The 119,240-nt window shown below is 49.4% G+C and overlaps 1 protein-coding gene, 1 long non-coding RNA gene, 1 other non-coding gene and 1 pseudogene across 5 annotated transcripts; all 4 read left to right on the forward strand.

The window, feature by feature from the left end:
- Positions 1-46,229: 46,229 nt before the first annotated feature.
- Positions 46,230-55,455, forward strand: LOC146429629 (uncharacterized). Of its 2 annotated transcripts, XR_014855623.1 has the most exons (3): positions 46,230-46,601; positions 47,431-54,062; positions 54,148-55,455. It is a non-coding gene; the product is annotated as an uncharacterized LOC146429629 (long non-coding RNA). The 2 variants fall into 2 exon arrangements; XR_014855624.1 differs by lacking the exon at positions 54,148-55,455 and having other exon boundaries at positions 46,230-46,586; positions 47,431-47,877.
- Positions 46,651-46,805, forward strand: LOC146429630 (small Cajal body-specific RNA 16). Its single transcript, XR_014855684.1, has one exon.
- A 4,017-nt stretch (positions 55,456-59,472) lies between the features above and the next one.
- Positions 59,473-98,554, forward strand: SEC14L1 (SEC14 like lipid binding 1). 2 transcript variants are annotated; one of them, XM_085077874.1, is made up of 16 exons: positions 59,473-59,595; positions 61,448-61,539; positions 83,196-83,345; positions 83,436-83,567; positions 85,565-85,693; positions 85,941-86,175; positions 86,869-86,978; positions 87,725-87,914; positions 90,973-91,061; positions 91,850-91,920; positions 93,461-93,632; positions 93,953-94,087; positions 95,740-95,874; positions 96,360-96,611; positions 97,617-97,795; positions 98,298-98,554. In XM_085077874.1, exons 2-16 carry the CDS (start codon positions 61,477-61,479, stop codon positions 98,401-98,403), a joined length of 2,148 nt encoding a protein of 715 aa, XP_084934000.1. In that variant the 5' UTR covers positions 59,473-59,595; positions 61,448-61,476; the 3' UTR covers positions 98,404-98,554. The 2 variants fall into 2 exon arrangements, with proteins under 2 accessions (XP_084934000.1, XP_084934001.1); XM_085077875.1 differs by lacking the exon at positions 59,473-59,595 and adding an exon at positions 59,739-59,760.
- Positions 98,555-116,331: 17,777 nt separating this feature from the next.
- Positions 116,332-117,788, forward strand: LOC146429632 (GTP-binding protein Rhes pseudogene; annotated as a pseudogene).
- Positions 117,789-119,240: the final 1,452 nt, after the last annotated feature.

Consider the following 119,240-nt stretch of genomic DNA (forward strand, 5'->3'; position numbering starts at 1 on the left):
ATTTCCCCAGGTGATGGATCTTGCTGCCACACAGCCTGCAGGAGCCTGGGCTGCCTGACAGGGATGGCTGATGGACCCGTGCTCGGCGCTGCTGGCTCATGGATTTCAAGGTCTTGCTTTAATTGAGTCCTGTCTCCCTGATGTCACTTTTTTCCTCCTTTTTTTTTCCTCCTTTTTTAATATTTTTTCACCCTTTAGAATGACTTTCCCAAAATAAACTAATGCATTTAATCTCCTGTCCCCTTCCCTCATCTCTTCCTCCCTTTGGCAAATCCAGAGCTGTAAAGAAAGTGAACAAATTGAAAACCTGTCCTTAGACTTAGTGGGTGAAAAGAGCAGCAAAATCTTCTGCCTTTTTCCCCTCCTCTTTCTTTTCTCATTCTTTATTTTCTTTTATCTTGCAGAAGGGACTGGGACTGGGGGTGAAACTCCCTTTCAGAGCTGTGGGGCTGAGCATTCCCGTTTTTTATCAGCTCCAGCAGCGATGCCCGGCGACACTCATTGTGGCTCGTTAGGGGAAAGCCATTAAAACTCGGGGTCGATATTTTCTCGGGAGAGATAAGGCCCATTCAATATTATTCCCCAAGGCAGGCAGAGAAATACCACTGAGCCATCCCCAGAGCAGAGCAGAAGTGCTGAGGGAGCAGCTTCTGCTGCCAGTGCCTCAGGAGGGGACAGCATGGGACATCCCCCAGCCAGGGAGGGTGGAAGCTGAGCCAGGATCCAGCCCTCAGCATCCAGATCTTCTGGAAAGAGGGGAAATTAAAGCTGGGGAGGATGGAGGCAGAGGGGAGTGTTTTGGGGGATTTGGTGGCTCTGTGGGGTTTGCCCTCCAGCCAGGGCTCCTTGGCACAGGTGACACTTCTGCCTGCAAAGGGCATCAGGAGGGCAAAAATAGATGAATAAAATCTGCATTCCCAACACCTGGCTGCTGGCTCTGGAATGCCAGAGGACAGGGGCTGGTGGGTGTTCAGCCCACCTCCCCTCCATCTCTCCTACCACCTCTCACCCTCTGGAATTCAAGTCCCAGTAGAGACCAGTTAGAAACAGGAGAAAAGTTTTCTTTTAGCGGTAGAGCGAGCTGCCAGAGGTATCAGCTTTTCTCTAAATATAAACCAGAAAACAGGAAATAACGATCTGTCCTAATTTAGTGCCTTTCATCTAAGGATTCAAAGCATCTGACAGCATCACGAAGAAATAAGGGAAGACTTTGCAACCTGCATGGAAATGCAGCCACTTCAGAGCTTTGTGTGCAGCTTTTTGCTGAATGTTGCATTGCAATACCTCACTCACCAGCCCTGTTTCCTTCCCAAATTCCCCCAGTTTGCTGCCACTGGGTCTGGGAGCTGGAAATCCAGCCTGGGAATGGGTGATGTTTTTGCTTCTTGACACCGTGCACAGCTGGCTCAGCGCCACCGAGCATGGAGGAGTGTTTATTTAATGAATTAATTGAATTAATTAATTTTCATGAGAGTGCTGAGAAAAATAATAGGGAGCTCCAGCAGCTCTGCCAGCTGTCTGGCTGTGTGCTGCAGTGGGAGCAGGGCATGATCCTTACATGGAATGGGGAGCACAGTGAGGCTGGACAGGGCTGGGGCAGATGGGAATCACAGAATCATGGAATGCTTTGGTTGGAAGAGACCTTCAAGATAATGTCATTCCAACCCTGTCACGGGCAGGGACACCTTCCACAGACCAGGTTTCTCAAAGTCCTGTCCAACCTGGCCTTGGACACTTCTAGAGATGGGGCAGCCACAGCTTCTCTGGGCATCCTGTGCCAGGGCCTCACCACCCTCACTATAAAAATTCCTTCTTTATATTCAGTCTGAAATAACCCTGCTTTAGTTTAAAACCATCATTCCTTGTCTTATCACAACAGGCCCTGCTAAAAAGTCTGTCCCTGTCTTCCTTATCAGCTCCCTTTAGGCACTGGCAGGAGCTCTGAGGTCTGTCTTCTCCAGCTGAACATCCCCAGCTCCCCCAGCCTGGCTCCAGAGGGGCTCCAACCCTTGCAGCATCTCCTCTGGACCCACCTGAACCCACCCATCTCCTTCTCCTACAGAAGCTGTAGGTGGGGAGATCCTGCTCTGTACCTTCCAGCCACACTTTTCCCAGGGAAAGGCAGCCCTGGCTGAGCACTGGACCTGCTGCTTCTCCCTTTCCTGGCATTCCCAATCCTACACCTTTGCTGCCCACTGAGCCCTGGGTGTGGTTTGCCCCACGTCCTTTGCTCTCACCCAGTCTGGCACACTGGGAATTCCTTGCATGGTTTGCCCTAGAAACCAAGGAGATGTTCCACCAGATTTACCTGCAAGGTCCTCAGTCACCAGACCCTCAGTGCATCAGCAAGATGGATATTCTTTGGCTGCTGCTGTCCTCAGGCTCTTGTGACATTCCTGTCCCTCTGCAAAGGCTTGTTCAGGTTTGGAGTTAAGGTCTGAGCTCTCTCAGTTCCTGTCCCCACCCTTTGCCACCTGGGGCAGATGGTGGCAGTGACTGGGTGCCAAAGTGAGCCCATCTGGCTGTCACCAGCAGTGGCACCACAATCTCTGTGTCACCACACAGCAGGGACAGTGCTTTGCCTTTCCAGCTGTGGCCAGCTGTGGTCAGGCAGGGACTAGGCTTGGGAGCAAGAAGTTCATAAAAGAAAAGTGGGAGGCAGAGGATTTCCGCACTTAATTAACTCAACAAATTAATCCCAATTAAGAGCCGTAATTGGGGTTATAATGGTTAATCATATTTCCCCCCAAGCCACAATTGCACTATCTGTCTTAACTGCATTATAAAGGGAGGGACATGGAGTGACATGTCCATGACACCAGAGCTGCCAGCCAGGCACACCCTGGGGGGTGGGATTGGGTCTGGGGACCAGGATGGAGACAGGTGAGGGGACATCACTGTGTGACCCAGTGACCCCCTACAGCTGACTTGCATCACCACCACTTTCCCAGGAACGCTGTGAATTTGGCTGCTCGTGCTCCTGTTTGAGCAGTTTGCTACCAGAAAACCAAACTGCAGGGACATTTCATGGACTTCACTGCTGCTTTGTGCTGCAAAGAGCCTGACTGGAAACATCTGCTCGTCCTTCTTTTTCTGGGCTTGTTGGCTGCGCAGTGCCAGGTTGGCCTCAGCAGGGAGGTGGAGCATCCCTTTCCTCCTGCTTTGCCCTTGATCACTGGGGGGCTCTGGAGCCCTCAGATCCCAGGGGCAGCTCAGGATTGAGCCCAGCGCTGGCTCCAAACCCTCCTTGCTTCATTCCTCCGTAAACCAGCCAGAAAAACCCCTGAACCTCTTCTCTGCTCCTGTGGGAGCTCCCAGCACACCTTTGCTGTTACCTTGGAGAATTTTCTTCCAGAGCTGTGGGATGAGAATCATTCCCAGCAACCATGACCCCCCCATCTGCCTGGCTCCTCCCTGGGCACTTGGAAAAACGCTGCCAGGGCCAGTTTGGCTGTGGATTCTCTCCTGCCCTACTGAAAGCTGGCCAGGGCTGAAAGGTGAACTCCTGGAGAATCTTCTTCCCAGGGCTAGCTCCCAGCATGGCCACAAGGGAATATTGCATGCCCAGTGTCTTGGATGCATCAAAGCAGTCAGACAAAGCTCCATTAAATACCCCAGAAAGGACAAATTCACTGACAAAATCACCACTGCCAATATCCAGCAGCACAGAAAAGACAGGATTATACTCCTTACATTTGGCTCAGCGTTATCCAAAGCTGTAGAGAACTTGGGCACTGCAGATCCCAGGGTTATCATCCTTGGAAGCCTGTTCTGCTGCAGAGGAAGGCTGATGCTCCTCAGCATCCTCCTCCTCCTCCTCCAGCCCCCTGGCACAGGCAGAGCTTTCTCACCTTCCCACCCGCGGCTCCTCCATCGCCCACCAGGGGCTGGGCTGCTTTTGTAGCAGCTATTTCGGCTGGGTGTTTTTGTTGTAAGTGTTGTCGAACAGGAAAAATAAAAACTCGAGGCCCCTGGTGGTATTTTTAGTCCCGTATCGGTGACTCGCTCAAAAGCCTCAGCAGGACTGTAAAATAAAATTAATCTGCATCTGCCGTGCGTCACTTTTACAAAGCTTGTCTCCTTCTGCTACCACGGGGATGGTTTGCAACCCTCGGCTTGGGAGAGAGCCAAGTACCTGCCAGGCAGCCCCAGTACAGCAGACAGCAGTGGGAAACCAGCAGGGATGGGGGTGAGGGGTGGGCAGAGGGAAGGAATTGGATTCTCATGGAGTTTTGCAGGAAGGTTGTGCCTCATCCTGCTGCTCAGGTAGCCAGCAGGCTCTGTCCGTGCAGGTGGAGTGAGGTGCTCTGGTTTTCCAGAGCCACTGGGAGCTGGGGGAGCTGCTGGGGTGCTCTCAAACTGGGGGAACCCCTGGCAGTGCCCAACCCCCCCGGGGGGGGAGGGAGAAGAGTTATTGCCATGGAGACTGATGGGAGGGTTGGAAAGTGGCTGCCATGGAAACCAGTTTGGGAGCTGATGGGGCACCACAGTGGTACCCGGCTGGTGGGGATGGTGGCCCACGTGGCATGGGCTGGCTGGGACAGTCGGATGCTCCAAAGCAGGGCTGAGCACCCCAAATGGGTCATCAGGGCTCAAACTGGAAGAACAATCCCCAAACTGGGGAGCTGAGCAGCCCAGACTGGAGCAGAGCAGGCTGGTGGGGAAAGAGCTGCTGGATATTTCTGGGCTCTTGGCCACACAACCTGCCGGCAGCAGGACTGGGAATTGCCCAGGAACGCTGAAGGGTGGAACTGCAGCATGAGGCAGGTTGGAGGAGGCACAGGGAGGCTGGGAGGAAAGAGCAGGTCTGGGCTGAGGGATGGCAGGAGCAGCAGGAGGGATGGGAGATGCTCTTGGCTTAGCAGCACTGATGGGAATAGCACTGAACTGCTCTTCCTCCCCACCCAGAACCAGCGAAGGGTCTCCTGTTTGGGTTTTGTTTTTCCTGAAAAAGGACTTGGGGAAAACAGGAGAGGCAATGTCACCCTTGTGCTGAGCCTCTCTTCGCAAGAGGGAGCTGTCCGAGGTGGCTTTTGTCACCCTTCCCACGGCCACTCCCTGTGCCACACAAACACCCTAGGATGCCTCTGGCCCTTCCAGCTTTGCTCCTGGCACAGCCCTGGCTGGCACATGGTGGTCTGAGGGTCACCATCCCAACACCCCCAGCACAGGAGGAGCAGCTCAGTGTCTCCTCCCCTATTTTTCCCCACATCCAGCAGCACCTCCCTGCCAGAGGGATCCTCCATAGCCAGGTGATGAGCTCCTCCCCACAAGCTGGTGGCTCTCCAGCCTCCCATTTGCCTGTTTTATGAGCATGGAAACACTCACCGACACTTACAGCCATCGATGTTCTGCTGGGACCCTGCCTGGTCACACACAGCAGTGGCAATGTCCCCTTGCTCTGGGCTGGGGGAGCTGCCCCACATCAGGCCATCCTCCCACCCCAGACATGCCCTGCAGGGCCAGCAGATGCTCTAGCTGCAAATCCCAAGATTATCTCCACTTGGGATGGGATGATTTGATGGCAAAAGGATGGGAACTCACGAGACCTAGGGGAAGAGAGGAGTTTTCTTCAAATCTGTGGCACTAAAAACACCTTTCTGCCCTTATTCCCTGTTCCCAGGGGTCTGCATCCTGCAGTCTGTGGCCAGCCTGGCCTCCAGTGAGCCCATTGCATGGTGCAGGGAGGGTGGGAGCACCTGGAGCCTATAAAGGCTTGTTGGAGGTGAGGTTTGGGCTGTGCTGCTGCAGAGGCAGGGATGATTTGGGGCCCCAAGGCTCCTTGGTGAGTTGATATCTTTATCCCTGTGCCCTGTGGGGAGGGCTGGGGGTGTTGACAGCAACAGGGGGATGGTCTGGGGGCTCTGGGGGGACTCCTCCTGAGTCTCAGGAGCCAGACTGGTCTGGGCAGGGCTTGTGGCCCAGGTTTTGGGGGTTGATTGAGGGGCTGTGCCCCCCCCAGTGCTGGGCTGGTGCCCAAGAGCTCAGCTTGCCCTTGCTGGGGCTGAACACAGCTCTCATGTTCACTGTAACCTCAGGATGCCCTTTAATTTTTAATGCTTCAATAAAACAGTAATTACAAACACTGGAATTGGTGTTTTTTAAGCAGAAAGTATTAACTTCCCAGGGTTTAATTATTCAACAGAAATTAAGGAAAGTGGGGCTGGATCCTGCTGGCTGTCTTGGCTTTTCCTGGTCCCCATCTGCTTTGCAGGGAGGAGGAGGTCTGGGGGCAGGATGAAGACAATTTCTGGTGCCTCAGGGCTTCCCAGAGCCTTGAAAACCCAGGGCAGAGGTGTGGGGGGCACAGCAATGGGCTGGGCTGGGGTGAGGAGAGCTCTGGGGGGCAGAAAGATTCCCCCTGAAATGTCTCCTTCTCCATTCCCTGCAGGATTTCCAGCCAAAGCAAAGCAGGATCATGGATCACAGCTCTCTGGGAGGTTGGTGACTTCTGGGATCTCCGTTGATGCTGTTGGGGTCTCTGTGTCAACCACAGTGGGGATCCCAGGGCAGGTGGCACCTCGGGAGGTGGCATCACTCTGTGCTCAACCCTGTCACCCTATCCAGCTCCTGCACTCATCCCCGGACCAGGAGGGGATTCAGGAGCTCTGGGGCTTTGTTTTCTGGAGTTTTCTGCAGCCTGGGTTTTGCTCTGAGTTCCCTGGGAAGGTTTCAGGCTTGCTTTTAATCACTCTGCTCCAGCATGGTGTGGTTTAAAGCACCTCTGGTGGGGAAATTAAGGAGGGCAAGGGATGGGGAAACAGGGATAAAATATTCCCTGTGAGCAGTGAGTGCTGGGGATTTGGGGGTCCTTGTGCTGGGATTGGACCTGTTGGGGTTTTCCAGTTTCTTGCACCCACATCTCAGACCTCAGCCCTTTTCCCACATCCACAAAGCCCCTTTTCCAAGCAGGGACCTTTTGCATTATCCCATCCTAAGCCACATATCCACACAGTGATGGACACCAGGAGCTGCCATTGGATGAGGACTCAGGTTTGCTGGAAAACCAAGTTATTAATATTAATAGTTAACTGTGAGATCTTCATTGGTGAGTAAACCTGTCTGCAGCGAGATGGTGAGGAGAGAGAGAGAGAACTCCTGGTGAGATGGAAAAGGCTTTGTCAGAGCTGGGGGATGAGTTGGAGTGAGTGGGGTGGGGATGATGGCTCTGCTGATGAGGTGCTGGGGATGGGGAAGGAACGTGGACTCATTTGCAAGGGAAATGAAATTATCACCTGCTCTGTCTGCTGTCCTCACACCGCCCAGCCTGATGAGCTGTGCGGGGAGGGGGTGGCCCTGGGAGCACCTCGGGGTGGGGGGAGCAGGCCCTGATGGAGATGGGGAGCTGCAGCTCCCTGAGGGGTCTGGGGTGATCCCCTGCCTGCCCCGAAGGGTCTGGGGTGATCCCCTGCCTGCCCCAAAGGGTCTGGGGTGATCCCCTGCCCATGGGGAGGCTTCCTTTTCCCCTTTGTCCCCGCTGTACTCAGAGCCCCATTTGCTCTGCTCAGGCTGTGTTTATAGGGAAGGGAAGGTCACTCCTGGAGCAGGGATGGAGGGTGAGGGGAGGAGATGCTGCTGACCCAGGTGGGATCCCCACCGAAGCAGTGAGTCCTGGTGGTGCTCAGGGTGCTCACACTGTGATTCTGCTGTCAGAAATATTCACATCCCCAAGCCGGTCTCATCATGTGGGATGATGGCTTTGGTATCTGCTGGGGCTGTGGGGGGCTTCTGCCTGTGGTGGGGCAGCAGGACACCCCTTGGGGCACAGGGCAGTGCCTCCTGAGAAGGACAGGGTGTCCCCAGCTCCCTCCCCGTGCTGGGGATGCTGCTCTTCCCTAACGCAAATATTTCCTCATTCCCATCCCATAACTAGGGCATCAGTGGCTCCCAGATGGGGACACAGCTCCCTGGTCTGTGTTTCTCAGGGTGATGTCTGCTGGCCTGGAAAGAGAAGGGAATTGGGCTTAGAGGAGGAGCAGGGTGAGGGAAGGGGTGATTAACTGTCTCACTTAATGAGTTGTGGCAGTGCTGGCCTGGCTGAGAGACCCGAGTGCTCCCCGCCGGCTCCACAGAGAGAGTTCACAGCTCTGTCACCAATCATCTGGGGCGTTTTATTTGGGGCTAACTTTGATTTAACTTCGCTAGATTATAAAGAACTAAAAGTCATTCCAAGGCACTTTATTCAGAGGGGGGGGGGGGGGAAAAAGCCCAAATGGGGTAGTTTGATGTTGTCAGAATGATTTTCCACTCCTTCAAAATAATCTCACAAAACTGACCCAGATTTTACAAGGCACTCCAGCTTTCAAAGGCCTGCCTGCCTGTGCAGGAGATGGGTCTGTAAAATATATATATATTTTTTTTCCCCTGAGTAGTTTCACAGAACCTGTGCCTTGCCTCATTCCTGTGGGATCCATAAGGGTGTGATGCTTTGTGGGAAATGCAATTCCAGCCTCGTGGCTCATCCCCCAGCTGAAAGCTGCTGTGATGCTCCCAGGAATGAGGTGAGATGCTCTGGGGACACTCTGCAGAGTGTCCCTGTGTGCAGGAAGAATGGAAAAGCCCAGGTGACAGCCAGGTGTGACAGCAATGCCCTGCCCCAGCTGCTTTGCAGGAGAGCCTGTCCTTGGTTTTTGGGAAGCTGACTCGGGGTGTGGGTGGGGATGAGCAGAGGATGAAAAATTTTTGGTGATCTTGAGCTCTGGAGTTGCCTGGAGTGGCAGGGAGGGCTGTGAGCTCTCATTTGGGAGAGGATGGTGAGCAGGCTGATGGAGAGGCCATTAATTGCTGCTTCCTTGATTATTTAATTGGCTGAGTGCTGGAGAAGCTGGAAAAGGCAGTTCTGGGCTGAGCATCCAGAGAACAAGCAGGGCTGGCTGGCTCTGTGCTCCCAGCCATGGGCTGAGGGACCTGTGCTGCCCACTGCCTTGGCTCAGTTGTCCCAATTTCCATGAGTTAATGATGATTGTGAATGGATCTGGCTGATCATCCCGGGGTTATGGAGCTGGGGAGAGCTGTGGGAGAGATTCTGACAGCTCCCAACTGAGCAGCCCAGCTTGGCCCGGGGTCAGGAGGGCTGAGGGTGCCCAGGGGACAGAAGCACAGCTGTGGGAAGGTGTAAATGAGCCTGGGGATGGTTTGGGGGAATCTCCCAGCCTGCAAGGGCTCTGTGCCTCACTCACCCACCCACCTCGGCCTGTCCTGCTCCTGGGAATCTGAGCACTGCATTCCCAGACAGGAGATGGAGCCCAGGAGCACCAAGGAGACTTTTGGCAATGACATGGAGTGACAGCACAAGGGGAGAGGGCAGGATTAAATGGAATATTGGGAAGGCATTTCTCCCTGTGAGGGAGGTGAGGTGACACAGGTTGCCCAGAGGAGCTGTAGCTGCCCCTGGATCCCTGGAAGTGTCCAAGGTCAGATTGGATGAAGCTTGGAGCAACCTGGGATAGTGGAAGGTGTCCTTGCCCATGGCAGGGGGTGGAATGAGATAATCCTAAAGGTCACTTCCAACCCATTCTGTGATTCCATTCTGCCTTTAGCAGATAAAGCTGCACGGATGTTTCCAAAGAAGGTTGCAGTAGGCAGGTGCAAAGTAGGCAGTTACCTTCCAAAAATGGGGAGGTGGAGAGAGAGAGGGAGAGAAAAAAGGAGCCAGATGAAAGCAGGGCCTGTGCCAAAAGTGCCTTCTATTTATGATCGCACAAGGTCAACAATAATCCCCACAGCTATGAGCACATAAAAATTGATTCTTTCCTGAAGAGATTGATGGATTCGTGGTCAGGACATATTCTCTGATCCTGCTGCCCCCGACATTGCTGGAATTTATGGAGATGGTGTGTGTTCCTCTGTAGAGGTCTAAATAGCATCTCAAATAGCAGCCACTTGCAATTCTGACCTGGGGTCCTGGGAAGTTGCTGTAAATAAGGGAAATGCCTCCTCCAGCTGCTGGGCTGCTTCCACAGGTGAGCAGCTGTCTGCTGGGGGTCGAGGCTCCTCATCCTGCCCCAAATCTCGGTGTGAGGTGAGCAGGGTGATGCTCACCCCCACAAAACCTCGGTGCCTCAGAGAGGTGACATTCATGGGGGTCACGTCCCACCCAAAGCCAGCACAGAGCTGTGTGATGCATTCCCCATGAGGCTGAAGGCTCTTCCAGTCTGTCCCAATGCTGTTGTGAGAAGGAAGAAGGGCTGAGCATTTCTAAAGCCTCCATCTCCTTCCCCAGCGCTTCCCAAGCTCATCTCAGCACTCAGACATCAGCTGGAAATCTCCTTCCCTTCTTTACTTTAAAAATACCCAGCTTTAAAAGCCATGGTGTTTGAAATCACTTTGTTTCCCACAAGTGGCAGGAAGCTACCAAACAAAGCCCATTTATTTTTCACAGCTTCATCCCTGCAGCTATTAAATCCTCGGCACTCCTGAATTCCTGAGAAGTTTGCTGGGTAGCGCCAGGGCCTGTGAGCAAAGAGCACACATAGCTGTAACATCCCTGTGAGTTGTTTGTACCCTGTGTCTCCCATCTGGTGAGCAAGCAGCTTTAGGTGTGCTCAAAAGGCCTTCCTGCTCAGCTCTGATGCTCAGAGTGTGTTACATAAGCTGCTGCCACACAAAGGGATCCCAGTGCTGTGGTTTGGGAGGGATGGGCAGAGAGAATCGATGCCAGGCCTTTTAGCAGTCACACAGGTATTGAACAGAGCTTTTTAAGGGCCTTTCAGGCAGCACTGGGCTCCCTCTGAACGATGTGATGGGTTTGTTGGGCTGGAAACAGGGAGCTGTGAAAACAGGGAGCTGTGAAGCTCTGGCTGCTGCGCTCAGAGGGTGTTTGGTGTTGGTGCTCCCTGTGCCCAGGATGGCTCTCAAACTGCAGGGTGAGCTTGGATTGTGGCACTGCTGGAGCTGCTCTGGCCCTGGGGTCCTGCACTCCCTCCCCTGCTGAGGGCTCTGCCGAGGAGGATCCTGGTGGGTTTCCTTCATCTCTGCTGTCCATGCTGCCTCCAGCCATCCCCTTGTGCTGCTGGAGAGGGAGCATCCTGCTGCTGTGGTGAAAGCACAGGGAAGGCAATAATTGGGTGTGGGAGTCCCCAGGGTCAGCTGGAAAGAGCTCAGAGCAGCTCAGAGCTAGGAGAGGTGAGAAGTGAAGCAGTCTGAGCATGGGCAGGAATGTCACATGCAGAGACCTTGGTGGGATATGTCACTGTGGCTCTGTCAGTGCTGCCACTCAGCTGCCAGCCCAGTGTGTGCTCCCTGGCTCTGCACACCAATGTGCTGGATGGGACCATCCCATGATGTCCCCCAAGGATCCCTTCCCGTGCCCAGGGACCCTCCAAACCTGCCTTCAGCTGGAGGGAAGGCAGGCAGGAATCCATCCCCTCCCTGACCCAAATTCCAGCCTCCCTGGAGCAGTGCTGAGCGACCCTCATGCACAGACACTTCCTGGGAGGCTGCCTGTCGCCTTCTCCAAGCATTCCCAGCTGGAAAACACTGCTATGGGCTTTGCTGCTGCCTCCCTCCCTCCTCCTGGCAGTGCTGAGCAGTCCCTGCAGAGCATCCTGACAGAGGGATCACCTCCTCCCCACCTCTGTGCTTTGGGCCTGCTGGGAAACACAAACCAGGATTGCAGAGCAGCAGCGAGAGGGAAATGCCAAGCAGCCCCGGCCAGCCTTGGGCTTTAGAAGGCTGTGTTTCCTCATCCCCTGGTATCCCCTGCTCACAACAAACCCTTCCGCTGCTCAGCAGCAATCCCACACAAATCCTTTGGTATAAAGCAGCTTCCCAGAGGGGGTTTAACAAACACTGGCTGAGTCTGGCGATGCCTGCTCTTGCTCCCAGTGCATCCCAGCACGAAAAAAATCCTGTGTTCCCCTCTGCCCTCAGGCAGCAGCTCTGGCAGAGGTGAGCAGAGGTCACCAGTGCAGCTCAGTGCTCCCTGCCAGGCTCCCAGTTTAACCTCCTCCTCCTTCCTACAGGCGAGTAAACACAGAAACTCTTTCCCCTTCACCTCCAGCCCAGCTCCCCGAGCTCTGGCTGCCAGATGGCATTGAGCAGAGGCTTCTCTGCCCCTCTCTGCTGCCAGCGTGTCACTGCCAAGCAAGGGGAAGCTTTTCCCAACCCTCTCCAGTGCTTTGCACCATCTGCAGCAGGAGCCCAGGGCTGGGCCAGTTGCTCAAGGTGCTGCCTGAATAAGCAGCATCCTTCCGAAGTGTAGAATTGGAAGCAAAGGGGAGCTGGATCAGAGGCACAGGGTGTGTGTGAATTGCTGCCTCCCCTGCACGCAGCCAGGGCTCGTCTCCAGGGTGTTGCCTCTTTTCTCCATCTCCTTTTGCTTTCTCCAGTGTCTTTTGATGGGTGTTAAAAGCAGCCTGGCCTCAGAACGTGCTGCATGTAGATTTATAGGTGCTGTAAGTCACCTGCAGCAGGAGCCCTAGCACGGGTGTTTGCTGCCTACAGATGCTGTTTTACTCATTTTCTTGGAGGATGTTGCAGCTTCACAGGATTTGGATGGACATGGGAAAGCTCAGTCTGGGCAGGATTGACCAGGGAAACCTGAGCAGTTGTGAATCCTTGCAGGGTGGCTCCTGGTCTGTCCCAAATTCACTGTCCTCAGAGGTGAGGGGACACAGGGGGGTCCTGCCCATCCCCTTCCCCTCAGGGCTGAGCCCACAGCCATGTCCTGTGTGCTGTCACCCTGAGCCACATGAGGACATTGGGTCAGGAACATCTAGGATGGGGAAATCTGTAGCCCCCCCTTGGCTTATTTCCACAAGGAAATAATCAAATTTTCCCCACTTTTTAAATTTGCTTTTGCTTTGAACAGCTTTTTTTTTTCAAACTGGAAAGCATCCTGAGCTTTCCCAGAGCAGGGGATACTCAGGACATGCACTGTATAATGTGGTGACAGCTGAGCACTGCCTTCCCTGCAGCTCAGCTCAGCTCTGTGAGCAGCAGAGGGATCAGACACTGTGCTGCAGAAAGGATGGGCAGCCCTTCCATGCTGCTTTCCCAGTTTCAAATGAAAGCTGGGATGCTACAGGAGACAGGATGGTGCCTAAAGCAGTATGCAAAGTGCTGGCTTGGCAGGTCCCACAGGATCCCCAGCTCGAGGGCTGGGACCCATCAGAGGAGGAAAAACAAAATCGTGTCTGTGTCAAAAGCAAGAGCTGAATCTGCTCTGCTGATTTCCCAGGTGAGATCTCTGCCAATGTTTTAAAAGGATAAATGAGACGACCTGGATAATTACAGGCCTGTCAGCTCCACTTCGATCCCAGGCAAACTGATGGAGTGGCTGATGAGGGAATTGATTAATAAAGAATTAAAAGAGAATAACATCAGTAAATGAAAGGAAAGGCCTCAGTGTCTGTCAACAGGTTGAAGGCAGTAGGGTTTGCAGAAGCAGCTTTTTAAGGCAGAGCTGGCTGCTTTGGAGGGAGTGGGCTGGTGTGAGGTGTTTCACTCGGAGGACAGAGTGGACAGCAGAGTGACCAGCCCAGCAGGGCCACAGCTCGATGTCACTGTGGGGTGCCAGGTCCCTGTGCCTGTATCTCCATCCCATCCCAGCTTCACCCTGTGCCCCTCTGGACCAGCTGAGCTCCTTCCAGCACCACCACATCCTCCTGACCACCTATGGGCACAGCGCAGAGCTGCTCCGAGGTGACCAGGGGACAGAAAACACCAGGAAAACGTGTTCCTGCCCTGCTCATCCCAGCACTGCTGATCATTCCAGCATCCCCCCGTGCTGTTCTGGCCTCCTGGCAGGCGGGAAGGGATGTCAGCATCCATGCAGGATCCATCCCGGTGCTGGCTGCAGCGCTTGCCTCCTTTTCCAGTTGCCATAGGAACAGACGAAGGCCTTTAAAGCATCGCAGTGGGGTGCGTGTCTAGGTCATGCTGTGGAGCAGGCAACCATTTTATAGTGATAATAAATTCAGGGAATTGGGAATTTGGCCGAAGTAGCACGCAAGGAAAGGACTTGAAAAGGCAGAATGGAGATAAATGAATGAAAATAATTTGATGACGAATGGCCACGCGTTGTGCTGGACCTGACTGAAATCCTTCTCCTGGGTTCAGGAGAGAGAGGCTGGGAACACAGATTGGAAGGAATGATTTGTCCCTGAAGCCTGAAGATAGAAAGGCAAAGGCAGCACCTGAAAGTGTTTAGGGACTATTGGATTTCAAACACCTCTGTTACCCTCAGTCCCTGCGCTGTCTGGCTGTGAATTACTGCTGGCTGAAGATTTACCAGCCTTCCATTTGCATGGCAGCAACAGGAGAGGCACCAAATCAGCAGAGACAGAGCTGGCCAAGCAGAGACAGCCCTGTGAAGGTCACTGAGAACCTGCTGGAAGTGTCTCCACAGGGGGATGGAGGCAGATGGCTCAGGGGAGCTCTGCAGTTCCCTGAGGGTCTCCCCAAGCAGTGCAGGTCCCCTGGGATCTTGGGGAGCTCCTGGTGTTGGGAGCAGGCTGATTTCTGGAGCTCTCCCCACATGTTCATACTTGGCTGATCTTCTCCTGCGCTGCGGTGTGGAGATGCTCTGCTGCTCCAGCCTGGGATGCTGGGTGGGCGTTTCCCACCATCCTGGCAATTTCCCTCCCTTTCATGCCAGGCCCATGTGCTGTGCAGCATCCTCCTTGCTTTTTTTCCCCTGCCTGGTGAAGCAGAAGCAAAACCTCTTTGCCAAAATGCTCTTTGCTATCAGAGCCCATCCCATCTGTGTTAACAGCAGCTTTAACACACCCAGTGTTTCTGCAGGAGTGTGGCAGCAGGAGAACATGGGGACAATCAGTGTGGGAGGGGTGGCATGTCACTGACCCATGGCAGCAGCGTCCTCGTGTGCCCTAGTGAGTCGGGAGGCTGGAATATGGGTGGAATCAGGCATATCAGGCAATCTTGGTGTTTTCCCAGCCCTTGGAGCTGTGGGGAAATGCAGCCCCCCTGTCTGTTTCAGCCTGGCACTGCTGGGTGAGCTCTGGGAAAGCCACACAGATGTCCTCCTCCCCAAAACCCCTCACTGAGCTGAGATTTGAAACATGTTTCATGTCATCGTGTCCTGTTGGCTTCCAGCAGCAGAATTCCTCATGCTGATTTAATCACCTTGTTATGTCAAACAAGTTTGGGTTATTTTGAGGCTGGCTCAAGGGTGCCAATTTGTACCTCCTGGCAGCACAAGGCCTGTGCTTTGCCTTAGCACTTGTTCTTGGCAAGACAAAGAGAGCCTTGAGCTGGTGTCTCATACAGCAAACAAGGCTCATGTGGGACCTGGGACATCTGGTGCTGGTGCTGCTGCTTTCATCTGATGCCCAGTTTGGTTTAACAAGGCGATGGGAAGAGCTTGGAAAGGACTGAGCTGGGATGTGGCCAGAGCTCGAGTCAGGCAGGAGCCAAAAGCTGCAGCAGCTCCTCCCTGCTGGTGGCTCTGGCTGTGGGCTCTGCTCCCTCCTGGGGTGGTGCAAAGGGACTCTGACCCTCCCAGACACCAAATCTCTGCTTGGGTGCTCCAGCAGAAAGAATTAGATTCTCCTTGTCCTTCTGTTGTCCCATGCACAGCCCTGGCTGCAGGGCACCTTTCCCTGTGCTGGCTGGAGGCATCTCCTCTCTTTCCCTGGGTAGGAGGATGACGAGGATGATGAGGAGAAGGGATGAAGCTCAGGTCTCCTTTTGGAACCATGGCAGGGGACAGAAGGAAGGGGACAGGGCAGGCCCAGCTCTGTGTGGTCCCTCTGCAGGCACTGAGCTCACGGAGAGCAGCCCTGCCTCCCCTGTGCCCTGGGCTCAGCACAGAGCTTGGGGCACATGGTGACCCCTGTGGCACAGATGGCCCTGTCCCCTGGCTGTCCCAAAGCAGGGAGGGCCTGGAGCAGTGCCAGCCATGGAATCATTAGGGTTTCAAAACCATCATTAAGGAATCATTATCCAATCATGAAGGGATCAAAAGACCTCTCAGACCCTTGTGCCCCATTGCTAACCCAGCAGACGATCAGCTCCTGGAGCCACCGTGGCTGCTGGAATGTGGGTGACTCTCCCAGAGGAGACAGTGACAATTTTAGGATTTCTCTCTCTCTGGCCCAGGCTCGAGGGGAGCCCTGGGTGTCATGCTCAGAGACTGCCTCTCCCACACTCCCAGCCTCTGCCAGAGCCCTGTTTGGCTGCAGCAGTCGATGCCAAGACATGAAGCTGTGCCACACGGGGGTGGGGGAGCTGAAGTGTCCCCACTCCCCAGGTAGATGTGACCAGGGCAGCCCTGGGGTCTCAGCTGGCTGATGATGGGAGATGCCCCTCTGAACCCTCCTGTCTCTTCCCAGCAGGGGCTGGGAGCTATTCCCAAACAAACAATAACTTGGGGCATCTCACACTGCCCACAGCCAAGCCCTTTCCTTGGAACAGGAGTGGGGAAGGGGAATGTTTGCTCTATTTCGGGATTTCTGCTCTCCGGAAAGCTTCTCCAACTGCACAGAGTGTCTGCCGCTATTTTGAGGTCCTTTTCCTTCCCTGCCATCCCCAGAGGCTCCTCGCTGAGCAGTGGAATAGAAAACAACACATTATTGCTGCATTTTGCTGAGCTTCTCTGTTTCATAGGAAAGAAAGATGCTCTGGCTTGCTGGGGAGCGGGGGTGAGCTTTGGAAGAGAGTCAAAGCCAGAGATGCCAGGAAGGAATTGGACTTTTTCCTGAGTGTCTTCCCAGGATGCTGCCCCAGCCAGCAGGGAGGTGCCCCACCATGACCCTGCACTCCCTCTGGGCAGCCCCAGGTCCTGCTAAAACCCGAAATCCTCTTGTCAGACTTCTCTCCATCCACTCCAAAAGGTCTCCTCTTCCTCAAGGGCAGTGGGAAGGACCAGGGGATCCTGGAATGGAGGGATGTGAGGCTCTCATTGCTCCACAGTTGTGGGAAACCCATAGATGGTGAAAAATTCAGGTGTTGGGGAGTCCTGCCATGGGTGATGCCATGGGGTTTTGTGATCCCAGTGCATCCCTGGGCTCCCCACAACATCCTCCCAGCAGTGGCAGCAGGAAGGTGGATCCATCTTCCCCCCAGAAAATGTGGATTTCCAGCTGGGACACTGCTGTGGGGCTGGCACACAACTGCTGCCCCTTCTCACCTCATCCTGATGTGGGATGCCTGCTTGGGGTGATCCCTGTTAACATTTTCCTACAAAACTTGTAAATTCTACCCATAAAAACCTTGTGAAGGGATGGATTTATTGGCTGTGGGGGACCAGGATCCCTTCTCTCTGCTGGGCAATCCATCACTGCCTCAACATCACAGGATGTGCACCAAAACAGAGCCCAGCCATCATTCTGCTGCTTTTCTCTACCCCTGGCTCTCCCCAAATCCCAATTTTTTTTTCCTCTGACCCTGGCAGTCAGGAACAACTGGGACAAGTGGATCAAGTGTCTTGCCAAGCATGTGGCATTTGGTGGAGCTGGGACTGGGAAGGATTGAAGGACCTGGGCAGCTTTTGGCTCTTGGCATTTGGATTTTTTAATCTATTCAAGGCACTTTTAATTTACATTTTTCAATCCATGAGAATTCAGGACCATCCTGAGGTCCCTGCCACTGTCCCATTACTTCCCACTGCATCCCTCACCCTTCCCAAGCTTTTCCTGGGGTGGAAGGAGTTTAAAGCTGAAAACTCGAGAGATTATTTATTTCAGCCACCTATTTTAACGATGATTTGAACGAGCAAAGCAGAAAGCTTGGTTTGAATTACCAGCTTTTAATCTTGCTTCTCATTTGTGTGTTTTATTTATTCTCTTGACTTGATTCTTCACTGGTAACCACCAACCTGCAGGTTTGATTCTTCTAAACCCTGTTTTGCTAAACAGAAGAAAACACTTTGTATGTAGGAGGTTACTGAAGCAATTATGTAGCTTAAATTCATGGCAATTCTTTGTGTTTGCATTTTATTATGTTATAATATAGGGAATGATGCATTTCTCCTTTATGAGATGATTATTAATTTTGGACTCCCACCGTGTGCCATGGTCTATTTGGGTGGAAAGTGGTTTTCAATTTAAGATGCCCAAAAACCAGTATCAAAAAAATGGGTTTTTATTAGTTAAATAAAACCCATTTAAAATGTGCTAGATGCAGATGAAAAAATTAGCTTATCTGAGCGTGCATTTAAAGCTGATTTCCCAAACAAGATAAGCACAATCCACCAGGAGGGAGCTGAATGCTTTGTTCCCACTTTTCATATTCTTTATGGGTTTAAAATTAATATAATACTTAGGGTTTTAAAATTAATATAATGCTTAGGATTTATTTGCAGGCAGGAAAAGGCAAAGGAGCTTTTCCACTTTTCCTCATCCCAGTTCCTGGGGTTTGCCATGACTGAGTTGCTGGGAAATGTTAATGCAGAAGGAATTTATTTTGCCTGCAGTTTTGGGGGGTGGTGATGCTGCTAGGTGTTGGATTCATCCCTTCAGACACTAAAATTTCAGTGGTTTTAGGGCTTCTTTATGGAGCTGAGAGCAGCCATGTGCTGCCTGATGTTTTTATACAACCTACTTAAACTACAGTAAGATACATCTCAACAATAAACTCCATTTTTAGTTGAAAAAAAAGTGTATTTCAGGTAAAGAGAAATCACTCTGAAACTGGAAATACTCCAAAAATAAAGGTGGAAATCTGTGTCAGAGCAGACAGGGAGCACTTCAGCCCCCAACCTTTCCAGGCACTGAGAATTATTATTATTTGCCTTGCCACAGCACCGAGTCCAGTCCATAACTTCTCGTTCTCCTTCCCAGCCAGGGCAATTTTTCCCCATTTGCAGGTCAGAGCCGACAGTAATTGCCCACTGCTGCCTGCTCGGGCTCTCACTGTAACAATCCTACAGAAAATAAATGGCCCTGTGCTGTTATCAGCACTTTTGTGCCCTGCAGATCCAGGGGGGTTTGTTATCTCACGGAAAAGAATTCCAGGGATTGCACATCAACAGGGCTAGGGCCATCCTAGTAGAGATAACAGGTTATGTGCATGATGCCAACAAAATAATATATATAAAATAATATGTGCATCTCGCCCCAGGGTGAGGAGATCTCTCCTTTTTGGAGAGGCTGGAGCTGTTTCAGAGCACATCCTGCACATTCTGGAGCTCAGTGGGCACTCTGGGTGAGGGGGGATTATTGGGAATTCCCAGGGATGCAATTCCTGGGAGCTCAGAGGATCAGCCCTGATCCCCATCTCAACCTGGGGATGTTTGGGGAGCTCCTCGTGGATCTGGCTGCAGATGCACCATCTGCCTCCATCGCTGGGCATCGCTCCCACTGCAAAAATTTAATAATGAAAAAAAAAGGCAAAGAAGGAAAACAGGAAAACAAGGCACTTCTGTGCTTCCAGTTCTCCAGCAACTGGCAGCACTTTCGTGTGTATATACCACTAATGCTGCTTTATGAGCTCCAGCCCTACTGGCATAATTTTTTAAAAATCCCTTTTTCCGGTGTAATTGCTGTTTGTTTTGTCATTTCTCAGTGGACAATTACAGTTCAAAAAACAAGAGTGCCTTTGAAGATTTCGAGGCTCCATTAACACACTATTAATGCTCCATCGGAACTCACTTGAACTCCACCTGCCTGGGGCCTGGGACAGAAAAATCTGGCTTTGCAAAGCGAGGATTATTTGATCTATTTAAAATAGTCACAGTATGGTCTCCTGGATACATTTCAACGTCAGCAGTTTGGGAGGCTGAAATATCTCCTGTAGGTTTGTGCTGTTGCTTGATCATTCAAAAAAAATTAAAAAAAAAAATTCATTGCAAAGAATAATCCCCTCCTTTTTTTCTTTTTTTTTTTTTTTCTGGAGAGGGGAGAGACAAATCTGAACCTGGTTTGTTCCAGGATGGAGTCCTTTTTCTGGGATTAAAATATTAGGAAGAACAGAGAAATTTTGAGCCAAACAAGCAGCCTCCCAACCCAGAAGAGCCAGGGTCACCCCACCAAGCCTGCCAGGGACATGAAGCCTTTGGGAGCATTTTGGGAGAGTTTCCAAGGCCTGATGGTGCAGTGATGTCAGGAATGAGAAGAGCTGTTAAAAATAAAAAAGAGAGGAATTCAGCAAGTTTCCTGTTTAAATAATTTTTATAATTTTACTGCAAGGGAAGGTTTGCCCTGGCAAATCAGGGGCTGTGGTGCTGACCACCCTATTCATCCATCTGAGGTCACTCTGGTGTTTCTTTGCTCACCAGAAATGTTCTTCCTTGATTACTATTATTCATCATCCATGACTGAGGCTGTTTGCTGGTGCTCAGGGCTGCTTTTGCTCCCAGAAGGATCCACCACACCAACCTCCAGCCTCAGCTGGAGCTCAGAGCTCAACAATCCCTCCTGTTAAAGATGTAAATATGGCTCTGGACTCATGTCCCAGGGCAAAGAGCTTTTCCTACAGGGAAGGAAGGGTTTTCTTTCTGCAGAGAAGGTGGCCTTGAGCAGGAAGGTGTTTGCCCAAGGCTTTGGAGCACTGCTGGGAGCAGGGCAGGGAAATATTGCACCCAATGAGATGTTGGGCTGGGATGTTTGGCTGTGCCAGCCCTCCAGGGCAGCTTGGGCATCATGGGGCAGCAGCACCAGGGTTTATTTTGTGTGTAGGTACAAGATTTTGGCCATTTTCCTGTGATTTCCACCACACTCCTGCTGCAGAGTGAAACCCTGCAGCCCCAGCAAGTTCCTCCTTCCCCACTGGGCAGGGGGTGGAAAAGGAGAAGACAAAAGGGAACTGCTGGAAACAGCTGCCATTAAGCCATCCTTCTAAACCTGAAAAAGCTTCCTCCAGTCCACCTGAGAGGCTTAAGGGACTCTGTGTAGCAGGGAGGCAAACAGCCCTGGAATTACACCCTGGAATTACGGCGCAGTAATTGCTTGGTACTTACAGTCCAGGTCTAGGAGATCTCCAAGTAATAAGTCATTGGGAAGATATTGAGCTCTCATCACAAAGAGGAAATATGGTCTCTAAACAGGCAGCTAATGGCATGCAATTTATCTGATGGCAAATCACCCACGTTCATTACTCTGCAGCACAGCCAGAAAGAGAAATACAAAATTAGCTGGAGGAGAGAGGGAAGGAGGGAAGGACACATTTCCTTCCAGCGTTGCTTCAAGGTGGCTCTTGGAATTAGTCTTTACACCCAGGGCTGCTGCCAGCACAACCCAGCCAGGAAAACCCATTTTATGTGCATCTTCCTCCCTGGAGAAAACCAAAATATTTTCGGTTATTATTTTCACACTCTTCAGAACTCCTGTTGAGAAAAGCCTTAACACTCATCCAGGAAAACCTAGGACTGGTGGAATTTTTATTGTTCTTGCTCTTCTTTGCCAGCACTGTGGCTCCAGGGCTGAACAAAGACCAGATCCTCTTTTATGCCTTTCCAGCTCCTGAGTGTCGCCGTGCCCAGGTTGGGAATGCCTTCCAGCTTCCTCTGCTTTACAGCTTCCTTCCTCTCTGCTTCTTTTACTCTCTTCCAGGTATTTCTGGTGGAGGAAACGGCTGCTGACTGCACCAGGCTTTTCCTGAGGGTTTTCCAAGCATTGATGGGGGTGGCTGGAGGGGCTGCAGGAGATGCTGGGTGAGGAACACTCCAACTGGGCACCCCCAGAAAACAACCACGGCCTCTTTATCCATCATCCTTGCTGTAAACACAAATCTAATTTATCCCTGTGAATCTCTGGGGCTGTGGTTTCCCTTTGCAGTCCTGATGGAGGTGTCTGATGGAGGTTTTGGGGGAATGTTCAGGGTTTTTCAGAGCCATCAGCAATGTAGGGCTGACAGACCATGGACATTTCTCCTTCCTTCCACCCCAGGGTGATGCTCAGGATGGAATCACAGAATTATTAGGGTTGGAAAAGATCTCTAAACCCACAGAGTCCAGCCATTAATCCAGCACTGCCAGCTCACCACTAACCCCTGTCCCTTAGCATCCCATCTGTACATTTTTTAACACTTCCAGGGATGGTGATTCCTCTTCCAAATGCCTGACAAGCCTTTCCATGAAGAAAATGTTCCTAATATCAAAATAAACCTTCCCTGGAGCACCTTGAGGCCATTTCCTCTTGTCTTAGTGCTTGCTATTTGGGAGAAGAGACCAACCCCACCTGTCAGCAACCTCCTTTCAGGGAGCTGTAGAGCACTTGGAGCTGAAACATAGGAAAATTCTCTGGCTGATCCTGAAAAATCCTCCTTTGTGGAGCTGCTGTGGAAAGGCCTGAAGGACTGACCTGTGCCCAAGGGGATCCATCCCCCAGGAGCAGCCCCTGGGATCACTGAGAATTTGCAGGTTGTGCACACCAAAATAATAATAAAAAAAAGCTAATTTTGGTTTGCAGAGCAAGTGCCTTCATCAATTAATTATCCTTCATTGAGGAGTTATGGAGGAAGGTTGGGGAAAAACCTGTAGAATTTCTAACTCTTAATTATCATTTTCTATATAACCAGAGACAGTGGCCTGGGAGATTTTTGATTGAGGCTGCTGTGGGTTTTGCCTCCTGTTTTCTGGCCAACTGGAAGTTATAAATCCCTGAAATAACCTTGATTTCTTGGGAAGGGATGCTTTCCTTCAAAGAATTCCTTCCATTTCCTCCCAGGGTGACTATGAGAATGATCTAGGAACAATGTGAAATCTAATTTTCTGTTAGTCAGACACAAAGCACATCCAAGTCATCACTCCATGCTTGGAAATTTGTCATTTTAATGTGACTGGAGACCCTGCTGCAGCTCTGAGCTGTCACCTGCTGGTGCCAGGGCCAAAGCCTTGCTGGGACTTTCCTGCTGCAGTGGCTCAGCCTTGAGCCCCTCTGTGACCCTGTAACTCATCTCATCCTGTGCCTGGAAAAGAAACCAACAGCTCAGGGCATGGAAGGGAAGCACCTCTTCCTCCCTTTGCTTGGTCACCATCTATTTTGGGAGGTGCCCTGCTTCTCTCCAGAGAGCTGGCTGCTGGTTTCTGCTTTTCATCCCCTTTTCTCAGATTCCCAAATAATTCTCAGATTCCCAAATTTTCTCAGATTCCCAGCACCTTCCCCTGGGACAGGTGCATTTTGGTGGTGGACAGATGTCCTTGGAGTCCAGGGAGGGGAATTAATTTAAGATGCATTTTGGTGATGGACAGATTCATTTTTTGGTGACAAACAGCTGCATTTTGGTGATGGACAGCTGCCCTCAGAGTCTGGAGGTGGGAATTTATAGATGAGGTCAAATCTGGGGGCAATTCCAACAGTTTTCTCGGAGACTTTGCTGGCAGGGCTGGCTGCTGGTGGGAATTCTGCCTGACTCAGGTCACCACCAGTTGTGGAGGTGATGACCCACATGGCACCAGCCCAGCTGCCCCAAAGGCTTCCTCACCCCACAGCAAAACCTCCAAACTCCATCCCAATCTCAAATATCCCTGCAAGCATTTTTAATCCCCTAGCACTGGAGCTTCAAAGACATCAGCAAGGGGTGATGCCCTGGGCTTGTGGGGAGCAGAGGGCCAGCCCAGACCCTGGGGACTGCTGGGGAGGGCAGAGGGATGGTGACACCTGTGGTGGCTGTGTCCCCTCACCCCAGGAGAGCTGGAGTGGGTTCACAACAGGAGCAATGATTTGCAGTGTGTGCCAAGCCAGGAATGTTAAGAATAAATCACTCATAACTGGGAAGACGATAATAACAGAAGCCTCTGGGGAAATCTGTACTGCTGAACAGCAGCTTTTATTATTTTTTTTCCTTTTTCACTTGAAGTCACTTAATGAACCCTCGTGTTGAAATCTTCAGAAAGACTCACCTTAGGGGGTATTGGGAAATATTGATAAATAGTGTTTGGCACTCCTGAGGCTCTCAGCGAGTGGCACCGACATTGTCACAGCAGATGGACTGGATGCCTCCACTTTTCGTTTTTGTTTTCCCACCCTCTCTGGCTCTTCCCCCTTGGAAAGGGGCAGGCAAGGTGCAGCAAGGGGTCAGCAATGCCATCCCAGCACTCACAGCCCTTGCTGGAGCCTAACTCCCAGGGAAAGGGGCTGTTAGCTCAGCAGGCAGATCCATTCAATCCCAAACTTCCCCAAGAACCAATATATTAGCTGTAAAACAGCTTCCACTCTTTATTTGCTGGTAATTTACAGCCCACACTGTGAGACAGTGCAATATTTGCAAGCAATTAAGGAGAGGATGACTCAACAGCAGCCACCTCGGGTCAGATTGTCAAGTGTTCATCGTTCATCCTTACAAAGGGATTTGGGAAGCAGGGGATGCTGCCCCATTCCCTGGCACTGTCCTGTCCCAGCAGCTCCTGCCACCAGGCCTGGGGGGTTCCGGGCAGATTTGCCACTGCAGGAAAAGGAAATGTTTATTAAAGCCGGGAGGAGAGGTCCCAAGGGGCTGTAGGCAGAGAGAATCAGTCCCGGGCAGGTTTTGGGATGGTCTGGGGTGGTTCATGGCAAACCCTGCCAGCTGCAGCCCCTCGGAGGTGAAGGGGATGAATGCAGGGGGGATTTCCATGGAATTCTCGCAGCCTGGCAGCCCCGAGCAGCCCTCGGCTGGGCTGCGGGCTGTGCAGGGAGAGAGCAGCGATTCTTCAGCTTGGCTACCCAGCGAGCACCGAGCGTGCCTGCAGAGCCCGAGCCTGGCCGGGGGTGACAATCGGGGTGCTGGGGACACTCCGAGCCTGGCCGGGGGTGACAATCGGGGTGCTGGGGACACTCCGAGCCTGGCCAGGGGTGACAATCGGGATGCTCGGGATGCACCGGGAGCAGCTCTGCCCTCCCTGCAGAGCTGCCAGAGCTCATCACCGTCTGCTCTCCCCAGGAGACGCGGCGAGGAAGTGTTCGACTCGGATTTACATCCCTCAGCAGAGATTCTCGCAGTGATTCGGACAAGAGTGACAAGTCACCGCCGAGGGTGGCTCTGGCAGCGCCGGGCGGCCGTGGGGATGAGCTGGGAAACTGAGGCACGGCACTGGAGTGGCGCCTTGGCGTGAGCCAGGGGAGTCGGTGGCAGTGCCAGCAGCATCTCTGGGTGTCCCCAGTGCCATCAGCACTCCTGGGTGCCATTTTCATTTTTAAAATCTCTGCCTATGAAGACATGCAAGTCTTTCCTCCAAGTTCAGTTCCATTTCCTCCAAGTTCAGCTCCTTAAGCTGTTTCACAACACTTGTGTGCACAGCTGATCCTCTTCCTGTGGGTCTTGCAAGCCTTCAGCTGGAGCCACTGCTGTCCCTGGCACACATCTGCCTCTGGAAATCCAAAAACTGTCTCTGGAACCATGGGAAGATCCGAGGCTCATGGCTCAGGCACATGGGAGAAAGCAAACATAGAATTGAACCTGCCTTGCTCTGCCTGTAAATAAACAGCATTTCACAGCCAGGGATAAAATGCTGGAATAAATCACAATGCCACTGGACTGGGGACAGCTCCTTTGGCCAGGGACATTGTCCCTGTCACGTTGTCACCCCTCGAGGTGGCTTTGTGCCATTTCCCTCCTGGGCCCCCTGCTTTCCATCAGCTGGTGGCCCATGGCACCTTGCCTGGCAATTTCCAGTGGTTGAAGGAAATCCCAGTGCTGGTCCAAGAGCTGCTGATTTAACAGTTTTGCCCTAAACCATTCTCCATTATCTGGGTTTGCTGGATAACGTGGGCCCTGTTGAAGAAGTGCGATTTCTTCTGCAGTCAGCTGTATTTTAATAAGTTATATTATGGGTAAAACACCCCCAGAGAAATTCCAAGCATTGTTCCATTCATCAGCCACAGCAAGTTCAGAATAAAAATATTCCAAGGTGAGGTAATGTACTGTGACACTGTGTAAGATAATTTATAAAAGAATTAACTGTGTTTAGAAGAGAAGATGAAACTTTCTCCAGTCAGCCAGTGTTGGAGCAGCCCTAAAATGAAATGTACTGGTAGAAAAAAAACAGTTCTTCCTTAAAAGATGGGTTGTTTTGGGGATTTTTCTGGGTTTTTTTTAAAGATCAGGTGCTAAAAGTGTGAGTGGAGTGGAAGTGCCACTCCCTGAGCTGATCAAACCAGGGAACTTCTGTTTTGCTGATTCCCATCAGCTGGAGCACTGCTGCACTGCCTGGTGCCCTCGTGGCTGTTAATTAATGATGTTAAAGAGAGCTCTGGGTGGGATGAGGCTGCCAAAGCCTTTCCTGAGCTGTGGCATCCCTGTGGATCTGCCCTGGGATGCTCAGAGCAGTGCCAGGGCTGGGAGAGCTCAGCTGCACCAGGAGCTCTTGGCTTCAGGCTTCTCCCAGCCAAAGGTCACAGAGTTTGGCCACCAAGAGCATCCCATGGGCTCCCTGAGCAGGGAGGGGACATGGGCACTGCTGAGGGTCCTCTGTAGGCAAAGGGACAGCAGGTGACAGCTGTAAAAGGCCTGGGATGCCATTATCCCAGCATTTCCATGCTGCTTTTTGTGGCTGCACTTCCCTGGGTGCCTCTGGGATGTGGGATCTCTCCTGGGAAAGTCCTGACACCTCCCTGGGCTCCTCTGCCCTCCCCAGCAGGTCCTGCTGGGTGCAGCCAGAGATGGGGACACATCTGGAACCCTGGGTGGGGACACACACCACCCCAGGGATGATCCTCGTGGGCTTTGGGGCTGCCTGCTGTCATTCCCTGCTCCTGCACACCTTATCTCCACGAAGGATGGAGCCAGGAAAGACCCTCCAGGCCTTTTATTCCAGTGAATATTTGCAAATCCTTCCCCCTCAGCTGGCAGCTTTCGCCTCAGCTTTGCAAAAGCAGTGAGGAGTCTCTATTCTGCAGCGATTTTTCACCATAATGATTTATAATAGATGACGAGAATGAGAGTGCTGGAGGAAGAGAGGCCCAGTCTGGGCACTCAGATGGCCCTAATGAAGTCCCATCCAAGTTCCCATTTGTTGTCAGCTATTAATTCTCTCCCCGATTCAGTCCCCAAATTACTTTCCCTAGAACTGAATCTAAATATGAAAATCAATTAAGAAGGGAACGAGTAGCTACATCTGGGAGAGGAGGCAAATATAATGACAAATCACCTGGTTCCTTTCGAGCATGCAAATTAACATTTAGAGTGTATTTTGAGGAAGGGGAGCTGGGAAATGCTGCTTCACAGAAAAAAAACCTGCTAGATCAATTTTCCAAGCCCCACTGCTGGAGATTCTTCAAAGTTACTGAGGGCTCTGTCTTGGGATAAAAATATAAAAAAGACAAGAAATCAATGCTGATAATTAATTTAGCAGAATCTATTCCTTCGTTCTCCTTCCAGTCGACGCAGAGAGAAAATCATACAGGAGCTGAATTTTACATTTCCACAGAGATTGCGCTGGGACAAAATGAATAAACGCTCCTAAATTAGTTCAAAAGCTGCACCAGGGTGTTGAAGTGTGGCTTTTTAATTAACTGGAGGGATTTGTCATCACTTTTCCCCCTGCCCTGGCGAGGCAGAGCAAGTGCCATCTGACATGCCTGGGCAGCCCAGCCCTCTGGAGGTGCTGCAGCTCCACACAGGAACGTGGAGGAGCTTTGAGCTGGAAAACATCACTTCCCAGGCTGCTTGCTCAGCGTGATTTTGTTTGGTTTAGGTTTGGTTTCTTCTGGTGCTCAGATTGGATGTGCATTTCAAAGCCCAGCACCCAAACTGGGAGCTCCTGTCCCACACAGGGTCCTGCAAACAGGAGCTGGCTGGGAGTTTGTGGGATTCACCTCCTAGGGATGGAATTTTTAGCAGGATTATTGTGACAGGACAGGGGGTGTTGGTTTTAAACTAAAAGAGGGTTGATTCAGACTGAATATAAGGAAGAAATTTATTTATGGTGAGGGTGATGAAACACTGGCACATTTTGTGTTTCTATAAATAGTTTGTAGGGTTCCCAAATAGTTTAGGGGAGCCTTAGTAAATATTTAGGATGTTGCAGGATTGGTGAATAGTTTAGGAGGGTTGCAGGGTTCCCAGAGATGCTGAGCTGGGATCCTGGAGCAGAGCAGCAGCACACCCTGTGCTCTGTCCAGCAGCAGGCAGAGAGGAGCTGCCTTTTAATTATTCAAAACTCATCCTCCCTCCCATTAGCAACAAATGGGAAGTGGATGGATTTTGGTAATGAATCCCCAGGAGGGTACTTGAGTCTAGAGCAAAACCTGTCCAGTTAAACGAATCCTGTGCAAATGGATCTGAATGCTCTGATCCTCCAAGTTGTGTCTGGTGGCACCACCTTGCCAGAGAGAAGGGCAAACATGGGAAAGGGGAAAAGGAGAGGTGGGAAATGGTCTTGGGCAGGTTTTGCCTTTGGTCTGAGCTTTGCCAGTGGTGGGGAATGAGAGGAGCTGGGGATACATGGCTGCAGCATCCCGATGGATCCACCTGTGGAGCTGCCTGTGCCCTGGGAAAGGGAAAGGTCTGGTTTGGTTTGCCAAACCTGATCAGTGAACAGTGCTGTGGCCTAGACCAGGCTGGAGGCAGAGCAGGGATGTGTGCCTGAAATGCCAACAGGGACAAAGCCTGGGGTGCTGGTGGAAAAGGGGATGTGTGAAAAACAGGGCTGTGAGATGAGTTTGCCTTTGTTATTGAGGGTGTTTGGCCCTTGCTCCAGCTGCAAATTTCTGATAAACTGATTAATTTCCATGGAATTATCCTGTATATCTTGATGAATGCATGGGAGGCTCAGCAGAGGGTTTGCTGGCTGGGGTGGTTCTGGCCCACACTTCCACCAAATCCAGTTTTTGCCCAACATTCAGGGACAGAAACATGAGATTTTGCTCTTGCACAAACAAAACTTGTGATTTTCATGCTGTTTCTGTATGAACACAGAGATTTTCCCCCTGCAGCCCAGGGATGTGGGATGTGCTTTCAGATCCCAGCTCACTAGTTACCTTGATAACATCCAGGAAGAATTCATATACAACATCAAAATACAAAATATCTGCAGTCCAGAGGATGCAATTTGAAAACACACAGACCCCTCTAAATCCCTTAGAACAGTTTATTTTCAGCCTGGATGGCCAAGTGGCAGCTGTTCATAGATTTCCACCCTTTGTGAGGATCCAGTCCCTGAGATCAGACTTAGATACTTTGCTCCAAGCTGGAAAAAACTCTGCTGTGCCAGGCAGCTGAACCTGCTCAGTGCTGGAAAGGAGAAAAAATTCACTGATGCTTCAGAGTAAGGGATGGTTTCTGGGACAGGAAGGACAGCCGAGGAAAGGTTCATTTATTATCCTTGTCATGGATTTTATTAGCAAAGTTCTATTATAGGCATTTTTCTCTTTCTGCTTGCTCACTGTTTTTCCTTAGGAGTGGCTGAGCTGCTCCCCCCAGGCTGGGTAATGAGGGTGCAGGGAGCAAACCCCATAAATCAGAGCTGGAGGATGGGAACAGGGACATTGCCCATCCAGCCTCTTTTAAACCCTCAGTGCTCAGAACAAACCATCATCCCCAGTCCAGCAGGAGCCTCCAGGACTGGTCCCAGTGCCCTCAGTTCTCTCCATGCAAACCCACACGAGCTCCAGGGCCGTGTTTGGCAGCAGAACCAAGCTGTTATTGTCCCTCCCTCACTAACAAATAAATCTCCTGGTGGATGAGGTTTCTGGGATGGATATTGGCCCTGATCCGAGTAGGGCAGGCAATCATGTTCAATTATTTCATTAGCAGGACGAGGCTCACCCTGGTGACTCTGTGCACCAGCTCCAGGCTGGGGCAGCAGGTTGGTGATCCAGAGGGCTTGGATGCTGTTTGCTCCAGGTTTTCCAGCCCTGTCCCCTCTCCCCAGGGCTGCTGAGCTGCCTCTGCCTCACCACCAGCCTGGGCCATGCTTGAAATGAAGGAATTTCTATTTCCTCTATCTTGAAAAAAATATAAATGATCTGCCAAAGAAAAGGATAATCAAGGGTTAAAATTTTATTGGGCAGTCAGGTTGCCGTGTCTGTGTCTGGAGTTTTCCTGAGTTGCTGCCCCCAGTTTGATTATCATCAAACCCCAGCACGTTTGTCATGGGGAAGGAGAACATCAACTGACATTTTTAGGCCAGGGCCAAATTCATCACTTGTCAGGCAGCTCTGCAGCCGTGCCTGTTTGCTGGGGAACGTGGAGGGGATGATCCCAAACCCAGCAGGTTCCTGTGGGGAACAAGCTGATCCCACACTGCCTGACGTGTTCCCTGTCCCATCTGCCACTGTCCCTTTGTCCAGTTTGTGTTCCAGCACGTCTTGTCCAGATAAACCCCCAAGGGAGCTGTCAGGGGAGCTCTTGAGCTGGATTTCTGCAGCCTGGCAGGGATGCTGTCCACCCGTGGGGGATGCTCTGGGCTCTGCAGGGACAATTCCTGTGCCCAGATGTCCAGAGGCTTTGCATGCTCTCCGTGGCCTCAGCAGCAATGGGAATGTGAGTCTGAAGGTGCAGCCAGCTCGAGCTTTGCTTTCTCTGCACACAGAGCCAAAGCAAAAACAAAACCCTCTCGGGGTGTCACCAGGGCTGCTGAACCCACTGGATCCTCCTGAGTTGTGTTTTTTCCTTTTTCCTGCACCATCCATCCCAGAGGGCTCATACAAAGCAGTTTTGGGCTCTTGCTGCCCTCAAACAAGCCCAAGGTCCTGCTGAGCCCCACAAGGGTCCTGCTGAGCCCCACAAGGGTCCTGCTGAGCCCCACAAGGGTCCTGCTGAGCCCCACAAGAGTCCTGCTGAGCCCCACAAGGGTCCTGCTGCTCCCATCCTGACCCCAACTGCCTGGAGGATCCACGCAGGGAAGGAGCACAGAAAATCCTCAATATTGCCCAGAGGTGAGCAGCAGGAGGGGAAGGTGGGGAGGAAACATCCCCTTAACAGCCTAAATATTACATGCCAGGCAGTGCAGTGCCTGGAAAGCCAGGGAGTTGAATGGAAAAGACATTGTCAGGCTGAATAGCATCAGAGGGGAAAGGCATCAGGGCTTGGTGACTGGGTAGCAAAGCCTTTCTTTGAAGGAGCTGCTGCTCCTTCACTTGTATTTTGGCAGCTCAGCTCCCTCTGATTTTGGGTGTTTTATCCTGGGGTGCAGGAGTGAAGCAAGGCCTGCAGCCAGGCTGGATCAGATCCTTCTAGGGTGCAGAACGTGGCAGCTCTGGGATTTGTCCCCAGCTGTGTGACAGGTCTGGACCTTCAGCCCAAAATCAGACACTTCTCTGCCTCCTCTCTTTATCCCACCTCCTGCTTGGATTTAACTCAGCAAATGCAATGCTGTGACCTTTTGTGTGTGTCTGTCCTGCATCTTAGCCAGAAATTCCCATTTCTCCCACTATAAATAGTATTTATGTGTGTGTTCATATATAGATATATAGGCAGCTTTGCAAGCTGATACCCAATCCTGCAGTGCTGGGTTAGCAGTTGGATTCAATGATCTTTAAGGTCTTCTCCAGCCTTAACATTTCTGTGCTTCCATAATTACAGACATTTTTATATAAATAAACCAGGCAGTTTTGCCAGTTGATATCCAGTCAGGCAGTGCTGGGTTCACAGTTGCACTTGATGATCTTAAAGGTCCTTCCCAACCTAAATGATTCTCTGCTTCCATGATTTTATATTTATATATCTATATATCTGTATTTATAAAACTAAGCAGATTTACAAGTTGATATCCAGTCATGCAGTGCTGGGTTAATGGTTGCACTTGATTTTAAAGGTCTTTTCCAACCTAAATGTTTCTGTGCATCCATGCTCTGAAGCAAACAGCAGAGGGATTTTGCAGTAGGGGAAATTGAGGCCCAAGCTGGCTGTCATGACCTGAAGAAATCAATGTTCCCCACATTTATTCAGTTTTCCCCAAAAAGGGATGAGCCACCCTGACTGCCTTTGGGCCAGCCCTGCTCTGGATTGCAGCTGTGCAGAGCAAACTGCACATTTATTTCCCAGGTATTGTCCAATATTCTATGACAAATGAGATCTGCATTGGGCTCTTGTGGGGGTGAAAAGCACCAGTGTGCATTGGGATTAAGGTTTTGGTTTGCTGGGTTTTGCTTCTTCCTTTATTTCCATGAGGGATGACAGCAATAGCACTGTGGCTGCAAAGGCAGTGCTTGCTTGGAGAAAATCCAGGCTGGTTTGACACTCTGTTGCCCTGAATGACAAGAATGAAATTTAAAAAGGAAAGGGGAAAAAAATAAAAAAGGAAAAAAAATGAAGAAAGAAATTCCAGCAGCCATGACTCCTGCTCTGGCATTGCTAATCCAACAGTTGAAGGTTTATTTGTACTGACTAGGCTGAAGTGAGCAACTTAATTCCCCTTTAATTCTCTTCAGAAGGCTTCAAAAAGCCCAATAGCTGTTTTCCTGCTTGCTGGTAACTCCAAGCAGCCCCCAGCCTGCCCAGACTCTGTGGATTTTGGGCCAGTGGTTGGGTTTTTATCAGCCCTTCCCAGTTCTGGGTGGGATTGGAGCCTGGAGCAGGGCTGCAGGAGCTGCTCAGATGGAGTTCTTCTTTTTCTTTCCTGGTGTTTTATGCATTACTCAGGCAGGATGGCAGGGCTGCTCTGGTGGCTGTGGCAGGGGGGCTCAGGGGTGGCCTGGCTCTGTCCCCCTGCCATGGGGCCACCCTGAAATTTGGCAGCCAGGACTTGGCCAGATGTGTCTCTTAAAGCCTCCCCTGTGGCTCCAAAAGCATCTCAGGGGGGTTAACACCCTGCAAATCCCACTGGGGATTTACAGCATCTCTGGGAGCATCTCCAGGCCTGGATGTGGAGGTGGCAGAGCTGCTCAGGGCTGGTTTTTCCTTGATGCCTAAAATCCTGGGAAATACAGCAGAACATCCCATCTCACTCTGTCCTCAGTTGGCAATAGGTTATTCCAGCCCAGCAAACCTCTCTCCATCCAACCCCAGTGGGTGCAAGGCAGCTTTTACCTGTAAGAACAGCTTCTGGCAATAAATCATAAAAAATAAATATCAAACTGAAAAAGAAAAATCAAACTGAATGAAAATTTAAAAAAATAACCTCAAAGAAACTGAGATCTTTTAATGAGTGTGGACTTTCAGGGGGATTTTGGGGTGTGGGCCCTGCACAACACTGGCTGATCTTCCAAGGCCCTCTTGGAACATATTTGGAAGAACAGAACCGGAACTGGAAATTGAACTTTTTGGATTTGAAGGATGGGTGTCAGGACTGGTAACAGGGAGGGCAAAGTGAGATTCAGACTGGCAGGAGAATGGGAGCTTTATCCTCCTGTAGCATTTAATACCTGTGAACCTTCAGCCCACAACTAGAAATGGTGGAGAATTTGATGCAAAGCACTTTTTTTTTACTGTAAAATGGTAATTGCAGGGGATATTTGCTGGGAAAAGGTGGTCTTGGAGGGTTTTGCTGCAAGAAGCTGAGGAATTACTTCAACCTCTGCCTAAATATTTGTCCACTGGTGGTGGGAAACTGCATCTTGTTGGGAGGTTACCACTGATATGTCATAATTCAGTGAGCACAAAATCAAATTGCTCTGCTTGGTAACATCCCTATTCCTCATTTCCCTTATATGAAAATAAGACATTTGCTATTTATTTGTTACTTGTCAGTGCTGTAAGTGATCCCAGCCTGCTGGAGAGGGGAGCTGCTCCCCTGGGGATGCTGCAGCAAAGCTCCTGGTCCAGAGCTGGGGAGAAAGAGGATGCAGGTTCAGCTTGGAGGGGTGAGGATGGGGATGGAAACTTCTGCACTTGGGGTCAGTGCTGTCATGTGTCTCATCCCCAGAGAGAAAGCCAAAATAATCCCTTTTGTGTGGGACAAAACCTGTTGCAGCAGGAAAGCAAAGGATGTGGCAGGCTGGGAGGGTTTTGGGATGATGTTAAAAGGGATTTTAGGGGGATGTTAAGTGGTCAATGCATTCTTGCTGGGGACAGGATTTTGGGGACAGTGCAGAGCTCAGGCTTGGGGCACAGCTGACCCCACAGCTCTCTCCATGCTGCAGGGTGGTCCTTGGAAACCCCTTGCACAGCAGCAGGGTGCTTGCAGGACACTCCTCAAAGGAAGGGCCTGATTTGCTTCCCTTGCTGTCTTCACAGCTCATTTATTGCCTAACCACGAGCAGCTCCACGCTCGGATGGAGGATGCTCCCTGCTCAGTGCCAGGGATGGGAATTGGAACTCCTAACCCCTCCTCGGGAGAGGTGGGGGACACCTCCAAACCAACGCCTGGGGTGGCAGGTGACACGAGGTGTCCCCAAGGCTGGCAGGAAGGGGCACAGCGGGATGCCCATGTCCAAGGACCCTTCCCTTCCCTCCCAGCACAGCCCCCAGGATCAGCCCTGCCCGAGCCGCAGCTCCAGTCTGCGCTGACATCTAGTGGCAATGAGGTTGTTCAGAGCTGAAGCCAGCAGGAGGGATCAGCTGTCACCGGGCAGGAAGGCCTTGCAAAGTGAGGGCTTTGTTGCTTTTGTAAAAGCCCTGCTCACTTCTGTTACTTTGGCTAACTAGAAAAGTATTCTGGGAATGACTCAGCTAAACTAGAGGTGAAAAACAGGTTACAGAATTGTAAAACAATTATTAGAACCAATCAGTGCTCACACTGTGAGGCTGTGGTTGGTCACACCTGATGTTCCTATCTGGTCTGTGGTGTTGGTTTAGCACATTTGTTGTGCCTCACAAGTGTGTAAACTCATAACAAGCTAACAATTTAAAAACCCTGGATTTTTGCAATAAAGTGTCTTCACCACACCATCATGGAATCCATGTATGCCCTTAAAATACACTGCAATCAGCCCTTCCTGAGCTTCCCATGCTCAGTGGGGTGACATCTCCCCCGGGGGAAGCCACCACCTGGCACACCACGAGGGACCTTGGGGACAGCAACCCTGCCACCACCTGGGCTCTGCACATGGGGACATTGAGGGGAGCAGGGGATGCATGGCTTTGACCCCTCTACCTGCCTGATTCAGTCCTCTTGCCCTAAGATTAGGGGCAAAGGATCCTCACCCTCTCTCGTGGGAAGGGAAAAAGGAGCAATGCATCTGCTAAGCTGAGGCACTCAGCAGGAGGCTCAAATATTCCAGGGTGAAAAGACTTTTAAAATTTATATTCCAGGGTAAAAAAAAGCTTGTCCAAAGCTTTTTAAATATCACAGCAAACCCTTGCTGGCTGCAGTTTGCCTGCTGTGCTGCCCTTTCTCATCTCCTCAGCACTGGGAAGGTTTGAAAGGTGCTGCTCGAGTCACGGGGGTTTCTCACATCTTCCCCATCTAAAGAAATGAAAAATTTTGGCAGGACGGGTCAGCTTTGATCTGCTCCAATTGAGATAAAAGCTGGAAAATGGGAGGGGTGGGGGAAATAAAGAAGTAAAATGAGAGGGAGCTGTGAAAAGTTGCGGATGGGATGTGCCCAGAGGGAGTTTCTCTCGATGGAGGTTGGTGACACATCCCCTGCTCTTGTCACCCCACCAAGGACAAGAGATGATGCTGCTCTGCTGTTGCAAACTCAATTTGTAAAACCCGACACAGTGCAATCCCCACTCCCAGGTGGAAGGGCTGGAGCTGGCCCTTGCTGCCACATCTTACCTCCTCCTGCTCCAAAAAAATGCGACTCGATTCACTTTGTTGCAGCGCGAACAAAAATTTTACACTCCTTGTCATCTCCCCTGTTCTGAATTTCCCTCCTGAAGTGCCACAGAGCCCAGCACAGCCTCCCCACTGCTGAGAACCGCTCGCACAGGAGCACATTATTTGATAGGAATCTCCCTGGCTTTTTTTCCTTCCCACTGAACATCCTTATCGCTGCCCCGGTGTTCTGTGCGCACTCAGGGAAGAGCTCCCTGACTATTCATGCGCTGGAGATTGGGTCGATTCGCTGCCCTCGGAGGACCATCAGCGCACAATGGCTCAGCCATCCCTTTTCTGCAGAGCCCGGAGAGGAATCAGCAGCTCAAAAGCTCCGTTCCCAGCTCCGGGAGGGGCAGGGAAAGGGGAGCCTGACCGGATTCTTAAGGGAAAAATGTGGAACTCTCAGAGAGCTGGGCCTCCCTTCCCGCTCAGGACTCCTGATCTACAGGGGTACCTCATCTAATTTGTTGATTTTCAAGTAAATTAACTCCTGGGCGGGTCTGTAGCCAAGTGGCTCTGTTAAATAATTCCTGCTCCAGGAGGGAATTGTTTGCCAAGGAGGCAGGAGCCAAGAGCAGCTGGCAGGCGCCAATCCCCCTCACTCCCCACAGCCTGGCATCCTGGGGCTCGAGGTGTTCAAAACTTGAAGCTAAATGCTTTTTTAATGGGATAACATAGCCGTGATATTTAGTTGAGGATCATGTTTTGCATGCAGGATAGGCTTTTTTCCTACTTGCTGGGTTGTTTTATTTTTTTTCCTCTTGCCACTGGAAAGAAGAAAAGAAAAGCCTGTAATCTCCAGCTGGCAGACACTGAGCAGATAAACTTCAGGTGCCTCCCAAGGCTCCTGGAGGAGTTTTGTCCTCCCACCTTATCTCCACCTCCAGGTCACACCGTGCCGGGGATTAGCAGAGTTCCTGGGTGGAGCACAGAGGCTGCTGTCCCATCCCTGCCCCGGGAAGGGGTCCCAGGGTGGGCTGCAATCCCAAGCCAGGCAGCAGCAGTGTGTTTCCCGGTGATAACCCTTCTCCCAGCTGGAGCCACCACGTGCAGACACTGCCAGCCACAGCACAGAGCCTGGGCCACAAACCCATCCTGGCAGGAGCATCCCTGGAAGGGCTTGAGGAGCACGAAGAAACCAATTTTCCCCATTTCCTCAGGTATTGTAGCTTTCAGTACTAATTGTTGTGTGTTTTAATTCATCCATAACTGATAAGGTCTTCAAAGCTTAAATGTTTTGCTCTAATGCTTCCAGTTTTTTATTCCTTTTTTTTTTTTTTTTCCTTTGAACTCCTGCAAGGGAACCTCTGGGACTCCACAGCTCTTGCTTTATGTTTGCTTTTAATCAGCTTGCTTTTCTTCCCAAAAACAAAGACAAATAACGCTGTTTCCACGGTTTCTCCTTGGAAATTTCTCCACATTGAGGAGAAGAGAGAGGGAAAGCATGACTTGTTAGGGGCTGAGTTTCCTCATGTCTTTCCACGTTTTTCGTCTGGTTGGCCGCAAGACAAATGACTCTCTTAATTCACTGAGAAATTGAAAGGCACACACATATATAATTTGGGAGTGATCCAGCCTGGGGAACTGTGGTGAGCAAGTGTGGTGGAAATGAGGGATCACCAGGCCAGGGAGAACAGCAGGCAGCAGGATGGCTAGAGTGGCACTGGTCCTGGTGAGATGAAACCCTGGTCACTGAGGCACTGGAACACCTCTGCTAGGTGCAGGGAGGTTGGGTTGTGCTGCTCTGTGTGGTGCTTGGAGAACTCATCCCCAGTGCCCATGGGTGCTGCTCCTGCTGGCAGCATCTCATGCAGAGCTGAGTTTCCTGGGATTATTCCAGAAGATTGATTTGTTGGCCAAAAGCACAAATCCTGTGCCAGACCTGAGGACTGTGCTGTGGCAATGCCTCATTTCCAGGTAGGAATAGGGAGTGGCTGGTGAGTGCACCCTGCCACCAGCCAGGGCTCTGGGGACACAGCTCTGGGGGACAAAACCTCCTCATTCTGCAGCCCAGGTGGGCTCCAGGAGAAGGGGATGGAAGGACAGCTGGAGGTGGCTGTCCAGGCAGGGCTCAGGAACCCAGCACAGCCCCACAGCCTGTTCAGGCCAACCCACACAACCCACACCAGGAGGGCATTTGCAGGGTCCCTCCTCTCTCCTCCTTCCAAACAAGACACATAGAACAGTTGGGGTTTTTTTCTGCTTTTCTCATCTGTGCTCCCTGCTGGAGCTGATTTATCCCTCTGGCTCACAGAGCTCCATCCAAGAGGGACATGTTTTGCCTTTGTAGTACATGAGATTGCAATAAATTATCAGCTGCTTTGTGTCAGCTGGAGCCTGACACAGCCCATAAAACTTTCTGGCCATGTTATTGCACTTGAACCCTGCACAAGACTGCTGCTGGTGAGCTGGCACAGACCCAGAGGAAGGGCTTGGAACTCCAGGGATGTGCTGTTGTCCAATGTGACACCCCCAGCCTTGCTCCTAAAGTCACCCGTGGGTTTCATGAGTCTGCAGAGCCTCAGAGGGAAGAGCTCTGTCCTTGCTGTCACTTGTGTCTCTGGAGAGCCACTCCTGCTCCACCTCTGCAGGGAATGGTGCAGAGAATGGTCCCTGACTCTTTCCAGTGGTGCCCAGTGACAGCAGAAGGAAAAATAGCCAAAAAACTGAAACACAACCAGTCCCACCTAAACATGAGGAAGAACTGCTTTCCCTGGAGGGTAGAAGACCACTGGAACAGCTTCCTGGGGAGAGGTGGAGTCTCCCAGTCTGGAGACATTCCAAACCCTCCTGGATGTGCTCCTGTGTCACCTGCTCTGGGTGATCCTGCCTTGGCAGTGGGATGGACTGGGTGATGAGGTCCTTCCAACCCTGACTGCTCTGGGATTCTGATTCTGTACCACCCCTGGCCATCCCTCCACTGCAAACAGGTGGGCAAAACACCCCACAGCATGTGATACTGAGGATTGAAGGTGCAGCAGCAATAATAATAATAATAATAATAATAATAATAATAATAATTATATTCCCCAAGCATAGAACCAGTGAGATTAAAACTCAGCAGTCTCAAGGTGAGATTGCTGCCTGTTCACCATATTATCCATAAGTGATGTGTGCAGGAGGGCAGTGGGAAGCAAAGGGGGCCTCGTGAGAGCCACAAAAACTGGACTTTTAATTTAAAACTCCCCTTTCCTGTTGGAGTGTCTCTCCTGCCAGTCCATTTTTTATTCCTGCTATGCAGCAGTGATCAGCAGGTAACAAGGGAGAAAGGAAACGGATGCAGCTCTGTCTGGCTGATTCCAATGCTGTAAATTATAGATATATATGGTACAAAGGAGTGCTGGGATATTAATTTCTGTTGTTGAAAATCACAGACCCTCTACTTTAATTTACTGCTAAATAATAAATGACTTTGTGAGATACTCAGCAAAGATAAAGACACCTCGGTAAATCAAACAGCTCATAAGCACTTAGGGCTCAGTCTATCTTGCATGTGTACTTAAGTGGTTTATATTGTTCTCAGAAAGCAGAAATAAGCAGGCGTTTAACTGATGCTATCTGCCAAAATAAAGGATGAACCCGTGAATCAAATGGTTTCCTGCAAATCCTCATTTGCATTTGCAGAAGGAGATGAAGAGTGGTGCTGTGGGGATCTGGAAACATTTAGGAACGAGGCTCAGATGTGTCCTGCAGGAGCCATGGGGTGCAGGCAGTGGGGCTCACAGTGGGGCTGTCACAGGGAGCAGCAGGTGGGTTTATATAGGATTTAGATGGGGTTTGTCCCCAGCTGAGCAGGAGGAGGGATGGAGTGCACGGATAAGCCTGGGAGATGCCGGGATTTGGAGCTGTCTCTGCTCCCCCTGCACCTGTGAGAACACTGTCCATGTGTTTCCATTCTCGTGGCACTTGACAGGAAATGCTGCAAAGCCAGGTGAGACAAGGGTGGCACTGGGAATCCAGAGTGGATCTGTCCTGCAGAGCCAGATCCTGGCTGGTTCTGCCTCAGTTTCCCTCTCGGCATGCAGAGGAGGCATCTACCTCCCCAGGCTGTCACACAGCTCTGGCTCAACACTTTTCTCTCCTCCCTGGGCCCACCTGTGCTAGGCAGCAGTGCAGAGCCACTGAAATTGCATCTGCAGGGAAGGCAGGAGCTCTGGGGTGGCTGTAAGTTGGATTTTGGGCTGTGGGAGGGAGCCCAGCCCCATGGATCAGGGAAGGCAGCAGCCACAGAGCGCCAGGCTGCAGCTATTTGCAAAGGCAAGTTAGAATCAAAGAGATGCAATCAGAGTCTGAAGTGAAAATAAGATATGGATGTGGCCGATTTTGACATTTATAGCTCGTGTTTATTATGCAAATTGGCCAAACTCTATAGGAATGCAGCAGAAGGAGATTGCAAAGGGCACCAACTCATCCTTGACGTCTGTGTTGGAAGCATCTCCTGTGCATCTGTGGCCCTGTTAAGCAGATTTTTGGGGGTGTGGGGGCTCTGTGAGCAGTGCCAGTGCCTGGCTGGGGCTGGGGAACCTTCAGGGATGTGGGTTTGGTGGAACAAGGAGGTGTCAGAGCAAACCATCTCAGTGCTGAAGCCCAGGACACTACACAGAGGCATTTCTTCAGGATAATTTCAGCACCCAGAGCTCTGGCTGTGCCTTGGCCTCACTCTGAAGGGTACAGGGGGCTCCCCTGGGGAAAAACAAGTGCTTTGGAGTGCTTTAGGATGTGGCTGCCTGAATAAAAGGGACTGCCATGGTCCTTTCAGGGCCAAGCCACCCTGCAGTGCCCAGCCTTCCTCCTGCTCAGGGCTCTGCTGTGGTCACAGATGGACATTTAGCCCGAAGCACAGACACCCTGAACACCTCTCTGCCAGCCCAGAGCTGTCCCCATCCCTCAGCTGTCACGGGAGGAGCAGCTGGTGCTGAGTGCCACCCTGCCAGCACGCACAGAGCCAGGAAATGGCACCTCAGAGTCCCTGCTGTGCTGCTGTGAGGAATCAGCACCCTGTGGCATGGACAGTGCCACCCTTGCAGGTGTGCTGCTGTGTCACCATCCCACTCTGGGTGTGTTCCAGCTCCCTGGAGAGGCCTGAGGATGCTGCTGTGCAGGTGGGAATTCATGTCCCTGGCAGCAGAGGAGCTCAGGGTGGGCACTGTCAGTCTGTGCCTGAGAAGTCTGTCCAGCTCCAGGGCCTCTGCTGGCTGTGGAGATCACAAAAACCCCCTGGTACAGTTAACATGAGGGCAGCACAGCTATACAGAACTGGATCTGGAGGAAATGTTGCCACAATGAGTTATTCTTCCCCCAAAAAATGCTCTGGTGGGTGGGAGGCAGCACTGTGGATGTGCTGCAATCAGCGCACATTTGGCCACCACAGTGCTCCTCAGGAGGTCACCAGCTCTCAGATTCATCATCTTCAGAGTGGAGGACACCAGCCCAGCTGGCTCTACTGACTCGTGCATGCAAACTGCCCAGCTGGCAGGCTGGTGGGAGAGAAACCTCCAGCTGGGGACAGTGACAAGTGCCTGAGAGAGAAAACATCTCTCACCAGCACAGCTGGCTTTGGTCAGGGATGTTCCTCTACAAGCAAGTGGTCTTGAATAACAATTCGTTAGATACACAAACCTCTTCAGCCTTCTCTGCAGCAGGCTGGGGATAGAGGAGATGCTGATGGGAGTAATTCCAGACACAACTGAGCTCTGTGGAGCAGGGAATTTTCAGTTGGTTTTTCAGGTTAAGGCAGAGATCCCTGAGCTTTCAGCTCATCACCACGGTGGGAGGGACATGTGCTCTTCAAGTGCCTTGGGCTCAGGTGTCCAGGTGACAAGAGCAGCCATGGCACTCTCTTCCCAAGGGGGACACCTGCTTTTTGATCTCTGCTGGACGTGTTTTCCAACTGTGAGAAGGGCCAGGGCAACTCACAGCCCACTTGTGAGGCAGAAGGAACTGGAGAACTTGATGGTCCCCACAAAACAGGGACACTGCAAGATGGTCACTGCAGAAAGGACATTGAGGGGCTGGAGTGGGTCCAGAGAGGGAAAATGGAGCTGGAGAAGGGTCTGGAACCAAAAGTCTTATGACAGGGAGTTTTGGGGCTCAGCCTGGAGAAAAAGAGGCTCAAGGGCTCTCCACAACTCCCTGACAGGAGGGGACAGCCAGGGGAGGTTGGGCACTGCTCCAGGGAACAGGGACAGGACAAGAGGACAAGATGGCATGAGGACACAAGGACAGCCTCCAGCTGTGCCTGGGGAGGTTCAGATAGGTTGTTAGGGAAGATTTCTTCACTGAAAGGGTTGTCAAGTCCTGGAACAGACTGCTCTGGATGGAGGGGAATCACCATCCCTGGAGGGATTTAAAAGGTGTGTGGATGTGGCACTGAGGACATTGTTTGGTGGTGAACACAGTGTTGGTTAATGGCTGGATCCAGTGATCTTAGAGGTCCCTTTGAACCTTAACAATTCCATGATTCTGTGAAGTCCCTCAGTGTGAGCAGCCCTGGGAGGAGCAGGAGTTTGTGTGGTGGGAGCAGGCCAGCAGCAAGCACTGAGCCAAATTCCACACCAGAGATACCCAGAGTACCAACATGCACAGGCCAAGGGCTCAGCTCTGCATTTCCAAACCCTCTGGTGAGTTTAGCTGGTTTTACCTGTTGAACTCCTCACCTGAGGCCAACTTCCTGGCACAGCTGGCACAGCTGGGTGCCACCCTCCTTGCCAAGAGGAGGACCTGGAGACGCCCCGAGGGATTTTAAGGATTGATGCACTGAAAGCTTTGCTCTTTGCAGCTCGACTGGCAAAGCTCTGCTCTGTGCCTTCTCCCCACGTGTGGGCTGACCTGTGGATGAGCTGCAAACCCTCGAGCTGAGGGTGCTTCCCACTCTCTGCTCCCAAAGGGGCAGAAAGGCTCCACTCCTGGCCCTCAAGCACCAGGTACTCCTCACCATGGAGCAAGTGTGCACCCATGCCATGGGATATTCCACGTGGGGCAATGGATCAGCTGTGGAAGGAATTGCTGAGGGCTGACACATCCCACACCACAGCAGTGACCCCAAAGGCAGGAGGATCCAACCCTGGCAGGACCAGCCTCCCAGACCCACTGTTCAGTTTTCCCAGTGCTGTTGAAAGCCAGGACAGCTCCAGTTTGCAGGGAGCTGCTGGGCTGTGACGTGGCCCTGTGGGCAAGTACCAAACCCCACATCTGACACTGAAAGCATTCTGCTGGAGCGCAGCCTGAGAAGAGAAAATTGCTGTGGAATAAACGAGAAAATCCATCACTGGTGGGAAGAGGAGGGGAGAATTGGTTTAAGGATCCACATCCAGGACTGTGACAGCAATCAAACAAGAGTCCTTTAAATGTCAAGGGGAGTGAACACAGTTTAATAGCAACCGAAATGCTGCCAAGCTGGGTGACGTGGAGCAAAGCAGAGGGATGGATACATCCACCTATTATCTGCTCCCTGGAGAAGGAGAGGAGGGAGATAATTCAGGTTTATGCTTGATCTAGTGTGTAAATCTCAGAGAGGTAATGTTTTCTTTTATCAAAAAGGGGAAAAAAGAGTGTTTGTTTCCAGCGCTGTCCCTGCCATCAGCCAGACAGCCTGAGCTCAGCTGTACAAATGAGATACAAACATGTACAGCTGCCTTAGCTGGGCAGAATTGCACCCAGGAGGGATGAAATCCAGGGGTGTGTGGCAGCAGGGCTCTGCATGGGCCCCTGGCTCCCTTGGGGACAAAAGACAGCGTGTGAGGGAGGCACAGAGGGGTCAGCAGAACCTTTGCACCATCGGGTGTGAAATGCTTTGGCCTTCACAAATAAAACTCGTGGAAAGGTGGGAAATGCTCTTGTTCTACACACATGTGCCCTGAGCCTCCCTGAAGGCTGCCCTGGAGGGAATGGGTGGCTCTCCCTGCCCTCCTGGGGGTGTCTGGATGCTCCCTGTGAGGTGTCAGAGCCCCTCTAACTCAGTGGTTTAAGCCTCTCTGCTTTGGGAGGGTGCCTGGGCAGCCAGCACAGCCTGGCCCTGCAAGTGCCCACTGCATATTTGGTTCCAGGGCTCTCCCAGCATGCTCCAGACACTCAGCACCACTGAAGGATTTTACTGCAATCCAGGTGGATTTGGTATCTTGGAGGTCTTTCCAGCCTCAAGGATTCTATGAATTTATGTGGGAAAAAAGAACACTGAGCATTATGACTTCAGCATTAAGCTAGCAACACACAAAAGGCAGGGGATGTGTTGGGAGAGGGAATATCCCTCAGCTGGTGAGCACTGGTCAAGGGGCAGCAGGGAAGGGCTTTGTACTCCGAGAAGCACAAAAGCAGCTTTTGCAAAGTCAGCTCCTCAGATCTGCAGGTATTTGTGTTTTCATTCATCCCTCTGCATCACAATTCTTTGTGCAAAGTAGGGATCGTGACCTCTGCTTTCACAGGGACTGGAAAGATGTTCCCTGGTATTTGTTGAACACTCCTGCTGTGTATTTACAAGCAGCAGAAGGAAAATCACAAGGAAATGAGGAGTTTAGTATTCAGAGCAGGCTCTGAGCAGTGCAGGCACCCACTCCTGGGGAACCTGAGTGTGGAATTACCTGGCAGAGCTGGGGCTGGGCTGGTGGCACCAACCTTGTCCCTTTGTCACTCAGCCCCTGGGTTTGGATGTGCCAGCACTGAGGGGCCACACTAAGCTTTAATGGGCAAAAATGAGTTTTCTGGTTTGCTGGTGGTGTAGTGCTTGGCTTCCCCAGCTGCTCCTCCCATCCAGGTTTTGCATGGCTTGGACCTGTATGTATATTTTATAAGAGGTCTGCTAAAATGTGTTATTGCAGGAATAAAACTAAGCGCTGCTTCATTTTTAATGAGCCTTCAGGGAGCAGGTTATTGCTCATGTGTTGGAGTGGTTTTCTGCTCCCAGGCTGTTTATACCGAAACGTCTTGGAGGGAAATTTGTGATTAAATTTCATGAGTGAGATACCTGTATTTGTGCTGAAAGCCTCTCTGATAACCAGGAGGAGGGCTGTCAGAGCCACTGAAAGTGAAGCACAACTCACCATAAACAGGAGGCCTTGAGAACCATCAGCAGAATATTAGATCAAAGCACTGATTTATTCTGTATTAACTGCCTGGTGGCTTCAGCTCCAGCCAAGAGCAGCCTCTGAACTCTCTGTGTGCAGAGATTTTGCCTTTGGGGAGGATTATAACAATGGAATCATGGAATGATTTGGGTTGGAAAGGACCTCAAAGCCCATCTCATTCCATCCCTGCTGTGGGCAGGGCCAACTTTCACTAGACTGGGTTTCTCCAAGCCCCATCCAGCCTGGCCTTGGGCACTGCCAGGGATGGGCAGCCACAGCTCCTCTGGGCACCCTGTGCCAGCATGTCAGCACTCTCACATGCTGAGAGGAATTTCTTCCTCTCGTCTTTTAGTTTATTCTCTCTTGTCACTATTTGCCTGTGTAAAAAGTCAGTCTCCATTTTTTATAAGCTGCCTTTAGGCACTGGAAGGGGCTCTGAGGTCTCTCCGGAGCCTTCTCCATGTGAACAGCCCCGGCTCTCCCAGGCTGGCTCCAGAGCAGAGGAGCTCCAGCCCTGGAGCATCTCCTCTGGATGGTGCTCTCCTCTGGACCAGCAGCTCCAAAACCAGAACCCGCCCGGTCGGGCCGTTCCGAGCTGTGCGGGGTGCTGTTCTCTGCCCGCCCCGATCCCCAGCTCTGCTCCCGGCACCCCCACCCCACCCCCCCACCCCACCCCACCCCCCACCCCCATCCCGGCAGTTCCCCTCCCGCTCCGCTCCGATCCCGGCAGTTCCGCTCCCGCTCCGCTCCGATCCCGGCAGTTCCCCTCCCGATCCGCTCCGATCCCGGCAGTTCCCCTCCCGATCCGCTCCGATCCCGGCAGTTCCGCTCCCGCTCCGCTCCGATCCCGGCAGTTCCGCTCCCGCTCCGCTCCATCCCGGCCATTCCCGAGGATCCCGGCGCATCCCGGCCGCCCCCAGCCCCGCTGCAGTACCGGGCGCCGCCGCAGGAGGGAGCTGCCCATGGCAGACTGCGCCCCGCGCGGCGCTCTGGCCCGCCGCTCCTCTCTGTGCGTTTCCGCCTCCATTTCCGACCTCTGCTTCCGGGCCTCGCTTCCGGCCGCGTGGCGGGCGGGGGGCGCTGAGGGAGGCTGGGGAGCGCTGAGGGAGGGTTGGGGACACGGGGGACACGGGGGGCGCGATGGGGGCTGGGGGGGCTTAGGGCTGGGGGCGGAGGTGAGTGAAGGGGGCTGGGGCGCAGCGGGGTGTTGTGTGCGGGGCTGGAGCTCTGGGGCAGTCCCGGGGGATGGGTGGTGAAGGCCTAGGGTGCAGTGTGGGGTGCAGGAGGGGCTGCTATGGGGGCACCGGGAAAGCGGGAGCTGGGGGGTTGTGTGGGAGGTTGAGGGGCATGGGGGACTGCGGGTTTGGGAGGTCTGAAGGGGTGCGGAGTGGGGGGAAAGCGAGGTACTGGAGGGCACGGTATGGCGTTCTGGGGGAGGCAGGGTTTGGGGTGCAGAGGGGGTTTGGGGTGCAGGGTGGCGGGTGTTGAGGTACTGGGGGGAAGTGTAGGGGTCGGGGGGTGCTGCAGTGGGGCTGGGGGCGATGTGGGTCAGCGTGGGGAGGCTGGGGAGACAGGGTTTGCGGGGTGGAGTGCTGGGCAAGGGGTGCGGAGGGGTTGGGTTGCGGTGAAGGGGTAGTGAGGGCTTGGGAGGTAGGGTATGGGGTGGGAGGCAGGGTTTGGGGGGCTGGAGTGCTGGGGCATGCAGGGAGGGCTGAGGGCACAGGGTTTGGGGTCTGTGGGGGCTTCAGGGCAGTGTAAGGGGTCGGTAGGGCTGGGTGCTGGGCAAGGACAACCCCGGGCTGTGGTTCCTCCCTCGGGGAGGTGTTGAGCCCACAGCAGGGTTGGGGTCAGGGGGAGAGCTGAGTGGGGCCCATGGGGTGTGCAGGGGGCTGCAGGGCCAGGCCAGGGTGTGCCCCAGGACCAACAGCCTGACCAGGACTCTGGTTTTGCTGTGAATGTCACAGAAGTTTGTGTGTCACAGGATTTCCTGCCGGGGCTCAGCCGCAGAGAAGCCACAGCCCTGGTTGGTGACAGGGGTGGGACTCGGTGCTGCCATTGCTGAGGTGAGGGAGCCCCGGGTGAGTTGGGGGAGCCCCATGTGTCCCTCCTGGGCAGGGTGCAGGGTCTGTGGGCTGGGGAAGGGCTGCTGGGTGGTACCAGCCAGCCTCACCCGTGCCCGAGAGCAGCTCCCAGGTGGGTCCATGCTGGGCCTCACCTGTGCAGTAACAGGTGTGAACATTCATGAAGCATTTTGATGGTCATGTATGATACTGCATACAACAGCTGCACCCCCAATCCAAGCAAAACCAGGGGTTAGATTGTTGTTTTTTTTTTTAATATATACTGAGTCTTCTTTTGTAAATGTTTTGCAAAATCAGACTGGTGCTCTCTCAGGTGTAGAAATCAGAACTTGGGTACTTGATTTATCACTAGATACTGAGTTGCAAAACTTTGTTCCACGTAGTAGGGAACAGTGATAAGGTGGTTTCTGTACTTGAGCAAATGTTAGGCTTTGCTGGAAGTTGTGTACTTTGCTCTCCTGTTCCATGTTTGGGTTCTCCTGCAGCAGGGGGTTCAGCTGGGGACAGCTCAGGGAACCTTGTGCTCTGGCAGGCGTGGGAAGGGAGAGGGGAAGGCCTGTGCTGGGAAGCTGGCACCAAAGTGATCCTGGCTTCTGGCAAAGTTTCCTTGCCAAAATAAGAAGTGCTTTTTCTGTTTGTTGTTGCTGTTGGAGGGGTGATCTGGCTCTGGTGGGCTTTTGGACGTGCTCGTGGTAGAGATGCTTTTGGGAAGGATTTTAGGGACAGCTGGGGGTGGGATGATGCTTGAGTTAACATTGATCCAGAGGACAGGTTGCTCTGGCTTTAGCTGCATTCCTGGGTGAACATCCTGCTTGTTTCTTTCCAGGTGGCTGGACCAAGAGGTGGTTCTGCAGGATGGTGAGAGCTGCTCTTGCAGTTGGGTTGTACCTGTGTGGTCTTTTTGGGTTATCACAAAATCGTAGAAGGGTTTGGGCTGGAAGGGACCATCCAGACTATCTCCTTCCACCCACTGCTGTGGGCAGGGATATCTTCCATTTGACCAGGTTGCCCCAAGCCCCATCCAGCCTGGCCTTGAACATGTCCAGGGATGGGGCAGCCACAGCTTCTCTGGGCAGTGTGTGCCAGGGCCTCACAACCGTCACTAATTTCTTAATAACCCCATCTAACCCTGCTCTCTGTCAATTTGAAAACATTCCCTCTTGTCCTGTCACTACACTTTCTTGTAAAAAGCCCCTCTTCAGCTTTCCTGTAGGTTATAGAAAGCAGTTTTGCCTAATTGGATGGTGAACATGAATAAAATCCATTTCTCCAAGTTGACTTTCTTCATTTTTTCCTATTTAATACTTTTGTGCATGAACAAAGTAGGGAGGTGTTTGGGTGCTGCAGGTGGCTGTGCAGACAGGCACAGAGAACTGACTCCTGCACTGACACCGGGCTGTCACACCCTGCAGATGTGCAGTGTCCCAGTCCTGCTTTGGGAGCTGCAGGGCAATCAAATCCCGAATTGAACTCGGCAGTGCTGCAGGATTTGGGAGCATCTCGGTGTGCCAAGCTCCCACCTCCACTAGAGGGTGTGGAGCTCCGCAGAATCCTTTGTTTTCACGGAAGTGGGAAAACAGCCTTGCTTTAATCGGATGCACAGTCAGCGAGGCCATGGCGGGATTACATCCCTCGGGAGATCCCTGCTCGGTGCCCTGGCAGCAGCCCAGGCTGCTTGTGCATTACACAACTGCCAGCCAGGCTCAGAGCAGTCCCTGGGATGAGGCTGTCCCTGGCCAGCCTGCAGCCAGGAGGAGCAGCTGCAGTGTGCAGGGGAGGCAGCTCTGCTGTGGGTTTGCTCAGGTACTGCCCACCTCCTATGCAGGTACCTGGAGGTTGCTTGGAGGGATAACTTGGAGGTGCCAAGTTCCCAATCGTTCCACTTGGGGAGGAAAATGTATCTAAACAGCAAGTACAAATGTTTCACTTGCACAAGAGCCTGGCTCCTGGATTTCCCTTCCTAGAGGGAATTTCCACTTGGTCTGCAACACTCCCAAGCCCAGGCCAAGAGCAGTGTGCTGTGAAATTCCGTAAGCCCGTGCTGCTTGCTGGGCTGTGTGCTACCTGTGCATGTAGGATGTGCTGCAGAGGCTGCTCAGCTCGTGGTAGCCATGTTGGCTCCTTGGCCAGGTAGAGAATTTCTTGCTGAATTCTGCCTCCAAGTGTCTCATTAAGAATGAACTGCAGGGATGGACATGGAACTCTGTCAGGAGAGACACTGAGGTGGGAGAAGGGACAGGCCACCCAGGATGAATATGGGGATGTCAGTGTGCTGTGGTGTGCTCATCCACAACCAGGAGTGATGATGGGAGGGAGGTCAGACACTGTGTCCCCTGGTGGCAGATCCTGATCCAAAGCCAGCTGTGGAGCAGCAGCCAGGATCACAACCCAGCCAAACAAATCCTGCATCAGCTGAGCATGAAATGGATATTTATGAGTATAATGAGGAAGGAGGCAGAGATGTCTGTACAGGCACTCATGTTTTACCTCAACTGCAGCCAGGGCAAATCCTGAGGGCTGGGCTGGGCTGGGACCTGATCAGACCCTGTGGAAGGGGAGCAGCTCCTGTGTGGGCAGAGCAGATGCCCAGGCTGTGGTTAACAGAAGCTGGGGGCAGCTGCCAAGGTGGGGCAGCTTGGTGAGCAATGGGCAAACCTGTCTGTCCTCCAAAGCACAGCCCAGAGAGGGGCTGGCTGTGCCTGTGGTGTCTCCCCTTGCACTAAACCTGGCCCTGCTCCAAGGCTGCCTTCTGCTCTCCCCTGCTCTGCTCCTGGTTTGTGCTGAGGCTGGAAGAGCTTTGAGCTCTGTGCCTGGCTGGACCTTGAGCTGGGGCAGCAATTAGCTCACACTGTGTTATGTAAAGGTTTGAACTTTGCCTTGTTGGAAGCGGAAATGTCTGGACTGCTCTGACCTCTCCAGGAATTGTGAGTGTGGAGATCTGGGGCTGTGGCCACTTCTGCTGGGTAAACAGCCAGACAGCTGCCTGTTTGCCACCTTTCTTCTCCCTCCACTGCCTACTGAAGCTGCTCTGGCAGCTCTCTTGGAGTGTGACATCTGGGAATAGTGCAGGCAATAGCAGTGCAGCCCAGATCCTTCCACTCAGTGCTGCTCAGCCTTGGTGATGGCTCAGCTCTACTAAGAGGCTGCTTTTAGCTGTTCCCTTGAGAGCTGTTTTCAGGTCTAGCTGTAGCACTGCTCTTCCTTCAGAGCAGCTGAAGTCCTTTGGGCAGTGCTGGAGGAAGGGCACAGGCTGCAGGAAGGACACGTCTGGTGTCTCGCTGCCCTCACCCTGGGGAAGGACGAGGCTGAGCTGGGCACAACTTGAGCATCCTTGGAGCTCACAGCTCCCACCAGAGCCAGGATTGCATGGCAGGAGGTGATGCCAGTCACTGTGCTGGGATGATGAAGGGAGGGGGCAATCAGAGAAAGCTTAAAAAATATTTATTTTTAAGCCATAGCTAAGAAATCTGCCATGGCTCCGAGTTGGACCTTCCAGCCAGAGGTGAGCAGGCTTAATTTGACAGCTATTTCTTAAATATTTCAAAAGCTGCCTGGAATAAACTGAATGCTTCTGAGTAGTGACCTAAATTCCACTTGCTGTAAATTTCATTAGAAAGTGGATTTGTGTGCCTGCCAGGCTGCTTTGCAGCTTCATTGATCTGCCCAAACCATGTGCTGTGCAAGTGCCTTCCTCAGCAGATTTTTAAAGAGCTCACTGCTCTGTGCTGCCAGCCCAGAATGTGGCTCGTTTGCTTCCTTTTCTCTCCTCTTCCTCTCTCTCTCTTTTTTTTTTTTTTTTTTTTTGTTTCCTGGTGCATATGCATCATTTGTTTACTAATCACATCGCATCATTAGCTGCACCGAGTCATCCCACTGGCTGCGTGGGTACGGATGGAGCAGCTGGGAAGGAAAATGTCACTCTCTTCAGCTCGCTTGCTATGCTTTGCTCCCAGATCCCCAGCCCACGCTCTGAAGGCCACAGGCTGTCGCAACCTCAAGAGCTGCCAGCTCTCTGCCCTCCAGCACTGTCACCTGTGGTTCTGACACCCCCTCGAAGAAGCCTCCTCCCCTCCTGCTGTCCCCAAAGTGCTTTCTATCCCTGTGCAACCACGGCTTGGGATCTTGTGGAGAGGTGTGATGGTAGCACAGATGGCACAGACTGAGCCTTACCAGGGAAAGTAGCCTGGGGACATGTGGGACTGCCACACCTGTGGATGCAGGAGCAGCATGCACCTCCCCAGACCTGAGCAGGGTCACCCAGGTGATGCTGAGTTCCCTTCCCATGGCAGTGCGTTTGCAGCCCACCTGCCGGCATTAAAGGGAGCGGAGAGAGGCTCTGTGCAGTACCACAGGGACACAGGGCTGCTGCAAACCCACTGTCTCTGTTACATGCCTGATTTCTCTCCTGCAGTGGTGGGGTTGAGGTCCTGTGTTGTCAGACTTGGAGCTGAATTAGTGGGTGAGGGGCAGGCAGTGTGCCCCTTTAGCCCTGGGGTTGGGTACGCAGCCCTGCCTGCCCCCATGGGAACTCTATTCTGGGGCTGTCCATGTGGCCCTGGCACTTGTGCAGTTTGCCCTGCATCAAGCTGATGCTCCTATGGGGATGCCCAGCCTGGGGAAAGGCCACGTGTTAGTATGAAATCAAAGTTTTGGAAGCCCCGTGACGTCTGCTGGAGTTGCTGTTATTTATTTCCCTGAGGTCTTAGATGTGCAATAGGCTTTGCAGAGGTGATGACCCACGTCCCATTCCCTCTTGCTGCCAGCACCCTGAGCCTTTCCTTATTCCAGCTCTTGATGAGGGGTTTCTCTTGTGGCGCCAGCTGACTTCAGCTGTCCCCAAGCCTTGTCTGTCCCCAGCTGCAGGAAAGGCAGGGAGGAAGGAGAGTTGGAGACAGGAAGTCTCCTGGCTCTGTCCTGCTTTGGTTTGGGGCAGTGTGGGTGGTTCAGACCCTTTGGGGGGGGCTCTGCAAGCTCACTTGTCCGTGCCTGGTAGAGAGGAACTGGGGCTGTGCCAGCCTGGCCATGACTGGGCATTGGGATGGCACTGGGTCTTCCCTGTGTCATTCCCCTGCCCAGTGCAGTGAGGCTGGAGCAAGTGCAGCTGCACTGATTAGTGCTGAGCAAAGGGCTGGTCAGGGTGGAGCTGCTAGGAACAGCTGGATTTAAGTGTTGGAAGTGTCACCAAACCAGCAGTTTCTCTCTGCAACCCATGGGGGCTTAAATGAAAAATGAAATTTCTGTCTATCTCCTTTCTTGTGCTTTCTCATCTCCGCCAACGGAACTGAAGATGGGAGAGGATTTTTTTTCCTATATTTAGCTTTGGAGAAATTGCTATAACTAATCGGCTTTAGGATTCTGCGTTCTCTCTTTTATTTTATCTTTTCCTGTCACTAAGACCTTGTCATGTGGCTGTGGACTGCAGCTCGCTCGCTCTCTGTTTGCTGGGCTTTCAGGGAGTCAATTAATAACCCGTAAAAATAACACCTCCAGCTGTTCCACTTGCAGCTGCCAGGCTGGAGTCTAATTACGGGGCCTTGGATCCCAAATCCTGCTTTGCATGTAAAAGTGCCAGTGAACAGGAAGAGGCAGAGGAGATGGCAATGCAAAAAAGGAATGTGGTTTGGGGTCTATTTTTAGCCTTTTCAAGCCAAATGTAAAAAGACCCTTAGGCTGCTTGTGTCCTGCTGAATCTGATCACATGCACAATATTGTTCCCATGGCACAGCGCAGCAGCCAGGGTGGGTTGGGGGTTATTTTTGGCAATTAGCTTGCCCACATTGCAAACCTCCTTCTGGGTTAGTTTGCACAGTGCTGTGTTGTGGCTGACATCCATGCACTGATGGGTTTATTGCAATCAGCTCTAGTTCTCTCTGTGTTCCTGAGTGTGCCAGTGCAGCGCTGGGGAGGGAAGGCATACAGCTGCTCACCCTGTGCATCTCACAGAGTGGTGGTAAAGGCATGCCCAGCCTCCCTCAAAGAGTGCTTTCTTGCTGATTTTGGTACAAAATTAATGTAGCTGGAGCTCTGCTGGATAGGCAGTGGTTTTCCTCCCCTGTTATCCTGTCTATCGTGCACCCTCATCTGCTTTCTGAGCTGGATGTCATCTCTGGGTGAACCTGCCGGGCAGATTTGTCCTCTGCCTCCCTGGAGTCTCTACTGGGCTGGTTCTGCTTCAGCTCCCATCACTGCCATATTCACCTGCTTCTTACCTCCTCCTAGGTGCTAAAGAGCCCTCTCCTTTCTTGCTCCCCACAGAAGTGTTGTGGCAAAGGCCCAGGAGGGCTCAGGTGCATGGAGGGTGTTGGGGATGGGGAACAAAGAAAGCATTGGGCTCATTTCCAAACTCTGTCCAGGGAGTTGTCCAGGGGCATATTGGTCCTTTCCGTCATTGGGCTCTTGTTTAATTCAGACTCAGCCTGGTTGTGACCACAAGTAAATCAAACAGCTGTTCATTAGATAACTTCAATACTTAGAATACTTCAATACTTGTGGCCACACATCAGCCTGTAGCCACCAGTTTGAAACCATGACTGCAAAGAGGCTTCCTGTGCTGGAAACCATCCCCCTTGTCAAAACAAGTTATTTGGAGACTGATGTCGGAACCTGCCCTCAGAAAAAACTCTGACACCTCCCACTTGCACAGGGGTTGCAGAGCCACCCCCGTGGCAATTCCACCTCTTCCCTGTCTGCTCAGGCTCCCCCTGACAACCACCAGAGCCAGGAGGTGTTAAACACCTCTCTCATGCCTAGGGGGATGGAGCCACACTCTCAAAAGGTGTCCCTTCAGTGGAGCTCTGCTGCCTGTTCACTTATCCAGGGACAGAGGAGGCCATCAATCCATCCAGCCTTGCCTGGCAAAGAGATTGCAAACGTGGCTTTCCGTCATGTGCTACATTAGCCAAATTAATTCCAGGACGGCCAGCCAGTGGTGCTTGAGGCCGAGACAGATTAATGCTGCAGCCGTGTCAAAATCAGCAGAGCTGCTGCTTGCACTGTGCCAGCTCCCTGACTGCAGCCAGCCCTCTGCTCAGCCGTGCCCTCTGCCTCACACCTCTCCGGAGCACTGAACTCTGCAATCACTGACACAGACAATTCAATTGGAAGGAACATCTGTCTCGGAATTGTGCTCCCATTCAGGCTGCCGCCGCGGCCACAGGGTGACATTTTTCATGCGTCCTGCCTGCTTTCTTTAATCTCCTAAACACAAGCACGCCTGTGGAGCACAGGAAGGTTCCTCCCCCGTGAGAAGGAGAAAGAAATTAGCCAGCAGATCGAGCGTGTATAGCAAATAATGAGATTGCCTTGGATACAGGACCGGAATTCATGCAAAGAATGATGCTGATGGGAGAAGATAAGCAGCATTTCTGGGCTCTGCAAACAGCGTCATGAAACTTGCGTTTCTCAAGTTCTGAGACACGCGTGGATGAAGGCTGCCAGCACTGGCCTCATCCACAGACTGTGAGTTAAAAAATAAACCCTGAAATAGCAATACTGGTAGTTATTTCGGTGTGCAAGTGCCTCATAATGCTTCATTTTCCTCCAGACACAGGAATAAGCTGTACAGACACAGGCACTGTGATGCTGGCAGAGCAGCAGCCACAAAGGCAACTTGTCCTGACAGAGCTCCAATGAAAGGTGCTGTGTTTGCCCACAGGGTGCAGACCCAGCTCTAGTAGAGCCAGTGTGTCCTTCAAAAGGAGATGGATTTGTGCAATACTTTTAATAGTAAGTAATTTTTTCTTATTACTCCTCTCGTATTAAAAAAAATAATAATTATCAACATGTTAGAGGCAAACAGGGACAAAGTCTCTACCCGGTGAGTGACCCAGCAGCTTGATTCAGTGCCTGTTGAAGCAGCTGAGAGTATTTGTACTGTCAGACTCATTAAAAGGAGGGATGGTAAACAGCCTTTGTTTTTATTTTTATAGGAAATTTACTCATCGTTTCTGCTGAGCCTTTGGCTGAGACTCCTATTTTTCTAAGGATTGAGTGATCACATCCTGGCAGTGCTTTAACTCATTTAAAGAGACAACTGGAACCAGGCTGTTCCCTGGGAGGCAGGTACCAGGCGGCTCCCAGGCAGTGGCACATGGACACCAGGGCTGATTCCAAAGGCAATTAGAAAAGCTGGGTGTTCTTGACAGCCCAGTGAACCTTTCCTTGCTCACAACTCTGTCCAGCTCCCTGTATTATGAGTTTGACATCTTCAGCAACAATAAACACCTCAGCAAATGAGTTGTTATCCAAGTGTTTTTCCCTTTATTCTCTTTACCTTTATTTCCTTTACTGGAAAAAAGGTCATGGGGGTCAGGTCTCTTTAACCTGTGCCACCTCCTGATGTCTGAGAGATAAAATAACCTGATGGGAGCCCCAGAGGGTGTCCCCTGCTTCTCACAGCCCCCCAAGAAAACAGTGCTATCAGGCTTTTAAGTGTTACAAAGATCCAACAGAAGTATTGGAATAAATGTGGGATCTGATGGTTCATCCAGAATATCCACTCCACCAGCTCCTCATGTTTAATTAGCTCTGAATGAGCAGCCCCCCCTGCACCACCTGCTCACTTTTGTTTTAGCACCGCACGGCTCCTGAGCAGCGACACGGAACTCGAGGCAGGGAGCCTTGGATGGTTATGGGCTTTGCAGGGAGAGCCTGGGAATAAGGGCTGGGATGTGTGCCACACGCTCCTCCCGACTCATCTGTTTTATGAATCAGGACTTAGTCCTATTTGCTAATGTTTGTCTGCGTAACCTTTGCTGTCACTGGTGCCGGTGCTCTGATGTCAGCTGCTGGACTCCGAGCGCTGGCAGCTGGTGTCCCTGGCCAGCTCCCAGCCTACAATTCAATTTTCCTACCAGTCACTTGAGAAGACAGGAAAAAACATGTTTCTGGCTGTTTGTGGCATCAAGACATAAAGGGCTCCAGTCTACAAGGTCATGTGAGGCTTTTCCGTAGCGTGACACATGGGAAAGTTCAGATAAATCAAATAGTGGTATAAAGTTAATACACCATCACTTATGGTGCAATGAAATATAGTAAACTAAGGCTGGTTTAATCCTAAATAAAAATCCTATCACAGAGTATAACCCCTTCTAGGTATTGTATATGAACATCCCCTCTCTGAACGTAGGCCAGTTTGAATATACTTTACCCTGATCCCAGTCTTGTGAATAGTGGAAAACTACTGCAGAGCTAAAAGGCAGGAGGGCCTAGGAATAAGGGAACCACCCAGGAAGTGAAGAGTTCTGGTCCCCTTTCTCAGAGTGACTTACTGTGTGACTTTTCCTATGGCATTTTTTATATTTATACCTGCATATTGGGATAACTAATGTCTTCCCTGCCATTATGAAGGGCTTTAAGATCTCCAGAGATATGTGGAGAAATTTCTCCTCCTGTTCATTGTTTCCCCAGTACAGGCTGTCCAGGGAGCTTACTAAAACATGTAAAGCTGTAACAGATGGGCACATTCAGGTCTGTGGCTGGAGAGCTGAACTTGGGGGTCACAGTTACTTTAAAGAGAAGAGGGGTGAAGGAGTTCACACATCCTCACATCCAGCATTACCAGTTTGTCTCTCCCTAGACTGACAAGGGAAAGCAAAAATGGTGACACCTAGTGAAATATGTGTGATGCATTAAATAAAAACCCTGCATAAACCAGAATCAATGTCCCCAGGGCACAACCCTGTCCCATTAGCTGTTTGTCACTCATCATGCTTATTATTATTTCCATCATGCTGACAATGTTATCATTTGGGACCATTTCCATGGCTTTAAAGGTTTAGGAAGCAGGTATTTATTTCAATGCAGCCAGTAGTACATAAAAAATTCCACTGACTCAGACGGGACTGATTTGTTAGGGAACAGCTCTTGAAGTGCTTCAGTGTGTCTGAACTCAAACTCTCATCCCTTTTCCACATATTTTAATAAATGTATGGCTTAGCAGCAAGACTTTGAGTGAATACATGTTGACATGTGTTCATGTCTTGTCATGAGCTGCTGACAATCTCTTCTCTCTGAAGATGAGACCTGCTGGACAGTAAGAAGGCAGAATCGCTTCACTTTTCTTCACTCCAAACAAAAGAAACCAGAGCAAGTTCCTGCCTGCTGAAATTCCAGGAGCTTGAGCTGCATTCCAGCATGGCTGAGAGGCATTTTGAATCTTTTCTCACATGCATCAGCCCTGCACTGCTCCCAAGCAACTGCACTTTCAGTTAGTTATTATTAATAGTAGGGGATTGAATACCAATAGTTCTCATTAATTTCCATGGCAATGTTGCCTGAATCAAGATAACAATTGCTTGGAGTTGTGTAACCGAAGTTCATAACGTGAAGGAATGCAATCCAGGGAAAGTGCTCCAATGGAGGGAAGTGACCGACCTTGTATAACCTCCCTAAGGCCAAACTTCCCTTCATATCTAGCAGGCTGCATTCCTAATTTTCTGAAAATGTGGAACAGTTTGCACTTTCTGTCTGTGTCCTCTGGGCTTCAGCCTCCAGCCTGCCTCACAGCTTTCCTGAAACATTTCACCCACACATTTATTCCCTTATATTCCTCCTAATGATGCATGGCTGGAGCTTCCATAAGAGAAGATGTAACAGGAAAATAAACAATAATAGAGAAATTTAAAACCACATTACTTTCCTCTTCTTTGTCTATCTTGCTAAGATTGTTGCTCCTGCAGAAAACAGCTGAGACTACGATTGATTTAGACATTAAATTATGGATTTTCCCTCTATGAATAAACTCCAAATGCCTTTTAAAGTCCAAATAAACTCTTTCTTGTTACCTGGCCATTTGGTTAAGTAGAATAGTGTCAGTCAGTAAGAATTAAAACATTTGCCAGCATCTAAAGAGGGAAATGTTATGAACAAAGAGGAATCTGAGTGGGCGTACATTCCTCGCCCGGCTATGCCAGTAGGATTATATCTCAGGCTTTCAGAGCAGGAAAAGGATGTTGCAGGCATAATGGCAGGGAATATCAATCAGATAACTAAATCTAATTACAGAGTTATGAGATTAACTAGTTAACTGCAGCTACATGAAGGCAACTGGCCAAGTGGCACAACAGAAACGAGATTCAGAGGAGCAATTTCTCAACACGTTAAACAGCTTCTTGTAAGGACTAGCTCAGATCAGACAACAGGCTATGCTTGACTAACTTCAAAAGACACAAGGTTTGTGTAAGAAAGAATGGTAGCTTGATCCCTCATTAGTGGTAACCACACAATCAGCTTTCTTAGGGCAAGAATTGCATCAAAATGACAGGATATGACTCTGAATTTTAGTAGATATATATTCTGAGGGAGTGAGCCATTAATAAAACATATGGTGGGTAAACAAAATGTCTCAATAGTGCTGTTGAAGGGAGCTGAGACATGAGCCCCTAACTTTCAAGTCCTTATTTTGTTTGTGATGCTCTGGTACTGTAAAAAACACGACTGTATTTCTTGCTTTTAGTACATCACAGTTAAACCACGCATGGTGTGAGACAGAGCTCTTTGAGGCATGCCAGACTGCAAATACCCTGGGGTGGGTGAGTGTTGGCTGATGACAGAGAGCAGAGGTTGAAAGATGCTCCAGCGCTGACTGAGGCAGGTCTCTCGCCCCCATGGCACCATGGCCCTGGAGAACTGAGTGACTCTGCCCTGTGCTGTGACATCGCTCTGGGCTGACCTTGCCCCTGATGGTGCCTGAAACTCACCCTGAGCCCCCCTGAGCCCCCCAGAGCCCCACACTGAGAGAGCCATGAGGGGTGTGGGACCACAGGATGCTCAAGGGGTGGAGGGGATGGGAGGTGCCTGCAGAAGGTGCCGTGTCCTGCTGTCCATGTCTTCAGGCACCTGGGGTGTGTGTACATGACTGTGTGTGTTAGTAGTGGGACGGGGATTCTGTCCCTCTGCCCCGCTCAGGTGACACCCGACCTGCACTACTGTATCCAGCTCTGGGGCTCCTGCACAGGACACGGACCTGTTGGAGCAGTCCAGAGGAGACACCATGAAGATCAGAGGGATCAAGCACCACTGCTATGAGGGAAGACTAGGAGAAACGGGATTGCTCAGCCTGCAGAAAACTTTGGGATGACCAAATTGCAGCTTTCCAGTATAGAATCAAAGAAGCACAGAATGTGCTGAGTTGGAAAGAACCCACTAGGATCGTTGAGCCCAACTCCTGGCTCAGTGCAGGACACCCCAAGAACCTCATCCCGTGCCTGAGAGCATTGTCCAAAGGCTCTTTGAGCTCAGACAGGCTCAGTGTCACACAGAGAGCCTTGTTCCAGTGCCCAACCACCCTCTGGGTGAAAAACCTTTTCCTGATATCCAACCTAAACCTCCCCTGACTCAGCTTCACACTGTTCCTGAAGGGAGCGTACCAGAAAGACGGGGAGAGACTATTTACCAGGGCATGCAGTGACAGGACAAGGGGGAATGGCTTTACACTGGCAGAGAGCAGGTTTGGATTAGTTTAGTCATCATTCCTGGAGGTGTTTAAGGGAAGGCTGGAGGTGGCACTTAGTGCCACAGTTTAATTGGCAAGGGGGTGTTATGTCATAGGTTGGACTCGGTGATCTCAAAGGTCTTTTCCAGCCTAGTTGATCCTGTGATTAGGAATTTGGAAGAAGTTCTTCCCTGTGAGGGTGGTGCGGTAGCTGCGGCTGCCCCATCCCTGGAAGTGCTCGAGGCCAAGCTGGACAGCGCTCCAAGCAATCTACTCTAGTGCAAGCCGTCCCTGTCCGCGGCAGGGAGGTGACACTGCATGACCTTTAGGATTCTTTCCCACACAAACCCTCCAAGACCCTACAACGCTCGCTCCCCTCACGGCTGCCGGGCGCCCCGCGCCGCTCATCGCGCATGCGCCCCGCCCGCTCCGCCCCCGGCACAGCGCACGCGCGGGTCCCACCCCCCCCGGCTCCGCGAACGACGGGCGGCGCGCGCCCCTCCCGCGCAGGACGGGCTGCCCGGCGGCATGAGGGGAGAGCGCGGCCGGCTCCGAGCGGTAAGGACGGCGCGGCGCCTCCCGGGGCCCTCGCCCGCGCCCCGCGCCCCGCGTCCCCCAGCCCCGCCGCCGCTGCCGCCGCCGTGCCCCGCGGCAACTTTCCCATTGTCCGCCCGCTCCCCGCCGGCTCCTCTCAGCGCTGGCCGCGGGGAGCCCCGAGGAGCGGTCGGCGCTGCCCGTGGTGGGCGGGGGTGGTGGTGGTGGTAATGATGGTGGTGGTACTGGTGGTGGTACGGCGGTGGTACGGCGGGGATGGTGGGGCGGGGGTCGCGGTCCTCGGATGGGCACGGCGGCACCGCGGCCGCTGCGCTCCGGCCGCCCCGGACAGGCGGCTCTGGCCGGGTCCCTCCCGGGCAGCGCGGGGATGTCACCGGTGTCCCGTCCCCTCCCGTGATGTCCCGGATCCCTTCGGCGGAGCTCAGGTGTCCCCCCATCCCGTCCCCTCCTGGGCTGTCCCGATCCCTGCGGGGCTGTCACAGGTGTCCCTTCCGCTTCCGAAGTGTCCCGGTCCCTGCGGGGCTGTCACCGGTGTCCCTTCCCCTCCCGGGCTGTCCCGATCCCTGCAGGGCTGTCACAGGTGTCCCTGTCCCTCCCGGGCTGTCCCGATCCCTTCGGCGGAGCTCAGCGCTGTCACAGGTGTCCGTTCCCTTCCCGGGCTGTCCCGGGTCCCCTCGGCGGAGCTCAGCGCTGTCACAGCTGTCCCCCCATCCCGTCCCCTCCCGGGCTGTCCCAGCTCCGCCGCGGCAGGAGGAACGCGGAGTTTCTTTGTTGTGTAACTCTTTCTGTCCAGGGATTAGAGAGGGTTTGCGGCTGTTTGTGCTGATTCAGGTAGTTTGTTTTTTAAATGCGGGGTAGTCATGGGTAAATTCTTCTCGGGACTGGGATGTCGAAGAACCTTCCCGTGGCTCGGGGGCTGTTCTTGGCTCTGTCCGGGGTCGGGGAGCCGCCGAGCCGCACTGCCCCAGCTCTGGGGACGTGGGGAGCTCCTTACGGACAGAAAAGTGAAGCGAACTTGCTGTAGCAAATCCGTTTCTCGCTAAAATGAGCCTGGCTCGCAGCCCGCGATTCATCTGCCAGTGCTACTGCCAAAATTTTTCAATAAACGTAATTGCAGTCGAGAGAGTTCGGGTCAAGCACTTTGCCGGGTAGAGCAGGCACGAAGCCTTTGGAGGAATTCCTCTCCGTGTTGCCAGTGAATTTCTTCTGGCCGCGTAGTGGAATTTTTCTCGAAGCTTTTTTTCTCCAGCTATCTCACAAGTTTCTCTCTCAAAAGTTTTAATTTAATTTTTTTTTTTGAGATGATCAAGGAATGTCCCGCGGTCATCAGTGTGCCTTAGTAATCCATTTTTCCCCTTCGGTCTGAAAACAAGCGTTTTTAACACTTATTTTTTTTTTTAAACCTCCTTTTGTGCTCTCTGTATATCTTTGTTTGTTTTTTTTTTCTCCCAGTCCTTGCTCTGAGCAGGGCAGCCCACATACTGTGCTGGGGGACTGGGAAATGCTTCTCTGCCTGTCGCTGGGATGTGTCAGTGTTTGGTTCTCAGCAGCAGCACAGGAAGTCTCGCCATCCTGACAAAGAGTCATAAAATATGTTGAAGATTTGTTACTAAAAGTGGACTAAAAATGTGCTAATTTTATGTTGTCTTGGGAAGACATGATAAGTCACTTCTGACAGAAATATATATATATATAGCTTTTCAAGGCCCTGTTGGGTCTTAAAAAAGGTTGTCAGGGAATTGTGGAGGATTTCCTGTGGAATTGCTGGCATGGTACCACGCACAGTCTAATTGTAAGAGAAAATTGAAAATGGCTTCCTACGTCTGACAGATGGTTTTAAAATTTTCTTTTTCAGGTTTGAGTCGATCTCACTAAACTGCAGCCATGGTGCAGAAGTACCAATCCCCCGTACGGGTGTATAAACACCCTTTTGAGTTAATTATGGCTGTAAGTATTAATTTGTGCTGTAATTTTCTCTTTGAGAGTTCCTTGTATTGCTGAGTACTTACTGGGCTTTGTTTGATTGATACATTGAAAGCTGAAAACAATCTGTGAAATACATGTTTCGATGGCTTCTTCCCTGCCCAGAGTGTTTTCTTAACATAATGTGCTCTCCTTTTCTGCCAAAGCTTAGATACAGTTTACAGATGTATTTGAAAGTTAGAGCAAAAGTAGGAATGAAGTGTACTGGAAGTTGATTACTGGGGGCAGACTCTTCTAGAATGGGAGGAAATGTCATGTACACTGATTAAAACATTGTTATGGTTGTGTCTTCATCAGTGCAGAGTTTGCAGGACTAGAGAGCACAGAGAAAGCCATGAAAGCAAGGATATGCCTGAATGAAAAGGGAGAAAGGACACTGGGAACATTTTGAGGGAAGGCAGGAAAAAGCTTGCTAGGGAGGCCAGAGAGATGAACAAAAAGCCTTTTGGGTGCATGTTGCTAATTTGTGTGATAATGACAAATGGTGATGAAAAGAAAGAAAGTCTAATTAGTTTCCCTCTTCTTTCTCCCTCTCCTCCTCTCCCTCCCTTTTTTTCCTTTAAGAAAACAGAGTGGAAGTAGGTATTTGACATTTTCAAGTCTATTCAGTTGAAACCACAGCTGTGGGGCCCTTGTGAGTTACAGAGAGCAGTTAAGGAGCTTTTCCCTGATAAAAACAATTAAAACTGAAACGTAATCTAAAGAATAATTGTTTGATTTCGCTTGCTGAAAATGCAATATTTAATGGCTTCAGAGTTTTAATAGTGCTCGTTGTGTAAATATTTAGATAGATCACATGGTTTGGAGTGCAGGGTTCCTTACAGAAGTGATTCTTTGCAGTCACAGGGCAAAAAAGGATTAGCTCACTCTACAGGGAATACTTGCATCTCTTTTTATCTTAGTCCTAAAGCTGCCTGCAGTGTTATACATGTAGGTCTTGCTCTTGCAAACACTTCAAGGCAGAGAGTGGTTATTTTGCTGAGCAGTGAAGAAGCCAACTGTGATATGTGTCAGATCTTTTATGGCTTCAGTAACTCTGACAGCTGGACTTCAGGTGGTCTCTCAGTGAGATTTTATGGTGTCTGTAACTTTAGCCTTCAGTGAGGTAATACTGGCTCTTAGATCAATCAGCCAAAATTAGTTTCTTAAATGAAATTCCCTGGCTGTTTGCTAAACTGATGAGTCTTTCCCTTGCTGTTGAATTGAAGGCAAAAGTTCTTCCCCTGAGTTATTTCTTCAAGGATATTTTGAGTCAAAATGCTGACATCAGCTTTGTTCACAATTCTTTATTGGGTGTAATTAGAAACACTTTTGACTATTAGCGTTAACTGAGAGTTCCCAAACTCTTCTGTGTCTTGGGGATAATATTTGAAGAGTAATACTTACACATATCAAGTCCTCCCTTACATTAAAGCTTTCCTTTAGAAAGCAAGAGGCTATAGTAGGTATGCAACTAGGATAAAATAATAGTTAAAAGTGAACTAAGAGGAGATGAATGCTTGTAAAAAGACACAGCCAAACAGGATCCTTTCTGAGACTGAAGTTTAGCTCAGCATTAATACATCTGATTTATTTAGTCTGTGTCAGGACAGTGGCTTATCACTTGTACTTGTTCAGAATGTGAGCACTGGATGAACATCTTCTCCCTGCTATGTTGCTGCTGTTACTGATTTTTCAAACTTGTAAAATTCCTGCTGGTGATCAATCAAAACTGTCCATGCATTTTCTCAAGTGTGTAGAGGAGTGCCTCCATAAGCCAAATACTGTAAGGAATATAAACAGTATATGCTAGCTTGATACATTTTGTTACTGTTTTGTTACTGTTTTCCCTTGGTTGAATAGAAATTGCAGAAGTTGATGAAGTGTTTCTGAAAGGAATACTTGTGTCAAATTTTGTGCTGGCTAAAGTGGAAGCACTGTGTTGCATATTCTCAACAAAAAAAGTGCTATAATGTTATTTTAACAGTGCTAGCAGCTCTTCTGAAACGAGGAACAGCCTAGCATATACCAAGCTTGAATTTAAAGCACCCAAGAAATGACTTAACATTATGTGTGGCGTTTGATTTTCCTCTGTCCCTCTTTTTTTATTTGCACCCAGCCCTTGAGAGAATGTGTCCTCAAACAGGTTTAAACCCACACCCCTGAGATACTCACCTGTCAGTAAAAATCCTCTCAGAGAAACCTTGGTTTGTTCAATATGGCAGCAGGGTTCTGCGTGCTGAGTTGTCTGACAAAAATCGCTAGGCTGGGTCTCATTGTGTGGCATCTCACCTTTGTTTTCAGGTGCTGAGTACTTTTAAAAATTTTATTTGGCCAGTTGTCCCCCCTTCCCCAGGTGTTCTGTGGAACTGAAGAGGCAATTCTGTCTACAGAGCAGTGATGAAGTTCAACAGTGTCACTGAAGGCCATGTGCACTGGAAAGATTTCCTGGATGATACGTGTTGCAATTACAAATTGGAACTCATCAAGTCAAACTCATATTTAGCCTTCAGATAGAGAAATCAGCATTAATTTTTCTTTTCTAGAAGCCACTGAGTGAATGCCACTTGCAGAGTGGGTTATTTACAGTGCAAACTTCCGATTTGCCCACTTTCCCCTTCCTGGGTTTCCAAGAGGTACTTGAGGGAGAATGGAGCACAATCAGCATTCCATTCATGCAGCTCTAGTGTGTTCCCAGGGAACTTTGTTCTCTGGGAAGGGTGACTGCAGCTCTATATTAAGACAAAACCCTGAGTTTAATTCCACTTTGATCTAAGCCAAAGATTGACAAGACAAAAGTGTTTAGTAGGCAATTGTGATACAAAGACTTCTAAAATAGACAAGAGTCAAAATTCTTTTCCTGAGTTGATTTGGTGTTGAAAATAAGTTTCTCTGTTATGCTTCTCCACTGAAATCTAAAACTCATCTGTTGAGCCCTAATATATCTCTATGACAATATCCTTAAGGCATGACCCATTATATCCCAGCTGGGAATTGGGGAGGTGCTGTGGCTGGGAGAGAGTCAGGAGATCCAAGGCTTCAAGCTTCCTACCTTCCCTCATCACTGAAGAACAGCTGGGTAAAATCTAATATAAGCTACTTCCCTTGAAGGTTTCTTTCCACTGGCAAATTGCATGGCTCCTGATAATGTTAAAGATGGAAATCTTTTAATGAAACTATTTCCTAAACTTGAAAAGATTCTAGAATCATAGGCTAGAAATGACCACATTTTAGTCTGACACACCTAACGCAGGCAAAATGATTTCACCAAATAGTTTCCGAAGCTGCCATGATGTTTTTTTGGCTGCTCTGGGGAATATCTGTCCTAATTAACTTCTTGGAATCTCTGTGTGTCAGTGAATATGTATTTAAAAAAGCACCCAGAGCAGCAGCTTGTGCAGCTGTTCATGAGGCTGAATAGAATCTCACTTTTCCTCCTGTTCAGAGTTTACGTAATGCTGGAAGCAGCTGAAACGTGGAGAAATGACTGTTTACTTAGACTCACTTGTCAAGTTACCAAGGTTAAATATACTGGAGAAAAACTGAGAAGCTGCTTTTATGAAACTTCTGAAGATTACAGATTCAATTTTTTTATATTAGCTTAAAGAGGTTTACATTTAAAGTAATACAGGGACTTTGCTGAATAAGTAGTTCTTAATATTAAAAGGCAGTTAAGAACTTGAATCTTCCTTAACACACGAGGCTAAAATTAACTTTGGAGATTCGCAGCTCATTTTCAGTCTGACATACTTTAGATAATTCCCCTTGAGTTTAATTTCCAAAGTAAATTTAAATAATGAATAATCAGCTGCAATGGCATTCCAAGAGTGGAATTTATGCAAATGGAAAATAAATAAGATTTTTGAAAAAGCACACATTGGATTGAACCATTGACCAGTGGGATTTTTCTTTCTTTTTTTAAGTTTCTGAAAGCTCTGTGGAAAATATATTACTTTTCAGCCCATTTAGAAAATGTCCTATTTACAGTCACAAATTACTTAGTTTCAGAAATAATATGAATTTTAAAAAATCAGTCTCACATTTTGCCATTGTTCTGATGGAATATCAGAAGTACCTCAAGCATGAATCTTTCCTAGTAAATATAATGTGTAGTGCCTTTGGTTATATTATCATTTTAATGGTTCAAATTTGCTGCTTTTGGACAACAGGCTATATGACTCTCTTTGGCTTTATAGATCTAAAAACCAGTTTTTAAGGTATATCTCATGAATTAAAGTATCCCTAAATTGCAGGTAAGTAATAAGATTGTAAATGGGATAAATACGCTTCAGTGACAGAGTAGATTAGAAAAAATTTTATCTGTTTTTTTCAGATTGACAAATCAAAGTATCATCCATTGATCTCCATTGTAATGAGCTTCCTGATCAGGCAGTACATTATTATTTCATTATAAAAGTTATTACTTTAAAAAGTAATTTAAAAAATATTCAAACGGTATCAAGCCAAGTGCCATACCTGCTTATAAATCCTCACTTTTTTTATTTCTTCCAGTCTCTTTTGTATTTCCTGGAAAAAATGCATTTCACTCCTCAAGTGAAGTGGGGCTGAGAGGCTGATGAGAAAAAAGCTCTTCTGCAAGTGCTTTTGAAAGCACAAAACAGGCTTCAAATATATAGAAAAGTATTTTATTCCCCTGATGCAGTGAAGATTTCTGAGAATTTGGCTTGGAGACTTAAATCCTGGAGAAAGGAATAAACTAAGTGTCTGCTCTCAAAACCGCTGAGCTGTTTTCCTTTCTGTTGCAGAACTCCCAGAGTCTCATCTACTTTGCTTCCTGTCTTTGTTGAAAACTCAGCCTTATTTGCTGTTGGAAATGTGTTGGTAAAGCTGTGGTGGAGCAGAACCTTGTGTGGAATTTCCGAATTTCTATGACGTGTCTGCAGTTTCAGTGCTGGTTGATGGTGGTGGTGGTTCCTGTGTTAGCACAGGGTGTAAGAACAAATGATTATCTGGCCACTTGTTTGGAATGAGCTGTGGGTAACAAATGTAAAGGTTCACTTGAGCACTAGGGAAAAATATTGACTTAGCAGCCTGCTAATGGTGCAGTTTGTATTTTGTGTTATTTCGTGACCTGCTTAGCTATTTCCATGCTTGGTTTCATGGTTGGGTTGGTTTTTTTTTTTTTTGCTTGGTTTTTTTTTTTTTAGGCAAACACATGACCTGACCGTAGCTGGCAGTTGCAGTTCTCCTGTTCACCAAAAGCTTTGAGTCAGTTTTTAACAAGTCCTTTACACTTTAAAAGCCAAACCACCACTACTGTCACACTCTGAAAGGTGTCAGAAGAAGGAAAATATGTATCAAAACAGTTCTTGTGTTTTTGTTCTGAAAGCACTCCGAGCTTTTCACCCTTTGCAGGTGTTTTAGCTCTGGTGTGAAGTGCTGCTCCAGGATCTGTTGATCCAGCCAAGGGATGTTGCCTTTGAGTTAAAACTCTTAAACAGGTGGGAATGGGGCAGGAAGGAAGTGCTTACACATCCTGCAGTCCTGGACACTCAGGGTTCTACAGTTACAATCTGGAAAAGGTCTAACTTCATGCCCATTGTCTAATGTGTAACTAACCAGTAAGGAGCACATGTAAAAACCTTTAAAACCCTGTGGGAAAGAGATATGGTGACTTTTTTGGGGATTAATTAAAAAAACATATCCAGTGAGAAGCCAGAGGTTGCTTAGTGATCAGAATGAGGTGTTTTCATATTGCTTGGGCTGTCGGTGCTGCCTGAGGGCTTCCCATAAAGCACCTTCAGTCAGAATGCAGAGTTTGAAACCCAGAATTGAGGGTGTATTCATTGTAACCAGGATTGCTTTTGCTTTGAGAGCATCTTGCATGCAGTATGTTCCTGGAGGGAAGCCGGTGATAGAATTTTTAAGCTGTTACATTCTGAATGTAGAATGAATCTTCTGAGAATATGCAAGGAAAGCTGTTAATTATCTCGAGTTGAAATTAATTACAGGTTAGTCTTAAATGGTGTATTTCCTTTTCTCCCAAGTGAATTTGTCTTCCATTTTTTTTCATGTAGTTTAAAAATACTGTGCATGTATTCTAAATGAAGAACTAGGATGTCAAGCTGAGCTATTAACTCTTTTTTCTGATACAGTTAAGACAGATCAGGTTAGCAGCTCATGTAAAATGTTAAGTAAGGCCTATTACAGGTAATTTAATAATTTGACTTTCTCACAGTCAAGTTGCAGCTGGTTTCAGCCCTCACCAGTCAGTCAGTGGTGTTTGAGGTCAGAGCCATGCCAAGAACCCATGCTGGTGGCACAGCATGGCTGGGAAGAACTGCCTGGCATCATCTGGGCTCCACTGCAGCATGAGGCAGCTCTGCCAAAAGAGTACAGGCCAGCAATGAGCCATCACTATTTGAGAGCAGCTCTCAAATTCTCAGCTTTTCTCTGCATTGCTTTTGCTCAAGTCATGCTGATTTCAGCCCTGTCCACGGAGGTTTTCAGCTTGTGGTTCACAGACTCTAAGGGTCAGAGAAATATCACTCATATGTGGTTTCCCATTGTAGCTAAGCTGGTGCACCAGCTTGCTGCTTTTGTTTTCTTGCAAAGATATGTTCACCAGCAAGCCAGCTTAGGGACACAGGCTGGGCTGGAGCTGTCCTGGAACAAAAGGAAGATAAATTCCTTGTCAACCCAGTTTCCTCGCTGGGCTCCCTTAAGGCTGCTGAGCACCCCTGTTGGGAGCAGGTGCTCGTCCCCCCCGTGCTGTGGGTGAGCTGATGGCAGCAAGGAAGAGGAGTCAGCAGGGCATCTGTCACCATAGGTTGCACTCTGGGAGCCCTCGATTCCGTTGGGAAATAATTAGGGATCTGCAGTTTGAAAAATGCAGAAGCCGCTTGCTGTAACAGTAAATGAAGGGGCCATTAGAAACCTGATTCAGCAGTCTTCAGGTATTATTTAGCAGTGCAAAGTGCTTGCAAATTGCACTTAATGGCTTGGAGTTGTGGGTTCTGTGAGTTGCTCTGGCATAAAGGGGACTCTGTCCTTACCTCAGAAAAATGAAAATTAAAAATTTCTGTGTTGGATGCTCTAGCATGATCACATGTGAATGGACTGGCTGCCTGTCTTGCTTTGTATTCATGTGTAAAGCTGCATATTCGAGCATTTTCTGTCTTGGACTCCTCTTGAGTTTTACTTTATTATAATAAGTTTTGGGTTCTATATAGCAGCAAATTTGAAAATAAAAATATCACTGGGCTGTTGGAACTTACCAGCTTTAACTCTGGCGACAGCAGAGGGATCGTGGGAGGGAGGAATTATTCTTCCTTCTGTATTAAAAATGAACTTTTATTTAAGCTGCTTTAATTCTTAATTAAATGTGTTTGGGTTCTCTTACATGACTGTTTCAAGGTTTTGTCCTGGTCAGAGTGATGAAGTTAAATATCTTGATCTGTAGGGTTATAGTTGACTTACTGGATAATTATAACTGTTTTCATTCTGTTGGTATTTAAATTTTCATAATTTGAATACAGATGCATTTTGGAATATATGAAGATCAATTTGTGCAGGAGTTGAAAGCTACACTGCAAACCTCACCATTTCAGCCTATCTGATAACTTTCTGCCTTGCCTTCTGCTGCTGTAATATTAGATCATATCGCTTTGACAAGAATAGATCTCATTTTGTGAAAATGAATATTTCCCTGGTGATGGTCAGGGTGGTGACGTGCCATTTAGAGTTGTTTATGCCACAGCAGAAGGGGACAGCTTCCTGATGAGAGCACTTCCTTTCTTGAGTGCATTGTGTCTCTTTATTTAGTGTAAAATTCAAATGCCACAGACATTCAGTCCAGTTTAGCCACATCAGGCAGCAGAAGCCTTTCCAGAGGATTTTTTTTTTCTGGCTATTTCATTCAATGTGTAAATTATACTGTATAATTTGCAAAAGTCTCTTTGCTGTGCAATTCATTGACTTGTAGATAAGTTCTTCATTACTGAATTCAAGGCTCTATGAAATTACTTATTTCTATTGAAGTGTTTCATGGTCTGTGTGGTGCAGCCACTGAAGTTGTAATGAACAGGATTTAAAGCAATTTCACTTGAACTTGTTTGTTCTGTGTTGCCTAAACCGATTCATACTTTTGTTTGCCTTTCTTTGCTGTAAAGGAGGGTGAAGAACAAAGAACTGATTGTCCATAATCTATGACTTTAATTGCTTTTTAGAAAAGAATCAAATAACTCTTGGCGGTTCTTTTTTTATTGGCTTGTCTTTTGAAGTAGTAGTGGTGTTTTCTGTATTTTATTGTGGAGCAGATTCAGGGGTGCAGAAGTTGTGTCATGCCAGTGATGGAGCTTGCACTGGTATTACTCGGTTCTTGAGATCTAAATGATGAATTTGGATTTTTATTCTGTCTCTTAATGAGAAGCACAGGACTGAATTGCACCATGAGGCCTCTCTAGCCAGTGCTGCCTTTCAGGCAGTGGCCAAGGGCAGTATCTGCCTCTAGGGGAGAGGATAGGAATGAGATAAACATATGGTAACACTCTCTTAGGATACTCTCTCATCCTCCAGCAATGTGTCTTGACAGCCCTTCTGGTCCGGAATGTGCCGTTGTCAGGAATAACATCTCATGTGCTTGATTTCTTGCGCTCCCAATTCCTTTCTGGAGCCCAGGGATCTCTATGGTGACACCCAGCAGGAGTTGGTGCTTCATGACACTCTCTGTCAAGAGATGGATCCTTTCCCTCGAGCCTGGTGGAGCTTGCTCAGCCTCACACCTCCTGCTCCTTGTGTCAGATGAGGCAGTGCAGCCTGACTCAGGCTCTCTGTGCCCTCTTAGATCTGGCAGGTACTCCCTCAGTTCTTAAATTACTCATTTCCATGGTGCTGGGTCTTAGTCTGCTTGGTAGTTTATGGGTTCACATGAGGAACTGCTGCTTTATACCCTTGTTCCATGAGTTTTTTACCTTTTTGAGGGTCTCCTCAAAATCCATCAGACATGGGTTGGATATGTAAAGTAAAATATTTTTTTGTTACACTTCCTAGCTTGAGATAAATAGTCTGCAGGCTCCAGACCCTATCATGCTGCATTTTGATGACATTCCATTGACATTATTGAATGGTCAACACTTAAAATCATGTACTTAAAAAAATTAATTGGTTTGCTTAATAGAGTATGCCTGCTCTCTGCCTGGTATTTGATATTTTGCTGGTCCAAAAGCCAAACCAAGGCCTTGCCATGTATCCTAAATTCTGTATCCTTCTGGTGAAGTTCACTGTACTGATGATAATCTTGGAAGAGTGAAATCACTGGTGCAGTGCTTTGAGGCCAGTTGCCTCTGGGCCAAATGAAAACCTGGTGGGTGAAGTCTGAGGCAATGAAGTCAAACCTGTTCCACTGAACCTTCATGGTAGGAGGAAAAAAGTCTGGAGACTTTTTTCCTCATGGTAGTACAAGTCTTTAACCTCTCAGACCATGGTTTAATAAGGAATTCAGAGCCCATACTGTAGCAGTGCTGTAGTCATCCTGTCCTCCTCCACTCATAAATTAGATTTTGTCTGCACAGTAATAATTTTATTTAAAATAGCCTAACATATTCCAGATGTTAAACATGTTGTAACAGAGCTTCTTATTGAAAGTGTCTGTGATTCTAAGACCAAACAAGTGACGAATACTAATTATAGGACTCATAAAAGTGAGACTTACGCGTGGTACAATAGAGCAGCAAGGAATATTTGACTGTTCTAAAAATAGATCCTCACTGGACCCAGTGGGATTGCAGCTGAATTTTAAAAAACTGACTGTAGAGGAACCAGACATTCAATTTTGTTAACTGGAAAAGGAAAGGGGAAGCCAAGTACCAAATTCTGCTTTCAGTGTGACAATACCCCATGCCTTTGAAATGCCTGTTGGCAACACAGAGCATGACTCTGATTGTTCAGCTGCTGTAAGACAAGGAATGCTAATTAGAAGAAACGGTAGGACAAGCTTAAGGGTTTGCAGTCATTTTTGTGTGTCTCTCTTAAAAAATTCACAGATACGTTCGTGTGTTATGTAAAGGGCTGTGTATCTCCAGTGTTGCAGAGAAATAGGAAGTGCTTGGGAATAGCTCACATTCCCCAGTAATCACATGTCGGTCTCCAGGCATTTAAGCTTTCCCTGGCCTGTCGCCAGCCTTTGCTGTGATGCTCTTTTGGAGGTCAGCCTCTTCTCCAGAGTACTTTAACCTTGAGCCAAAACAGTCTTGTCCTGTGCAATTGGGGTCAGAAGCCAAGTTTCCTCTCATAGGAACTACTGAGGTTGACTTTAATTGCAGGGCACATTCTGTCAAACAAAGTGTTGTGCCCGGAGCTACGTGGCTTCTGGGCCAGACTGATTTCCATCTGTCTTGCTTGGAACACGGACAGGGCAGGCATTTTTTCCTGAGTATAGAATAGTATTGCAAATGCATTTGATATAAACAAGCTACAGTGAAATTGCAAGTGCATCTGGTATTGCTGTTGCCCCCACTAGGTCAGGTAAGGTGTGTATGTGTTGAGGAGCAACTTGGAGCAGCACAGCTGTAAAATCTGTCCTCAGTGTTCCACCTTCAGTCTAGACCAGAGCAATGTCAGTTGTTTTCTAACCAGCAATTTGATCTTAGTCTCTCAGTCATAAGCCAGCCTAACCTGAATGATCAGGCTTTCCCAGCTTACTCCAAAGGAAAGGAAGATTAAAATTGTTTTATTTGCATTCAGCGTGGTTGTTGACTTTCTGTCCTTAACCTTTTGTTTTTCTTGAGGAAGGAGTGGTACTTGCCCAACTTCTCTATTCCAGCTTCTCATTTTAGAGATTTGTGTCTCAAGATTGTGCAGAGGCTGCAGCTGAAGTTTGGTTTGCTCACTCTTTAGTGGAGAGTAGCACTTGAGCACTTTTGGGCTCTCTGGACTTCCCAGAGCGATGAAGAGAATGAATGATTCTCTTGTGTGTGCCTGGAAGGCAAAGCAGGTGTGACTCTGGAACTCCTACACAAGCTGTCCACTTTCTCCTCTATCCTGCCCTCATATTAAGGTGTCCTCTGAAGATGGACATTTAGGCTCCCATGCAAGAACCAATTATTACACAATTTCACCTGTGAAAATTTATTTAAGCAAACCACAGATGACTCGGATCTGTTTTAAAGTAACCAATCCTCAGATTAAAGTCCTGTTGAGGCATGTCTGTGGTTATTAAAGATCATCTTCTACAGATAGAAGATGGAATACTAGCCCTTGTCTTCAGGCCAGATCCTTTATCCCCAGTTTGTTCTACCTGCTGAATTGGTGTACCTTTTACCATCAAAGCTTTGAACAAAATTACATTAAATCATTGAAGATTTATTTTTTATCTGGAAGATTGAATCTCTGTGTAGCAGAGTGGTTCTTAGGTGGTTATGAGCTAGTTCCCTTCCAGTGTCATTCCATGCAACATCAGGCCACTGTAATTTTGCTGGTAAAGCTTCTCTCTGAGCATTTCTCTGAAATGAAAATGGCCAGATGTTGAATGGGAAGGGTACACTGGGGGGGATAAAGTAGAGATCTGTGTAGAAAGAGCCTGCATGGGTGGCTTGACTGGTGACATCCATCATGAGAATTGATGTTTCTACATCTGGCTGTTTTTTTTACTGGTGCAGGAAAGAGGCTCTTTGCTTGGTCTGGTGAGTTGGTGACCACAGATGCATAACTCAACAGTGAACTATCAGTAAAATTCCATTTACCTAGAAGATTGCTTCATAGCCTGTTCTGAATCTCCTGCTTTATTTATAAGGCCTAAATTATTTTAATTAAATATTAAAGTATTAATTTTATTCATGCCTGAAAACACTGAATGCCAAGGCTGAGATTCCTTGGCTCTGCAGCCAACAAATTTATGCTGCCATGCAGAGGAAGTTTGCTGCAGACCTTCCTGTCCCCCAGAAACTTCTTGCTCCTGCCTTTTCTTCTATCCCCTTCCTTACTTTTGGTTTTGGGCCCTCTTAAGTGAATTAATGCTTCTTTTAGTATAACTCAAATTTGTCAAGAATGCTTAATGAACACATATTATTAAGTATTTCCATGGATAAACTGAGTGTTTTACTGATCTAGTTGGTGCTAAATGGAGCATTCTTTCGATAAGTTGCCTGTGAAATCCTTTTGATTTCTGGTTTGTATGCTGGTAGATGAACAAGCACTTCCTTGCAGAGAATATAAACTAAAACTCTGAAATGAGTGTAAACTTTTTTTTAAATGCTCCAAGGAAATTTTTTTCCATAAAATTGTTACCATCCTCTTAAGGCAGGGGTTGATATCTTCTATAACTTAATAGCAATAGGGAATTACTTCTAGATCCTGTTCATTGAAGTGGTTCTAATATGCATAATCCTATCTGGTTGATTCTCAGCCTGAATTTCTCCAAAATTCTGTGCAACAGCTACCAGAAGTGAACTTGTTGCAAACAGTATCCTGCGATTGACAGCTGAGATAATATCCCAAAGTCCATGAGGTATGGGGTCATGTTTTGTGCAGTGAGAATGTTTTGGTTTCAGTAAGACTCCTGATACTTTTTCTCCATCTTGACCTCAAATGAAAGAAGTTTAAACACAAGCAGGACAAGCTAAAATGGGTACCAAAGTTTGGGAAGATGGTGTGGATGCTGTGCTGAGTTTCCTTGAAGATCTATCCAGTTTCAGTGATTGCTTTTGCAATGACCTGGAAGATGTCATGAGCAGTGTGCTGAGTTTTCAGCTGTGGACTGGGCAGTGCTGGGGTTAGTGGTTGGACTAGATGATCTTAACAGTCTTTTCCAACCAGAATGAGTTCATGATTCCCAGTGCATTCCCCCTCACGGGACTCAAAGCCAGGTTACAAGAACTGGCCTGCAGGATTGCTTTTAGGGCTCTTGAAACTGCCAAGCTATGCATTTGGTCTGGACTTGGAGTGTAGTTAAAACCGGTAGTGGTCAACACTGTAACCATGGAAATGCTGCCTGAACCACAGAGATGAGCAGAAATGCCTGTACTGGTGTGTTGATGCAGTTGCTTTCACTTGGAAGTGCTTTGTAGCAGTTCAACACATGAAAGGTCCTGCTGTCAGAAATCCAAGGTGATGTGCTGTGTAAGCAGCACTCTGTGAGCTATCGAGCTGCAGTTTCCTTTATAACACCATTTCAGTGGTATTCTGTGATGTTTGTGATTGGCTATGTGTATAAACTGTGCTTATGCCTGAAAGTTAACATGAAGCTGTTCCTTTTGCACTGCAGAAGACTTGGAAGAGATTGAATAGGTGTGAAGTAGCCTGGACTGTGTCTGCAGAGCTGTGTGGAGATAAAGCTCTGTTCTGTCTCTGTTCTGAAAGGTTGTTTTGCTTCCCCATCTACATCCCTCATGTGTTTTGGATGAGTGGTTTGAAGCCAGGAGCCAACAAAAAATTGTCTCTAAATTTTTATGGTCCTAGAGTAACTTAGTGGAGCTAAAGCACAAGAATAACTTCTCTGCTGTTTCCTGTCTCCATAGAGATTTTTAATTTACTGAATCAAAGCCCTTCTTACAAGATCACAAAGTAGTTATTGAATTTGAGTTTAGTCTGTATACTGGGTTATTTTGTAGTGGTTATGGGCAATGTCCTCATTGTTTTCAGGAATTTGCAGAATGGATGTGAAGCTGGGAGGTTTCTTGCTATGTTTCTAGGATTTGAGCAGCAAATTGCCTGCTTGGCATGTGGCAGGGCTGTTAACCTGTTTGGTAGAACAAATAGATATTGTTTGTTCAATGGTGACATCCACTGAAGACAAGATCACTTTAACAGGTAGAGTCTATTTGAAATGTTCAAGAAACTTAACTGGGTATTTACTTAACTGGAAAGTGCTGAGGGCTTCTGGTACAGCTAAATGTAAAAATGGACAGAACAGTCTTCTTTTTATATGAAGTAATAAAATGTGAGGCTTTATATAGTTAAGCTAGGGGTGAATTTTAATGTATTGGAATAAATCTGCTCATCCTTTCTTCCTTTTTCTTTGTGGACCTTACAAGGCACAAGTGGGTTGTTCATAGCAGTGTAGAGCCTGAAATCCTTTTCAGTGAAGCCTGATTAGATCAACAGAACCTCTTAAACAAGTATAAGCATCAAAAGAAGACAAGGACGAGTACAGATTATGCTCTTTTATACACCTAATAAAACCTTTTCTTCCATGCAGGACTCTTGAGTGGCAGGGGGCTGCCAGTGGCAAGAATTTAATGGCTTTGGTAAATGCCAGGAAAAGAAATGTTTTCTTGTTCACCTCTGCTTACAGATGGCTTCATTTTCCTCACCTCCTGGTTTCATGGAGCATTTCTCAGGGATTTCATTTCTATTCCACAGAAGGAGAGGTGAGCTGAGGAAGCTCAATTTGCTGGCTGCTAAGCCAGTTATGGTTTCAGATGCTTTCCCTGAGTCAAAGATACTGTATAGAACAAGTTCTTCTAGCACTTCATGCTCCAACAAGGCCCAGTAAAGCCCTGGTGGTTAATGAAAAGGTTTCTGCAGTGGCCTTCAGTGTTTGTAGGGAGTAAGGGCTGCTTGGAGCATGGTTATTTAACAGCTGTGGGTGTTCAAAGCCCAGGGAGTGCTTAGAGACTGCAGGGTCCTGTAAAGTCTGTGAGGTCAGGACTCAGTGTGGGAAGCCTCTCCTGGATCTTCTGGACAGAAGACCTGGGCTGTAAATTTGAGCACCACTTCAGTGCAATATCATAAATATGGCATTTGAAGAATCTGAATATCATGCTGCAGTAAGTTTTTGAACCACTGACAATTTCTCTTCCCAGATACTGTACCTGAAAGCTCTGATCTCTGCCTTGGAGTGCATCCAAGGTTGTTTTTCAAGATTGCTTCTCTCGCTGTTTGAGAAATAATTAACCTTCAATTACAACTCATGAACAACATCTGTGCAGAGTAGATTCTTGTTAGCACTTGTCTGATAATTTGTATAATAACGTGTTTGTGTGGTCTATTAAAAAAAACCAACAAAACCTAGAGCTTCAAAAACAAAAGCCATTGCAATTGTAGTTCAAGGATTTGATGCATTATTTTATAAAACTTTCACAGCCTCCTTTATGCAAATTTAAGACTAACTCTACTGTTTATGAACTTTAAGGTGGGAATGTACTCCTGCAAAGTAGGAGTTGGGCCATTTTGGGTAATCACTTGGGAATGCTTTGCTTTGGAAGACTGGATATGAACAGTGCTGTTTTACATTTTTAATGCACTAAAGATCATTTAGTTAGAAAGTTCCATGTCGGTATCACTTTTTATGCTTGTGTTGTAAACAGGACCTCTTTAGCCTCTGAAATGGAGCAGAGTGTTTGTCTTACCCATATTGACTTGTCCTATTGATTTTTCGGTGTACCTTACAGAAGGGTTATTTATTTTATCTTGGGTACAATTAATAGGCATCATTACTATTTAGATGGCCAGATTTCATCTTGTACCAGGGAACAGAGGGTGAAGACAGCTTATCCTGTTCTTGAATGACTTGTACCACTACAGGGTATAATGCTTTTGGATTGTAATGGAGGGAGGATAGAAGATGGACAGAGTGGAAACAGGTCAGGATGCAGTTGTAGGAAAGTGTGATGGGGAGAAAGGACAGTTGTACAATTATTTTTTTTCCTGGATTTTCTTCTCCTCTGTGGAATTCTGTTCTGCATGGAGTGGAAGAGATTTTCCCTGTTCCAAAATTAACGTATTAAAGGTATATTCAAATGTGTGGTGTTGTGACTTTGCTTCTTTTTTAACAAACCAAGATGGAACAGAACCTTCCTTTCTAATGGATGCTTGCTGCCTGCTTCATTTGTCTTAATTCTCAAAATCTTTGCAGCATCTCTCTTTCAGCTGAAGAGTTATAATTTTTAATCCAAATTGCTTCCACACAAGGTATTTCCTGATGTACTTTCTAATTGCTTAATCCAGTTCAGTGATCAATTGTTATGCAAACATTTTGTTTGTTGATCTTGCTCTGATAGGCAGCAGGTTCACCATTGGTGAATCTTGCTGGAAAAGCTTTGGGGGAGTGTATTTGTTCTAGCTCGAATTTGAACACTTTTAAACACCTTTTCAAAGTAGAAATTGCAATGGAAGGCTTAAACTTTTTTTCTTTCCCCTTTTAAAGTAAGCCATAGTGTGCTCTACACTCTGACAGTCATACCTCGATGGCATGGACTGGGCTGAGATTTACAAAGTCAAAGGACTGTCAAACTACCTCATATTTGTCAAGGACCAGGAATGGTACATAAAGGAGCTTTTTGTTTAGAGGATACACAGGCACACACTCACTGACAGGTCTGACCCTGCCTCTCGTGCTGATGGGTTGTTTGTAGTCCCCACAAACCTCATCTGTAGTCTGTGTAACTAAAGCCTTCTGCATCTTTTCCAGAGAGAGTTCTAGAACTGAGTGCCTGCCAAGCAGCCTTTGTTTCCCAGCAATAAGAGAATAACTCCTCTCTTTGTAAATGAGAGCATTTAATGAAGTGAAAACACAGTGGTCAAAAAAACCACTTAAGCCACCTGTGAGCAAGTGCTGCTGTGGAGAGCTGTTCTAAGGGGGAAGGTCACTGCACAGAGCCAAGGGTAGCTTTGTTGCCTGGGAGCCCTGAATGTGCCCTTGGAGGACTTGTCCTTCCAGGACTGGCTTCACAGGGGATTTTCTTCCTAGAGAGCTGACTACCTGTATGTTAGAGATGTTTGTGCTTCCCCAACGTGCAGTTCAGTTCACGTTTCCTCTCCCCAGTGCCTGGGAGTGTTGTTACCTTACCAAACCCCCTATTTCTGGAGCTTTGAGGTGTATCCACTGTAACCATCTGCTCTCTTGCACACACGCCCCCAAGCTGATCACTCCCATGTGAGCTACATCCCTCAGAGGCACAGGCAACGAGATCACACTGTTTTGTTCAAGTCTCATGATTTTTATACTGCTTTGAACAAATGTCATGATTTTTATACATATGTATGGATTGCAAAGGGAGTGGTAGAGAGCTCTGAAAAGCAGACTACAGGGCATGAAAAGTTATTTGCTGATCTGTGAGACTTCATCCAGAATTATTTCTTTCCAAGCTCAGCTGCCAAGAATTTAAAACCTCTTGGTTGCCCTCCCATAAGTCGCTGCTTTTCCTATTGATCTGCAGTGCTCTAATGCGAGGGGAGGAAGGGATGCAGGGCTCTGCAGGAATGATCAGGCTGCTGGAATGCAGCCTGTCGAGCCAGGGCAGCATCCTGCTTGAGTGACCCTGCTTGTTTCTTGTGTGTTTATGAATAATTCAGAAATCCCACACACTGGAAGTGGATAGGAGAGCACAGGGAATATGTGTATGCACTTGCAGATTGGTACCCACACATGGTCAGGTGCTGCAGGCAGAAATTAAAGTTAGCACTGAGTGCTGCAGATGAGATTGGGCTGCCAGGATTAATCTGTTTGTGGGTTCTCTTGAGGTGTCCTTGGAGAATGTGGTGCTGCTCTAGGAATGCTGCTTTTCCAGCAATTTCAGACAGAAAACATCAAAAAGAAATAAAACATCTTAACAGCTTGATTCATGCTATTAAGCTGTTAAAGCCCTCAATATGCCTAATTTTCAATATGCCGTATTCCACCAGGTTAGAATTTCTGTTTGGAGGATTTTTTTTTTCCTCTTTTAAGTGTAGAAGATCGTTTTGAGTCATCTAATGGAAATACTAAATAATCCCTATCCTTGAAGGCAGGAGACTGGGAATATATTAATCTGGCCAGAGAAGCTGAGTAATTTATTTGCATAAATGACTGACTCTCCCCACTGAAAGTCGACTGAGCACATGCCTATTATCAAGGTATTTTATTAGCCCTAGGCATGGCTTGAGAAGCCAAAAGCCAGAAATCTTTGAAAACTGGGTTGGGGTCATACTTAAGTGCTGTTTTAAAGGTGGTATATTGAAAGAAACTCATTTTTCCTGATATTAGAATTCCAAAATCTAAGGGCAGTGGCAGCAAGTACAATTCCCTTGGCTATGAGAAACGACTGCAATGGGTTTAAAATAGTCTGGCTATTGAATTGCTTTCATGTCTTCACACTCAGCTGAAATACTAGGAAGGATAAAAGTGGAATAAATCCTGTTATTTTGACTCTACTCTGAGCATGAGTTGCTAAGGGAAGCAGTTGGAAAAGAAGCTTTATTACAGTGCTATTTTGGTTGAAATTATGCTTGTCAGTGCTCTTGCTGTTAACATGCATTAAGAAAGTTAAATTTGCAGTTCAAGCTGCTTCACCAGACTGTGTTTTTCTTGATGCACAATGCAGCTTCTAATGTATCAGAGTACACAAATGTTCCAGAGCCTGGTGGGAAATTGTAGAAGTACATTACTGAGGAATTGCAGAATTGCAGACTTAAACTGAGTTTTTGAAAGATCAGTACGCAGTTGTCTCAGCCGAGGAGGTGTTGTGACTTCATGTCAAGCCCAACGGCAGCTGAAGGGTTTTGAGGATGAGCACATCTGTGCTTTTGACTTGTGCTCTGTGTCAGTCTCCAGGGTGTGTTAATGTGATGGGAAAATAGAAACAGTGTCATATCCTTGCACCATTCTTGGATGCATTTAGTGCTACAGCAGCAGCATTTCACTCCTGCATGGAGTTCTTCAGGATTTTCTGTACCTGCTTCTCTTTTGAGGAGCTGTCTTCGATTGCATCTGTACAGTGAAATTGGAACACTGATGTGGAATATCTGATTTTAATTGTAAAGAGAGACCTATCTGTCCAGGTTTAACCACAACACTGTCATACAAGGAATGGGCAGCATTTTATAATAAATTCTGCTTTATCAGCCTGCTGGAGGAATGGTGCATAATGCAGTTCAGTTATTTCCTGTCTGCAAAGCTGAATTTGAGACAAAAATTCTGGTTCGAAACACTCCAGTAACACAGCAAAATCCCTTCAGTTCTACTGTAAAATAAAAGCAGTGTTTGATCTTTCTTTAATCTTCTCGTGCTCCTTTAACAGCTCCAGTCTTGGCCATGCAAATCTGCTCTGACTCAAGTGACTCTTGCTGTGTTGTACCACAAATTACAGGTTTTCTTCCTGTGCTGGGTTGGTTCATGGTGAAAGGAGATCTGTCAGTGTCCTGTAGCGTTCAGCAGCTTTCTTCTGCCCACTCTACACTGTGAAAGAAATTAGGTTGAATATTTTGGTGTGGCAATGGTTTGCTCTGATCACCTTTTCTTCAAGCAGGGCTGTGCTGAGAAATGGTGCATCACAAGGACATATTGGCAGTGGGGCATAAAGAAATAAAACCAGCCTAATTTAAGAGCCTAATAAAATTGACTGTGAACAGTTTTCTGTGTGTATGTTCTTTAGGGAGAAAGAATCTTAAGTCACTGTTAATCTCTTGGAAACCCTCAAGTACTTTGCTGTAAGCATTCAGCTTGCCAGCTTTTGGCAGATAATTATTTTGCTGTCTTCCACATTGAACACATTCAATTCAGTCTTGCCATTTGAAACAACACGTTCTTGGGCATTTTTTTGTTCACAGTTCAACAAACAGGAGCAGGTAGTGCTCTGATTTGCAAATGTTCGCAGGGCAAACACAAAGTGTTTGGAGGCCTGAGATGAGAAAAGCATCAACATGTGCAATGAAAGAGACTTGCCAAGGCTTTGACATAAAGGAGGCTGTTCAGATGGGGAAAACTTGTCATCCAAATGTAAAAAAGACTTTGCAAAATGTTAGATACCTCCTGCCCCTGCTCTCCTGTCTATAAAATAATTGTAACATAAGGCCCTCAAATAAAATAAAAGTATTAAATGAAGAAATGTGAAAACCAGAAATACTTCTAAATTCTGCTCCTTCTGGCAATGTTTTCTTTCCCTGACTTTAACTGCAATTAGTGTAGTTAAACACTGTTAAAATAGAGATTCAGAAAGAATACTGAGACTTCTTCAGGGTTACACATGAGCAACTAAAATGTACAGCCTTCTGTCCAGAACAAGAGCCTTGTAAAAGAAACAAGAAACTTCTTTGCCATACCAACAGGACAAAAGAAACTTCTTATACCATGTTAATAGGACCCATCCTCCCTTTGTCTTGGCCTTGTGAAAGATTTTCTCCCCCACTGCTGCCTATTGTGTTACAACACTAATGCTCTGTCACTACTATTGTGCACACATCTCTGAGCCCAGGAATTATTGCTATTCTTCAGTTAAACCAAACCAGCTGTGCACAGATGAAGGCTGGAGAAGGGAGTGTGTGTAACCCCTTCCCTGGCTGCACTTCTTTTCCTTACAGAGGCTCTTTATGAACTCGGGACAGTCATGCTGCAAAAACGGTTTAAAAATATGCACAAGGGGAAAAAAAGCTGACACTGTTTTAGTGCCTTACACCACTGTCACCATAGTAACACTGCCTTCAACTAGGTCTGAACACTGGTAATAAACTGAAATATTTTAATTGTTCTAAAGGGAGAATTAAGAGACCTGTTCTGTTCCAGCCCCACCATTGCATACTTCATGCAGCTGCTGCTTGTTTTGTTCCACACCCTCTCCCTGTTGGTGCTTCAGCCCAGCTGTTTTCAGAGCAGTTAAAATCATCTAAAGAGACAGAGTGGATATTTTACCTCTTTTAAAGAGTTGTTTTGTGATGTTCTCTCTGATTTCCTTTATTTACACTTTCGTCTGCATTGGGACACCTTGCAAAATCCTACGTCTTCACCAAAGCCAATGAGGTTCTGATAACAGCAAAAATTGGAGGAATTCACAGTATGAAAGGCAGGCTAAAGAGTTAGTTGCTTCACTGCTACCCCATGAGAAAAAGAAAAATGACATAGAGAAGCAGAGATACATTAATGACTATGAAAGAAAAGGCGAAAAAATAACAATTGTCTTATATTTTCCAGCCACAGTGGTTTTAAAATTAAAATTCAAGAAGTTTACTAATGGGGATAACACCCCTTTTCCTAATACTTGTTTTAGTCACCCAGATCCTTAACTATCCTGTCTATGTCTGAATTAATACTATCTTCTCTGTGTGTCAAGTATTTAAGAGATGAACTTATTTACATGAGTGTGTTCTTTTACCAAAGTCAAAGCTGTTGCAAGAAGTTGTACATTTTCAGAAGTGTGAAATGAGCTCATTGTATTAAGACTGACTGTTGTTGGACAAAACAGCTGATAAACTGCAGTGAAATCATTAGGAAGACACTGTGCTCAGGGAGCTTGAGAGCTCTATTAGCTTAAGAAATAGCTTTTGAAATGTTTTTATTAGACCTTGGGGAGCTGTATGAAATCCCTCTAGACAGCTTGGTGAAACACCGGTAATTAGTAAGTGGGTTTTTTTAATCCAACACATAATTGTTTTGTCTTGTGGTATTTTTGAACTGGAGGGTCTGATTTTCCTGTTCCTGTTGTCAAGGGGGTTGTCATGGCACAGAATGAGTAACTTCCTTTTCGGAGGGAGGGGAGAAATGGGTTATTTTGTGTGGTTTAAAAATTGTCTTGCTGGAAAGGAACATATTAATAAATGGATTGTTTGGAATGCACTGTGACTCTTTCAGCTCTAATGTGGATTCAGGAAGGCTCAGCCCCTTCCACAGAGACTCTGAAGGGCATTGAGCCTCCAAATGCTGGTGAAGGAACTCTAAGCACACCCTCAGCAGTTAATGGTGCTGACTGTTTGTTCTATTTCCATCGTTACAGGCATATGAAAGAAGGTTTCCTACGTGCCCTCTGATCCCCATGTTTGTAGCCAGTGACACTGTAAATGAGTACAAGAGTGAGGATGGAGCCATCCATGTGATCGAGCGGCGCTGCAAGCTGGACATCGATGCACCACGGCTGCTGAAAAAGGTGATGAGCTTTGAACTGCCTGCTTTGTGCTTCTGCATGTCCCTTCACATGAATATTGTACCTTAACAGAATCTCTGCCATCTTCCCCAGATTGCAGGGGTCGACTATGTCTACTTTGTCCAGAAGAATTCTCTGAACAGGCGAGAAAGGACTCTCCATATAGAAGCCTACAATGAAACCTTCTCTAACAGAGTCATCATTAATGAGCACTGCTCCTACACAGTGAGTAACAGGCCCTTGGTGGGGCTGCAGATGGAGCTAAGGCAGTGCTTAGATCCCAGGACTCAACCAAAACTTGGGCTGTTCCTGGCTTTTGTCTTGAAAGAAAAAATAGCCAACACACCACCCTGAGTGATAATTGTTAGTGTTAAATGTAACACACTTGCCTCAAGAACTGAGACACGTTTGGCACCCTCTTGTTTGAGCATCTTCTCAGAGAGCAGAACACAACATAATTTGCCATGTTTGACAGCTCTGTTTAGGCAAATCTGCGCTCTGTAGCAGCAGTGTGGGACTTGGTGAGGCTGCTGACACCCTGACAGAACTGCCAAGGGAAAGTTCAGCTGATTTGCCTTCTGCTCAGACAGAAGTTCACTGAGTCAGCTATGTTTTAACCTATCTTTTTTCATTGTTCTTTGTCTTCGGTGCAAATGTTGATGCAGAGGGGTCTGGTGGCAGGCCTGCTGCTCTGCTCTGGTCATGGTTTATTTCTGGATGGCTCAGCCCATCCTCATGGGCTCTCAAAGCACAGACTGTAGCAGTAGAACTTCAAATTGATGTTAAAGGTCAGATCAGAGCTAACAAATGTAACTGATTTATCTGTATTGCAGCACTCTTTTTATGTGCAGGTCATAACATTTTCTGTTGTGTTTAACCTGTAGTTAAAAGATCACTGGATGTCAAACCCACTTGACACTATTATCTAATCTTTTTATAATTATTTCTGCCATTATTTCCAGGGCAAGTTTAAAAATGCTCTTCCACTTACTGCAGTTTTATGTGGAAGCTCTGTTTAAACAGGGGAAGTGCTGTACAGAGAACTGCATGTGGTAAATATGTACAAAACACAGCACTTCTCTTTGCTCTACTCAGTCAGGAAATTAGTAGGTAAATACAAAACCAGGTTTTTAATGGAAGAATAATCGTTTCTAGAAGCTCATTTTTATTAAAGGTAACTTATAATTGAATTTATGAAAATACAGGAAGTTTCTTAAATGATGTTGTTATGATTTGTACTTAGGCTGTACAAGCTATTCTTGTACCTCCCGTTCCCTAAAGCAGAAACAGAAAATAAAGGGAAAAGGTTTTTTTAATCTAGCTGTCTCCTTATAAAGTGTTGATCATGTTCTTAGCCAATTTTAGAATGTTTTGAGGGGGAGGGGAACCCTAAGGCATCAGGCCAGTTGCAAGCTCAGAAATCCAGCCTTTCATGATGTTTTTGTAATGACAAAATCAGAGCCCAGCCTAGAAATTGCTCGAACAAATCTGTTTTAGCTGAAGAGAGTTTAAAAACCAGCTTTTTGTAACAGTATCAGCATCAATCATAGAATTGTTTAGGTTGGAAGAGACGTTCAAGATCGAGTCCAACTAAAAGTCTGTTTCAGGATCATGTCAGTAAAGCAAGAGATAAGCTGAGAGGGAAGGTGTCAGCTGAGTGAGGAGTGTGCACTTCTGTCTGGGGCATTATCATGGGAGAACAAACTAAAATAGTTTTCATTCTACGAAATGCTAAAGCACCTCCTAGGTCAGTGAGGGAACAGTCTGTTGAAACACATCTGGACTGCAGTGCTTGGAGATACTCCCACTGTTGTGCTGCAGGGCTCAGCCTGGCTCAGCTGGCCCTGGGCTATCAGCCACAGCACAGAGATCACTTTTGCTCTGTTCCACAGACACCCTGGAGTCCCATCCCTTATCTAGACTGAGACAGTGTACAGATGTGCAGTCCTCTGGCTCTTGGCTGGTGCTCTTGTGTTTCTCCACCCTCCTCTTTGTTGTTATGACAAAAAAAGAGTGATGGAACCCATAGGAGGTCTTCCCAGCTTTTTGTCCTCTGGTATTGCCTCTTCCCAACATTGTTTTGCAAGTGAAGCAAGACACTGCACATTCTACTTGAATGTTTTTGACTGTGTGAACCTGTAAAACAAGAAACATTTCAAATATTGTGAAGGGGAAAAACCCCCTACACGGATAACTGAGCTGCATGATCTTTTGTCTTTCAGGTTCATCCTGACAATGAAGACTGGACCTGTTTTGAGCAGTCAGCAAGTCTGGATATCAAATCTTTTTTTGGTTTTGAAAGCACAGTGGAGAAGATTGCCATGAAGCAGTACACCAGCAATATTAAAAAGGTGAGCCTGCAACTGGGAAGGATGTGCCTGGCTCCAAGTCACCAAAGGACAATGAAGCTGCTGCTAAGTAACAGGCTGCTCTGCTCAGAAAGCTGGGTTGCTTTGTTAAAAGCCTGGGGCAGTGTGTCTGTGTGGGGCTGTTTCAAGTGGAATCTTTACAGAGGTCTGATCACTAATTGGGTTTTCAGCCCAATCCTTTTTAAATGGGTGAGCTTTCAGTACCTGAAGTAACTTTTCTTTTTTGAAGGGAAAAGAAATAATAGAATACTACCTGAAGCAACTGGAGGAGGAAGGAATAACTTTTGTTCCTCGCTGGACTCCTCCTGTTGCATGTAAATCAGAGAGCAGCACATCCCACCCAAGGAGACCAGTGTCACCTGCCATTAATATCCCAGAATCTGCCACAAAGGAGGGCTTGAACAACAAGGAGATCCTCAACACCTCCAGCAGCCCCTCGGAGCCCACCGCAGGAACACCAGATGGTATGGGGAATTGCTTTTTTCCATGTTGAACTGTGATAGCTTTGTACTGGAGAGGCTCTCAGCACTGGGCAGCTTCTCCTGGGCAGCTGAGGAGCTCCAGGTTGGCTCTTTGGTTGGTGACATGCAGTGTTAAAGTGTGAGCTCAGCCAGCAGTGACATGTGGCGCAGCTCAGGGAGCTGCTACAGGCTGAGTTTGTAAGTGGTGGTCAGGTATGAGCAGAGAAACTCTTTGCTGTTCAGTGGGTTGAAATGAACAGTTTGCTTCTTGACCTGAAGGTCAGGGATGTCTATAACTATAGGAAAAATGGGGAGGAAACCGCTTAACTTCCCTGGACTCAGTCTTCTGAGAATTTGGGAAAATTCTTGCACTGGGAGATCAGAGCTTCTCTTAAGTGTTTCTAGAAGCAGCAAGCCAATGGTGCTGTGGATTGATGAGTATGAGTATACTGGCAAACTGCATCTACAAATGTCTGCTTTTCCTCCTTCCTTAGTTGTAGAAGGAGAATTTTATCTTCTTCATGAAGATGACTTTCTTTGTTGCCTTGCTCATCTTTTTATCCATTCAAAGGAGCTTTATTCAGATCTGACTGCACCGAATGCAGCAGCTGCTTTGAGACAGCAGCAAATCACATCACTTAGTACTCTGCCTCAGTCAGTTCAGGAGCACTCTGATCACCTGTAATCTCTTTTTAGATAAGTTGGATGCAGACTACATCAAGAGGTACCTGGGGGACCTGACCCCGATGCAGGAGAGCTGCCTCATCCGCCTGCGCCAGTGGCTCCAGGAGACGCACAAAGGCAAAGTGAGTTACTGGGGGTGTCCTGTGGCTCAGGGTGTGTGACACACAAGGTGGGCCTGGGGAAGTGTCCTGCCACACCCCCTGGGGCTGACTGTTCCTGTCAAGTGGCCCTCTGTGGTCAAAACCTAAATTTAAGCAGTGGCAATAGGAGGAGTTCATTGTGACTGTCCAGCTGACTTTGCCAGCTGAGGTGCTTAAATAATTAGCATGAAAGTCTCACAGAATGTCAGTTAAACTGCCTCAGGAGAATAATATCAGTTTTACAAGTCTTCCTGGTTTCTACAATGACCTTATTTTTGCATTTGTTTGTTTTGGCCAAACATCATACTTTTGAATACTGAAACACTGGTAGCAGTGGAGCCAGTTAAGTCACTGATAGCAAGGCTGGGGTTTTTCCAGTGCCTTGTGATTTGCATGTGTGTCTCAGCTTCCTCTTACTTAACAATAAAACACAGTCTTGTGTTCTGTCCTGATTTATTTAAACTGGGCTGGCTTGGCATGGTCATACAGGTGGAAATGATTACATTAGAGTTTATGAAATTTTTATATCCCTTAAGAAGGTAGCTGCAGTGCCTGACAGGGCTCATGATTTTGTTTCCAACAAAGGCTGACTTCCTTGACTAACTCCCAGTGTTACACACCATCCTCTTGCATCATTGCAGGGCTGCACATTTTTCAGCTTCTAGTGTTTGAGTTTCTGTTCCTGTTTCAAACCTTGAGAACAAAATTGGGTTTTTTTTTTTTAACAGATCCCAAAGGATGAGCACATTTTAAGATTCCTTCGTGCCCGGGACTTCAACATTGACAAAGCAAGAGAGATCCTTTGCCAGTCACTGACGTGGCGTAAGCAGCACCAGGTGGATTATATTCTGGACACCTGGAATCCTCCCCAAGTGCTCCAGGATTACTATGCAGGAGGCTGGCATCACCATGACAAAGGTATGGATATTGAACAGCCTTTCCATGTTTTGAATCAAAGGTGATAGTTGTCTCTGTGTTAACTAGAGATGACTGGAAAGATGGTTAGAATTTTTCAGTTTTTATGTACTAAAGACAATTAAATCCATAGGCTCATAGAATGGTTTGGGTTGAGAGGGGATTTAAAATGTTTTTCCATCTCCCTGCCATGGACAGGGACACTTTACACTGGACCAGGTTACTCAGAGCCCTGTCCAGCCTGGCCTTGAACAGTTCCAGGGGCATCCACAGCTTCTCTGGGCAGCTTGTTCCAGTGCCTTTGCCATCTCCTTAGGGGCTGGAGGCAGACTCATGGATCACAGTCTTTCTGACTGATACTGACATACTTAAGTCTGCTTTGCCAGGAGCTTAAAAAAAGTGATTAATTGCACTTCCGTAGTGCTCAAGGGTGACAGCACTTGCTTACACTCAGCAAGTGCTGAGTGTGCTCTTTCAGTGATTAAAAGATGTTTGTAAATAAGTATATCTTTGTAATCAATTTATTTCTGATGTTGTATAAGTCTGCTGATGGCATAGATGAATATTTATTTGGCATTACAATCAGCTTAATGATGAGAAGTGGAATGTTGCAAAAACATGAAATAGAGCAGGTTTGTTTAAGAAGAGAAGCAGCTTTGGCTGAATTCCCTTTGTACTGCGAGCCACAGCCTGACACACTCCCCTGTCCCTGTGCTTTATCGTGCACTGATCTTGTTGCTAATACATGCATAGAAATGAAACACGTTGGAATTTGTGGCTTGAGGCAAGCTGGGCTCCTCAGATAAGGAAATGATCTCTTACTGCGAGCGATCTGTGCTCTGATTGAGTCTTTTCCCACCAGGCACCATTGTTTCTGCTCAGCTCTTCCTTTTACAAGCAGCATATGAAACAGGGCAGGATGCTGTCAGCAGCAGTGGCCAGGAGACAGGGAGGACGCAGCAGAAGTTTAATCACAGAGCTTGAATGGCTCTTCCCCGCTGCTCTGGGTTTGACAGACCTCAAACTGAGAAAATGGAAAATGAGAATGTGCTTGTAAAGATTGTGGGGAAAAAGACCTGTTAATAAGTTCTCTCTTTCAGCCTGTTCCTTGTCTGTCCTTTACAAAGACTTCCTCAGTCAATAGCACACAACTGGGTCCTGCCAGTGAGCAGAAAGGTGCAGAATGCATCAAAGGCTTGTTTAATGTTCTTCTGAGAAGTTCTCCAGTCCTGTGGTGAACTTCATGCCCCCTCCCTTCCTCTGCAGTTCCTTTGATCTGTCTTGCAACGTGCCCACAAGTGAAGCGTGGCTTTGTCAATAATGGAAACACAATTTCAGAACTGAGCAATTCTCTATAATTTAAAATTTTACAGCGGTAGGTTCTTTTTTTAAACCCTCTTTTCTAGTATTGCTCCTTTCCTCCTACATACGCTAAATGTGCCCAACTTAAGCTGGCTGAATGCTGTGTGGCTTTTAGTGCTGAAGGAAAGGCAGCAGTGATAATGAAGCATGTTGTCTAGAATGAGCTATCAGTGCTAAAGAAAAGAAGTTATTATTTTGGCTTGCAATTAGCACAGTTTTCTGTACATCTGAGGGGCTTTTATTTTGACAGGAATTCTTCAATCTAATGTCTTTCTAAAATCACAAAGCTCTAATGGAATATAAATTGCACAGTGATAACACAGCACTGTCAGCTGAGGCTCTCCTTCATGTGTCATTTGGGTGGACCAGGGTTACTGAGCTGTTAGTTTGGATTTGGAGGCATCTCTGTCTGGGAGGGTGGGAGACCTGCTCTGAAGCTTAATAGCAGTTTTTGTTTAGTGTTTCAAAAGCTAAACAGTACATTCCAAGATAACTGTGTCCTGATTTTAAAATAACATTTTCTTTTAGTCCACCTGATAAAACATAAAAGACTGTGAACTTCCTTGGGGGCAGTGTCTTTGCCAAATAAATAACTTGCCTTGACTCTGCAGTTTTGGTTGTTTGTTGGTTTTTTTAATAGTGTATGTTTTGCAGTTTCTCTCCTTGTGTCCCAAAGTACTTAATGATAATTTGATAACCTCTCTACAGCTGTTGGAGGGGAGTGAAGCTGAGCAGACAACAGGATTTGAGGGAGATTTTTATGTAGGAAGCTTCCCTTTTTTCTTCTTTTTATGTTGTGTCCTAACATATTCACTTTTTTAAGCTGGTGATTATTTAGCCTGTGTATTAGAATAGAAGAAGCAAAGCTTAAAAAGTGCATCACAGCATTAGGGGGAGGCTGGGAGCTGTTTTGGACAGCTAAGAGCCAGAAATGCAAACTTTGATTCTCAATTTCAGCCAGCACAATAATTTAGCTTAATGCCTGAATATCCTGCCAGTGTCAGGCTGCCCCAGTGTGCAGGCAGATGACTGTGGAAAGGCAGGGCTCTAATGCAGAGGGCCCAGCTGAAGCTGATCTCTGGAGCAGAATCTGTTCTCACCAGGCTCAACCTGCATAAGCAGGGCTGTGTGCCAGTTCTGCACAGGGTGCAATGACAGAGCTGGAGAGTGGCTCCAGCAGACACTGCAGAGGGCAAGCTCTGGGTTAACACTTGGTTTTATTATTTCCCAGATGTCAGGATGGCTATTTTTCCGGAAAGGTTGCTGTAAACTCTCAAGAGCAGAGTTGCATCATGTATGATAAAAGCCTTACAGCCTTCTTGCAGCTCTGCAGTTATAGTTTAAAAGCTTCAGTTCATGGGTGTACCTGAGCTGTCCTGGAAGCTAAGAATAGTCTGTGTCATTAATTGTGTATACCAAGGTCTGGTGTGTACTGATGTACTCCAAGTCCTCTGAACTTTCCTGGGAGGTCAGGGAGCTATCTGTGAATCAGAACATCTCCATTTTGCAGCTCATTTACAGCTAATCTGTTGGTGTAGCTGCACAGGGTGATGTTTATGTTGCTCCTGATTCTTCCTCTTCCAGGCGAGTTTTAACTATTACGGTTTGTTTCCATCTGAACTTTTAGCCCAGAAATATCTCTCTCCAGTGTCTCCTGCTGTGTGATTGAGGGTGACACTGGTGGTTTGTGTCCCTGCAGATGGTCGCCCGCTGTACGTGCTCAGGCTGGGACAGATGGACACCAAGGGCTTGGTGCGAGCGCTGGGGGAGGAGGCCTTGCTGCGCTATGTGAGTGCTCCTAACAATTTGCCTTTAGAAATTCCCTCTCCCACAGCATCCATCACTCTGGGTGTTCTGCTGAACTCTCTGTAACTGGCCATCAGTTTTTGGTTGGAATACAGCTCCTGGTAGCTCCTGGTGTGTTCTTTCCCACTGCAGGCTGATGGTGGAAAGGTGGAGTTCTTGGCAGCTCCTGTGGCTGTTGGTTGGCATTTGCACAGATTCTTCTGTACTTGTGCAGGGCTTCAAACTCCAGTCTCTGCGCTTGTACAGAAGAGAAAATGGCACACTCAGGTTTTGTCAGCCTGTACTCAAAGGATAAGAATATTTTTTTTAAAAGAAAAAGTCCTTGCCTGTAGTTCTGTCTTCTCTAAAGGCATCACTCAGACTGTTACTGTGGGTCTGCTCAGCTTCCAAGCAGAAAGCTGGCAGAATTCCAGGTTTGCACTAACATTTTTTGACTCCTGGTAATGACAAGAGAAGCCATAGTAGCTATTAAAAGCAGGGACTGGATTTTACGTTTTCTCTCCTAGTGGCATTTCCAAGCAGACACTAAATTCTGTTTGCTTGCCCTAGTTCTGTTTCAAGGTTACTTTCTGTGATTTCAAAAGGGGCTTTAATTTCTGAGTAATTAGGGATAATTGTAGTGATTTCTAGTTCATTCTTTGGTGGGGGGAGAAAGTTCATGCTGTTTTGATCTCGTAGTTTTAATTAGTCTTTGGATATAAACATATTTTCTTTATCCCACCTAGTGAGTTTGAGACTTTCTTCTCTAAACCACACTCTTTCTTGTGCAGGTTCTTTCAATAAATGAAGAAGGACTGAGGCGATGTGAGGAGAACACAAAAGTGTTTGGCAGGCCAATAAGGTAAAATCTGCTCTTTGGGAATTGCCTGCTTTCATGGGCTGTGTGGGGGGAATGTGAGGCAGTGGAACAAGCAGAGGGTATTCTGTCTCTCACACACAGGTATAGGCACAGGACAGTTAATTAAGAGCCTCCCCAGTTAGTGCCAGAGGGAATGTGCCTGGGGAAGCCTGAGGGACACACAACACCTGTCACAGCAGTTTTGGTCTCATGCTCATAAAGGTTCTGTTTGGGCTGTTACACTTCAGCTCTCTTTGAGTGCTGGATATCTGCAGAGCAGTGCAGCCTAACTCCCATTTCTTTTTCTGGGGGATTTTACAGGCATTGGTACAGGTTGCCAAAAAATCAGGCCATGATAATACCATGGATAACCATTCCAGTAATTTCAGGTGTGGCTTTCATGTCACTTGTTCCTCTCTAGTCCACTCCAAAGCCATTACACTCAGTTCCTGTTTGCATTCTCCATTTATTATATGTGGCTACTCAGCTCTTGATCCAAGGTGAGGTCATGAGGCTCCTGTGAAGCCTGGGATCTAGTTTTCCAGGTTTTGGTATGGCTTCATGTGAAGTTCAGTCAAAAGTGGTTTGTTAGCCCATCTTTAAGTCATTGTAGGGGTCACTTGTGAGAGTGGTAACTGCAAAATGGATTTAAGGGCGTGGAATGAAGGCAGAACTAGCCCTAAAAAGATATCATGTGTCTTCAATATCTGCCTCCTTCCCCTAATCTGTAAGGTCCAGGGGTGTGTGGTGTGTCTGCTTATCCTTTCCCTGTTACAGAACTTGCTGCCCTAACTCTCCAAGAGAGGTCAAATCCAAGGCAGAGGTCACATGTCTGTAACAGTGAAAGGGTGCTGCCTACTGGATGTTCATTTGTAGCTGTAATCCTAAAGGGCTGCATATTAAACATTTAAAGAGAAACAAAGAAGGGTTTGGTGTTTCATAGGAGCCTTATGCATAATGTAATGGCTGCTGGCTGGTGCAGCACAGCTGTAAATCTTGAATTCCTGCCCAGGGCGAGACCTGAACTTGGAAAGAAACTGAAACACATGCTGCAGCTCAGTAGTTAGTATTAAGAACATATCTCTTCCTATAGAAAAAGCTTCCTTCCCTGAGATCTGACAACAGAATTAGTTTTGATGACTATTGGCACTGCTACTGCAGTGTGTTAGTGGGAAATCTGCACTGTGAATGTTAAATTGCTTCAGAGCAGCAGCGTGGCCACTTAATTGATCTCCCAGTAAAAGCAATGGTTTAATGTTTGGGCTGACTGTTGACAGGATCTTTTTTTGGCTTCATATGAACTGAACCTTTCTCTGGAGTCTAAAATACCTTTGGGGGACTGTGCAGGGTGTGCAAAGTGATCATTGTACACACCATAAGCTCCAGTGTCTACAGGCAGCACAAAGCAAGGAGGTAAAACAGAACAAACCAAAAAAACATGCAGAGGGTCCACACATTTCAGTATGTTGGGCACTTGCATAAGCAAGGAGAATTTTGATGCTATTGAGATTTTTCTCTTTATTTTTGTCTTTCTCAAATTCAGCTCTTGGACCTGTTTAGTAGATCTGGAAGGCTTGAACATGAGGCATTTATGGAGACCTGGTGTCAAGGCCTTGCTGAGAATCATCGAGGTGGTTGAAGCTAATTACCCTGAGACCCTGGGTCGTCTTCTTATCCTAAGAGCACCTCGAGTATTCCCAGTTCTCTGGACACTGGTATGTGTGTCATCCAAGGTATTACTCAGTTCTCCCAGTTTCTTAAAGCACTTCAGAGATCAGGCTGTATGTGCAGCAAATGTTGCCATTTGAAAAGATACCTTTTATATGGGATTCCTGGAGTGGATTAAAAAACACAACCCAAGAACTTGTATACACACTTGGCTAATTTGATTTCTTTGTAGTGTGGACTTTGCATAACTAGGTTGGCAACAGTTAGTGTGATCAAATGGATTTCTTCCAAATTGACTTGAAAACAATGTAAATTGACTTGAGAAAAATGTGAGGGCCTGATCTGTTCTGTTTTTCTTTCTTTGCAGGTTAGTCCATTCATTGATGACAACACTAGGAAGAAATTCCTTATTTATGCTGGAAATGACTACCAGGGTCCTGGGGGACTGCTGGATTACATCGATAAAGAAATTATCCCTGATTTCCTTGGTGGAGAGTGCATGGTATGAATATAAACTATTGTGTAAAGCAGTTTATTTGTGGGGTTTTTTTAAAATCTTTCCTCTCCTCTAAGCAAAGAAGAGTAAGCACAGAGTAATTTCTGGTGTAGTTTGAAGGTGGGGGCTATGGTGTAGGATTCCAGCCTCAGTGCTGTTTTCTGGATCCACTTTAAAAAGAGAAGTGCAGTGCTTCTCTAGCATGACTATCAAATACCTTATTAAAATAGCCAAGCACAGCTCACAGCCATAGTCTGGTCCCTGACAAGTTCAGGCAGACGTGGTAGCACAGCTCTGAGCAGGAGCTGTCACCACCAGCTGATCAAAAGAGCCTGTGCCACCTAAAACAACTGATCCCATAAGGAGCCCGAGGGAACATGTGGCACATCTGCTAACAGGGCTCAACAAACAGCCCAATCTCCTCACACAGGGTGTTCAGTGACCCCCAACAAACCAGGAAAAATTGTTGTACTGCAGGATAACTGTAATTTCTCGGTCCCTTGTCACATGCTGTTTCCTGCCTAGACTGTGGTTGTCAGCTGGATCTGGCATTTTAACATCTTGCTGGCACTGTAAGGTTTGTTTCACCTGTAATGTTTTGACAACACAGGCTTGCTGTGTTTTCAGCCCCTGTACACTCTCTAGATTAATTTCTGCACCATATTTGAAAATTCATCTGTGTTGCAATAGAGTCTCAAATGATAATGAGGTACAGTTAGACGTGTTGGAGTAGAGCACATGTTTATCTCCAGTGGGCTGCTTTTTGCTGCAGCAGTAGCTTTCAGTGTTATCTAATTTGAAGCTCAAAGCTGGCAAAATCCACTGCTTAAGTAAGCAAAAGTGAGTGTTACCAGAAAGCAAATTGCTACAATACTTCCTGCCAGTTACAGGCAGTGGCAGAGTCTCTCCCTCCTTCTTTACTTCTGGGTATTTGAACAAAAATGACTTCTCTGAGCTCTTTTCAATTCTCTGTTGTAATTCAGTTACCAAACACTTCTGCTTCCCCAGACACTTCAGTGGAACCTGTTGTCAACTTCATTGCTACAGGCTTATTAAAACAGAAGTTTGCTTAGGGAAGTTGTGTAATCACTTGCAGTACTGAGCTGTCAGACAGCTGTAACTTCAAAACTGAAGTTTCAGCTGCTGCAGTGTCCTTTTGCCTGCTTGGAAACTTATATATCTGTAACTTTTATATATACAACTTTTATATATATAACTTTTTCCTGGCAGTGTCCTTTTGCCTGCTTGGAAACTTATATATCTCCCCACTATCCATTCTTAATTTAGCTACCCCAGTTCTTTCAGGTCTCTGTAGCTTTATTTTTCAGACTTAGTCACTATTGTCACTTTCCTCAGGATTCTGCAGTGTCTCCCATCTTCCTTCAGTGTAAGGTGGTGTAAACAATAATTACAGCATTTTTCAGGGGTTCTGGCTCTTGTGTATGTACAAGATCTGTTCCCCTGGTGTCCAGTTCTGCAGACACCTCACCCAGATCATTGTAAAAATAACTACATGTGTGTCACATACAAGCTATAAAATTACTTTCAACCTCTTCCCTTCTCCAGAGTATTGCTGAATTTTTCTTTCTGAAGCTGGCAGGCAGAGTACATGATGGCATGGCCACAGGAGATAATTTTTAATGTTGTTTTGGTTTTAGTGTGAAGTGCCAGAGGGTGGGCTGGTTCCCAAGTCCCTCTACCGGACAGCAGAAGAGTTGGAAAATGAAGACATCAAGCTTTGGACTGAAACAATCTACCAGTCTGCAAGTGTCTTCAAAGGAGCTCCACATGAGGTACAGCTCCAGCTGCCCTTTGCTTTCATCTCAGCCCTCTGCCCTGAGCTCTGTCTCTTGGCCTGGGAATGGTTTAGAGCTGATTTATTTAGTTGCTGTGCTTCTACCTTCTGTAGCTGGTGCATCGTGATGCTTTAGTAGCTGAAGTTTGTGACTGTTCCTCCTGTAATTTTGTTGCCATTTAGAGAATATCACTGGTTTTCATTTAGTTCAAAGCCATATTCTTCTAAGCAAAGCTAGCAATATTTCTAGAAGCTGCTTGAAAGCTCTTGAAAATCACATGTTAAAACGAAGACACCCCATCAGGAGGGAATTTGTATCTGCAATGCCTTTTTTCGACTAGTAAAAAGCCTTGACTTTTTAATAGTAGGAACTAAGCCCAGCAACAAAAAAGCTCTGTTCTTTGTCTTTTTTTTTTTTTTTTCTGTAGGAGTTTGCCTTTACTGAGCAAATTGCTGTTGTCTAATGTGTCTTTCCTGTCCCAGGTTCTCATTCAGATTGTGGATGCCTCGTCTGTGATCACATGGGATTTTGACGTGTGCAAGGGCGACATTGTTTTTAACATCTTCCATTCCAAAAGAGCCCCACAGCCTCCCAAAAAGGACTCCCTGGGAGCTCACAGTATTACATCTCCTGGTGGGAACAACGTCCAGTTGATAGATAAAGTCTGGCAGCTGGGCCGTGACTACAGCATGGTGGAGTCTCCCCTGATCTGCAAAGAAGGGGAGAGTGTGCAGGTGAGACAGCCAGAGCCTTGTGGGGGCAGATGGAGCCCAAGCTGCCTGCTCTACCTCACAGCACTGAGCACTGAGTGCTGACTCAGTCCTGGCCTGGCTGCTTGCTTTTGGCCAGCAGTTCAGCTGCTGTTTCAGGCTGGATGCTGCAGGGAGCAGGGATGGGATTTACGTGGGATCTGCTGGGAGAGGAAGTTCCATCAGTCTGGTAGTGACTGAGATGGATCAGCAAGGAATGTGGGGAGTCCACCTAAAATGAAATGCACATCCAGAAAGTAGAAAACATGCTTTGTGCTGTAATTCTGACAGGTATTTCCTGCAGCAAGCAGTCTGTGTTTGAGGAATTTCACAATGCCTGCCCTCAGTAATGAGAGAAGGCTGGAAATTAAATCTGAGTTTCTGTGTGTCTGTCCTTCTAATGGGCAGTGTAAGAGCTCCTGATGGCCAAAGCTCCTGAAGGTTTTTTTATGCCATTTACAACCTGTCCTTTAATTACCAAGTCTGATGTAACATGCAGCATGTTTACAGTCACACACTGCCACTGCTGTTCCTGTTGACTTGACATAAGAATCAAACAGCCTGAAAAAGCAGCTCCTGAAATCACCAAGATGGAAGTGTTAAACTGGAAATATGGGCAGTGACCTCTTGAACTGTGAGGCAGGAGCCTTGACTGCTCTTTTCACTGTCTCAAAGCACAGCTTAGAATGAAGAGAAATGGAAAAATGGATATTGTTTTAAAGCAGAACTTGTCCTTTCAGTGTATTAAATCCTAACCTCTAGACACTGTTGAAAAGCTGGAGCAACTGCTGGTGTTCCATCCCAGCTTAGATAAGGATGTTGTGTGGGAAGAGTCTCCCAGCACTGCCAGTTGGCTGAAGAGCTGAAATACTGGCGTTGGGGAAAAATTATGGGCATGAAGCACTTTTTCTAAGCTTGAAAAAGAGATGTCAAGCCTACAAATCTCTATTCACCAAGTTAATTTTGGATTTTTGTTGTGTCTGCTTGCAGGGCTCTCACGTGACCAGGTGGCCTGGCTTTTACATTTTACAGTGGAAATTCCACAGCATGCCTGCCTGTGCTACAACCAACCTGCCTCGTGTGGATGATGTGTTGGCATCTCTACAGGTGTCCTCTCACAAATGTAAAGTGATGTACTATACAGAAGTGATAGGATCTGAAGATTTCAGGTATGTCTGGCCAGGGTCAGCCAATGCCAAACCTTGCTGATATTTAGATGATCAAGTCAGTGTCAACTTCACTTAAATAGGAGTGAACTGTGAGGGCCTTAAAAAGCTGCACTGAGGGCAACTAACATATGAAAGGGGTTAATTAGTTATCTCGTGGTAATTATCACTGGTCACTTTGCTTGTTTGGCTTGGCAGGTTGTCCTGTAAAAGGGGTTGCAATTCAAATTCCAGTTGTTCAATTTTATTTCCTGCCAGTGCATAAACTTGACTGAAATTAAATCTCTGTCTCTTTGAACAGCATCTGATAATTTTGAAAAGGGTGCAATGTCCTTGTTATTTTATGTGTTGAGGCAGAAAAGCTTTTGAGTATCTGCACCAAAACTGTTACTTGCTTTTTATTCAGTGTGCAAACAGATACAATAGAGATACAGAGCAGAAATCATAATCTTTGTGTGTTCTGAAGCTTAAAACTGCTTTCTTCTTTGGTTTTTTTTTTCTGCAGGGGATCTATGACCAGCCTTGAATCAAGCCACAGTGGATTCTCCCAGCTCAGTGCTGCCACCACCTCCTCTAGCCAGTCTCATTCCAGCTCCATGATTTCCAGGTAGTGCCACAACAGCTGAAAAGCAAATGGAAGTGATGGCTGGACCCTCGCCCGTGGCAGCTGACTGCAATACAGCATATTCAACTGGCAATTGTGCAAAAAAACCCCACCCCAAAAAGCCTTTTATAGATAGTAAAGTAGCTGTTTGAATTTTACACTTAGTGGTTTTGGTCTTTGTTAGATCCAACAGCTTGTCTCTTAACTTTAACCCTTTTTCCTGACTCAGCCATAAATATTTTTGCAAGTGTGCTTGCACAAATCCTAACTCTGAACACAAGGGCTCTTACTGAAAAGGAAAAACAACCAGTGCATCAGTTAAGAATGATTTTCTTTTTTTAACTGTGTAGATGTTAAAAAGCAAAAAAGAGAGAAAAACCCTACCAAAAATGCTCCGTAGTGCATTAGAGATCAACTGCAAGTCTCCTGTCAGGACATTCCTTGCCATCCTGAGAAATCCCCTGTGATCTTCCAGTGCTGCAAACTGTTCATCTTGTTGCCACTAATGATGTCCAAGACAAAGAACAGCAGTTGCTGGATACTTGACTTCGTGAGTCCATTTTTTTCAAAGCATGCCCACAGAGCTGTGGCCACGCTGTAACACTAAAAATACCTTTTGTATGAGCACATTTCTGGGGAATTTGAGCTCTGGGTCTTGATGGGTTAAAGCAATTTATTCTTTCCTTGGATTTGTGCTTGGAGCACTGCAGAGAGAGAGGCAGAGAGCAGGCTCTCCCTCACTGTGTCATGCTGGGCTCAGCCAGAGCTGCTCTGAGCATTGCTCCCAGCTCTGTGCTGGAGCTTCACTCTGCTTCCTTAGGACATTGCAAGTGAATTGATTGTACTGAGATTCTCTTCTTGTCAGGAATTTATGCAGAGCTTCAGCTTGCTGCTTGAATCAGTCTGAAGGAGGTGTGGTCTCCATCCTTCCTGAGCACTTCTCCTTCCCTGGAGCCTCCTGTCCCTCCCTGTGCCCAGCAGAAACAGAGCACCTGAGTTCTGCTCAGCCTTCCTGTGGGCAGGGAGCACAGGGATCTTCCCTCTGAGTGATACAGGAGATGCTCTAAGGGTTTTCTCCACCCTTTTCCCTACTGCCACTGCCAGAGGTGACCTGCCATTTGGGATTTTGTCCCTGTTTCCCAGGCCCAAGTGGGACTCTTGCTGAACTCTGTCCAGGTGTTCTTCCCCCTCAAGCCCTCTCTCCATGCACAGCAAAAGGCTCCAAAGGCTGAAGTCAGACAGCTACAGACCACACCTGGCAGTGGAGCAGAGAAGATTTAGGTCTGAAATGCAGCAGGATATGCACAGTTAGACCCTGCTTGGTCTTTCCTTACCCTTCTAGAGCAAAATTATCTGTGCAGGCACAAGGAGCTTCTGTGCTGGCTGCAGCCCCTGCCAGGAAGTGGGATAGGCTCTGCCTTGGATAAGTGGTGCTTTACAGAGGTCTTGCACTTAGAAAGCAGAGCTCACCTGAGATTCTGGATCCCCTGCTTGAAGAAAGCTGGTTCTGAACTCAGGGTAAAGCTGTTTTATGCCTGCAGAGCTCCTGAGAGGCAGGTGACAGACCCCTGCCAGCAGCTCTGCTGCAGCCCTGCTGTGGCTGTGGCACATGGCAGAGCTGACAGGTATTTTAGTAAGAGAGGTGCTGAGAGACCAGCCTCCTCAGACTGAACCAAACTGGTCTGGTTTGGAGCTTTTTTAGGACTCAGAAGTTGAAGATGGAGGTTAGGCTGTTACTTAGGCTGCCAGAGTGGGCTGATGTGTGAGACAGGTCACTGCTGTGGTGTCACACAGCTCCCACTCAGTGTCTGCACAGCAGCTGGGCACAGGCTGTGGCTCTGGGGCTGCTCCTGGCAGCTCTGCCTCAATTCCTGACACCAGGAACCAGAATTCCAGTATTCCCAGCACAGCTGGAGCACAGTGAGGTTCACCTGCTGGCACTCATGGCATTACTTCCCATTCAGCAGGCTGTAAGGGCTGAAGATAGTCCCCTTTCTCTCTCTTCTCTCTCTCTCTCTCTCTCTCTCTCAGATGGCGATTTTGCTGACAACTGTAAAGAATCTGCTCCATTCAACACTCCACATCTGTCCAGAGGTGTCTGGCTTTGTAGACCTTTTTGAGTTGCAGTCCCTTTCCAGGTCTGAAGATCTATATTTTTATTTTTCACTTGAGCTGGCTCAAAAGTGGCACTTTGGGTTTTTCCTGCTGTTGATCTTAACACATCTTTTAGAGCTCAAAGCACATTACAGCACAAACAGCCAGGAAGATAAAATTCCAGAAAAACAATAGTTAATCTTCCTCTGAGCAAAGTGCTGTGGCAATATGACTTGATCACTGCAGTCTGACTAATTAATTTCCCATACCCTCATCTTTCCTTGTGTGACATTGCTCTTCCTTCTCACAGCCAATGACTCTTCTGTTGGCACCTTTCCTGTTACCAGTGTCCTTCACTCCCCTGTCCCTCCTCATGAACTGCATATCAAATTCTGTAAATGTTTTGTATACATAATACCTCATTCTTGGTAATAAAATACAGATAGTCTTTAAAAGATTTTTTTATTGTTATCAATAAATGTGAACTGTTTGGAAAAAAAAAAAAAAAGCAGTGTCTTTATTTCATTCATCTGCTGCAAAGCTTCCAGGTTGTTTTATGTGGTGGATTCAGCTCTGCCAGTGCTGGGTGAGGGATGGGCTCCCTGGCTGCCCCCAGCACTGACACCTCGGGCAGGAGACAGTCACACTCAGGAAATGAAGGTGTTTAATTAGTAGAACTAGACTAATCTCCAGCTATTTTTAAAGCAGGAGCCAATAAACATCACACTGTGGGTTTTCTAACTCCTGGAGCTGCAGCAGAGGCTGCAGCATGTTCATGGTCAGTCTTTCAAATTTGATCCAAGCTGTGAAGTTTCTATAAATGAGAATCTCTAACCATGGTCGTGGAGGTCTGTCAGCAAGACCAGATGGCTGCCTGACCTACTTCAAACTTTAACATGTGGTCAATATTTCTATGCCAGCACACAATGATGATGGAGCAGCTTTCTGCTGCTCAGCACCTTCCTGAGTGCAGCAGTCCTTGGGAAGGTGCTGTGCAAGGAGGTGACTTTGCTGATCAGCTGGGCAGTGCCTGCAGAGCTGGGGGAGCTGCCTTTGTGGCCAGTGACCCTCTCTGAAATGGCAATTCAATAAACCTGAGCCTCAGGCAATTCAATAAACCTGAGCTGGGCAGGTGATAATGGTGCAGCCACCAAACAGCTCTCCTGGGAGAGGTGGCAGCCTGGTTGAAATGAGTGGTTTGGGTTTGCTTGGTTGGGTTTTTTTTACATGTGGATTTTTGTGAGGCAAAGCAAAATTCCTGGAAGAACTTCCACTTGTTTTTCTTCCACTTGCATCCCCTGCCTCCCCACAAAGCTGAGGGCTCTCCCTGTTCCCCAGGTGTCTCCATCTGCAACCTCAGCTTGCCAGTGAGCCTCTAAATTCTCAGTCACCCCAAGTGCAGGATCCTGAATGGCCATTCCTGACTCTCAGCTGCTGGAGCAGGAGCTGGCCCTGCCTCACTGCCCCAACAGCAGCACACCCAACCCCTGCACGAGCAGCCAGGGCCATTTGCTCTTCCATCATTTCACAGGGTGGGCTAAAACTGTGCTTGGTGTAGGCAGGAAAGTTAAAATTGAGATGGGAAAAAAGAATTCTCTCATCCTGGCAGCACCCAGGCAGTGCAGGAGGCACAGGGCAGGGTCACACAGAGCCCTGGTGCCACAGGCCCTGTGCTGTGCCAGCCACATCCTGCATCCCCCCTGCTCTCCCAGCTCCCCGGGGGCTTCACAGCATCCCAGGAAGCTGCTTCCCAGGGCAGGGGCTGCTTAATGTGCCAGGAGAGACAAATCCCCAGCCAGCAGTGTCAGGTTTTGGCTGGCTTTCCAGAGTCATCAGCAGCCAGCACCGTTCAGCCTCTAAAAAAACATTTGCCATCTCCTGGGTTTTCTTGGAAGGGTAGGAAAGCACTGGTTTTATTTTGCTAACTCATGCTGGAGTAAGAGTTTGGATGCTGAGAAATAGAAGGTGGGGATTTTGCACCTTGTTTTTCCTTTATTCTCTTCCCTGCGACCACTGCTGGACTCATCCCACATGGAGCAAGTGCAGGGGGCCCTGTGTGACCCCCAGCCTGGGCTGTGCTGGGGGAGATCCTTGGCCCAGCCCAGGGTCAGGGGCTCTCTGTTGCTCCATTCACTGTGTGGATGTCATCCAATGTCACCCCACAGCCCAGTGTCCCCCGCTGACCCCTCAGACCCCATGGGGGTTCCCAGCCCTGGCATGAGCAGGGTGAGGCCAGGGTGACACTGAGCCGGTCCGGGGGTGTCCCAGCTCTGCAGGCATCCCCTTGTGCTCCCAAATCCACCGTCTGTCACCTCTGTCACCTGGAGGCACCCACGGGGGGACATCGTGCACAAACCCACCCACCCAAGCCCGGAGTGTAGAACCAGAGGACTGAGGGCGAAAGGCTGGGGGACACCCACACCCCACTGTGGCCCCGGACCCAGATGTGGGGTCCGGGCCGTGCTGGTGCCCTGGGGACAGGGCAGGGACAGGGACACGGGTGGCCGCGGCACGGCCGAGCCCCGCGCAAACCCCACTAGATGGTGCCAGCAGCCCGCGCACGGCCCCGGGCACCCGCTCCCTGCCGGGGGACACTGTCCCCACTGTCCCTGCTGCCACGGCGGACACTGTGCCTTGTGCCAGGGGCTGGGCATGGCTCTGGGGCTGCCCCGGCCCCCCGGGCTCTGCTGATCCAGAGCACTGGTCCACACTGGGAGCCGCAAACTGGGCAGGTGACACCCGTGGAACCTCCCCAGCAAGGACAGCTCGCTGTGCACGGAGCAGCTGCCACTCCAAGCCCACGGGGTGGCTGGGTTGGGACACCCCCAGCCCCCCGAGAGCCTCTCCCTGTGCCTTGCACACCTAAAGGATGCTCCACCGACCTCCAGGCATCATCCTGGTTTGCCTCCCGCTGCTGAGACTCTTCCTGAGCAGTCACCATCTCCCAAGAGTCCTGAGAAAGTTAATCACCACTGGAGAAAACCCTTGAGGATCTGCTGGGAGAAACTCTGTAGAAAGGAAAAAATATCCTGCTTATTTCTTGGCTCCAGTATGAATTGGCCCACAAGCTGCAATGGGCTGTAGCCAAACATTGAATTTTAATTATGAGCAGGATTTCACCAGGGAAAGGGAGATGGGGAGAGGAACGGCCCAGTGAAAAAATGCGAACTGAAAATGCCAGGTCTCCCAAATAGAGCCTTGAAGACATGGCAAAACAAAATTTATCTCAAGCATTTTTGCTTTTGCTAGTTATTTATTATAATAACATTCTTTATTATAACATCCTGCCTCTTCTGGAGGTGCTGAAACAGCAGCAAAAGGGCTGGAGGAGTCTCAGGTCCAAAACGTGTGTGGCAGAGCAGGGAGGGCAGGATCTGCTCCTGTCCATGGCTGGCACTACCACTGCCAGGTCCTGACCATGGGCAGGTCAGTGCATCCCTCCTTGAAGATTCTGCTGTTCCCTCCAGCCTGGAGAGGCTCCACAGCTCCAACCACACCCTGTCTGCCCCGTGTGCAGGACAGGGGCTGTGTGGTAGAGAACAGGGGCTGTGTGGTGCAGGACAGGGGCTGTGTGGTGCAGGACAGGGGCTGTGTGGTTCAGCCCCTAATGGGCTGTGCTGGCTCCAGCAATGTCCCTGAAATCCCTTCCAGGCTCTGACGGATGTTCCTGAACAGCTCCCAGACACCTTTTCCCATCCCAGTTTGTACCAGCAGAGCCTTGCTGGGCTCAACACATCCCAGCCATGGGTGCAGCCCCTGCCTGGCTCCAGAGCTCTGTCCCCAGGGGTGAGGCTGCCCAGGGACCTGCCAGGATGAGGTTCCCAGGCCAGGCTGTGGCAATGTCACCTCATCAGCCCAACCCCATAGCCCTCTCTGGGCACAGCTGGGGCTGGAATGCCCTGCAGGACCTCAGCACCCATCAACACCCAAGCAAAGCAGCCAATAGATTTTCCTTGCTGGACATGGGTCACTTTGGGGATGAACCCCACAGACCACACAGAGGAGCCAGCTGCAGATGGAGGCTGCCTGCCCTCCACACAGCTCCCCTAAAAAACCTCTTTCCTGAATGAGGGAAGGGCCCATGTCTCCATCCCCCACTCCAGCAGCCCCTCAGCAGCAGCCCTGCCTGCATTCCTCCCCCAAGAGCAGCCAGGACACAGTGGCATGATGACGCTGATGCCCTGAGCCAGCCTTGGGCAGCCTCAGACCCAGCTGTTTATTCATCCTTCACAAGAACTTGACAAGAAAGGAAGCAGGGGAGGATCATGTGAGTTCCCCTCGAGGAGGGCTGGTGCTGCCCAGCACTGGCAGGGACATCACCCAGGGCAAGGTCACTGGGCCCCTCCAGTCCACCCAGTAACTCTCCCCTGCTCACCCCAACAGAGCTGCAGCTCCCAGGGCCCTGCAGGACTGTCAGCATCTGAGGGGTGCAGCTGCCTGAGCAATTCTCTTTGAAGATATTTGATGCTCTGCAGTGCCTCAGAAAGAAAGGAGCCTGTTCTCCACCCTCCTCTCCAGCTCTCCTGGGCCCTGGATGATGCTGAGAGAAGCTGCAAAGAACCGAGGAGGAGGGGAATGACAAAGCCCTTCTCTGGGACAGGGAGACCTCTCCAGAACCAAGCAGCAGCTTTCCCCACCTGGAATGAGGCAGGATTTTGGCAAGCAGTGGCTGGTGCTGCTGCCCAGGACCCAGGGAGAGGTTGGAACTGGAATATCCCAATCCCCAGGCTGGATATATTCCCACTCTCCCCAGGAGAGAGGGGATGAAGCAGGTCAGGGGGAGACACCCAGCACCAGGTTCTTGGAAAGCTGCTGGAGTTTGTGCCATGCTGGGGAGCTGGTGGTGCCTGCAGTCAGCCCAGGGCTCTCAGTGGAGAGTGACCAGGAGACATCATCACCTCCTCCAGCCCAGCCCCAGCAGCACCTCTGACCTCCACAATGAACAGCCTGGATGAGAAACCAACCCAAGGAGCCCACTGGGGATGAAGAGAAAGGCTGTGGGGACCTGGAGGGACATCTGGCACACAAATACCAACCTCCCCCAGCAGGGCCAGGAGAGCACAGACATCCCGGGGTGGGCAGGGCTGGATGGGGATGGAGCAGGCAGGGCCTCGGGGCTCTGAGTCAGGCCAGGGACGTCACAAACTGCTGCACTGTGGCAGCCTCAGAGAGTCCCCACGGCAGCCCGGAGGCGCAGCTGGGTCAGTGATCCCCGGGAGAGGCAGAGGGAACACTGCTGGGATGGCCCTGCAGAGCCCAAACCCAGCCAGGGAAGGCAGAGCAAGCAAGCAACTGCTCCCTTCATCCCACGAGCTTTGGGCTCCTGGTTCAGGGAGGGCAAAGCCAAAAATTTCAGCTCTCTGTGGTTTGCAGCTCCATGGAAAGTGCTTCCAGAAGTGTTTTCAGCTTGGAGCTGAGGGCAGAGGGATGCTGGAGTTGAACCAGTGCCAGACTGACCAGGGCAAATCAAACCCCCAAAAATGTGAGTGCTTTTCCTGAGCTCCAGCAGCCCCTCTTTGCAAGCAGCTCTGCAAGGATTTAATGCCTTCTAAACTGCAGGCTCCATGGACTCAGGCAGTGAGCTCCTGTCAACAGCATCCCTCCCCAGGCAGAGCATCCTTCCCAGCCCTGTACCCAGCCTGCCTTCCCCGTGCTGGGTGGGGAGGACAGCAGCCATGCCTTCAAACATGAGCTTTACAGAGGTCCTGTAGCTGCTCTGTGTATCAAAATATTTATGGGGGGAAAATGGAGGCAGTAGGCTTCAAACAGGGCAGGATGGAGCAGACAGCAGAGAAGTGGCTGGAAGCTTGCTGGAGGACAAGGCTGACCTCAGCAGGGTGCCTTGTCCTGCCTTTGCCCAGTGCTGCCCCGTGGCTTTGCAGTTAGGGTTTTGTTTTGCAAACCCCCCACAAACACCCCCAGTGTGTGCAAACACTCCCCCTGGCTCACAGGTGAGCACAGCCCTCGATCCCAGCCCACCTGAAGGCAGGAGCAGATGCCACCCCTTGTCTGAGGCTCACCCTGCCCCCCTGCCCACATTCTGGGCCATCTGGAGCGTGACACGGCGGCAGCAAGTCCGATTTGTGAGCCAGAGGATTGCCAAACACATCTGGCAGTGTCAGGTCACCCCGCACCGCTGGCGCTGTCACACGGATCCAGGACAAAGCCTCGCCTTTGTTTGCTCCTGCTTGGGCATCACGAGCATCCTGGGCACTGGGGGGTGGCAGCTCTGCAGCATGAGCTCACCGTAGGCTCGGTTTGTCTCCGTGCTAAACCCTTCCTGGAGATGTCAGCTGCCAGAACGTGTCATTTATGCTTCACGGCGCTGCCTCAGCGCCGCACGGATGTGACAGAGTGACAAACAGCAGCATCCTTGAAGGAATGGCTCCGTCTGGATCGTTCTTCCCTGACAAACAAGCCTGGGCTGGGCTGGGCTGAGCCACTCACGGTGACTCTGCGGGGCCAGGGCTGCCCGGGGAGGTGGCTGTGCTTTGGGGAGCTGCTGGGAGCTTTCTGACACAGCCTGGGGCACTGCGAGGTGCTCCCGAATCTAAAGCAAGGCTCGGGATGTCAGCTCGGAGTCAGACCCAGAGAGTGCGGCGGGATCTGCCTGTCCATATCCCGGGGTTCTGTCTATCCATATCCCGGGATTCTGTCTGCCCACATCCCGGGGTTCTGCCTGCCCATCTTCCCTCCTGGGATGCTCCCTGCCCTCTTCCACTTCCCGGGATGCTGCCTGTCCCCTCCCGGGCTCCAGTGACTCACAGCACATCGCCCTGGGAAATAGGATGATACTGGAGGGAACTGGGCTGCTGCTCTCTGTGCAATGGGCAGGCTGGAACGGCAGTCAGCTCTGGGAAATGAAATCGTGGGGGTTTCTGCCTGTTGCAGCTGTATTTATTCTGCTCATGGGGTTCTTTCTACCTGTCCATACAGGAAAATGCTTCACCAGTGTGAGTTTGCCCTCAGAGCCCTCACCACAGCCCCTGTTTATGGAATCACAGTCTGGTTTGTGTAGGACGGAACCTCAAAGCTCATCTAGTTCCAGCCCTCTGCCATGGGCAGGGACACCTTCCAGAGATCCACTTACTCCGAGGTTACTCCTGCCATTTGCCTCTCTGATCTTCCCTGGGCTGGAGCAGATTTCCCAGACGTGCCAGTGCTGAGTGTGGACAGGACCAGGAGATTGGTACAGAGCTGGTCCAGCAGTGAGGGGTGTTGGGGGGCAATGGGGAGCACTGGGGGGCAATGGGGAGCACTGGGGGGCAATGGGGAGCACTGAGGGGCAATGGGGAGCCCTAGGAGGCAGTGGAGGCCATTGCTGGGGGTCAGTGATGTCCACTCCCAGCTGGCAGCTCCTGGGGATGTCTCTCCACTGCAGCCCAGGGGAAAGTTGGCATTTTGCAGCTTTGCACTTTTACTTTCACCTTCAGACAAGCTGCTCGAGGAGGAAAGGACACAGCAGCGCTTTGCCCTCCTTGCCTCAGTTTACCTTGTAGAAACAAACTTCAGCTCTCTGCCCTTGCAGCAGCTCCTGTGGAGGTTTTTAGCAGCTCCCTGCCCAGCCTGCAGCACTTGGCTGGAAGGATGGATCCAAGGAGCTGTGCATTGAAGGCTGGGACTTTTCCCTTCCCACATCCCTGCTGTGAGACCAGCAGGAACTTGGCCAGGGCCAGTGCAAGGAGCCACATCCATCAGCCCTGGGTAAATAGAGCTGATTGTTCCCAGCGCTGCAGGAAGGGAGAGCAGGGAAGCACAGGAGCTCCCACACGGGTCACTGCACAAGGAAAATGCAGGCAGGGGGCTTGGGAGGGCCTGGCTGACCCCCAGCCCTGCTTGGGAGGTGGAGAGAGGTGTCCAGGTCCTGGTGTTTGAGCAGCATCCCCTCATCTCTCAGTGCCACCAGAGCCATGCTGGCCTTGACAGAAATGAGACCCGAATCTGAGCATAAAGCAGCTGCACAGGGTAACCTAGCCCTGCCAGCTCCTCTCTGATTCACACCACTGCTGCAGAAGGCTGATGGAAGTGCACATCATCCCCCAGCTTCGGGGAAGAGCCACAGAGCTCTGCTCAGGCACTTGGGAACAGCTCTGATGCCAGGAGCCACCACAGCTCACAGCCATTCCCTCCAGCCCTGCAGGGAAGGGAGCATGGAGCCCCCATTTCCTGCAGTGCCCCCAGGCTGGCAATGTCCCCTGCCCTTCCCTCCTGCAAATGTGACTTTGGCTTCTTCATCTTCTAGTCCCAGACCATCACCTGGACAACCTGATCTCATGGGTGGCCATGGCAGGAGGTTGAAAGGAGATGATCTGTAAGGTTCCTACAAACCCAACCCATTCTGTGACTCCATGGTTCCATGATTCTGTGATTCTGTGGTCACTCCTCCTGGCTCAGCTGGCAGCTTGTCTTGCTGGGGACAGTCCCCAGTGTCTCTGCTCAGTTACTCAGCACAGGAGGAGACTGGAGTGTCCTGCAGACCTGAGCCATGGCCCAGCTCATCCTTCAGGGCAGGGAGAGTCCCAGCACAGCAGATTCCAACCCTGGGCAACCAGGGCAAGGTGCCCTTTATGGATCACCAACACTGCTTGGATTCCTCCCAAGCAAAAACCTGGAGAAACCAAAAGCTCAAGAGCTGTGTGGCTGCCAGAATTTGGGAGCCAGCACGGAGCTGGGCATGCAGGGGCTCAGCAGGGTGGTGCCCCTGGGCATGGCCAAGCCTGGCTGCTGCTGATCGTCCCCGACAGGAAATCTGTCACAACATGAGATGTCCTGACAGGCGGCGGCTGCGCCAGAGCCCCCGGCAGGGGCTGCAGAGCTGAGCCAGAGCTGCCCGAGCAGGGCTGTCAGGAGCTCTTAGGGTGACAGTGGCTTCAGCGAGGGGCTGGCAGGGAGTGGGGATGGGCAGAGGTTTCCTCCTCTGAACGCAGGAGAGCAGTTTTGGGGGCAGCCAAAATGCTGAGCCTCCACAGCTGAGGGCTGCAGTCAAGGAGTTGTCACCCTGTCCCCTGGCTTGCAGGGCATGCAGCCACACTGCAGGGCCTGGGACATGCACAGGGAACATCAGACTCCCCTGTAAAATGAGTGCAAACCACATTTTATTTTACCCTTGCTTTTGGCTAGATCTGTCCTTTGCTCCTGCCCTGGAAAGGAAGGAGCAGTTGGCCATGAGGCTGTCTAGGGCAATAATCAGCTCAGATCCAGGACAGCACTGAGGTCACTTCTGCCCCATCATGTGAAGTTTATTTGGTCATTTAAGGACAAGAAGTCACTGGGGGAAGAGTTGGGAACTGTGGCATGAAAGCCCAGGGAGCCAAGGCCATGCAGTGAGCAGGGAAGGAACCCACGGGCAGTGCCAGGCAGAGCACTGGGGGATGTTTACAACATGACATTTCCAGACATTCTGGAAAGGAAAAAAAAGGCATTTTTTTTCGGGGCGAGAGCGTCACGTCTGCCTGGCTCTGCATGGCATGGAGCACTGCTCCCCCTGGACACGGGCAGGGCAGGCTTGGCTGCCAGCACTGCCCCAGGCAGGAGCACAGCCTGGCTGCTGGGAGCTGAGCTGAGCTGTGGTGGTGGCTGCAGTGTCCCTGACAGCCTCGGTGACAGCCTGGCTGAGGGGGATCCTGGCTCAGTCTGGGCTGCTGGAGCACCTTGGATGGGGGAAAACCCCCTTCTGTGCTCCTGTGTCTCCTGAATTTGGGTCTTGGGCATCTCCTGCCAGCACCAGACCCAGCTGCACCTTGTGCTAATGCTGTGGATCTGCCAAAGATCCCATCGTCTTCTGACACTGCCATGAGAAGCCAAAAACCCACTCTGGGCCCCTCAAATCCCTCAAGGGTGCCAGACCTTGTCTAAGCTTTAGAGAAACTCCTCTCTTCACATCACATTTCAGTTTCTTGGACAACAGCAGGACCCTATGGTGTGTGTCAGGGATGTTCTTACCTCATTTGCCATTTTTCTCCTGGAAATCCCTTGCCTTTAGGGCTTATATCAGTCACCCAGAGATGCATGGCCAGGCTCACCCCTGCAATCCTGCCCAGTGGATGTTACTGCACTTTGTATTTTTTCTTTTCATCCCTCTTTCACATCCAGCCCCACTGATCTGTCAGCATTGCTGTTCCCCACCTGCCCCTGGCTCCCCTCCCTGCCCTCCCCCACTTGTACCCTGAACCCAGGACAGCAAAGTCTTGATTTGGGGTCCTTGATTTTAGGATTTCATGCCTACAAAAGCATCAGCCAGACAGCCCAGAGCCTCCTGTCCTTGTCTGCACTTAATCTCAGTAGCCAAGGGTGAATGGAGAGATGGGCACAGCAACGTGCCTGTCCCCAGCCTGTGCACCACTGCCTTTGGGCTGCAGCCCTGCAAGGAGGAGGCTCAGGGCTCAGTCCTACATGGAGGAGGTTTGGGGTTCAATCCCACATGGAAGAGGCTCAGTCCTGCTCAGAGCAGTGTGGAGAAACCTGGCTAAGGCTGTCTGCCCCTGTACCTTGTGACACCCCTCAGTCTTTGCTGGCTTTCCTGCCCTCCAGGTGGATCAGCACTGAGGTGAATCAGTGCTCCAGTCTTTTGTCTGGAGAGGTTAAGGCACATGCCAGCTCTGGGCTTCCCTCCTTGATGTCCCTGCAGTGGGCAAAGCCAGGCAGAGCACTGGGACTGCTGAAGAATGGGCTGGGCTAAGGCTCTGCTCCCCCTCAGCACCCCAGGAGACCTCAGCATCACCCATTTCATCTCCTGCTGACCCTACAGCTCTGCTGTGTCACCCCATGTCACCCAAGGAAAAGCTGTGTCGGTGGCCTGAGGAGAGGCAAGCTCTTTGCTCCAGCCAGTAATCCCAGCCAGAGCAAGATAAGAGATGTTATAGAAACTCCTCTGAGCCTGAGAACAGCTACACTAAATCCCTTTAGTCCTGGGCAGGGTGTTTGTTTACGGGGAGACTGGATTTGGTTACCCGAGGTGGTTTAGTACAGGCTGTCCGTGGTTCCCTGCAGGCTGTGACAGGAAATGGGCCTGGGGTCACAGTGGGGTTACAAACCCCAGCTGGCCTCTTTGGCATGGCACAGGTCACCTGGAGGAGGGGTGAGGGGGAGAGCACCCCTGCCAGGGTCAGCTGTGCCCCAAACTGGGTGTCACAGGGGCTGAGCTGCCTGGCTGGTGGCACCACAGGTGACATTGGCATCCACGAGCCTGGCTGTGAGCTGGATCAGCAGGACGTGCCATGAGGATCACCCTGAAGAGATGAGTGACGCCAGCAGGGATCTCCTCCCATACATCCTCCAGCATCACTGGAGGATCCCAAACCCTCTCAGCCCTCCCCTCTCCCAACCAGCTCCTGCCTCGGAGCCCAGCTGGCACTGGGGGTCACCAGGCAGGACTGTGTGACCTTCTCCAGTGCCAGCACCCCCGGGACCCCCAGACAGGGCTTTCCCTGTCAGAGCAGCAGGTGGCCCGCGGGGGAACAGGATCCGTGCGGCGCCAGGCTGTTCCCGACGGGAGCAGCGCACGGCTGATCCATCTATGCATCCTGCGGCCCCTCCGAGCAGCTATGGGGGTCGGGTTTCTCCTCTCACCTGTCGCTAAATCAAAGGCCATTTGGATTTCATCTCCGCCACAGGCAGGTTTAACCCTTTCGGGTGCCGCTGGTTGTCCCCTCGCTGCGGGGAGGACCTGCCTGGCTGACCCTGTCGCTTCCTCTGTCCCACACAGCCCGGGCTGGCCCTTTGCTCTGCCCACACCAGGCAGCAGCTTCTCCTCCCCTCTCCTGTTTCCTCCTGGTCTCCCATCCAGGGCTCACTCCAGGTGACCCCACCAGGCTGTCACCAGGCTGTCACCTGGCCACTCCCTGCAGTAATGGCAGCAGCTGGGGACACACCAGGCAGGGCACATGGTGTCACTGGGGTTCCTCATTACTGCTCACTTCCCTCTCAGCACCTCAGCTGGGACACTGGAAAACCCAGCTGGGAATGCAGCCACCTTCACATCCATCGGGCAGGAACAGAGGCAGGGGGACGAGGTGAGGGGTGGAAATGTCCAATGTCCACCCAGGCTGTGTTCACTGCCCCTGTGTGCTGGTTTGGGGTGCAGAGGCACAGGGTGCTAAGGCACTGGGTACCCTCACAGCAGCCTCCAGAAGCTGGCTCAGGCTCCTGGCAATGCTGCAAACTGCTCACCACCACATTGACAGCGATGCTTCACTGCCTGCCAGCACTGGGGCAGGCCCAGGGCTCCTGTCACCCCATGTGTGACCAGTGGTGCTGATCTGGGGCACAGTGTCCAGGACTGGAGCAGTGCCCAGCACCAGCAGCTCCAGCGCCGGGAACATCAGCTGCAGTTCCCTCTGAGCACAGAGATGTGAGCTCCCCACAGCACACCAGGCACAACACAGGCTGTTCCTGACTGTAAATTGTCTTTCTCACAGCTCAGAGCAGCAGCAGAGCTGGGGAGCCCTTGGCCAGTGCACAGGGGTCCTGTGCTCTTTTGGCTTCCCCCTCTCTCTGTCACTTTAAGGCACCAAACAAGGGCTTGCAAGTGAAATAAAAATGAATGTTTGTGAAGGATGTTGCAAACCTTGTCAGGACATTAGGATGTTTTTTGTGAGAGCTTCACTCATGCCCTTCCAGCAGTGAGTTCAGTGGGCTGGTTCAGGGACAGAAGAGGCACCACAAGGTCCCATGGTTCCAGTTTCAAACAGTCCTGAGAGAGGAGCAGATCCCAGGGTTTCTCCTGTCCTGAGTGCTGTTGGCTTTTCCCAGGAGCAGGGGGTCCTTCCTCTGCCCTCATCCCTGTGCTCCCTGGTCCCTGCACCAGCTCTCCCCCAGCAGCACACGGTGGGAAGCAGCAGCTCACACACACCATTTTCCATCATTCTGTCCCAAACTGCCCTCTCCTGACTGCCAAACACTGCTCAGCCCGTGGGGCTCTGCTCAGGCAGGGACCATCCAGCATTCCAAGCTCGGCTGATGGCTCTGCTGAGCCTGACAGTGATTGGGATCATCCCTCCCCTCCCACGGGTACCCCACTGCTCCACGGCTGCTGGCCCTGCAGGGGGCTGGCTTTGGGATGACCTGCTTGGTGCTTCCCCTTGCTCCAGACCTGCCTGTGATGTAGGGTGTGTGACCCCATCTGCCCCAAACCCACCCCACAGCTCACTCCTGCTCCAGCCCAGCTCCTGCCCATCACTGCTGCTGTCTCTTCATCCTTCCTCCCTTTGCCTGCTCTCCTCCCTGCCTGCTCAGGGCTCTTTCCCCTCCCTGCTCCCTTGCAGGCAGGTCACTGCCTCCCTCCCTCATTCCCTGTGTCCCTGGGGCGTCACGGTCCCCTCTCCTGTGGGGACAGCCCAGGGCACGCTCTGGCTCACTGCTGGCAGAGGCTTTGCCCCTGTCATGCTCCAGTTCCTGTGGGTGTATGATCCAAACTCCACCTGGATTATGAAATCCCACAGGGGATGGATCCTGGTCACTCCCACGGGCCATCCTGATGGGTCCCTGCAGATGGACACTCAGCTCATGGGATGCATGAGGGCTCTACAGGGCTCATCCATCACTGTCCCCATCTCCAAGTGCCCAGAAAGGCCCTGTGAGTCTTTCCCTGGGGCTAACACAAACTGAAATAATTTATTTTTTTAATAGTACCTGACCCAAGCGGGCCAGCCTTGAAAAACAGAAGAATTTAGGGTCATTACTGAGCACAAAGAGCTGCAGTGGAAAACAAGTCAATGTGTTCATCCTTCCCTGTCTCTTCCCTTCCCTCTCAGTCCTCCTGTGCTTTGCTTTCCCTGCTGTCAGGGGCCATAAGCTCATACAGAACGAGCTATCCATGCAAAAGGCCTTTGGAAATATTCATTGCTCATCTCCTAACAAGATTACCCTGAAATCCTCCATTGCTCCGAGGGAGATTTAAAACCTTTCAGGCTCTCGGTAACCATAGCAGCACAGATGTGAGAACTGAGGGGAGACAAGTGATGTGAAAAATCATTGGGGATGCAGAGCCTGGCTCTGTGTGGCTCTGTGTGACTGTGTGTGTCCACACTGCCACAGCTCTTCATCTCCCAGCCCAGGCTGGCCCTTCACCCTGCCCACACCAGGCAGGGCAGCTCCACCTCTGCAGAAATTTGGAAACCATCCATGGATGGCATTGCTGCCTGGCATCTGCCAGCGTGTCCATGCTGCTCCTTGCCTGGGTGCCAGCAGGAATGGGGGTGGCTCAGAGCCAGGACGGGGTGCTTGGAGCTTGGGGTGCTCATCCCCTCCTGCCACAGGTTCCTCCTTCACCCTGGGCATCACTGCTGCACCTGTGAGAGGGACACTGGGTGTTGTGAGATTGAACAGATCCATGTTTTGAGGCCCTTTGGAATGAAATGGGAAAAGGAGTAGAAGCAAGGGCATCACAGTCCCCAGCACACCCTGAGAGCCTGGGGAGTTTTGCTACAGCAGCTGCGAGGGACTGTGGGAAACCCCTTTCATCTCTCTTGGAAACACAAAGAAGCATTAACCAAATTATTTTCTATTTAAAAAATAGGGGTTTGGCTTTAAACAGCTTCCAAAAGGCTGGCTGGGATGACTTGTCCTGCCCTGCTACCTCGCTCTCTTTGGCTTCTCATTTCCACTGGTGCTGGTGTCACACCAAAACCCCATTACTGCTTCCTTTGTGCACCCTCTGCTCATCCACCCCTTCTCCTGCTCTGGAGCCTGTCAAGGTCCTACAGCTGTGCCACCAAATCTTCTGCATCCCCAGCTCCTTCCAGCTCCCACAGCTCAGTCCCTGGCATTGCCTTTGGGATCTCCTCATGGCTCAGAAATTGTCCCCAGAAAGCTTCATTCTGGGGAGTGAAGTGCATCAGCAGGGGATGCCATGGGGCACTGGACACCAATCCCACTGTCAGTCCTGCTGGGGACCCAACCTTCCCCTTCTCCCAGGGCAGCCTGAGGCCAGGACAGCACTCTGCTCATCCTAATACAACCTCTTGGCTCTCCTAATACTAAGACTAGCTGGGAAAGCTCCAAACATGACTAAAACATAATAACTGGAGAATTAAGAGGCAGGAATAATTCTAGTGAAAAGGGTTTTGTAATCAAGAGAACAAATTCATCCAGAACTAAATGCTGGAACTGGCACTTGGCTATGGAAAGAAATCCAACAGCATTAAAGCTCCAAAACCCCACACATCCACAAATTTAGGATAGAAACTTATTTGAACTTCTCAGCAAGTTTCCTTTGTATTTGCACTTGGCATAAATCAGCTTTTGAGACAGCTCTAGCATGGGATGGGAGATGTGCTGAGCAAACACACCTGGATGGGGCAGCCTGCACCTCTAGAGCAACCCCACTGCTGGGTCACAGCTTCCTCCCCACAGCTCCTGGCATCTGCTCCCGGAGAGCGCCGTGCATCGTTTTCATGGAGATTCTATTTCCCCCTCTGGTTAAATATTTCACAAGAATCACCGGGTAACTGACAGCTGAATGAGGAGGTTATGACAGACGGGAGAGCTTATTTTCCCCCTCCAGCCAAATATTTCATCGCTCCACTGAAGACCTGGGCATGTTGGCAGCATCACTGTCTGCAAACCCCAGGGATGTGCAGGGAATGCTGCGGGTGTCACCGTCCAGCCCCCATGAGCCACCCCACGGTGGGGATGGTCACCCAGTGTCCCTACTGCCCGCCAGCCCACGCCAAGCAGCTCCTGGTGAGCTGTGGGGAGCTGGCAGTGCCGCGGTGCCTCAGGCTGGCCGTGCTGCCGGCAGCAATGCAGCTCTGCCGCGCTCCGGCGGCTTTCCAGGACTGAACTCCGCGGATTGGCCCGGAGCACCCCGCTCTCCTCCCTCCCTGCCCTCCCTCCTCCAGCACCCACAGCCCACGGAGATTGGACAGCGTGGTGCCACATGGCAGAGAGCAACCGGGATAAAAAATGAGCTGGACTCGGGGGTTGTAGAGTCCGCAGCAAAGCGGGCAGGAGAAGTTCGCGGAGCTGTGGCACCAACATTCCTTGGCTGCGCCGAGCCGGGGCGGGGAGCACGGACAGACGGACACACCGGGGCTGCAGCCACCCAGGGACACCTGTGGGGTGAGCACCAGCTGCGGAGCATCCCGTCCCCTCCGTGCCAGCCATGTCCCTGGTGGTGAAGGAGAAGAACCACGTCCGGCTGGTGTTCCTGGGAGCTGCCGGTGTGGGCAAGACATCCCTGATCCGCCGCTTCCTGCTGGACACCTTCGAGCCCAAGCACCGGCGCACGGTGGAGGAGCTGCACAGCCGGGAGTACGAGGTGTGTGGAGCCACGGTGAAGGTGGAGATCCTGGACACCAGCGGCAGCTACTCCTTCCCGGCCATGAGGAAGCTCTCCATCCAGAACAGCGACGCCTTCGCCCTGGTCTACGCCGTGGATGACGCCGAGTCCTTCGAGAGCGTCAAGAGCCTGCGGGAGGAGATCCTGGAGGTGAAGGAGGACAAGTTCCCTCCCATCGTGGTGGTGGGCAACAAGGCGGAGAGCGGCGGCGAGCGGCAGGTGCCGGTGGAGGACGCGCTGTCGCTGGTGGAGCTGGACTGGAACGGCCGCTTCCTGGAGACGTCAGCCAAGGACAACGAGAACGTGCTGGAGGTGTTCAGGGAGCTGCTGCAGCAGGCCAACCTGCCCAGCAGGCTCAGCCCCGCGCTCTGCAAGAGGAGGGAGACGCTGCCCAAGGAGCAGGCGCTGCGGCCGCCCATGAACAAGACCAACAGCTGCTCCGTGTGCTGAGCCGGCTGTGGATCAAGGGAAGGCGCCGGCAGTGGCTGCAAACTCAGGTGGGATGGGTGGGGAGAAGCTGCCTCGGCCAAAACTACCCCTGCTGCCTCCCACCCCTTCCCTCCTCTTCCCCACTCAGCCCACGGGAGCGCAGAGGGGTGGAGGTGACGAGGAGGAGGGAGCTGGGAAGGGTGTGGGGAGGGAGAATTGCCAAAAAAGCAGGAGGCTTACCTGGGGAAGGGCTGTGGGTCAGCCAAGGCGCTGTGTGGGAGCTGCAGGCACGGGCAGGGGGGACAAACGGGGCTCTGGCAGATGTGGGCACCTGCAGCTGCACCAGCCCTGCTGGTGCCACTCTCCTGGGGCACCTTTAGGTCTCGTGTCACCTCGTCCCAAACACCTCTAACCTCCTGGTGTGGCACCAGCACCCATGGCACATCCAGAGTCCAAGCAGTCCTGAGTGTGTCCCTGGTGTAGAGCATGTGATAGGCTGGTCTGTGCATCAGTTTGGTTTTCTCTATTCTCTTTTTGTCTGTTTTTTTTAAGCATTCCCAATAAATAAACTGTTGCAAATGGAGCTGGAAGTTGTCTCAGTTTCTTTCTCCTGTATTTCAGGTGCTGCAGTGCCTGATATCAGTGTTTTATGCTCTTATCACTGCATTTTGCTTTCCCTCCTCCATGCTCCAGCCCTTTGTGGAGTGTCCTGGCACAGGGGGAGCCTCCCCAGCTCTCCAGCCTCCCCTGGCAGTGTCAGGACATTCAGAGTTATGATTTTTCTAATAAATTAACCACACGGAAGTTTTTACCAAGCAGGAGAGACTAACAGTAAAACACCTTCTCACCTCGGAGTACAGAAAATAACAACCAGCCACGGAAAGACAGCTGATCCACTGAAATAAAAACACAAACATGTTAAAAGGAGATAATAAATGGTGTGGGGGAGGCACAGAAGGGCTGTATTTGCTGTGCCCTGCACTGATTTCCTCTCCCCTCACACAGCCCATCGTGGCTGTAATGAGCACTTAACCTGCTCAGCAGTCACACACACACCACAAACAGAGATATTAAAGCTCGGTGGATTAAAGAGTCTCCCTCCAGCTGCAGACCCAAGGGAGGTGGGTGGTTTGGGGTCTGCAGCTTTGAGAAGCCCAGCCCTACAGGATGGTGTGTCCCTGCTCACCTGCTGATCCCAGAGCCTTCCCAGAGGAGGTGACAGCAGGGAGAGCCCAGCCTCGCCGTGGGTGTCACTTGCTGGGACACCCTGCTGCCACCTCTCCCGTGGGCATTGCTGCAGTGACAGTGACCTCTGGGCAGGTAAAACCCTTCTCCTGCAATCTGGTGTGGGGTGAGGCTGGGGACAGGCAGTGATGGGGACAGCTGGGGGGGACAGGCAGCAGAGGGGACAGGCAGGTGCCACCAGGAGCTGCTGTGGTGGCTCAGGTCACCCTCACCTCTGTCCCACAGCCACTCACCTCGTGCTGCCACCACGACGCTCTGCCAAAGGATGTGTCTGTGCCTCACCCAGCACCTTGGGGACACACAGAGCTACTCAGGATGGAGAACCAGCTGGGGAAATGGGGCTCCTGCCTGCAGGGGATGGAACAAGAACAGGTCAGACCCGATGTGTGAGCCCACAGCCCCCTCCTGTGAGATCCACCTCACCCACAGCAGGGCTGGCTGTGATGGGTGCAGCCACAGGGATGTACCCACCAGAAGACACTTGCCATGGCCAGGCAGGGACAGAGCAGTCCCTGCCAGCCCTGCCACCCTCAGCCCTGGCCATGCAGTGCCTCTGTGACCCCACCTCTCACTGACCAGCTGGCCCTGCAGGGCTCCCATGGCTCCAGGGAGGGTTTTGGTTTGGTTTGGTTTGGGTGATGCAGAATCAGGAGCACCAGGCCCTCTGGTTCACAGCTCTGTGCTAAGAGCAGAAGGAAACCTCTCTGCAGTGTAAAAAGAGGAAGCTGGGATGAGCAGGGCTGGCTGGCAGCATGGTATGGATTGCAAACAGCTCCTGTCTGGGGCTCCCCAGGCTC

Source organism: Lichenostomus cassidix, chromosome 18 (assembly GCF_008360975.1).
Source record: "Lichenostomus cassidix isolate B80296 chromosome 18, HeHo_3.0, whole genome shotgun sequence".
Classification (NCBI taxonomy): Eukaryota; Metazoa; Chordata; class Aves; order Passeriformes; family Meliphagidae; genus Lichenostomus; species Lichenostomus cassidix.

Excerpts from the sequence above, each read along its gene's own strand:
- SEC14L1 (XM_085077874.1), top strand. The coding sequence starts at position 61,477 with ATGGTGCAGAAGTACCAATCCCCCGTACGGGTGTATAAACACCCTTTT. Across the intron at positions 87,915-90,972 it reads CTGGCATCACCATGACAAAG|ATGGTCGCCCGCTGTACGTG; the intron begins GTATGGATATTG and ends GTGTCCCTGCAG. Across the intron at positions 96,612-97,616 it reads AAGAAGGGGAGAGTGTGCAG|GGCTCTCACGTGACCAGGTG; the intron begins GTGAGACAGCCA and ends GTCTGCTTGCAG.